Genomic DNA, 144,179 nt, shown 5'->3' on the forward strand with positions numbered 1-144,179 from the left:
TGCAAAGTATCCTGGGTCCATGTGAAATGTTACATATAATACAGACTAACAGAACCATCTAGTGGAGTGAGAAAGCCCCCCTCCATACATGTTTTCACAGTATTTCAGACATGATGCTTTGACTGGGGTTATGGAGGTATTATTGCTATTTCTTATTATGCGTCACTAAACATAATTTCAGCATTTTTCTCATCATGATGCTTGTCAAAAGCCTCTCAGGGACAAATCTGTACTTCAAAGCAAACAATATGAACTTCATGAAACATAAATGCTGAAATCTGAATACACTTTCACCGTCACCGCCAAAGATTGGAGCTCTGGCAGTCGATCTCAGGTTGGAACGATGCCTCAGATCATATAATTTGATTTTAATTTGCATTTGGACCAAGAATACCATATTTTTTTTCTTTTTCAGGATACTGCTGGCAAAATTCATGAGCTACCAAGAAGCTGTGTGGTCTGGTCTGACATTTCTGCAGCTACCCCGCTATAAGACACAGGAGACTGTCTTTATCTCTGCACACAGTTCAGCAAACAACACCAGCGTGAAGCACAGCGCTGACCTGGCATGGCAGGAGACGGGCACATCTGCACCTCTGTTGCCGTTACTAAAAGGACTTTATTTGAGACTTAATATACTCTTGTCAGCAGAGCAGGTGCAGTCTGTTGAAGAGCTGCATTTCACCCTCAGATGTCTGCCTTGCTCTATTGGATCAGTAGCAAACACGTATTTTTAGATATCCGAGGCGCGCTGCTTTCTTTAGGTCTGTTTAAGCAGCTCACAGATGGAACAAAATACTGATGACGGGAGTCACCCCTAAAAGTGTTTTGAAAGTGTTTAAGCTGGCTGCCTGCGTTAGCCGTCACGCCACTTTCAATTCAACACAACACAAAGTAATGCAGCTTTAGTACGCTTTTCAGTCTCACTGTCTGCACGATTCTCCACTGCCACGATTGTCACATTGAGTGGGCTCATCAATATGAGCGCAGAAATTAATTATCAGCTCTGAAAATACATATTACTATTACTAAATGCTGCTGCAGTCAGGTCCCAATGTCAAGTCAGAAGGACTAGAAAGATCCACTAGAAAAAAACACTCAGCACACTTCTAAAACATTGAAAGATGAGAGCCAGAACAAAGAAATGTGAATATCAAACTTAATCAGAAACATTATAAAACAGGTCGCTCACAGCAAGCAGTCTGCTTAGTCCATAGCCGTGATTTATTAACCACATACACCATTATGAGTTAGTTCCTTTCCACAGCCTCCCTGAAATATACAAGTTCCTTTGAGAAGACTATTGATAGCGTCAGCTCTTTGCTTTGATTTTGCCTTTAGCTTCAAAAAGAGAAGGACCCTGTATCTGCTAACTAACTATACATCTCACTAAAAATCTATAGAGAAGAAAACTAATAAATACTTCTTTTTAACATATATTGAATCTTGTGAGAAAAAAAGGCAGCCACAAAGACGCCAGCTGAAAACACAAAAGCATTTTGCATATTCAGCATTTACAGTTGGTCAAACTAATTGTCCTGTACACAAACAATACTGGCACAAACTGCAAGTGTACTGTGTATTTTCTTTTGTGCAAGTTTTCAAATCAAAGGCTGCGAGGAGGACTTTGCTCATATAATGCAAGAGAAGCAAAATGTTTATCTTCCGTTTTCAATAAAAAATAATGAGGAGAAAAAAAAGCCCCATAAATCATCATTAAGGAAGGAACAAATATTAGTTAGGCCACAAAAGCAACACAACCGTCAATTACCCTGGCAAAAGCATGCTGGCACAAAAAATGCTGGCAAATTATTGTAATGCAAGTATTTTCTGGAGAAACTTTTGCTATATTTATTTTTCTGAAGGCTCCAGCATATAAAACACTAACATCACACCAGAAAGGCAACAACAGATCATTTTCTGTGACTGATGTGGGAAAATATGATATAGTGCTGAGAGATGCGGCAATAATCGCAAGCTCTTCATGCGTTGTGCTTCTATGAGCACGAAATATATCAGTCTAAATGTAAATAGCGTGATTACGAAAAGATGTGTGACACCACTGAGCAACTCAGACAAAAACAGAGGGAAATGGGGGAATAAATGTTTGTGAATCTGACAGCGGTGCACTTTAAAAAAAAAAATGTTGACTTAATGATGCCCTCAAGTCGAGTAGAAACAATTAACACACCGCTGGCCTTAAAATGTGTTTTCTATAAACCATTTGCTATTTAATTACCGGGAGCACAAAGTCTAATAAATACACAAGTAAATAAAAAGAGGCAGCGGCTCTTAACCGCGGATGGATATGGAACCTCTGCAGCGGTAGGATTTCGAGGGGGGTAGTAGTTGGGCATAACAACAAACACTCGCTATGCTAATCACGTAGCAACACATTCAACATGCATTTATTGTGTGTTGTGGAGTGACACCGAAATAAAGCTTATCTATCTATCTATCTGCACCTCCACGTAACGGGAACTCGGCTGAAAGCTCGCGATAACAACGTTTAAACTCAAGTCGAACACCAAGCTACTAAATGAGCACAGCAAAACGGTGCTAGTGATGCTAGCGCGAATGCTAATTCACGCTAATATTACGTCATGCTAACGACATCCGTCCAAACCTCACGAGAACCAGCAGCCGAAGAACAGAAAAATAAAAAAAGAAAAGTATCTTCATACCCCATAAACAATGATCTTACCTTAAAAGTTGTGTTCAAGAGCACAACAAGCGTTGCTAATTGGCTCACTTTCACTTCCATGACACGGAGGACGCATTTTGCGCACGGCACTCCTTCCGCCATCGAGCCCGTGACGTCCAGCCCGGCTTTGGCCTTGGCAGTGACGTAAACAACGATAATTGAAGAATAAATAAAGAACCTATAGCTGTTATACCAACGCTCGTCCCCAGAAGAGCCTTAAAAATGACAAAATATAACGAATAAAATATGTTCTCATGTTACATTTTATTATCCTTAGAGCAGCATACTCATACTGTACATACACATACAGATCCATACGCTGCATACACACGCCTTACTGTGATCCCAATGGCCTTTTGTCCAACATTTTTTATTGCACTGTTGTATAGTCTCCCTGGGGGATTATTTATTGATGAACTCGCCCGCCACAATGAGGTAATACAGTAACTGATTTGTGATGAAATCACTGAGTGCACGGCTGCATGATGTTCAGGCAAGAGCTGGTCAAATAGACCAGTGGGTTTGCTTTGAATGGGAACATGAATAGAGTGATTGGTTTTTCAACATAAGTGCAGTCACATTCAGATGGAATCAATATTTTTTTATTATTATTTTTACAGTTACATGAGAACGTTTCAAACTGGCACAGATGGCAACCAAATGAGACCATTTGAAGATACTGCCTTAACACGCCTCTGCTAAAACCTCTCCAAATGTGCTTTGTTAGCATCCGTCTGAGGAGATATGGTAATGTTCTGATGGCACGACACGCTTTGTGAGAGGTTTTCAGGCTGCAACCGCATCGTTCCAAAGGTATGCTGTCTCTAAGTTTACAGTTTAGTTCGCCGAAAAATGAAAGGTTTCATTGATATTGGGTTCCATTTACGTATAGGCTACCCAGGAACATGTATGCTGATGTTTACACCTGCAGAAAAATGCATATTATGATTCAAGATTATTCAAAATAGACGCGTAGACTGTTTAAAAGAAGTGGATGAGGTGGACTGTTTTAGTGAAGCCTCAAGTTATTTGGCTTTTTGGTCGTTGCCTTCTTTTGCTTTTTGCCCAACAAGACCAAAGCAGACATGTGTCATCATGATCTCAAACCTGGTCCGACCTTGAGTGAAGGACTCACTAGCTGGTTCACATGCCCAAATGTTCCGTCAGGCCGAGTGCAACCAAAGAGCCCCTGACCACCCATTCATTTCTAGCGCCATCTGCTGTAAACCTCCAGCAGCACAGCTCCAGGTACACACTGCATGTGTTGCACCCCCTTAGGTCAAGACCTTGTCCCTAGTCTTCATTCAACAGGCCTTGGGTTATTATCTCATATTTTTACTACCAGAGGAGACGCCCCCTGATGGCCATTTGAGATAATGCAAGTTTAAGGCACTTAAACTGCATTATTTTCAGGATAAAATAGATATCTTGCAGAGATACACACATTCATTTTGGGCACACAATTACAGTTATTAATCATACTATCGGGTTTTAACAGCGTTCTAATGCGTCATCTTATCACATAACCAGTGAATTAAAAGCGCGTGGACATATTTTGCTGGTGTAGTCATAAAGTTTTCAGCGCCTCAAGGTCAGCTCGCACATCCCGCCTTATCTCATCAGCTTTCATCAGCTGATGAGATAAATCATGAAGGATTTGCTTGTCAGCTGAATACAGGCAGGAAACTGTGAGCTGGGTGTTGTGTCTTCAAGCCGGGGGCCGGGCAACTTTTAACTGATGGCGAGGTAAACAAACAGGCTGTCAGCGAGACCGCCGCGGTCAGAATGATAAATGTCTGAATGTCACCACCTGCGAAAAAAACAAAGAAAAAAACCCAGACAAAGTGTTCTTGAACGCATCAAACTTTATTTTCCTCTCTCCCCCGCAGAGATCTTTGATCTTACAGGAAGCAGGTTGAGAAGGACGGAGCTGACGCTGCAGATGGCTTTCCCCCAACAAAACTTTCAGGCCTAACTGCTTTCAGCAGACGGTGAATGACGGCGTGGCTGAAAATAAAGAGGATTTTGCCTCTGGTTTGTCATAATTGCATGGCTCTTTTGTCATCTGAATCTTCGAGGTAATGTGAAACATCCACTTCAAATTACCATCTAATATTTTAGTTAATCTGGGTGAAGTGCAGCATAATAATAATAATAGTCATTTAGATTTGTTGCTTCTTTTCTTGCCTTTTAGCAAAATGACTTGAATTGCTCATCCTTTGGGGAGACTGTCAAGCAGCTGAAGTGGAAGGAGGTATTTCTACCTTAAGTGCTACTAAACAGCATGTACCCCTTTGGAGAATCAGCTACAGTATAAGGTAAAACAATCACAGGTGCAAAATAGCAACACAGAATGAAATGTTTAATTTTCTCATGTTGCAAAATGCACGTTTATCTCTTTAATTCAGGGGTCTGAAGGATAACTCTTTGCTCCTGCAGGGTGACTGTTGGGGATTGTTGGAACAAAGAGCGCCAAATATAATGAGGTAGGTTCTTTCTCTGCTTGATGCTGGACTTTTGATCCATCAAAGAAAATCAAATTGATTCTTGCTGCCGTGTATAAAAAGAGCAGTCGCCCTGTTTACCTCAACAGCTGGGGAGAAGTGAAACTTTAGTGTGTTCGGAGTGTCGGCTGGGTGTGAGGTGTGATCATTCGCTTTTTGCTGTGAACTTCCAGGCAGATGTGCCGCAGTGGGATAAGAGTCTGCATGTCGTTATTCCAACCAGACAAGGTGGATTCACTGATCTGGAGCCACCTTGTGTATCGTTGAGCTCCTCCACTATAGTTCACACTTTACTGAAGCTCTCAATCGCAATGGATTTGGTTGGAAGCTGCTCACATTTCCAATTAAAAACAATGCACAGATTCAGAGGCTACCTTTAAAGTGTCTATATTTTCCGTTGTGGTGAACATAGCATGCACACTAATTAACAGGGTAAAGCAATAACAAAAATATGGTTTCATTCAGTGCTACATAAGTGAATTAAGTTGTTTTGCTTGCTAGACACCTGCTTAAGTGGAGGGAAAAGCAATTACTCAACAACAAGGCAATAGTCAAAATAACACTGCTATCTTATAATCTGTATGTGTTAGCCATCTTTGTGTTTACTGTGACACAAGCCCCGGGGGGTTTACAGTCTGTGGATGCTACAATAGTTTGTTTTTTTGGACTGAATCCAGGCGGCAAAAACGAGAAAATGGCCCGCACCTTTGTCTCGTCTGGGCAGCCGGCATCTCCGGGAGATAGACAGCCAGTTGCAGCAACTCTAACTCAGCCAAAACCCCCCGGTTGCAGGGAGTGACAGCAGGCTGTCGGAGCGCTGCAGCAGCAACAGACAAATGTGATCCTGTGGGGGTTTGCACTGGCTGAATGTGAGCTAACCGCTAACCCTGAGCTCCCCTCCTCTGGAGGACGAGATGAAGCCGTCTCATTTCTGCCACTTTAATCCATTGCAATAAACAAAGTATCATTAAGGGCGGTGAATTCAATAAATCAGTGTTTCTGCTTCCCACAGCATTGTTAAGGGACTTCTTACCTGTGCACATGATGCTCCCTGCAAATTAATTTAAATTGCAAATGAGTTTGACATGAAATATGCAAGTGTTGGGCCGTACCAACTAACAACATGCCTGCAGGAGCGTTTCCAAATTATATTTCTCTTTTCAATCGCCTCCTTGATGAAGATTTCCCACAAACATCTTCAGTTATTGAGCAGCTGAATATGAAAGTTGACAAGTCACAGAAGGGACTCATTGTCTTCCATCTCCACCAGGGGGCTTGTCTTGAAAGAAATAGTGACAACAAAGAAAACAATAACATTTATTTATTGATTCATAGGTTATACATTTCATGATATAATAGCGATATATTATTATTGGCAAAGATACTATAATCCAATTGCATTTCTATACATAAATACAAAATCTGAGGTAGGGCCTCAAAGATTGATGTCAATGAAAATAAATAAATGCATTTCACATATATGATATATATTTTCTTTTTTTGTTGTTACATCTCACACCGAGTTTTAAAACATATTTGTTATATATCTACTCTCTATTTTGAAATCAAAACGATGTCGTGGGCTGTTGGAGGCACATATCTATATCCATAGGCAGCAGTACCTCACGCCGAACACACGGAAATATATGACATTACTCAAGTAATTAGAAATTTAACCTATGCAGTCATAGGTCAGACAATAAAGTGCCAAAAAGACACGACAGACATGACAATAGGAATACTGGTACCATATGAGACAGACGATAAGCTATTCTGTGCTGTTATTTTTCGAAATACATAGAATATTCTACCATTAGAGGACATCTATAAGGCCAAAGGTTACCTGAAGATGTTTTGTAACGTATTGGCAAACATCAAGGAACACTACATGGGATATGAATGGCAGTATCTCAACCTCCTATACGCAGATGACACCATCCTTTTTTCTTCTAAAGTGAGTTCTCTGTTTTCACTATTTAAAGTACTCTTTCTTTGGTTACCTATACTGCCCAAAGTTGACTTGCAGGCAAAGCAAATAGTTATTTTTCCTGTTTTTTTCTCTCTCCTCTGTAAGAAGGAAACCCCTCAGTTTCTTCACATTATGTAGAACAAAAAGCTCCCTAACGTAAACATGCACGGACTTATACTTTTTGAGAGAGGAAGGAGGATTACTATACATGGACATTGGGTTACAGCAACACAAACTGCACATGCAAGCTCTTCAGTGTTATATTTTATGAAGCAATGTGGTTTTAACTGAACCCTAAGCTGGTTTTTTTGTTCGTTTTTTTTTCTCAAACCAAAAGCAAGAAGCCCAGTAGAAATGGAAACACGAGGACACGGAACACATAACTTATATCTATTTAGCTGTGGCCCTAAAGGGAATCATTAAAATCTATCTCAGGGCATAAAAGGCCTTTTATCATTCACGTCTTAAGACCGTCCATTACATCCAACGCGTGATTCTTCGGCCACTCCTGCTCTCAAGTAAATGTGTTGCCAAAGGATTTTCTTTTCTTTAAAATCAGCACATCGGCGTTAACAATTTTGACCCAGCTCAGGTTCACAACGGGGGGTCAGAGATCCTCACGTCCATCAGAGGAGACAAAGAGGAGCGTCAGGCCGAGGCATCCGAGGGAAAAAGAAATCCCGTAACTCTCCTCTTGTTCCTTCAGTGATCTACTCTGAGACTGGCCATGCAAACGTCTGATTGACAGTTAAGTGGAGCTCGGTTAAAAACCCAATACAGAGACAAACACACACCTACACAAGCATACACACACACATTATTATTATCACGTTTCAACAAATAGAGCCTTAACAAAAGCAACACTGTGGAGCAAAGCAGGCTATTTGACAACAGGGCTTTTGTGCTCATTAATTGATTATGCTTTGTTTACAACCTCTAAAAATCACAACTGTGCTATTTTCATGTCGGGATCATGAAAAGACATGGCTTAGAGAAATGGTTCGGGAGACCCTTAAACCTCTGAGCAAATGGAGTTGCATCCGCACCCGCAACTTCTTCTCATCCTACTTAACGACATCAAGTCAACGCCTGCAGTGATAACAGCAACAACAGAAGCAAATTGTGACTTTGTGTCAACATGAAAAGATATATCCAACCGGCCAAATCTTGGGGAAGGACTAATTGCTTCTAGGTGACTACACGGTGTCAAATATTTGCAGGTAATTGGTCGGCATCCCACAAAGTAAAAGTTGGCTGGCTGTCATGTCACAGTTAAAAGAGGCTGCAGAGCCGGTGGGACGCCTGCTGAGCCGCACCGGGCCGCTCCCTCAGGCTGCTGCGGTGTTACATCTTTAAACGCCCCCTTGGAAACGCTCTTCCAGCAGCTCGTTTGTGCCGACGACGTCTTGACATCACAACTTTCAAAAAGGGACAATTTGTTCTGGGTGACATTAATTTGACTGATTCTTGCGGACCACGGGGTCAGAAAGGTCGCTGAGAGCCTTTTTTCGTTTTCTGCTTATGTGGATTATTACATTTAAAGTTGATTAACGAGGCCTTCGAAATGAGATTTCCATCCAACTATGACTTTAAAAGCAAGATGTTTTTGATTTAGCACTGCAAACACTTGCACGTCCCGTATAATCATCGCCACACCAAGCACAACGCCGAGTGATGCTGCACTGAGGTCGTCAAGAAGTCGCATTTTGGATTCGGATCCGTTGCGTCATAGTTCCACACTGTTTCCACTACAGTTTAGCATTAGGATGGCTCTGCTCTCTGTTTCCTATGCACTGAATGCTACTATCCCCCCCTCCCCAACTACCGGAGTAGTCCGATGGAAACTCGAGTATACCTGAGACCCTGTTTTCACGAGGACATACGGAGAAGCGAGAGGCATTAGTGAAATGGCAAAGAGGTCTCCGGCGGTCTACCACAAACAACAAGAGACAAAGTACACTTCCAGGAAAGAAGGAGGCCATTTTTCTAGTCTAGTCTTCATCTACTCACACATAGCAGCTGATCCTAACAACACACACACACACACACACACTACTTGAAGAAGAGTTGTTTTTTTTAAAGAAGTGTACACTTTGTACAAGATATTACACAGCTAGCGGGTTAAGACACACACACACACACACACACACACACTCTGTCTTGCTACCTCTCGCCTCTGCTGGAGGATATACGTATAACTGTATATATATTTGTGTATATTTCTATATAGATTCATATATTTTACTCTACGGATGTGATGAACATTGTTAAGATGGTTTTCACAGATGGTTCGACAAGTTCACGACACACACAGAGATAAATACACCGTCTAAAATATATGTGACTATCAGGTCCGGTTTTTTGAAGAGTTAAAAAGGGTTAAATGGCCACGTTGCTAAAGGAGAGATAGACGACTCTGGTCGGATAATACGATAGAGGAGAACACGAGGAGGAATACGACTTAATAGACGAATAGAGAGGGGATCGCAAAAATGGCCTCTCGGATACAGGAGAGGAAAAAAATAGACCCAAGCTTCTATCTATCGCACTGCAGAGTCACACAGGCCAGAGTGGATCTGCTGAAAGTGGTAATCAGGATGCATCCGCTACTCTACCGGGCCGTAGGAGGCACACATTGCAGATTTTGTAATCTATTTTTGACAAAGCAGGAGCGACTGAGCAGTAGCTAGTGTGTGAATATACATATTATATATATATATATATATATATATATATATATATATATATATATATACTGCTGGATAGGAACAAAATGTGACACCAGGGTTTTCCCTTCCTCCCCCCCTCCCTCTGCCGAGGCAGTTGATATTATTTTTATTGCTGGAAATTTTATACACAGATGGTACAAAACACCACGCTGAGCTCGTTGAACCGCCGCTTCTCTGACGCTCAATTTTCTTTTTTGTTTCCCGTGTCTGCTCGTACCACGATGATTCATTATCTCTACACACAAATATGAGGGCGCACACACACACACACACACACACACACACACACACACACACACACACACACACACACACATTAACACACACAACTCCATAGGGAGCAGCTACGGAGAGTCTAATATTGCAAGTGCAGTCTGAGCTGTGTCATTTTATGACACGATTTTCTCTTGGAATAAAGATCCCTGGGAAGGGTTCTGAAGTAATCAGTGGTCATGTGTGTGTGGGGGGGGGGGGGGGGGGACCGAGTACGAAGCAGCAGCGGTGGAGGAGTAGACCCCACCTGGGCAGCCACTCCTCCGTGAGAGAAGAGAGGAAGTGGTGAAGGAGAAGAGAAGGAAGGGGCGGGGCTTTTTCCACATCCACGATACAGGGAGGGAGACAGGAAGCAAAGAGGGTGAAGAACTGATGGGAGAAGAAGAGGCGGAGCTTCCCCCTCCCCTGTCCTTGTGCCCCCTTGCAGGAGGGGGGGGTTGGAGGTTGGTGGGTGTGGTGCCGACCCGGCCCGCTACTGGTAGGAGCCAAGCTGGAAGTCCTTGGGCGGCAGTTTGAGGCCCAGGGAGTTGGTCCCCAGAGGGTCCATCATGTTCTTGTAGCGTTCTCCGCGGTGTTTCAGCAGGAAGGGCCCCCAGTCGGGCTGAGGGGAGCAGACCAGCTTCAGACGCTGCAAGAGGAGAGGGGGGGGGGAGAGCAGATACATCAAGTCAGCTCTAACAATACCTTGGTTGTTAAAGCAACTGATTTAATGCCTCTTGTAAAAAAGAAATCAATAAAAAAAACGTAAAAAAATGCAAAGGAACGTGATTAGGCCCCCTTTAGTTTGAAAAACAGCATCCAAACATGCAGCTTGTTTGTGCACAACAACTCCCATAAATATGGGGGGGTTGAAGGAGTCCAACGTGTCGTCTGCTGCAGGCGGACCGTGGCTCATTGACTGCAGTTCACTTTGGCTGCTGGATGCTGGATAATGTTGCGATGGTATCATCCAGGATGCATTTCCTTCACTTCCCTCGAGTCCACCAGCAGGAGCTGATAGCCTCCGCATGAACAGCACCGTGTTGTGTTTCCTGCCAGAACACTCATAATACTGTATATGCCACCACTCTGTGTGTGTGTGTGTGTGTGTGTGTGTGTGTGTGTGTGTGTGTGTGTGTGTGTGTGTGTGTGTGTGTGTGTGTGTGTGTGTGTGTGTGTGTATCCCACTGGTTAACTGATGACCACTCGTACTGCAGCTACTGATACTGACCGAGTAGTGTGAATTCCCTTCATATTTAATAGTGTACTATTAATAGTAAAAGTACTAATACCACAATTCTGCATTCAAACTGTTTATGTGAAGTGAAGAGTGAAAGAGAGGCACTTAAATGTACTTAACGTCTGTCCAATGTAGAGCTTTCAATCCTAACATAATGCTACGGGTAGTTTTAATGAATACTAATTCATCCTGTTTTATTTTAATTCTTATCATTTTTTGTGAGGAAAATCAAATCTGCACTACGGAACAGTAACTGAATCTAACCAGTAAAGAAGTCTCTCTGTCAGGTAAATGAATAAAAACAATTTGATTAAAAACCTGTTGGATCGGAGGACCCTGCACCACTAAAAGCTCCAAAGCATGTGGTGAGGAACTATGAATACATTACATTTGGGTTCATAATGGCATGCAGTAATGGGTGAATATTTATTATGGTCATAACACACATTTTCAGCCCAATAATGTCTCCTTTCTTGTCAAGTTCTGTTTTTTTCTCAGTTATTTGGGGAAGGTGGTCCAATCAATCAGAAGTGGGTCTCAAGTTAGGACCGGTTGAGGACCCTAATGGACGAGTGAAACAACGATTCTGTATTCATGACATCCAACGAGAGGAAAGAGATGGAAATGTGAAGTTGGAGGACGACCTGTGATTGAGGCTGCTGAGGGAACAGACACGCGATCATCATCATCCATTAATTTGAGTATTTAAAGAGGGACCTGCCGGAGTCCCAGGAAGAAAATGGCCAAATTAATACTCAGCAAGCAGCCTGCCTCTCCCTGCTAATGAGGGAAGGGTGAGACTATTGATTTCTCAGACAGCCTGTGTGTGTGTGTGTGTGTGTGTGTGTGTGTGTGTGTGTGTGTGTGTGTGTGTGTGTGTGTGTGTGTGTGTGTGTAAAGCAGACCAAAACATACGTGACGATGTCTGGTCACGGCTCGGTCTCGATCCTTACCTCGCGGAAGGTGCCAGGGGCGAGGTACATCTTAATGAAGAACATGATGGGGATCCAGATTACGGAGCAGAAGACCATCAGCCAACCCATGACCATGGACCAGTTGGGGTAGGTGTAGTCCTCATAGGTCATGACCTTCCACTGGTACAGACTCAGGCCCAGGATGCCCTGCACAGACCAGGGGAAAAGAGATGTGTGACCTTCAAGAAATACAATTAAATCACACGTTTCCTTTTACATTTTCAGCCACAGAAACATCTCAGTTTTATGTTTCGAGGGTCACTAAGCGACCAAGAGGACCTCCAGTTCTGAACCCAGACCATCAGAAACGGACTGGTTTTGCACATTCTGCAACTTTCAGCTAATCAATCCAATTCATCCAAAAGCTGGCGTGAAGCCAAACTATGAAAGCATATTTGATTGATTACTTCAGGTCATTTATCACTAAATGATTTCTACATCCTTCACATCTAAATCCTCCTCGGTAGGAATAAAAAAAATGCCTGTAAATCTTATAAATAGTGGCCCACATTCTCTTTGTGGAGCCCGATGTGGACCGCACCAAACTGTAGATTCCTTCCCAATTAACTGCACTGGACTTCAGACAGGACACAAAGCCAGAGTCCACTGGTCCATATCAATAACAGGATGGATGACAGGCTAAATGAGACCTTCCTTTCTTCCTTTATGTGCAGAACAAGAGAAAGATGGAGCTGGGAGAGAGAAGTCGGGCTTGTTTCTACAGCCGAGAGGGATGAGAATAAAAAAGGAAGACAATGAAAACAACCAAAAAGAAGGCAGACACAAATAGATTTGCCTCCCTGAAGGAAATTCTCATCATCATCACCTCGGAGCTACAGAGGTTTCCATTACAGATACTAAAACAAATGCTGGCCAGCAGAGTCTAGGAACAGAAAACTCTACATTTTAAAGTTATTTTGGACAATAATTCCCACATTTGTGGATGAAGAACATCAGACTTTTGGGGGAAATCACTGTGACTGTAAATCTACAATAGAACTACAAATGAAATTGTTTTAAAATTAAAAGATAATGAGGGATAACGGGGGTGAACGGGCAGGTGGGGGAGACAGAACGTGGATCATACCATACCATGATTCCATTGTTAAAATATGAAGTTTAAGTACTGTCTATGGGTTTTTTTAACCATGTTTAAGCTTGTCAAACACAGGCTTCCTTTTAAAAAACAACATAACTGTTATTTTTATATTGCATTTATCTGTGCAATATTTATTAGGAGTGCAATTTAGGTGCTAGCTACACCTATGCTGTCCATGCTGCTAAACCCTCCACACTAGCATTAAACACATTCAGCATACGACCAATAAGTGGCCGTCTTACATGAACATGTGTTCTGTTTGGCGGCGGCCGGACTGACATCACAGCGACTATTCTGAACAACACAAACAAGTTGAGGCCTCGGTGACGTGGCGGGAATTGGAAGGAGGAAACTATTTTCAATTTTAGAGCAACAGCAGCAATTTATCCTCTGTTCCTTCCCAATTGCAAATCAATGAACTTGAAAGGCGGACGCCGAAAAATGGGAACATTTTAGGTCGAAGCGAGCGTCGACAAGGACGGACGGTGTCACGTGGCGTACAGACTTTAAAGCCCCCCCGAGGCAAGTTTGTGATTTGGGACACTGGGCTCAATAAAATGGACTTGTTCGTCTTTGTGAGAGCGCAAGAGAAACAAACCGTCAGAATGGTCGGCGTCACAAAGGCCCAGCAGATTCTCCAGAATCGGTTCGGCTGGAAACCAATCATCATTTCTATGTCCTCGCAAAACCTCTGCAGACCTGCAGAGACAAAAAGAAAAGGGGGAGGCAGAAAGTCAGAGGGAGGATACACAGAGAGTGACCAGGGTTTAATAAGGTCCATTAAAAAAGACTAGAGGGGGGGAGGGGAGAGGAGGGGAGGGGAGAGGGAGGGAGGGAGGGAGGGAGAGAGAGAGGGAGGGAGAGAGAGGGGGAGGGAGACAGGGACAGCGAGAGATAGAGAGAGAGGGGGAGAGAGGGAGGGAGAGAGAGGGGGAGGGGGAGGGAGAGGGAGAGAGAGAGAGGGGGAGGGAGAGGGAGGGAGGGAGAGACAGGGAGAGCGAGAGATAGAGAGAGACAGAAAGAGTGAGAGAGACAGAAAGAAAGAGACATAGAGAGAGAAAGAGAGACATGGAGAGAGACAGGAGGAGTGAGAGAGAAACATAGAGAGAGTGAGAGACAAAGAGACACACACACACACACACACACACACACACACACACACACACAGAGACAGTAGGAGAGAGAGAGACAGTAGGAGAGAGAGAGATATAGAGAGAGAGGGAGAGAGACATAAAGAGACAGTAAGACAGAGAGAGAGAGACATAGAGACACACACACACACACACACACACACACACACACACACACAGAGAGACAGTAGGAGTGAGAGAGAGACATAGAGACACACACACACACACACACACACACACACACACACACACACACGCACACACGCACACACACACAGAGACAGAGACAGTAGGAATGAGAGAGAGACATAGAGAGACACACACACACACACACACACACACACACACACACACAGACACACAGACAGACAGTAGGAGAGAGAGAGAGACAAAGAGAGAGACAGTAGGAGAGAGAGAGACAGTAGGAGAGAGAGAGATATAGAGAGAGAGGGAGAGAGACATAAAGAGACAGTAAGACAGAGAGAGAGAGACATAGAGACACACACACACACACACACACACACAGAGACAGTAGGAGTGAGAGAGAGACATAGAGACACACACACACACACACACACACACACACACACACACGCACACACGCACACACACACAGAGACAGAGACAGTAGGAATGAGAGAGAGACATAGAGAGAGACACACACACACACACACACACACACACACACACACACACACAGACACACAGACAGACAGTAGGAGTGAGAGAGAGACATATAGAGAGAGCAGGTCTCTGTCCTCCAGACCAGAGATGCTCCATTCCTCCCTGCATTGATGACAACAGTAACATGAGGAGGCGGAGTCACACATCATTCCAACGTGTCACCTGAACTGATGCAGCAGACGTCTGCTCTGCTGTGGGAACAGCTCCCTGACACACACCTGATCTGTGCGGGTTATACATTACAACAGAGACCCCTAGTGGTCGCGACTGGAACAGCATGGCTGCACCTTTTGCATGTTAACAAAGTCAGCAGAAGATGAAGTTTTTTGAAGTTCCTGTGTTTCATCCAGATTGTTTTTAGTTCAGAATTGAATTAATCCTCTTTTTTTTCGTGTGATCGAATCATATTTGATGTATTTTAATTGGACTTTTTACCTGCAAATAATACAATAATTCTAATAATGATTGAAAGTTAGTCAATATACATATTATGAATCTTTATGATTTCCCTGATAAAATTTCTCTCAGAGAAACGAGAACAATCTTTGTTTATTTCCATCTTGCAGGATGTAAAACTAACGTCACACCCTCTAGTGGCCACTAGCGGGACTTCCAGTCTTAAGACGGCAGCAGCTGTACTCACCGTAGAGGTAGGAAATCCCCATCAGCTCGCAGATGGCAATGATGACCAAGGAGTAGGAGGCTGCGAATGTGTCCACCAGCTGCAGCATGAACATCCCACTCTGCCACACACACACACACACACACACACACACACACACACACACACACACACACACACACACACACCAAAAATCAAACAATTCAACAAGGCTTCGTGTTACAGTGAGACCCCTCCCTCCCCCCTCGTCTGGTCCATAACTTTGACTCTGACTTGTCCCGGATCAAAAGAAATGACATGTAGGAATCCAGCTCCAGGCTGGTGTTCGCCCTCTGAAGCTGTCTGGAGGGATTTTAATAAGACTCAGCCTCCCTTGTTCCACTCACTGAGCCTGTCCTCTGAAGGCTGCGACTCCGCTTTACATGCTGAAAATCTGTCGGCTTATTCAAAGGAAGAGTCGCAGCAGGGGGAGGAGAAGGGTGATGTGTCATCAGTGTGTACATACGGATGTGTGTGTTTTGCTGTGTCGTACCTCTGTGATCATGGGAAATCCCAGGAAGAAGAAGCAGATGCAGCAGATGCAGGTGAAGAAGGGCTTGTGTTTCCTCAAGTATTTGGGGAACTCGTCCGACACCGAGGTTACGATGGTCTCAATGGTGGCAAACTGGGGAGGGAGACGGCAAGGAACAATATTGTTTAATTTCATTACATACAAGACATTCGAGTTGATTTGACCTGCAAGATATCACCAGTTAAGCTTAATTATGGAATTAATCTCTTCAGCAGACGGGTTTTCTGTCTCAGAATGACTTAAAGGAGTCATCACCTGGAAATCGCAATTTCTCTTGTTAAAACATGCATATCTGTGTTTGACCTCAGTTGAAACTTGCCTGAAAGGCTGGAGTTTGAAAGTGGCGCCGTTTTTTCGCTTCTGCTCTTTTTCTGAACAGGAATAGCACACAAGGGTGTGCATTCCTAAAGCACGAGATTTTGATTCTGCGCCTTCGGTGACGTCACCGTGGCGGCTACTTGCATAAGCCCACCCCTCTTTCACCACCCAACCCCGCCCCGTCCGCTACCTGAAATCGCCGAAGCGCCGCCATTATGTTTTGGAGTCTGCATGCAGGCAAGCCCCCCCGGCTCTGTCCTTCCTGCGGCGAATCAACGCGCGCCTCATTACATATTATACAATGCACATCCGGACCAGTCAAAACCTCGCGCGTAATCTCGCGTGATAAAATCGCGGTACGAAAAAGGGTCAGAACAAGCTCAATGTTTGATTAAATTTTTTTTTTTTTTTTTCTAATAAGTTTTACGAATTGATCCAAAGCGATCCAAGGGGGGCTGGATACGTATAAAACCAGGTGATGACTCCTTTAAAACTGTCCATTCAGCCCAGTTTGCAGCAAAAAGCCTCCAGTCAGCAGGTTTGCCTCATTTTCAGACCTGCTGTCGGGATCCAGCATCCAGCGGCGTGCGCCAGCTTCGTCTCAGATTCATTCAATAAACACCTTTTTTTTTTTTTTTTTACCATAATTTCATTTATTTCCAAAACAAATAAAGAACATTAGTCCCGAGGAGGAGGAGCAGATTTCATTAGCGAATGCAACACGGTGGTTAAAATGGGCTCGGGACCCAGAGGACAGCGGTGGATGAATACACAAACAGGCAAATTGACGGTATAGTTTGTGCATGTCTCTCTCTCCGCTCCTCCACTTCCTCCTCCTGAGCTCCCAAAACTCATTTCCCCGTCAACATCCCAAGCCTATTACTGCCGAGCTGCTTCTCTACAACAAAGCCACCAGCCCTTCCCCTCCGGAGCCGCCGCCGCCGCCGCCACGGCCAAGCAACATCATCATTACTATTACTGTCGACTTGTGTCTTAATGCACCGCTGTGCCCTCTGCTCCTCTGCTCGGCTCGGCAGCATCACGCTGCACTTAAAGGAGTGTGTGTTTTATCTGCCATTGTTTGGATGTGGAGCTGCTCTGGACTTTAAAAAGACAAAAACAACTCTGAGAAGTGAAGTATTAGTCGAAGTCAATCAGAGCAGAAACACAATCAGAGTCGTGTCACTTGAAGTGCAGCGGAGCCACAAATAAATGGCTTATGTTTGGGGCAGCAAACCAAGCAGAAAATATTCAAATGCCATGATGTTATTATGAAAAACATGTTCGCTAAAAGATGGCTTATTTACAAACCCAGCAGACACGAAGCAACATTTCTCATTAATGTAGTCGTGTTTGCTTTTTTATTGGCTCCAATTTTAGTCCAATTAGGTTCCCTGAGGCAAATATCAGGCACTTTAGCTGCTAAATGTTATTCATTAGCTAATTGCTAACTACTTCCTGTCTTGCAGGTAGTGCAGTGTGGGTTTATCAGAGCTGACTGCAGCCTGCAGGGTGCTGGAAAAAACCCAACCCCAAAACTTAAACTTTACTGCTGCTGCTGTAAAGATCCGCGGGGCGACGTTCAGCGTCTCGCTCAAGGACACTTTGTAATGTGGACGGGAGCAGCCGGGGATCGAACCGCCAACCTCGCAGTTAAAGGACGGTCCCCTGAGCCACGGCCGTTCCAAAACAAAGTTGATGAGGAGCGTTTGCAGTAAAAAAGCGAAGGAATGACCTGACAGCCACTAAAACACCCAGCAGAGCTGAAGGGAAACGGCAGAGCGGGGCGATAACTCACCGTGGGCTCGTCACCACGGCAGAAACATCGCACATTCCCTTTGTTATTATAAAAAATATGAATGAGTGCAGCTTTAAAAGTGTAGAAAATGATGTTTTTCAAAATATTTTTCAGAAGAAAAAGGATTTAGAGATGAAACAGTAGGAGTTTAGCACACAAATAGCTGGTGATTTAATTTTAAATGCAATTATTTATGAAGAATCAGACAGATTAAGGGCATGGAATTATTAATTGGTACATAAAATGACATTGAGTGTCATTCAAAGTGCCAGGGATCAATTATGATGGAATATGATATTCATAAAGCTGCCAAATCCTACCCACTGTACCTTTAAATACGTATATCAATATAATATTATGTGTATAATTAAATACACCAAAAGCTGGCTAAAGTAGTTTTATATTATTTCCACTAATGGTTTATCTCCCTATTATTATTGAATCTACACAGTGCAGAACACATACGTACATATATACAAATACTTCCATTGTATTTAAACTTCACTCCAGTGTTGTTGACTTTAAGGTCAACTTAATTTCACTCACTCCAATCACACAGACCCCCCTCTGCTGGAGCACCCGGAGAGCTTCAGCTGGATCGGGCTCGGTGGGTGGCGTGTGCTGCTGATTATGCTAATTGGGTCAACGTGTGCAGCGTTTGTATCCATCGCTGGATGCCGCTCGCCAAAGTTGAGTGTTTTAAACTCTTGTTTCTGACATAAAGGCTGTAAGAGGTGATGAGACTGTTTTCCTCTGATATTGATTTGATTTTCTTTATTTGTTCCTTTTATCAAAATGCACATTACAATATAAAGTCCACATCACATATGTCACATTAATGCATTTCATGATTGGAAAGGAGCAGAAAGAAGAATATCATTCTTATTTTTTTGTCTGCCCCTTACTTTAACAAAAAAATCTTAGATGGTCTGCCATTTCCATTAACCTACATCCTTAATCCTAACAACAACAAAAAGTTATGAGCAGCTCCACTGAGCTGTTTAGCATCTGTTAGCCCATTATTCTACTCCACATTCATGTTTGGTTCAGTCCCAGTGCTTTCTTCTCATCGCAGCAGGCAGCTGGGTTTTATTTGTGTGTGTTTTTTTACAGAAATCTCCTGATAAAACCTAAACTATCGGCCTGGCATCAAACAACAGAACCAAACACATTAGCAACTAGCTGCTGCAGGAAGTGCAACATGGAGCTCCTAAAGAGACCGTTTGTGTTGGTGGAGACCAAAGGATTATTTTAGGAAACAGATTATCTGCATTCAAAAGACGTTGTGTATTTATGAACAGTTAGCGTTAGCACAGGAGCTAATGTTGTTTCTTGACAAACACCCACTGGACACAGGAAGTATAATGTTAGCTTCCAAGCTACTATTAGTGGCTAGCTTGGCAGCTAACCACACAAATAAAAGGCTAACAGACGCCGTGCTAAATTGGGCTGATCTCATCCTGGATTTAAATGATTTTCATTCATATATTCATAAAAAAAGACACTGGACCAACCAGACAGAGGAAGCTAACGCCAGATCTCAAACCAGCTTCTCTTCTCCAATGAAAGGAGCTAACGTTAGCAGCATTAGCTCTAAAAGTCGATAGAATATACAGATTTTGTCTTTAAAGTTGAGATGAAATTAACATTTAACCCTTTTAGATCAGATCAATCCTTAACAATATCCCCAAAAAGATAAATAAATAAAATAAATCTATTTTTATATCAAAATCCAATCCTCTTTTCTTTCTATACAACAAAATATGACGTGTGCTCACATAAGGTCGTACCAATTTCACCCAATAATTTTACATTGATCCAACAATTAATCTGTAAAGTTTAGCTACGAGGGAATGTGGAGCCACGGTTCTACTTCTTAGCTCCATATTGCACCAAACTCTAAGCCCGCCCTCTTTATCGTGGTCCAATCAGAACCGACAGATTAAATCCTTGCTGTGGTTGAACACCGCTCAAATATTCAGCTTCACTGGAGGTTAAACATGCTCAACTTCAATTTCACTGCGACTTTTAAAGCTGGTACTTACAAAAATGAAAGAACCACAAAATATCCTCCACATAAGTATAGACACACACACACACACACACACACACACACACACAGAGTGAGAGGGAACAGTGGTTACCATGGTATCCAGGCCAAGAGTCAGGAGCATGAGGAAGAAGATGATTGCCCAGAAAGGAGACAGGGGAAGTCTGGTCAGAGCCTCTGGATACACCACGAACGCTATGCCTGGACCTGACACACACACACACACACACACACACACACACACACACACACACACACCAATAAGGTTGCATACTCACACATTGGACACAAATAAGATGTATTCAGGTGTGTTTCAGTGAGCAGCTCCGGCCGGCTGCTGCCTGCCGTCTTACCTTCATCTGCCACCTTCTCTATCGGCACTTTCAACTCATGTGCCATGAAACCAATGACCGAGAAGATGACAAAGCCAGCAAATATGCTGGTGGCACTGTTTGTACATGTCACAATAATAGTATCACTGTAGGGGGAAAGAAAGAGAAACAGAAGATTTATAAGCAAATATCTGCTTTAGGGACTGAAATGTTATATTTAACATAGGCTACATATAACAAGTGATATGTGAGATGATGATGTGGTTTTATTTCATACAGGACACAAATAAGAGATGCAATGGCTCCATCTGGTGGCAGGAATGCATGTTGCAACTAAAAGGCTCCAAAAGCTGTTACAGAAGGTGTCCACAAGGGGGGGTTGTAGTGCTTTATAATGTAAAATAGTGTTATTCTCACACCTTGTAATGTAACTACTGCAGCTAATTCATATGATTGTATATATTTATGCAGGGCTGTTAAATATGGCTCTGACATTGTATTTGTATTTTTGTTTTATTTGATTATTATTTGCTATATATTCTATAAACATCAACAAACTACAACAAAGTTTCTTTAAATGTGTCAAAACAAATGAAAAAAATCGGAATTTACCACAAGAGACCAAATGCTTTGTGTGTTCAGGTGTTTCCAATCAGAATGCCTTCATGTTTGAGTGTGTGTGTGTGTGTGTGTGTGTGTGTGTGTGTGTGTGTGTGTGTGTGTGTGTGTGTGTGTGTGTGTGTGTGTGTGTGTGTGTGTGTGTGTGCTTTAGGCGAGAGGAATAAGAGAAACACTGAACTGCTGGAGAGAGTGACATTTATTACTGACACACAGATACAGACGTCGAGGGCGACGGATGGACGTGCGTGTGAGAAGCATGGTTTACCTTTGGTGTGTTTACCTGTAGCAGTTATTGTGGAACTTGTTGTAGGAGGAGAGAGTGATGAGGCCTCCCCAAGCAGCCGACAGGGAGAAGAAGATCTGAGTGGCTGCATCCTTCCACACCTGGGGGGGAGGGAGGGAGGGGAGCTGCAGGTAAGTGGAGGGAACGGAGGCGTCGTGGTGGATTTAAAGTGCGGCCGTCGCGTACCTTTGCATCACTCAGCTTCTCCCACTTTGGGGTGATGAAGTAGAGGATGCCGTCGAAGGCTCCGGGGAGGGTCACCCCTCTGATCAGCAGGATGACCAGCACCACGTAGGGGAATGTGGCTGTGAAATACACCACCTGGTGGAGGAGGAGGAGGAGGAGGAGGAGGAGGAGGAGGAGGAGGAGGAGGAGGAGGAGGAGGAAATATCAGTTTCTATTACTCCCTTTTTGCAATGTGTGCTGTATTGTTTTGACTCTTTCTGACATTTCCAGGAGTGTTATAAAAGTTACGTTTCCATGGCAACATGAAGGGGATTATTCCCTGGATGTCAGCTGATCAAAACAAACAGCAACTTCCATACAATCTCATTTCTGTCATCCTTGTCACGGCGACGACCTCGTCCACGTTGGGATCATGATGACAAAGCAAATGTGAAAAATGTAAAAGGTGGCCTTTTCTGTGGCGAAACATGCAAATCTATTGGTACAGACTAAATCCAACTACACTAATTGATATATGTGTGTCACATCTATCTCCAGCAGAGGGCGACATTATACAAGAGTTCAATCTGAATGTGCTGAGACAAGAAACTGCTTTACATATGTAATATGAATGGTGGGCAGGCTGCAGTCAAACAAAGGGTTGGCTTTTTTTTGGTGGTAATAACATTTTAAGTAACATAAGTTAAATCAGCCCTGTGATAGACTGGCGTCCTGCCCAGGGTGTACCCTGCCTTCGCCCAATGACAGCTGGGATCGGCTCCAGCCCCCCCGTGACCCTGAATACAGGATAAGCGGTAGAAAATGGATGGATGGATGGATAAGTTAAATCAAGTTTCTTTAAATGTATTCCATTGAAAAGTATGCCCCGATACTTCTGACAGCGGCCATCTTTAACCCCTGACCCTCTTTTTGATCTGGACTTCAGGCCTGTAAAGTTCCTGACTACTTTCTTTTTTACTATCCGAGAGGTCGATCCAGAACAGCAAGAGTCTCTGAATTCCCTTGATAGGACCTGCAGGCCTCACTTCTTAAGTGGGCCACATTTCCTCACTACTACTACTTCCATCTCTTGAAGGGAAGGCGCTGGCCAAACGGTGCAAACAGCAGAAGAGGAGGTGTTACCTTTCCGGATGATTTGATTCCTTTGGCTAAGGAGCAGTAGACGATGATCCAGGCCAGCATCAGGCAGCCTGCCAGAGGCCAGCGGATGTCTCCCGGATACTCGATTCCTTTCGAGATGTGCAACACGTTGTACCTGCAAGCAGAGAATAAAAACACATCTCAGTGAAGTAACAGCGCTGCAGGATTATATTTCAACTCCTTCATCTTCACTCTGTTGCAGAAGGTTGCCTCATTCTGTCGTACACGTTCACCGAATGTAACTGGAACAAGTTGAATTGGTCTGTTTGGAAGGTAAAAGTCTAGTTTCTCGTTAAAATCAAAGACGTACATGTCCTCTTGGAAACATGGGTTTGTAAAGCCCTTTAAAAAGAAGTTAAATGCTCTGATTTTACGATGAAGGTCATGTACGTTTGTCTTTTCTGCCACACTCACTTGAAGTACTCCTCGCTGGGGCTGACGTAGGTCTTGTTGCTGTCCACGGTCATGTTCAGCAGCTTGGTCAGGTTTCCCACGGTGTTTGCGGACAGACAGAAGGTGGAGTTCTTGATGGAGGTGATGTTTCTGTCCCGCAGGATGCACGTGTCTGTTCCAATCACAAACCAACACACGTCAACCGGGACAGACATGGCAGACTGGGACGGAGCTTCCCGTCCGCCCAGATGTTCACAGCCAAAAAAAAAAACAGGCAGCGTGGGAGCGAACAGATGTTTGTGAGGAGGAGGAGGAGGAGGAGGAGGAGGCGTTTAGATGTTTTGTTCTTTTTGATGTATCGCCGCATGTGAATAACGGAATTGATTATTCTGAATCTGTGCCTCATTCCAGATACTCCGGGAAAGATTAGATAAGAAAACCAGTTTTTTTTCTGACTGCACAATTTTTCATGCAGACACATTAAAGTGTGAAGACAAACTAGCTGCAAAATCCTGCTTTTAATGCATTTCAATGCAGAAAACATGCATTTGGATTTTTTTTCTAACAAGAAGAACAAAAAACATTACTAAAACTCTCTGCATACGACCTTTTGCAAAACAATTCTGTATAAATGGGGTTGAAAAAATACAGCACCACAGTTATGGTTGAAAAAAAACATTTGCCACGCAAATATGGGGGGGAAATGAATTAAAACTACAGTAATCATGGTACTTATATATTTGTATTTTGCAGGGCTGTTGTATCAGATAGATGTTCATATAATGTTGTCCACTCCAACATTTGATCTGGATGCCTTCATATATTACAGGCTGCCCGATTACTTTATTAATCCTAACCTTGATTTCACTTAATTACTTTATTGCTTATTGCTTTAATTCTACTGTATTATTATTCCCCTCCTTCCTTGCAGCTCTGTATGGGATGCCTGTAGTTCGTGCAGCAGCCGGCAGGGGTCAGTCTCGGGCTCACTGCAGCACTGCAGCAGCAGCAGCTCAGCCGGTACAGTAAATTTGTCAAGCAAGCAGTTTTTCTGCTGAATTCACACAATCACACAAAAAGGCGAATATTACAGGAGAAGAACGGGATTTCGATATTTATTCGATACTTATTCGATATTTACGCATATTTTCCCGCACAGAGACATCACGATTTCATCTCCAGTTTAATTAAAATAAAAAAATAAATAGAAAAGCAGACTGCTTCAGCTGTGTGCTGCAGCTTGGATTGATAAAACACCTGACATAACCACACGTGTAAAAAAAAAAAAAAAAAAGGTGGGGAAAACGAATTAAAGACGATTTTAAACGTTTGTTTCTACGTGTATTGCGTCACACCGAGGCCCTCGCGCACACATCACCGGCCTGCAGCGTCACACACTCATGGAGCGCTCCGCAGAGATCACAGGTCACGATTCATTATACCGCAGGACACCTCAGCTGAGGGAGTCGTGACGCATTGCGCATTGTGGGGAGAGAGGTGCTTTGGTGTGTGTGTGTGTGTGTGTGTGTGTGTGTGTGTGTGTGTGTGTGTGTGTGTGTGTGTGTGTGTGAGTGTGTGTGTCTTACCTAACAGCAGCATGTCTTTGTCCTTACATTCCACCGTGTTCCACTCATTCCTACAGTTAGCCCATGGCAGTGAGCCCTTCAACGAAGCGAACAGGTAGTACAGTGTCCAGCACATTATAATATTATAGTATATGGCTATCAAGACAGATATTATCAACATGGCAATCCCGCAACCTAAAATAAATAAACGAGACGAAATATATAAATTACTCTTAAGAAAAAGGTAGAGAACTCATTATGATAAGCAATGAGGTTTTATTTTTGAATGTTCATTCGGTGGGAGTTGGAGGGGGGGGGCAGGTTACCTTGCAGCGCCGGGATGCATTTCCACACTGACACGGGCCCCTGGCTGGCAAACTGGCCCAGGGACACCTCCATTAAAAAGATGGGGATGCCAGCGATGCCCAGCATTGTCAGGTAGGGGATCAAAAAGGCTCCTGCAGGGGATGAAACAGCAGCTCTGGATTCATAATGCACTAATAACCCACAGTTTCATTAGTTACATTTATTAATGGATAAAAAACAACAGAAATTATATGTAAATGGCATCGAACATATATCCTCACAAATAAATAATAAGCTTTTATGACAAAGCTAATGGACTGTAATTTTTACTATTAATATGAATTCAACTGTGACACCTTTCACAGCTGTTTCTGGTGTAAATACATGATTTCAGTGCATTTACCCTGCTCTTTGTTTCTTCTTTTCGTTTTTTAAATGAAAATATTTACAAAAAGAATGATAAAATCTTACCCGAATAAGCTTTTATTTTATTTTATATATTTTAGTAAATAAAACATCTAAAAAAAACCACATTAAAAATAATTAAAAACTGATTTACAACGAAGGTAAATTGGCTTTTTCTGTGCTGTTTTTTTATTTTTTGTATTGTTTTGTATCGGGAATTAAGTTTGAGCCAGAAGTCTTACCTCCACCATTTTGGAAGGCAAGGTAAGGGAACCTCCACACGTTCCCCAGTCCCACCGCGTAGCCAACCATGGACAGAATAAAATCCATTTTATTGGACCAGTTTCCTCTGGCCTTATTCTCATCTCCCCCATCATCATCATCATCTTCACCCTAAGTGGAAACAAAACATTCATTTATTCTAGAAAAAAAAACTCACTTTGTCCCACCAACTTTAACCATTAAAAAAATAATAACAATAATATAAATACTGGGCCTAAAAATAACAGCAACCACCAACAAAAAAATCTATTTTCCCACCATTTTCCTCTCTAAATATTATATATTTCGTTCAAAGCAGCAGATTTCCAAAGACAAGCCTGAACACAACCTCCTCTTCAGCAGCTCCTCCAGGCCCATTATTAGAACCAAAGCACCTCCGAAATCTAAGATGCAAAGATTACGAATAAAAAAATACTAAAAATAAAATAAAAATGAGCAAATAGGAACAAAACGCACAATTATCCTGCAAAGAAATCATATTTAGACACAAACAAAAGCATGCATGGGAATGTGTGAGGGAGCGTGTGTGTGTGTGTGTGTGGGGGGGGGGGGGGGGTATGCCCTCGCGGGGAGAAGGAAACAATCCGCAGTCTCGTGTAACAGAGTTGTGTCCATCACCCGGATTACACCTGGGCTTCTGGGCCGTACCAAGTGTGTCTGTGGGGGGGAGAACCAAAACACCGCGAGAGCAGAACCGAGTCCTCTTCATTATTAATGGTTCCATTCTAAGTGTGAGCAAAAATCAGGCAGAACTAATCACCGGAAATGGGTTTTATATCTGTAAAAATAAATCACTCATTCATACATGATGCAGCTTTATGAACATTTAGCTGACAGAAGCGGGTCTGAAAGTTTTTTTTTGGTGGGGGGTGAAAGGATCAGATTGGTGCAGAGGGATCAGGATCCACCCATGTCCTTTACATGCAACTATCACCTTTTACACATGTTGGCCTAATAGCCTGCTGCACTATTTTAATGCTCCGCCACGTGGATTAACCATATCACGTATTTAAATAAAGATACTTTCTATGCTTTGGCCTCGTGCAGCTTTAAGGGTGTGTGAAGCTGCTGATTCAGCACCTTTTAAGGTTCCAGCTCAGCGTCACAGACTCCGGGTTCCCCCCTTTCACTCATCACACATGCGGCTCTCATAGCTCTGCTCTAAGAGCTCCCTGGGGGTGTTCGTTTTGTGCACCCCCCCCCCCCCCAGCAGGTTAATCCAGTCAGCGCCACATCCAACCCCGCACCTGCTCCGCGTAAAGGAAACGGTTCATTTAGCAGACTTACCCCCGCCACGGCGCCGGGCTGGACAGACGTGTTCCCATCTGTTCCCAGTACGATGGTGGTCTGGCTCATGGCCGTCCAGTTGCCCGCGGCGTTGTTCTGCTCCGCGGTGGCCCGGAGCGGGTCGCCGTACTGAGCGGACCCCCCACCGCGAGCCGAACCGGCGGAATCCTTCCTGAAGGCCGCGTTGGCGACGGCCACGGATCCGGTGGGGGCCGCCGGCGCGGCGCTTTTAAACGTCCCATACGCTTTGTTGCTGTCCAGTTCTCCCGGTTTATTCTCCGCGTTAGAAAAAGTTTTGCCTTCGTTGCAGGGAGGCTGAGGCGCCGGGTGGTGGTGGTGGTGGTGGTGAGGGGTGGGCGGCGCGCACGCAGCCGCGTTGTCTGCTTTGTTTGTTGTAAATCCCGCAGCTCCGTCGGGCTGCTGCGTCGGGATGTAGCCGGTGGGAGCGCTGGCGCTCGCCGGCTGTTTGGCCATTTCTCTCTGGTCAGAGAAATCCTGAAACATCGGAGTGACAGATGAGGACGGGAGGCAGCAGAGCGGCGGGAACCATGAAGCTGCAGCCCGGCGCGACGCCTTTCTGCAGCATGTTCTGGCTCTGGCTGCTCTATAGTTTCAGATCACAGTCTACAGAGTGTGTGTGTGTGTGTGTGTGTGTGTGTGTGTGTGTGTGTGTGTGTGTGTGTGTGTGTGTGTGTTGGAGGGAGGGGGGCTGCTTTGCCTCTCTAGTTCTCGCTTTCTGCAAGATTCTTTAATTTTACGCCCCATTTCCCCCTCATGTCATTCAGCCACACACATCCACTGATTTTTATGGGCAATAGACAAGCTGCTGCGGGTCTCCTCGGTGGGTCCGCTCCCCCCGGCAGGCATGCAAGATCACCGGCGTTACAGCAGTGAGCGGACCCGGGGCGGCGGAATTACAAATGACTCCCTGAAAATGTGGGCTTTGACGGGAGGGGGGGCGGGAAAGCAACCGGAAAAGCATCCAGTTTCTAAAAAAAAAGAAGAAGAAGAAAAAGGGGGGTGGTGTGTGGGTTCATTAAAAAAAAAACTGTTGATTAATGCTTAGTCGTTTTGTTAATTAGTGAGAGAGAAAACTGCACCTGCTTGTAATCGCTTCTCTTCAAACATAAAATAATAATTAAAAAAGTGGCACAATTGGCTAAAATGAATCTTCCAAATTCAAGCTTTTAAAAAATAAAAGATAAACTCGGGGTTTCGTGGGAGAATCAGGTGGAAAAAAAGAAAAAAAGTTTGCAACGTGGAGCCGAAGCTGCATTTCAGCACCACGGACAGCTCCGCGACAGAACAGCGACGTGCAGAACTGCTTTGAAAAAAGTGTCAAATTAACATGAAAACAGCTCAGAACAGTGCGTTAAACGTTAAAGTGCGGGTGTGAGAGTGAGAAGAAGGTCTTGCCGGACACTTACCATGTTTCGCAGGGAGAGAGAGATGTGCTGGCAGGCTTGGAAACAGCTGTAAAAGACGAGGAGCGGACTGGAAGCGGACTTGGCTGTCGCCGCGCAAAGCACCAAGTGCAAAGCTTTTCTAGAGCTGCGTGGGAAAGAGCGCGGCTTTGCGTCAGTGCAGCGCAAGGTGCCCTTCGCGTGACATTTTCTTGATAATAGGAGTTTGATAAATCATTGGCCTTGGATTCGGGATTTTTAAAGGGACAACCGGAGCCAAGACGACGGTGGGGGGGCAGGGAGGGGGGCGTGTGCGTGTGTTGCGTGCGTTTGTGGCTACGCACGGCATGCGTGATACAAAAAAAAAAAAAAACGCCAGGACGGACACTTTCCCAAGCTGATTAATACACTTGTCTCTAGGGATGTGTAGGTTTGCTTACGCGCAATCGCGGACGCGCACACACACACACACTCACAGCTCGTTTGGGATGAAGATTTCCAGGTTCAGGCTTTTAGATGGAATGCATCAAAGTGCATGAGGGTCTAACAATGTTTGCTTCTCTGCTACAGTACAGTTATACTCTGTTCATGGGAGGAATAAAAAGAAAACTTTGTTCTTTTCAGGCATAAACATAAAACCTGCAGATGAAACTACAGGAAGCGTTGGACACGTGTTTATTTAAATAGCAGGCTAATATATATTAAAGAAGGTTTATAAGATACTTTTAAATTGGAGAAGTTACATAGAAGGTTATAATCGGTCTGAACTATAAATAGTTTGTTTCCACTTGGTGTGTTTTACGCACGTCTCCGGGCTCCATACGTCCCTCCGTGCGTCACCAATAGGAGCATTGATCAAGTAAAAAAAAAAGAAAAAGAAAAGGCGTGCGAGGTCTTTGTCAAGCTACTCATTTGTTAAAGTCTTACGCAAGAAAGGAGGCCTCTTTTTCCCCCTCGTTTGAAACCACGTGTGTCAGGAGGAACCACTAGAGCCTGGATTGTAAGCAGTGACAGCAGAGGGGAGGAAGAAAAAAAAAGGTGCCATAGAGATTCTAAAAGACTGCATTGCGCATACCATCCTCCAAGTGAGCCTTCACACGGATCACACATGCATTATGGGAGTCATCGCAACTCAACAGAGACACGCGGCCTCGTGTTTCTCATCAATTAAGGGGAACTTAAAAAAAAAAACCTTCATTATAAACAGTTAAGGCCTCTATCACACAATCTCTAACACACACACACACACACACACACACACACACACACACACACACACACACACACACACACACACACACACTGAATGAAAATGAAAAGTGTCAAACGTGTTCCAGCAACATTGAAATCGTTTTTGCTGAATAAAGCGAAATAGCCCAGGCCGTCTCCTCTGATTGGCTGACACCAAATTGGACGCTAATCTCAGACCTGAGGAAACTAACCGCGTCGTTGCTTAGCAACCACGTTGTTTAGGCGATAAAGCCAATCAAAAAGCATATAATAATAATTATAATAATAATTTAAAAAAAAACACCATTGTGTCTTTTTTCATTATTTATATATACACATTAAAAATAGACCTACATATTTATATTTATATTTGTTTTAATATTAATAAACTAAACATAATTATAGGCTATACCTGGAGGATTGGCAGAAGAAGCAATGCCTCACGTTGAAGAACTATACTCTCATTGTAAAAAATATTTGTTATTCTATATTTTAATGCACTCAGCCAAATAAGCCTAGGGTGGCCTGTATGAGTAAAATAGCATATAAAAGTGTTATATTTGATTTGATATTAAAGCGTAAGGCAGGTTCCCCTCGGGTTCGTTGGTGGCTCAGTCGGCCCGCCTGTAAATCTCCGTCTCCAGATAAGAGGCAGCATTAGCCGCCACCTTCCCTTTAATTGCATTGTCAACAGAGAATAATTGTAATTGATTTCTGCTCGTCTTCCAGAGTCCGCTGAACACGCGGACTGCGCGCGCAGCACCTCACACGTCATACCAACACATCTTATATATATATATGTCTTTCTTATTCTTATGATGATGATTTTAAATCTTTCATTCAAAGTAGCGGCACAACGTGGTAGTTTTACAAATAAATACCACGTGGTTTTGTATCTATGACGGAATGTCCACAAAAAAAATAAAAAAAACACGTGGTTGCTATGTTTTTTTTGTTTTTTTTAACAATCAGTTCGTATTTAGAGAGTAAGCCGTGATCGGGAGCCGAGCCGACAGCCACGCGGAGGGGTTTCTCTGCTCGTGCTCGTTAATTACACGAGCTCGTGTAATTAATTGATCACTCCCACTGGCGCGTGAGTGATAAGAACCGCATCCGTCTGAAGCGCCTGGAAAGCAGTGATTCAGAGGAGGTGGTCACCCAGGGGCTGCTCATCATCATCATCATCATCATCATCATCATCATCAGTCCTGGGTGACCGAGCCGCTTAAATTCGGGGGATTTATTCAACCTCCAACACACTCTTATACTCCTTTGATGACTGGTCTTGAACGGCGCGTGTTCCAGCTGTCCAAAAATAAATAAATAAATAATAATAATAATAATAATAATAATAATAATAAATGAAGCACGTGTCCTTAAGCTCGTTTTTTAGGGACAATATAGTTTGATGATCCAACCCAAATAAAGGCCCTATAAATAAAAGCTGCATCTAAAGACAAAGTATGAATTCATTAAGCAAAGTTAAACAAAATGCTGCAAATCACTTTTTATGTGATGAACACGTTTCCTTATGAATGAGCCAAAAACTGACTGACAAAGTAAAACTGATTAAGTACTGACTATTGTAAATGACTGGCGGCCTTTTAAAGATTCCAACAGATCAGCCGGACTGTATTAATATAAAGCAGAAAGGTCACAGAATGGGCAGGAATCCTCTCCTCTTCCTCCTCTTCCTCACAGATTACTAAAGCTGAACTTCATGTTTGCATCGTCCAGGAAACTCCCATGCAGCTCAAAGTAACGAAGAACGGAGGTAAATGAAGATGATGAGTTTGGTTGGAACCACGGAGTCAGGATGGTTTTGGTAATTTTGCAGGTCTGAAAACTCAGATAAACGATCTTCATATTCCTGCACCGACGTTTCCCGTTTAAATGGTTTTATTTAAGATTTAAGAAAGCCAGGGTCGAAAAAAAAGGAGACGGATTGTAAAACCCCCTCAGGCAAATTTATGATTTATGATACTGAGCCATATAAATAAAACCAGACTTGAAATGCCCTTGAAACAAAGAATAAAAAGTTCCTGTATTCATTAAAACAAGGAGGACAACTTTGTTTAACGTGATGTTTTTTTATTATAACAAGGCACAGAAACAAAATTCAAAACATCTAAATCCGCCGTGAACGCATCAAAGGTCAAAAAGTGTGTTGTCCCATGCGACGGCTGGCGTTACTGCAGGCAGTATGTCAGCTTCCTGTCGCAGAGGTCAAAGGTGACCAACAGGGAGCGGGGGTCCCTCTTGTGTTTACGGACGCTGATCTTTCCTCGGAGCTCCTCCCCTGAAGACACAAAACATCCTCATGTCAGCTGGTTTCGGTCCTTTTTAAAGGTGCGATCATGGAAAACGTGGAAATCAAAAGCAGGATTTTTGTTCAGCTCAAAACAAACTTCAGGCAAAATCCTGTCAAGGCTTTTCAAATCAAAGGTTTCTTCTTCTTCACACCAACGTTTCTCAAGACACTCGACAATAAAACCTCGATGCAGAGACTGCAAGACGGAGGGAAGAGTTGGTTTTCTGAAGGCTTCCAGTCGGCGTTTCTAATGGCGGGAGGCCCACAGAACTGAAAATATATATACATTCTCAGTCTGAGACCAAGAGAAAGAATAGGAAATACTGTACGCAGGCCATATAAAGACGTTTTCAGGCCGAGGACCCCCAAGGCTGATAGAGACCCAGCGGAGGGACCCCCTATTATATATCATATAAACTTGTGTTAAACCAGGCTAATAATGAAGTATAGTCCAGCCTATAGTGGCATAAATAAGGTACTTTGTAATGAGGTATACAAATCTAAGCCATTAAAATAATAATTGTTGACAGATTCATATAATTATAGAACATATTGTACTTCTATATGGGTATTTCTACATCACAAGGTCACATTAGCACAATAAATAACATTTAAATGTGCTTATTAGATGTTTTAAATCATATTAATGTGTATCTTTGGACATTTTAAATGTTTAGAAGAAAAAAGGTTTGGGATGATTTTTTTGGGGACCTCCTGCTGTAACTCAGCGGACTGTTGAGTCCGTATCCACGGCAACTGCTTCAAAAGGAAATTATGAGTATAACTGGCCTTCTGTGCAGTTCATAGTCCAACACATTGAGCTGGAGGTGAAATCTATAGAAACAATAACAACCCCAAGCCTCATGGCTCCAACTGAAAGGATTAAAAACAACGGTTCACATAAAAAGGCTCGGTCACAGCTGGGCACTGTAGGCTTCAGCATCACTCACACGTGGCTGGGACTACTTTCAGCTGCGGATGAATACACGTTCTCTCTCTCCTTGAAACCCGTTGGTACTTTATTTCCACGTGTCTGAAGTGAATCGTGTTTTTAGGTTGTTTGAGTGTAAGTGCTTGGGTTTTGTTCACCTTTGAGAAAACTCAAGTACATGATTCCCGCCTGATAACCGTCCTCGGTAACGTCGGCGCCTTCACATCAGAGTCTTAAAGAAGAAACACGTCGCAAGGTGGACGACATCGATCAGCGTGTTCATAATAAAAAAGAGGAATGAATAAGTGCTCTTAAAGCAGAGATCCTCCCGACGCCCTGCGGCTGCTGAGCTCAGGCCTCTGCAGCAGGAGCTTCAAGGAAAGGATGATGTGTGTTAACGCAATGTGGTTTTAATGTATGTTAATAAGCAAAGAGTGTGCATGTGTGTGTGTGTGTGTGTGTGTGTGTGTGTGTGTGTGTGCTGGAAACCCTCCAGATGGCGGCGAGGAGGAAGTTTACAGTACGACGCACGAGCGAGCGGGAGAAGACGCCGATGATTATGACGCATAATCACTCTGATTAACTTCACGTTTGACTGCTGGAGGTAAATGAATGTTTACCCACACGGCAAACAAGCCCCCCCCCCCATCGCTGGAGGTTAGAGGAGGACAAGAAAAAAAAAATCGCTGACTGTGGCACTTTCTCCATCAAAGCGTTCGCCATCACTGCTGTCACGTCTCTCTCGTTACCATGCCAACGGATGGCGCCGCTCTACGGGTCTGGAAGTCCACTGCAGTGAGGATTTGGGCGCTGAATAGAAAGTCCTTCTGTCGGTGTTGTCAGACCGATAGCCGACGGGTTCAGAGATCGCAGAATCGTCAACGCTAATTAAAAAAGTCTATTAAAGCAAACAACAACTGGGACTCAAGAATGGCAGATACTCTGAAACAGGGCCTCGGCATGATGACCCCTTTAGTCCCAAGAGGGATCTGCCCAACGATCAAGGAATTCTAACTAAGAGCCACAGCATTGAGGGAAATTAGAAAAGTATCGCAATCGATCGTGAAGACGATACTGAGATCTCTCTTCCTCGTTCTGATAAGGAGTCTTGACGCAGCATTAACTCACTTTTTGCTGGCCAGAAATGGTGAGTTATCTTAATAGATATAATGACTTTGTGAAGGACTTTCAGTAGACAAAAGTTTTGGCTGAACTTCCTAAAAAGCTGAGAGCTCAGTTCAAGAGGAAATATCATGCTGTTCACTTGTATTTTGGGTTTCTACTTGTATTCACCCTCTATCTAAAACGCTCCCTTTAAATCCCTGTCTCTTTAAGACCCCCCTCCTGACAAGGCCAAGTCTGCTCCGGTTGGTTTGTGAGATAATGCGCACCTTTGCAAACGTAGTTCTGAAGCTGTGGGCGGACATAAAGATCCTGCATGTGAAATAGGAAGGGGAGTCAAATCTGAATCCCTCGGCAGCCCCAAGAAACAACAAACTGGTCTGTCTGATTTCATAGTTAGTGGGTCTGTCGGTGCTCCAGACACCCTAATGTTTGTGCACAAGCTTGAAAAAGTGAGTTTTCCTTGATATGTTCCCTTTAAAGTCCTAATCAATGTGAATGGTTTGATTTCTGGCTTTCTGGCTGTCCGAGGCTTGACCAGCAGCATCTCAGGTAGAAAAGTTGCACGGCTGGTAAAGGATGCTGCCAGTCCTCCCATCCATCACCAACTTAATGAACTGGTCGCCACTATGGACGCAAGACAACCCAACTGGAACAGAGAAGGTCACAGACACACGTCTGGTTGTGTTTCCTGTGTGGCTAAGCACTAGCTGAGGTCAAGAATGCCCCAAAACACAAACACTTTCTTTTATTCTGTAGGAAAGAGACTAGCTAAGATCTGGTAAAAGCTACTCTGGTGCTCATGGGAGGCAGCGGATGGCTGCAGTCAAACTCAAGTTGGCAAAAGGCCGATAAAGGTTAAAGGAATAATTGCTTGACCTTTCGTGGGACCCAAGACGTTTGCACTTCAACGTAACGTTGCAGAAAAACGGCCCGACGAAGCCCTCGCGTTTCACATTAAAGCACCGAAACAGACAAACATCCAGCGGCCGAAACGTTCCTGCCACTACGGCGATCAGTCAGACGGAGCTCCCCACGGAAGAGGCTTCAGTAAACTGGCCACCGCCATGCCGGGAGAAAGAGTTAACCATGTGTGGAAATGAGTCGGGGAAGGGAGCCGGGCTTTGGCCACCACGTCGTACATCAACATGCCAGTGTCATTAAGCACAACCGGGGCCGGCAGAAACCCCCGACGACGCCTTCCCCCATGAAATTACACTGGAAACACACCGCTCACATTAGTGCTTCATTTAAACCGCCGTCGTCTACATTGGAAACATTTAACTCCTACAGCAGCTCCAGTAGACGAGCACTTCCAACACTAAGGCTCTTATTTTATGTGTATTTTCACTGAAATATACTATATGTTCTTCAGTGGTATGGATTCACTCAAACTGTGTGTCCAAAGTGAAGGTGGATCTTGTTTTCTTTCTTTTTTTAATTGGAAAAAGATAGATTTACAAACAAACATTTTTTTTTTCAATTTTTGTTTTTTGCATAAACAGTAAAAGTAAGATATTCAAAATGTTAAATCCTTACAGACCCCCATCTTCACTTCTAGGGGCCCAATATACATTTCTGTAGGATCTTCCACTTTACAAAGGCCTGTCCATCCACATGTACCCCATCTACATACCTAGAACTATTTCCATTATCATTCTATCAACAGCAGTTTTCTTCCATGCCTTACTGCCATGTGCCCATCTCCCATTCTAATAGAAGTGTAACTATATATACATCAGAACAAAGGCAGCTTACCTATTTATTTCTGTGATGATATAAGAAGTCAAGTCATACAAATTCTGCTCATATCGGGGATCTAAATAGATCTGATGGTGGATTCAACTAATAATCCCTGGAAAAAGTGGAGGAGAAACAAATGTTCTTGCTGTAAAAGGGGGGATGGATGTTGGGATGAGATGCTGCAGACACTGCAGTGATGCTAGCGGCCACATTTCAGCCACATCTCCCTGACATCCTCCCTCTTGCTCGAGTCTACCTTCATGTTCTGCTTCTCGGGCCTTTCCCGTTCAGTGCATAGCTAAGCTGCCGAGCTGATGGGCGGTATACGCCGAGCGGTGGTGTGTTGAATTACAGCCACGGAGAACCTGAAGGTCGGCCACCGTTCGACAGCTCAAGGACCTTTTCTCCGAGTTCAAAAGAGGGGACGGGGTTGAGTGCGTGAGTGATCCAGGACGGCGAGGGCGGAGGGGAAGAGGAGGTTTAGAAGAGCTATGACACCACTCGGGTGAAAGTGGGTGGGAACAAAAAAACAAAAAAAATCCTGCAGCCGTCCAATGAAAGTCCAGATGAGAACAAACGCCCATGGGCGCAGGTAACCAGGCCAACGCCTCACCTTGAGGATCATGGGACTTTCTTACACAAAAAAAAGTGACCTCCTTTTTTCTGGGTACATTAAGGAGGTAAAGCTGTGAAAAAAAGAACCCCTCCTCTTCAATACTGGAGCTACACAAACACACCGGAGCATGACAAATGATTCGCTGTTTAATTTATTACGCTGCCAGCCGAGAGGATTTGCAGGGATGTTTTGTTCCAGCCTGCTGCGTGCTCTCTCTCCCATTCCCTCTCTCTCTCTCTCTCTCTCTCTCTCTCTGCCGGCACCTCCCACCAGAAGAAGCGCAGCCTCAGAGTTAATTACTGCTGCACTCGTACAAACACATCAAATAGGATTCAGTCTCTCGCCGTGATAAATCACCGCAGACACAGTCGGCATTAAAACAAACCGCTGGATGTTTACGCTCGGGCTCTCACTTCAGCCGATCAGAGCCGAGAGTCAACACACCCGGGAGGAGAGGCCGCTGTGTGTGTGTGTGTGTGTGTGTGTGTGTGTGTGAGAGAGAGAGAGAGAGTTTTGTCATCTTCAAGGTGACTTTAGAAAGTTTTCTCTCTTCCAGCCGGAGGGGATTTTTAGTATGGAAGCATTCAAGTATTCTTGTGAGTTACAGTGTGTAAAAGGAGCAGTGTGTGTGTGTGTGTGTGTGTGTGTGTGTGTGTGTGTGTGTGTGTTGTAAAAGTACACCATAGGAGTGAAAGCAGCCGGAATGCTGTTAAAAACTCAATTTCTGGTTTACAGCCCCTGGAGGAGGCTGGGGACCGTCAGGGTGCCGGGGTGGAGCGAGCACATCGAATACACAACCCTCACTCCCTCAGCTCACAAGCTTCCTCCTCCTCCTCCTCCTCCTTCTTCCTCCTCCTCCTCCTCCTTCTTCCTCCTCCTTCTTCCTCCTCCTCCTCCTCATACTCGGCTTGGTTCACGTAGGAAAGCACAGACTGATGTTTACACCCTTCATCTCAGGTTTAAGTCTGGACTACAGCTGGTTCTGAGGCTAACATGAAACTATGAGCTCAGATGTGTTTGTAAGACGACCTTTGCAACCCCTCCAATAAAATTACAGTTCCATAAACTTTATGTTTTAGGTTCTATGTGGTAACATATATTCTCCTGGATTACAATCACAGTATTAAGTGGTTAACGTTGGTATTACCGTACTGGTATTACCGTACTTGTATTACTTCCTTATATTTAGGCACCAGAACAACATTGTTTCTTTGAGTAAAACATCATAGTTTGGTTAGAAATTTAAAAAGTACGTTACATTGTACGTTACGTTGTATGCAACATGGTATGTTACGTTGTTCGTTACGTTGTTCATTACGTTGTATGTTACGTTGTTTGTTACTTTGTATGTAACGTTGTACGTTACTTTGTACGTTACATTGTACGTTACTTTGTACGTTACATTGTACGTTACGTTGTACGTTACGTTGTACGTAACGTTGTACGTTACGTTGTACGTTATGTAATTTAAGGGCGTTTTCACACCAGCATTACAACTCTATTGGTCTGAATTTCCATTCGGGGAAAAAAACAAGAAATAAACAAACAAGTAAAATAATTGGCACATCACTTTTCAATATCGCAATGGATGGACAATAACGCAGGTTGCTCTTGTGTCGGAAAGGAATGATCCTACCAATGACGCCCAACGGGAGCTAGTTTAATCCAAAAAGGTGCAAAGCTTCCTCCAGTCTGGCCGGATCGAGGTCGGACAAACGTAAAAATATGTTTCCCTCCAAAAGTACGAGATAATGCTGTTTCATTGGATATGGGAACACAATATTTAGGAGACCAGGCTGGCATTTTTATACACAACAGACTTTTAAGTATTATGACATTAAACATGTTTATTACACGCTACAAACAGCAATCTATTGATCTGACTATCGTGAGCCTCGTCCCAGTAACGGGGCTTGAAGTGAAAGTTTGTTCTCAGGGTCAGGGAAATCTAAATCATGGTCAATCTGCATGTGGATTAAGGAATCATCCATTTATCCATTATTCATACCCATGAAACGGGCAGAAGCCTTTGGCAGCAATGACCTACACAGGTCACCAACCTTCTGACAGTTTAGTGTTTCCAACGACCCAACCTGAATATCTCTAGATTTGACAGAGAACCGGGGGAAAGTTGGTGGATTTGGAGCTGTAGCACTAATGGAGGGTCTGAAACGGAAATCTTCCTGGGAGTATTAATGTGCTCAGTAACTGTTATGGCAATCTTCACATGAGATTTTAATATTCCTCTCGTCTAAATGGAAGCTTTGGCCGAAATGTTGGCAAAGGCAAAAAGGTCATTGAGGCACAACTAAACTTGAGATGTGCTCTATAAATAAACTTAACTTCCAACTTCTCATCGCTGCCGAGTTAAGACAAAAGTTCACGAGCTGATGTGCGAGGGAGCGATTCCATTATCCTGGAAACTGTTTAGTCGGGTGGCGTGAGAGAGGAGGTGAGCAAAAACTCCAATCATGTATCGCCACAAGTTTGAGAGCAAAAAGCAAGATAAAACATGGGCAAGTTGAGTAGTTTTAATCCACTCTTCCCAGATATCCTGTCACTGAACAAGGGCAGCATTCAGCACCACCATGCTGAATGCTGCCCTTGTTCAGTGACAGCTTTAAGCACCACCATGCTGAATGCTGTCACTGAACAAGGGCAGCATTCAGCATGGTGGTGCTTAAAGGCTTTTTAAGTTAGAATTAAATGTTTAGTTGTTCAGTTTGTGCCCCTGAAAAGGGACAAAACACGCTGAAGACCAGATGAAGAGGTCTACTTGTGTGATGTGCTTATAAACTGGGGACAAATCAATAGAAAAAAACAACACTGAGTGTCTTAGTAAAGTATTGATCCACTGTAAGCTGCTTGAACAGGTGCAATGCTGCCATAGATTCTGTGAAGTGTCTGAAACTCAACTTCTAAAAGACATTCCCTCGTTTGGCGGGCTATCTGACATTAGTCCAACATCACCATTCATCTGCATTCATTACGTTCCTCCGCTCCGGTCAAACAGCCAAAGAAGCCCCGACATCCTGCACCAGATAACCGAATCCTTTCCCCACTCCGGCAGCTCGGCTCTCGTCCTCGGCTCATTATCTGACCCGGCGATAGCGTTTGAGCAGCGTCAGAAGGTTTTTGAAGTTGTTATCGTCCTGGCTCCGAGCGCGGCTAAAGAGCCCCCGCCGGACGTCAAGCGCCTCGGCCCCTCCGCGGGTCATTTATTACAGTAGACTCCCATCTAATATCTGGTCAGCGGGTGGACAGCTGGCCGCCGGGCTCATCCATCCCCACATCGGCGGACACATCTGCGATTCCCATTATGATAGCACAGACGCTGACACACACAGACTCTCTCATATATAATGACGGAGCGCGTCGGTAACAGAAAAATGATCATTATGCATTTGTTTGCTATGATTCAATACACCAGAACCAATAACAAAAGGGTAAAATGTATTAAAGCTTTAACATTTACTGACCCAAACCACTCAGGAAGCTGGGATAAATGCTGTGTTTCCTTATCTTTGGAATAAACAGGACTGAGTATGAGTAGCATCACTATGGCTGAACGGATGGAGGAACCTTTGTTGGAGGTGAAAAGGTCTCCAGGATGAAAAGCCAGGATAAGATGTCAGTTTTTAATTTGGCCTCCTAGTTATTGCTTTTTTGAAATTCCTATTAGTACAGAAGATACACTAGAAGATATAATATAACTACAATATCAGTTTAGTATATATTAGCCATCAAAAGCTAGAGATCACATGACCAGTGAACTTAATTGGGTTAGTTATCAACTTTAAGATGAATAGAGAATTGACTTGATTTCACAAACTGGACTTTAATACCGACAGTGAAGTACGTCTTTATAAGAACAAGGTTTTCTGGTTATTGTCATATTTATTTATTTGAATTGACTGTTCATTTTTGTGTCTAACCCATAAGTTTGAAAATGCCAAAGCTGATTTATATGGTAAAAATAATAAAGTTAGTCATGGCTGCTTGATGACAGTTTCATTGTACATCAACAACACCAACAGAAGCTATATGATCTGCTGTGTTTTAACCCACAGAAAGTTATTTCAGAGAACATTTATGCTGCAGCAGGTAAACGGTACTTTAATCTGCTGATTAAATATTATATAAATATTCCAGCGGTCAGTTACAAAGCGCTCCTCCCGTAGCGAGTCGTGATTCAGAGGCCCGCAACCCGGCTATCAGATGAAGTTTTACACGCCGTCTGCGATGGCTGAGTGTGATTTGTTTTGATCCCCGGCTGTCTCTGTGGGTGACAGATAACGGGTGTCAACCAGCCTGAATACATCTCCACCGCAGCCCGGTTATCTGCCGCGGCTCGCTGTGACACGCCGCCGAGGCCCGCGGCACGGAGAGAAAGTAGACCCCTACGATACGCACCTAAGTGAAGCTCAGAATGGAACTTAACCACGCATGTAAACTCTTCTCAGCTACCGGGAAATGTACATGAGAGCTGACACAAGAACATCATGGCTCGTGTAAACAGAAAACTACAAAACACTGACCTGCTTGGACAGAGAAAGGCTTCTCCAGGAGGAAGATGGTCTGTTTCCAGTGCGTCTTTGTGTCCCGAGGACCCGTGGAGAACATCACCTGGTGTCAAAAACAAAGGAGCATCAATATCACAAACCGGTGCTCCGGTACACTTTTTCACGAAGCAAACCTTTTGGATGTTGAAATCTACTTTTAATAGAAATGCAGAATATGTTTTGGTAAAAGCAATGCGCAATACTAATGTTGGCTTACTGGAAACAATTCAAATTCATTAATTTAATGCAAGTCCATACCCGTAAGAGCAATACATTTTAAAAGTTGACAATAATAATATCCTGTATATATTCTGGAAATTGTCTATTATGTACACCATACATTCAACTCTATTTAACTTTCTTTAGATAGCCTTAGTGTTAATATCTTTTTTATATTGTACTTTTCTTGTTAATGCATGTTTATTATTTATTATCCTTATCTTTACTGTCTTGCTGCTGTAACGCTGTAAATTTCCCCACTGCGGGACAAATAAAGGACTATCTTATCTCATCTTATAAAACTGTAAGGACTCAAACTTACTGGAGGTGCTGGAGGAGTCTTGTTTGGATTTAAGGAACCAATTTTCTATTTCATCGTTTCTGTTACAGTAACTCCCCTCCATTTAAAGCTTAGTGTGCATTATAAACTAGACCCCACTGCAGCGTGTCCAGAAAGCAAACGTGTGGAGGTGGACATCTTACTGGACCATCCACAGCATGCAGTCTGAGTCTCAGGTACAATAGGAAGTGCAATCAAAAGGCATATCTGTGCTGCTCACAGAGCTTGGCATCGGCGGTTCCAACTGGCCGGCTCTGCTGGGTAAGTGCTTATATCAGCAGTCGGCTCCGACGCCCGTCGATTGCCAGCGAACGCCTCGGGGAGGAGGGACACGCTTAAGCGTGAACATAATTGAGTTTCCGTTAAATGGTCTTGGCTGTTGCCGCTGCCGCTTACCTTGTTGCCGCAGCCTTTGTCAAAGAAAATGTCAAAGTAGCCCACAATTGCCTGCAATGAAATATGAGGGGCGTGTTAGAATGTGACAGTACAATAAACCCCTGGATTTGTTTGACGACGCTGCAACTCTGACGAGCCGAGCCGAGGCAGAACAAGTCTCTGGGTTTTTAATGAGCAAGATACGCTGAATGAAATGGGGAGCTGCTGTGTTTGTGAGCACGGCAGTAAAAAGCAAACTGTTTGAATATTTACAGTTATCTTTACAGGACGGGAGATAAACACTGTGATGAGTTTGCGTGCTACCCTGTTACAGAGAGTGGGTTATCGATAGCTCTCCTTCCTCTCAAAACCAAACTGGGTTTCTCCTTCAGGCTGAGTCAACAGCAGCCCCCCCCACCCTCCCTCCCCTCATCTGGGAGACTTGTCACCGGACAAAAGAAACACATTATGAGGCAGCCGCCGACGACATCGAGGGGAAATTGCTGACAATTTATAAAAAAAAATTAAAAAAACGGGAAATTAGCAAAGGTGGCTATTTCGGTGACAGTGTTGCAGCAATGTGAAAAGCACAGGAAAATACACACCAAATGTGTTTTTTGGATAGCTGAGTATGAAGGTGTGTCGAAAAGGAAATTAGGCGACGAATCTCTGCTCTTTTGCAAAACAAAGAAGAAGAAACCAGCCTGTCTGAAGCTTCATAAAAGGTCTTTGTGACCAGAAATGTTTCTTTTCCTTCCTTTTCAATTCACAAAGTGGCTGCATGGAAATGAATACACTGTCTGCAGATATGGAGGAACAGAGCTATGAGAGTGAAACCCACAGCAAACTGAGGGAAAGTCCAGGGCCAGAGTGCCTGTAGGTGACCGTTGTCAGATATGTGGGGTAAAAAAAAAACACCCCCGGGCTTGTTTTCCTCCCATTCCCCCCCCTCACTGGAAGAAGAGAGGCACTCTATCAATCTCAGGAGCGCACTTGTAGTGGCAATGATGCAGAACTAATAGCTTTTAATCCTGACGCAGCTGACAACTTGGAGGCCAGCTCTGTGAGACAAAGAAGAGGCGAATCAATGGGAGGAGAGGGGAAGGGGGAAGGAGAGGGACAGAGGAAAGAGAGAGGGAATGTTGAAGAGGAAGGAGAGAGGCTGAAGCATCATTTGAAAGCTGGGAAGCCTCCTCTTTCCTTCTTTTTGTTATTGATTTGTGTGTACAGTACCATCTGTTCACAGCCTCCCGTTGGATTTAAAACCGGCCATGGGAGATGTGGGTTTTTTTATTATTCATAATGCATCTACACACACTCGATAATCACGATACCGTCAGAAGCCGTGTTCAACACACTCCCCGCACAGAGGCTTCAATCAACCTTTATCGACTCCGACAGGCAGGGGCGGCACGCTCGCTCACAACTAAACCGGCAGAAAAGAACCCAAAGTGGATAAAAGAGCATGTCAACCCGATGCAATTATGGCTTTTAATGAACGCCACGGAGACGCTCGCTACTGAGGTAATTAGGAAATTAGCCGTAATTACTCGTCAGGCAGAGCGGATTCACCTCTCTCAGCCGGGGAGGCAGAGATCATCGTCATCGCGCCTCGCCGATGACAACGCCTCGTAAGCGAGATTGATTGTCACTTGTGCAACGTGCAACTCTCACACGGCAGCCAGACAGGCAATTACAATTTAGGCCAGCGAGTGTAAATAAAAAATAAATAAAAAAAGAAGCTTGGCGTCTCACTGCTCCATTAAAGTCACATTTGAAAAGAGAGGAATCTATGCATGAAAAACACAAAAGATGTGAAAGAGCAATAAAGAGCACGATGACTCACGGCTGATACGGACCGAGCCGAGGCTTTGGTGCTGATTTAAACCGGGCTGATGGAGGAGTTCATCAAACTCCCTTTTGAAGGGACTTAATGATTGCTTTTACGACACCCGGTGAAACAGTACAGCAGGATTTATCAACTTTAACTCCAGATGGGAACTAAAAGCTGTTATTCAACTGTTAAAGGAGTTCGGCTGCAGCTTCCGTCGCTTGATAAGAATTCATCAATTTTTATTCATTTTCATTCCTGATTGTTGCTCTCAAACATCGATGCATGGACAGTAACATTACAGAGTAGAAGAACAGGGAATGAGGTCAACAGTAAATGCTGTAGAACCAAAACAATGAGCTCAAAGACACTATGGTCTTGGTCTCTTGACGACAACGCTGCTATCACATTTAATTACATAAAAACATATGAAACGTGGCCTCGGTTGTCGTCTTGTGTTTGAATAATAAACCCTGAATCTAAAAGTTTTGCACCCTCACAAACCTGTGTTTAAAATGTGTGTTCCACTAATTTATGGTCATTTTAACAGCGTTTTTATGTTGTATCAGAGGATTTTTGTAGACCCTGACAGATTAAGGCCTCGGTTTGAACACACATCCACACACACACACACACACACACAGGACGAATCAGAATACGGGCTTTTCATTCTCATCAGCGATTAGCCCGGGGCCCCGGCTCTGTCTGTGATAAGTGATGACAGTGGGCTTCCTGACGGCCCGCGGAGGAGGCTCTACACGGCAGCTCTCCGGCCCCCATTCTCCGGGAGGAGCAGGGGGAAAATTAATAATTATCATCATGGATAACACCAACAGGGAGCAATTCATCATCGCTCCCCTTTCGCCCGGCTGTGTGTCAGCGAGCTGCGTGGCCCGGCCAGATACTATTATACGATGTGGGGAGGGGGGGGGCTCTGAGGGGGAGGGGTTGTGGGAGAAGAGAGGGCCTAATGCGCTTTTGATGGGGTTTATCCAGGCGTGGAGGCTTCAAGCACGACCACCTCACGGGTGGGTTGGTGTGAATCCCCCTCCCCCGCTGCCACACCGGTGAGGTGGAGCCCGGATCTGCCTCTCCAACACACAACTGTACTGTACCAGCTGGAGAAGGTCCAGATTCACGCTGTGCAAACCAGACTGCTGGTCGAGGCGGTGAAGGTGGAGGGAAACGGAGTTATTTTATGACTATTGGGTTCCAATCCCTGCAGCCACTTCACGCTCTGCTTCCCGGCAGACTCTCCACTGTTTCTAACGCTCTCTGCTCACGTTGGTGAACACGGCTGGTTTGTGTCCAAGTCACCATATTGCAGATAAAGCCTCACGGATGTTAACTCCACCAACCAGTGAGGATACAGTTCACATCCACGTCTGTCCCAAAACATCACCGTTCATCATAGTTTGTAAACACCGATGATGTCTGATGGAATTTAAAAGCACACTCATCTGTGTTTATAGCCTACGTCCACCATTAACACAGGTTACTAAGCAACCACAGACGCACCGCAGTCACCAGCTAACACGGGCACTCATTAAAGTGGAACACCTGTTGCTCTGAAACGGTTGTGATCCTGACAGACAGACAGACAGACAGACAGACAGACAGACAGACAGACAGACAACCCACGGCTGTCAGCAACGCGGAGACAACCATGACAAGACCTTCATTGACTGCCACTATTGATAAAGGAAAGTAGCTAATTGCCCCAGAGCTACAGGGCTTTTTCTCTAGACTATTTTACTTTCCAAGTTTACTTTTGGTTGAACTCAAACTCAAGCGTGTGACACCTCTGCTGCATTAAAGCTTTTTGAAGTCTTTGTCTCCTAAGTCTCTGCAGTAAAACATCCTTCAATGGTCTGCTAAGTGTAACAATCTCCATCTGTGTTAGTTTAATTCACACGTTTGCTTATTTAGTTTAGTTCATGTTTTTCCGTTTCTAATTAGGAATGGCGCTCTCATGTACACGCGCACATGAACGCCCCTCCTCCACCAGGTGCTGGCTATTAGAAACACAGAACACAGTATTATGATGACTAATAAAAACAGGAGGGTAATCCAGCTCGATTAGGACCAGAATCCCCCGTTAAGAGGTGAGGATTATCTTCTAATGAAGGATTATCTGATGTTAGGAGCAGGTTTGACTATACTTTCATACTGTATCAATAATCTGGGACGTTCCACTTCTATCCCTCATAGCGATGACTCACATTTTTCAGCGTGGCTGAAAGTGATGCATGGAGCTCACGTTGGATGACAAGGTGATAAGGAAGGGTTTTTTAGTTGAGTGTTTACACACCGCTCGATGCCTCGTCTGTGATGGATCTCTTTTGAGTAACAATATGGAGTTCCTTCGTGAAGTCTGTGGATTATATTGACCCGGTCACGATTTCTGGTCAGATACATTGCTGTTGAGTTGTTCAAAGAGAAAATTAGAAGGTGGAGTAGACAAATAAAGTAGGTGGAGTACTCCACCGACGTATTGCATTTAGAGCGTAGAACGATGGCCGTTTCACGGTTTTTAAAAAAAGATCACGAGTGATCCAACACAACCAGCCATATTGTTCATGTGTTGTGTTCTTCTTCCTTGTCAAAACCTGGCAACTACAATACCCACAATGCAATTAAACCGCAGCCAATTTAGTAGCACCTTTCAATGTTAGCAATGCACGCTATATTCTTCACACTGTTGAGAGTTAAAGAGTGGATTCTTCCACTAACGATCCCCTTCTTAATGTGCTGAAAATTGTCCTTGAAGTTGACGAGTGCCTGCCCTGTCAGTCCAGAAGGCCACCCCCCCTCCCCACACACACACACACACATTTAAATGTGATGGAAAGCAGGTGAGAGATGGATTGCAGGGTCCTCTGCAGCGCTACAGTAGCTACCTCAGCAGCAGTGAGACAGCAGTGGTGAAATTAATTACAGACAGAAACGTATTCTCTCCTGCAACGCCATCCGCATACATAATGTCCAGCCTTCAGGAGGGGAGGAGGCACTTTTTGCTACCTGTTCTACAGTTTATGTCAACGGATCATGGAGCTGTGGGGCTAAAACAAAAAAACGGGGTATAAAAGATGGGTACAGAGTGTAAATGGAAGTTTCAGCACACATATATCCTGTATAAAAGGCACAGAGCATGCAAGACGTCAAAAGGGAAGCAAGGAAAGGAGGGATTAGAAAAAAACAAAGCACGAGAACGAGGATTAGTCTTGTGTGTGTGAACGGCACAGACGCAGGGGTTGTGCTGTTCATTTAATGCAAGGTTAGGCAGGCTGAGCTGATGAATGGACTGTCGACAGGAGAACAAAAGCAGGCGCTGCAGCTCTCCCTCACCGATCCCCGAGCACTGGTCCAGGAGCGGTTTACCCTTCACACATCCTAACTTTAACTACTACTGAGGAGCTGCAGCCAATACTGACTACAGATCAGTATCTTTATCGCAGCATCACCTGATTCCCCGCAGGTCAACACTCCGTGTGTAAATCGTGGGGGCGAGCAGGTTGGATAATCTACACGGGAGTACCTGCATCGAGTGTTACAGCACGACTGGATGATAAATCATATACATAAGTTATGACGACACACACAGTATGCATGCTGTTGCATATCAGCACGGCCGAGCGAGGGTGAGTGGAAACAGCAGAGAGATCCAATCATCCGTTTTGCTGCAGAGCCCCCGAACATGACTGGACGTACATCCTAGATATAGAAAACGGGATGTTTTCAATTACAGGGCAGAAAAGACAGGAAAAATGAGAGGACGTTTACAAATCCCATTAAATTCACCAGCCTCACCCGGGGAGCGCGGGCCAGATAATAACCACCTATTGATTATCCATTCAACCAATACGCCAGACAGTGCGGTAACGATGCGGCACACACACACACACACACACACACACACACACAAAGCTCCTCCGACACAATGGACTTTTCCCACAGACGGATCACTCCTCACAGTGCAGTGTCGGAGCCTGCAGTGGTGAGGCTGTAGTAGGGGTGGGAATGGCTGGGGAGGGGGGGGTTATGGTGGCTGCCAGCACCTCACCAAATAGACTCATAAACCACTCGCCATGCTTTGGTGCAGCCGACCCTCACTGAGGACACACGATCTGGTGTTGATGTCTTTGGTCAAGCTGACCTCCACTAACACACACCACGAGTCAAGGGTTCAGCTGAGTCATGGTATGTGTTATATGACTCATTATTTATTTTTTATCTTTGGGTTATTGAATTGCAACGTTAGAAAATCCACTGGTTTAAGATTTATTTGGACTTTGGACAGCGATGCATGAATATGTCGGGGGTTGAATCATCTTTTATGTTTGAAATGATCTGTTAGATTCATCAAAAGGATCAAAAGTACCGATCACAAAACATGAACTATCCCTGAGTAAGTACATATATCGCAGATCGGGATAAAAAAACGCTCATAATAAGTTGATCGTGGGGAATTTCCATTACGGGACAATCGTGAATATAGTCACACATAACTTGAAAAGGATGTCTTCCTTCTTATCATGATTGAGAAGTGGGAAATAGAAATTACAGAAAAAACGAAGTATTTAAATATATATGTATTTATATATATTTTTAGGGAAAATATCGTGAACAGCAATGATTTTGTGCCGGATCACCGTGACATGAAACGTGCGTGTCGCCCCGTGTCTATTCCTGACATCGTCCGACACTGACACGAGACAGTTTGATGCGTAGAGCATCATAGTGTCAACATTCACTATGTTGTGTGACATGTCATCCGAAAGTCACATTAGCCTCACTGCTGTGATTCCATCTGAAACTCTATTAAATGTCCGAGTGACAGGCATCCTCCAGAATTCAGAAACATGATCCGTCACCATGAGCTGACTGATTGGACTGCTCCGCTGGTCGTACTGCCTTGTTCCTTTAACACTAAACCTCTGATAAATGACAGGTGGATGTTTCCAGTCATTTTTTGTGCAGCTCCTTATAATGTCCTGTGTGTAGGAATCTAATGGCAGAAATGGAATATAATATCCATCATTGTGCTTTCATGAGTATAATCATAATTCGGAGAATCAATTGGAGTTTCCCCGACACGTTTGGAAGGGGAGGGGCGAGAGGAGGAGTATTCACTTGGTTGCAATCTGCAAACTCACCGGTAGATGCCACTAAATTCTACACACTGCACCTTTAACGTTTAACTTTTGGACTAATTAATAAAAGAAAAAACACGTACAGGTGAGAGCAAAATTATTTCTTCAAAATGCATTTTGCTGATTAAATAGTTCACACATTGAAGCCCTCTAGTGTCACAGGGAAGTGCTGCAGACTTGAAATACTTTCATTTAAATATCATTTCTGGAGATAAAGCACTTTATTTACAAACTTTACAACTGGATCCTCTTTGAGATGTCTGAGTCTCCATGTTTGTGAGGACTTACCGTGCATTCTGTGGTGTTTGTTATCTTCAGGCAGAAATCTGATGCAAACTCCAGCTCAGACAGACACACTCTGTTACAGTCAATCGTCTGTTGGAAGTGAGAAATAAACACAGCATATGATGCACCACTTTAAATATATATATTATATAGCCATACCAAACAACTTAACAACAAGAATAAGCAGGTATAGACGTTATCTGATGAAACATGGAACCATTTATAACCCAGAAAGTTGGTTCCCAGACAGAACAAACCATCTAGACCTTGTCTTAATAGTCTTTTGCGTCTATTATCATTAATAGTTGGTCCAATTTTTTTGTGATATTTCAAGATTTAATTATTTTTTCCAGCATTTCCACTCAGGTTTTTTCATGCACAAAATTAAAATGTGCATAAAACAAATCATATCATCCGCCTGATCCACAGGAGTAAAAACACAATAATAATAAGTATTATTATTATTAGCTTCAGATAGCTATCGTTTGGTTAGCAGAAAGCCAATAATAGAAAACATTTCTAAATCACAAAACAACACAGATAATGTCCTAAAAATGTCATTTCCTTATTCAGAGCGTGGTTACATGACAGAGGATGTTATGTGTGTGATATAACGGAGTAGGGGTGAGTATTGGCAAGAACCTCACAATACGTATCACGATACTTTGGTCACGATACGATACGTATCACCATATCACGATATTGGGATATAAATAAAGATGAAAACACAAGTACGTGTATATGTACATCAGATGATATTGATCAGAGGACAAATTGAGTCAAAACTATTTGATTCAAAACAGCCTCTCCATTTTATAAATTCCCATGAAATTCACTGGAATAAATATTGAAATAAAAGGATAAAGTACTGCATTCACAACGCGTCTAAACATGAATCTTTTTTTTAAATCGATCTTTGGAGTTGAAAAATCGATATTGTATTGGGTGGCAAAGTATCGCGATATATTGCTGTATTGATATTTTTACCCACCCCTATAACGGAGTATAGAAATGAACTTCATCTGAATCACAAATCAGAAAGAGCAGCTCCACCTACAGAACTGTGCTCGTACTGACTGGAACCTCCTGTTGGAGGCAGAATCCTTCTAAACTGTTCAAATGATGACTCTGGACAAGAAACACATTATAAGAGGCAGGTTTAAAGCTGCTTCAAGTGGTTGCAAGTTACACGTTCCTATCTGTTCTCGCTGAGAATAAAAAAACACACTCTTCTGTTTTGCAGGAATTTATAATTCCACGAAAGGGCTCTCAATTTTACGGAATAGCGGCCAGCCTTAATGGAATGTTATTGGATTGTATCAACGGGAGGCGCTAGATGAGAGTCCATGTAATTTGGGCAGCGGGGCTGTCTATTTGTCACTGGAGGGGAGAAACTATCGATTAGCGGATTCAAATTCCATTATATCAAGTTCTCTCCCCTCATTCATCACAGCCACAGACGGGTGGAGGACATGCTACTTAGCAGACGAGGCCGAGCGCCTGAGAAACACACCATGGTGTGAGAGACGAGGGGAAGAGCATTCCTGCACAGAAGGATCCCGGAGAGGCATCTGTGCTCTTATATGTCGGACTGTGTGTGTGTGTGTGTGTGTGTGTGTTATCTCTGTGTTACGTGTGTGTGCTTCCCCATCAGTGAAAACCGCTCTATCCACAGGGGGCTGAGAGTAATGAAGTTTCCTTAAGAGGAACTTAAACAAGGATTAGACAGATCAATCACCCAGCACTACAGCATCTCATACACACACACACACACACACACACACACACACACACCTTCAGGGTCCTCTCTCTCTCACACAGCTCTCATTCATCGTCTATAGCCGAACAGCTATATCCCCCCACACACGTAGCTTCCAAGACCCTTGTCCGTCAGGAATCAGACACGTTGTGTTGCCGATGTGCCGATACAGGTGTTAAATATATCAGATGTTGTGTAGTCGGTGTCATCCAACGTCGTACCTGTATGACTGCAGGTTCAGAGATGAGCGTGTCTGCTTTCACCACTTGCACAATCGCCTCGGGCACCACAGCCTTCTTCATGTTCGCCATGTTGAAGCCATACACGTCGTCCCAGAATGCAATGTACTCTCTGTGCTTCTCCTCGTCTCCAACTAGAGCCAGGCTGATGTTACAAAGGTCCGGGTAGACTGTGGAGGAAAAGAGAGGAGCAAAAGGGAGTCAAGGACGGATCCTAACAGAAGGAAAGTCATGAAAAACAGGTGAAACTATCTCCCTATATTATAATATTACGTCAACAACCTTATCTGTAATGTGACTACCCAAGAACAGCAGGGGGAGACCACCTGTGACACAGTAGCTCCTCCCTCCTGGCTGCAGTGCTGTTAGGGATGTTAGCCGGCCGGCAGCCACAGGAAGAACCCTGACAACCAGCCATCATAAAGACAACAACAACCCACAACCAGCAAGAGGCTTTTGTTCACAGCTGGATGAAACATTTTGTCACCTATAGATCCAACTTTTATAGTGATTTTCCAGAGAGACTGAAGATGGTGTCTAGTCAGTCAGAGAGGGGATATTACTAGAGATGGTCTCCAGTCATCTCTAGAGGGCGAGACACCATCTCTAGTCTAGAAATCTCTAGTCTAGAAATAGACTAGAGATGGTCTCTAGCTCTCTAGAGGTGGTCTCTAGCCCTCTATAGATGGCCATCACTAGATGGTTAGAGACCATTTCTAGTCTAGAAATATACTAGAGGTGGTCTCTAGTCATCTCTAGAGGGCTAGAGACCATCTCTAGTCTAGAAATAGACAAGAGATGGTCTCTAACCCTCTATAGATGGTCATCACTAGATGTCTGGAGACCATCTCTAGACTAGAGTTGGTCTCTAGCCCTCTAGAGGTGGTCTCTAGTCATCTCTAGAGGGCTAGAGGCCATCTTTAGTCTTAACATCTCTAGTCTATTTCTAGAGATGGTCTCTAGCCCTCTATAGATGGTCATCACTAGATGGCGAGAGACCATCTCTAGTCTAGAAATCTCTAGTATAGAGAAAGAAATCTCTAGTATAGAGATTTCTCTAGTATCTCTAGTATATATAGAGATTTCTCTAGTATAGCTATCTCTAGTATAGAGATTTCTAGACTAATCTCTAGTATAGAGATTTCTAGAGTATTTCTAGAGTATTTTTTGCATCTGACTGCGGTCGGTCTGCTCTTGGACTCCATCTACCAGCCCTATGAAGGCTTAAAAACGGTAGTTTTTATTGTGAGGTTTTGAATAATCTGCTGTATAAACTGCTGTATAACCAAGGTGAATTGACAATGCACTTGAATAGAGTCCGAATGTTGAAGCTAACAATGCACTACAGAACCCAAAGAAATGGGAGTACCGAACAAATGTATCACAGCTTTTGGAGGTCAAGTTTCAGTGGGCTCAACTCTTTAAAGGCTGCCTGGACATTGATGAGTGAATCCCTTTATGGATTTGTTTTCCTCTAAACTAAAGATCATTAATCATAACTAAAGGAAAGGGAGGGCAAATTCTGATCCCATAAACCTCTACTCTCAGCGCCGAGACAAGCTTAATATCAACAAATCTAATGGCTTGAAAACTATTCAACAAATTTAATCAGAGAACGCCTTAACATCTTGTGGGTGTGGAGCTTTGCATCAATTTCATGAGGCTGCCGCTATGATGAATGAATCCTTCACATGTGCACAAAAACGTGGCCCCGATAATCAGTTTGTCCTACTTTAACGCTTCATACTTTTACACTCTGTATGGCTAACATGTGGAGATCCAAATTCTATCACGTGGGATTGTTAAAGATCTAATTGTCCCCGGGGCACAAACACGCTAACATAACAGCCTCCACTCTTAAAGCTACAGTGTGCAGGAGTTAGTGGCATCTAGCAGTAAGGTTGCAGATTGCCCCTCCCTTTACAAGCGTGTCAGAGAGCTTCCGTGAACACTAAGGCCACGTTTACACATAGCAGGGTATTTAGAGAAATGAATATTTCCTCCCCTCCATTTTCAAAAATAACATTGTGCCCACAACATCGTTTTCAAAAGTTGTCATTTACATCAACCCGCATAAATCCGCCGTCGAGCGCCGTTTTAACTAAGCCGAACCTATGGGCGGCAGTGTAGGGAGAAGGATAAAGCCATGCAAGCCAATCAGATTCCTCAGAATCAACAACAACAAATAAGCGACTTCCTGTGAGAGAACGTAAAACCCCGTTTCTCCCAGTTGACATGAGTTTTTAGAAATAGTCGTTTTCTGTGATAAAAACAGGGTTTTCGTGTAAATGAGAAGCCAAACCGCGTGGAAATATCTGCGTTTTCCCTTCGTGTAAACGTGACTTAAAGCTCCTCTGTAGAGCCAGTGTTTGGTGTGTCCATGCTGGGCTACTGTAGGAACATGGTGGGGCAACACGCCGGACACATATTATGGGATGGTCATGGCTTCTTCAAGCAAACACAAAGACAAGATAACCATCATTTTGTCCATTAGCCCTTCATTGCTTCAGGTGGGAATGCTACTGAAACTTATCAATTTGCTCTGCCTCCAAAATAACAAAAAAAAAAAGGTGCGATCCTGGCCAAACACAGATCCATGACTTGCGGTGGAATAAACTGTAACAAGCTGTTGGGGAAACATTATTTGGAATCATTTGGAAGGTTTTGAAACTTCTGCCAGTGGCCATAACAGTGAAACACATGGTTTCACAGCTGACAGTGTCTCTATCACCTTAGAGAAATGGCTGCTGCTGAGAATCACCCTGGCTGGGTTTTGGTCAAACAAGTTTCTTAGTTGACTGAACCAGCAGCCTCAGAGAAAAAAAATCTTTCTGAAAAGATGAACGATGTCCGAAACGAGTTTCTATTTTCACATAAGCAGTTTAGCCGAGGCAGCAATTATTGGCGCTTCTCATATTACATACAACGCTGTCTATTGAATGAACATTAGCCATGTTTTGAATGAGCATTAAACATGAGCCTTAATGTCCTTTTCATTGTGTTTCCACATCTGAATAGATTCTTTTGGGTATGGGTAATATGCTTGGTGATTAAGCCAGAGTTGAGACGCTTGAAGCCATCGGTATCCCTACTGTGAAGTAACATTAGCCAACACAGAGGCCTCGGGCCTGAACTAGAGTTTAGAAATATGCTCATGAGGACATATCAAACAGTCAAAAAGACTGCATTTTTTTCTTTATTATGCTGGATATACCTGACCTAGCTATCATGATAAATTCTGGTGTGATTAGAACTGTATGCCTCCCCGACCCAATGATGGCACAGTGTCCAAGTGTGTGAAATTATTATAATTAGTATGGCCTTTGACTTCCAAAATCTAGTTCATCCTTGAAGTTGTTGGTTGCCTAAGATTTGAAGAAATTCACTTGAGGCATTCCTGGGCAAGGCGTTAGCTGTAGCTAGTGATAGCTGATAGTATTTATAAGAGGAACAATGTGTATTTTTTTATTTTGGGTGGAACTGTCCCTTTAAATAACTTATGGATATGAGAACAGCTGATTATGATGCAGGAGTGGTTTAAGACGTTTCTGTGAATGTTTTGATCGTTTTTCTGACAAACATAACGTTTACAAAATTCTATTCATACAAGACTTTTCCAAAGTTGTAATATTATTAATTGATATTATGTTTACAGGAATATTAATTGATATTATTATGTTTACAGGAAGAGGAAAGGAGGCTGTAACTTTGTCACTGTCTGTTTTTAGAAGTATCTGCCTGCCAATGAGCACGTTTATTTATTTTAGCCGGCGTGTGTGTTAGTGAGCGGTCTCAGTAACCTTCGACACAATCGCACCATAAAAACGTGTGAATGGATGGCGACAGCTCAGTGATGGGCAGCTCATGGCCTCTCATTATTAGCTGAATCCTGCTTGTGACCCTGTGAGTGTCACCATACGTAATGACCACACACACACACACACACACACGCACGCACGCACACGCACACACACACACACACACACACACACACACACACACACACACACACACACAGCAGATTTGTCACTTCATTTTACATTTACATTTACATTTAGGTCATTTAGCAGACGCTTTTGTCCAAAGCGACTTACAATAAGTACATTTGTCAAAAGAAGGAAACAAAGAAACCACGACGTATCATTGCCGATGCAGTAAGAGCTAAAAATAGAACAAGTGTTAGGTCCTCATCTGAGTAAAGTAGTACTTCAAGAGTAACAGTGCTACGATCCGAGTTTTTTTTTTTTTTTTTTTTGCGGGTGGGGGGGGGGGGGGGGGGGGGGTCGAGGGAGGGTGTTAGTGGGTCATGCTATGTAGAGTCGAGGTGAAGTCTGAACAGGTGAGTCTTGAGCCTTTTTCGGAAGATGGCAAATGACTCTGCTGTCCTGATATTGGTCGGGAGTTCGTTCCACCACTGAGGCGCCAGAACAGAGAAGAGTCTGGACTTTGCTGAGCGACATTTGTTTGATTTCAGCGATGGTGGTACCAGCCGGCCAGCTGAAGTAGAGGAGCGGAGTGCTCGCTTCGGGGCATGAGGTTTGACCAGTGTTTGAAGGTAGGCAGGTGCCGTTCCATTGATGGCCCTGAAGGCCAGTGTCATCGTCTTGAATTGGATGCGTGCTGCAACAGGGAGCCAGTGGAGGTCACGGAGGAGGGGGGTCACGTGGGAGAATTTGGGTAGGTTGAAGATAAGGCGTGCTGCAGCGTTCTGGATACGCTGCAATGGTTTAATCGCATAGGCCGGGAGTCCGGCCAGGAGAGAGTTGCAGTAGTCAAGGCGGGAGATGACCAGTGCTTGGACCAAGAGCTGCGTTGCATCCTTTGTGAGGAAGGTCCGAATCCTGCGGATATTGTAGAGGGCAAATCTGCAGGATCGGGCCACAGCAGTGATGTTGGGGGTGCAGGATAGTTGGTCATCGAGGATTACACCCAGGTTCCTCGCAGTTGAGGAAGGAAATACTGTGATGCCCTCAACAGTGACCGACAGGTCCATGTGAGGGCAGTCTTTCCCTGGGATGAAGAGGAGTTCGGTTTTATTCAGGTTAAGCTTGAGGTGATGTGCAGTTGTCCAGACAGAGATGTCAGCCAGACAGTCCGAGATGCGAGTTGCAATGTGAGCGTCAGAGGACGGGGGAAAAGAGAGGAACAGCTGGGTGTCATCAGCGTAGCAATGGTAGGAGAATCCATGCGATGTGATAACAGAACCTAGTGATCTGGTGTATAGTGAGAACAGAAGCGGTCCTAATACTGAGCCTTGAGGGACACCCGTGTCCAGAGAGCAGGGTTTGGACATAGAGCCATTCCATGTGACCTGAAAGGTGCGGTTTGTCAGGTATGATGTAAACCAGGTGAGAGCAGAGTCGGTTACTCTGATTACTGAACCGCGCGAGTAATTACGAGGGCCAGGTGAGAGGGGGTATGCTGATTGGGCAGAATCAGGACCGGCCCGTGTGAGACATGCACTGAAAAGGAAATGGAGACAGAGACACAAGTCTGCAATGGGGGGGGGGGGGGGGGGGGGGGGCTGTGGTGTGAATGGAGAGGGAGAAAGATGAAGAGGAAGAAAGAGGGGTGGTGGTGGTGGTGGGGGGGTACATGGGCGTCCCCAGATTCATGGCTTTGACATCTGCGTCCTTCTCGACTCGCTGCTCACAGCCCATTTGTCAAGCCCCCCCCACCCCCCCTCTTGCTCCCTCCATCTCCCCCATTGGCCGGCTGTGAAAGAGGGAAAGACGGTGTATGTGGGGGGGGGGGCATGGGACAAAACAGATCCCTTTTCCCTGGACGCTGTGCTGTGCCAGGCATGCAGGGACACATCTCAGGATGGGGGGGTAATGTAGTGGGGAGAATGAGTGAGGCGCTGCAGCTCTCCACTAATGTAGCTTAAACACACATACGGGGCTGCAGGGCCCGGCCTTGTACCGCAAAATCTGGAAATACATTTAACGTGACACAAAAACTGCTTTGGGATCGACATTCAATAAACTAAAAAAATAAAGTTTTGCATGTTTGTTTTGGTTATTGCATGAAGTCTGGCTGTACTGACATTCAAGAATATTCGCTCCACAGATTTGAACATAAAAACGGCCTTGGGCTTAAATATGACCAAAAACAACAACATGGAGGAGCAGTTTTTCATTGACACAGGTAACTAACCACTGTTTAGTGCCAGGCACCATGCATGCTGAATTAAGCTTGGAAAATTAACGGAATGTATCAAATTAGTGGTAAAACAAATCTTTTACTGAGCTAAATCTATGATTTTCAATCACATAATCCTATAATTTCATTGAGAACAGCAAAAACAAGCAATGATATTGAATCCAAAATTCAACCATTCAGCTTGCAGATGATAGTAGTTTATAAAGTGTTACTCCTTGAACGATAGTGAAGGAGGGTGAGGACCAGAGAGGAGGATCCTGCTGACCAGTCATTGTTTCAGGCTGTAACCCGTTCCCTTTGACTTTATATCCATATCAAAGCAGCTCCGTTGAAGTCGACGGGGCTACCAGACATTTTTCCTGGTTTTGAGTGGCAGTAGATCCAGATGGAGAAGGCGATCCTGGGAGCATCGGGGTTAAAGGCTCATGACGAACCATACGGCGTCCTCTGACCTGTCACTTTCTGCCTCACTCCGTTCACCCCATTGCCTGGCCGATCTCCCTCGCTAACAGATCCGTCTCTGTAGGTGGGGTCATTTTATGTCTGTTTCTCTGTGTGTGTGTTGAGACTGTGACCTTTCCCTTGTGTCCCAAGGAGCCAGTAAAGGCAGTGTGGTGGAACCGTTCCTTTGCTGGGTCACATTTGGCACAAGCCATTAAATCTGGTCAGTGACAGGGATGGGCTAGTCTGGCTTTGCCAGCGACTCCACAGTAGAAAGGTCTGGTTACAGTATATCGCATCTCCAGGATCAGGGGAAAAAAAACACTCTGGCTTGTTTGTATTTCTTTCAACCAATCACAAAGGTCTTGGGCGGGGCTAAGCTTGGGAAGCCGCTGTGGTGCGACAGCAAAATAGTGTCGGGAGGAAACTTGTTTGGATGGAACGTCGAGCCCCGTCATTAACATGTCTGATTCCCCGCAAAAGAAAACATAAAATCATATCCAGGATATCGACCTGATTATGTAGGGAAATATGTTCGACATGTTGCCTTTAAAGCAGCTGTTATGGAGTTGAGGTGAGCTGCTAAGCCTCCCCCCTCGGCTGTTTGTTACCCCACCTCTGGGTGATGCTCTGATTAGAAGGCTGAAACCTCATTTCCATGTCCTCGTTAAAAATAACAACTAAATAAAAACAACAACTCAAAGAAATCATGCTCATGTTTGAGAGTCAAACCCTCCATTCTGCCTCACACGTTTCTGGCTTTCATTATGTTACAGTATCAGCTTGGATTGCATACATCGAGTACTGCAATGCTTGCTGATTGTATTGATAGGTGTAGAATGTGACACACCCACTTGGAAATACTGTATACTTGTACTTGTAATAACCAGAGGGGCTGGCATGAGCAGTTTCTCCCTGCTGACGGATGACATTTAGAGTAAACCTGACCTCAGTGTTATGCTGCTGTAGCCCAATTATTCAATGGCAGGGGAAACAGCCTATACTGAGTAATAAAACACAACAATATTATATGAATTTGTATACTTATCCACTGTATGTAGAGGATTTTATTGAAAGTACAAATGTGGCGAAATTTGCTGATGAAAACTCTAAATGCTGTTTTTGCCGGGTATAACCAAATTCCGAATAAGACATTTTTAGGCGACTAAAAAGGTTTCTAGAACTGTAAACACACCCCGAAAGCGTTAAAGTAGTAAGATAAAAAAACTAAGACCATAAACTCATGTTTACAATGTTTTTCGGAGGTAATTAATTAAGTGGGTCGTAAGGTCATGTTCTCATATATTTCTATACAAACAGACTCCTTTTTGCAATCAGAGGAGTCGCCCTCTTGTGGCTATTAGAGAGAATGTTTAAGGCACTTCCGCTTAGCTTCACTCTCCAGGCTCAGAGGTTGCCGCCTGATTACAATACTGTTGCTTAAGGTGATATTACTTGCAGCACTGAGCCCACCCAAGGTGGTCTGACCTACTGTAGTTCCCCAGACCACTTCAAATATGTCAAGGTAGTCGAACACAGTTTAATCACTTTAGCTTTAGCTATAATTCACATTATGGGGAAATTAAATGACAACGGCATCCCTTAACTCTTAAGCAACACTACCCTCATATTGTGGTGAGAAGAAGATCAGACCTACCTGAACCATCGTCAGCCAGGTAGAGGTCTCTGGCGTACAAGACGGAGTCCAACATGGACTCAAACAGCAAGAAGTAACCCTGGAAAAAGAGAGGAAACACGCATCATTGTGGCTGCTGGGAAAAAGCAGCCGTCCCACAACATTATCTGGCACATTTGGCACTTCAAGGCAGGTAATAAATGTGTGCAGGGAGAGGACTACAGAACCGCTGGACAATCCAATTATTTTTTTTTAATTCAAGATCACTATGGTGGAAATCTGAATCAGCCTGCGACTGGGAGTTGAGTGATGTGCCCACGTGGTCTGCCACCCCAACATCCAACGGTTTGACCCTGGGTTGACCTCCTGTTCTGCTCCGGTAGACGGTACATTAACCGTGGTATTATTCCATTAATGCTGAAATTGAGTTTTGTCCACATCTTGTTGGCTTCGACCTGAGTGGCAGGTACTGCTGACAAATGCCTTTTTCAACCTCCTGCCCCTCCAACCAATCGGATATGTCCGCGCTGCAACGCTGGTCCCTTCAATATGCTATTTATGAGCACCACATTTTTTGGGCGGGTTCAAACATATGGGAGGGCATATCTCCATCTGGGACAAGGAGGTGGAGCAAAAATCACTACATGTTCTTTTGTACTGTAGCTGACGAACCATGTCTGTGACAACACTGACTGGCTGGAACAAAAACACGTATCAATGCTTTCTTGTCGGGGTTCTGCCATCAAAGCGAGAACACAACGAAAATAATGTCCAAAGTACAAATCCTTTCAGTTTTCAATCCGGGTATTCGGCTCCCATAATTTCCCCATCACAGTGATGGATTTGTCAACATGTTCACTGCAGATCTATGAACTCTTACATGCCTTGATATGGATTTCTGGTGCGGTTCTGATGGGCTATCTGACACCGACATTCATTCTGGAATAAATCACATTAGTGCTTAAATATGCAATTTTGCTCAGCTTTGCAGGTGCAGCATAGAGGAAAGAAGTGAAAACTAATTATCACAATCTGGATTTTATTTTCATAGCTCCGACCATCGGTTATGATGACAACAGACCTACTAATCATCTCAGAACACGGCATCGATTCTTAAAAATAGGTCCTAAAGGGAACAAACACGAGCAGTCGGATCATTGCAAACAAGGGCCGTATTCAAAATCCCACAAACGTACTGCACACATAATCAATCAGTATAGCCTGCAAACTGTCTACTAAATTAACTTTTATGTCGGCCATTACTAGCAGACAGTTAAGACTGAAGACTAATCAAGCAATATGTCACATGACTATATCAATCACAATGTTACCCGTCCAAGCTACCGTTTATTGTTTATCATGAATGTAAATCAACAAGAACATTCCATCCACTCCATTGATGAATTTGGGAGTTTGAACAATAAAAACCTTTACACACCGTTTTTTTTCCACCAATGTGATTAATTCACACGTCGATATATTTTTAAAATTGTTGTTTTTTGTCAACAAAAACGTGAGTGAATTGTTTCCAGAGCCAGGCTAACTTTTCCGAGCTAGCGCCCCCGTGGATTGTATACTATGTGTACAAAAACATGGTCCGAAGCAAGATGGCCAAGTTTGATGACTGCTTGACAAAGGCAGGTAGAACACACCTGATCCAGTCTTTCCATCCTTACCTACCAGAATAAAAGCCCCAGGGATGAAAAGTACACTGTGTAACTGTTTAAATCAAATCACTCAGAGGATTTATCTTTAAGGAAACTCAATAAAATCCTCAGACAGACAGCCAGTCGCTGCCTTCAGACGAGTATTTGTCATTTTCTTGTTGTTTATTCATAATGTGCCGATGTGTAGGGGCCTTAAGTGTGGAAAGATGAGAAGTTAGACTCCTGTATTCCTATTTCTTCTTTAAGGGAGGGGACAAGGAGAGTTGAGGGCCAAGACGAAAGATAACGACTGACTGAGGGGATGGGGTTTGTATGATTAAGAGGAAGAAGAGGAGGAGAGAGGAAGAGTGATGCAGTGGCCAGCAGAATAGTAATTCACCGAGATAAGAAGCTTATTATTCAAATAGAGACAACCTTTTATTGGAGAAAGGAGAGGAGAGCATGCGACAGACAAACAGGGAGGGGGGGCTCTGATTTATAACCAACTCCAAAATCGTCACCATCTCCGTCATGGGCCCGAGCTGATAATGATGACAGGGACGACGCTGATAGAACCCACTCTGCGAGGCGATAAAGGGGGGAACGTTCTCTCTGTTTATCGACGGCGGGACTGGTTCCCCAAACCCAAAGTCAAGCCGGCGAACGTGGTGCTGCTGACTGTCGTGGTCCAGCCGATGTCCTTACCCGGCGAGCGGGTCGTTTTTAAAACCCCTCACACAGAGAACACCAGCCTCGTAATTTAGATCCCAATTTCACGGGACGCTGCTTCTCTTGGAGGGAAGAGGATGTGAGCGGGAGAGAGATGCCCCACAGCAGAGTTGCCCCTTACTTTTATCGTCAACAATGCTCCAGGATTACTGCCCCCCCTGCTGCCTTCCATGTCCTCCCAGCAGCATGTACCACACCCCCCTAATTTATACATCTGCAATGTTAATTACCATAAACACAGAAATGCAGATCCACCTCAGTGCCGTTACAATGGGATGCAAGGAGGGCTGGAGGTAAAAAAAAAACTGATTAGATCTCGACATGAAAAATCAGCAGCGACAATCGGTTACTGAACACGGAGTCACTCCACATCCTGACTGGATGATGTAGCAGTTTTGGGCTGCGGCAGTGTAAACGATTCAAAGGTGTTGCATTACTTTTAATGGTAGGAAGGCCTCCTTCAGGGCAGTCGTCGCTGATATTTTAATCACGAGAACACAGCGCTCAAATGTAATGCCCCTCACGGTTTCATCAAACTCATTCCAACAGCGTTTTAATTAAAAATTCACATTTTAAAAAGGGATTCCTACCAATATTACACTGCAGGGCAGTGCGGCGCCGAGTCATCGTTTTATCCGTGTCTGACCAGTGAAGTTTGTCCATTTTATTCCACATTTTGGATTTTTTTTTTTTCATTCCACAAAATGTGCAAGCTGTTAAAAAGTTTCAGGTGAAAAACTGAACCAAAAAAAATCACTTCTCAGTCATAAGTCATAATAATAAAGTTTGGTTCAAAGCCCAGTGCTTTTTTGGGGACAAGTCGGGACAAGCCTGCACGGTCAGAACAAATTTGAACATTTTGCACACATCTACACCCTCTTATGAGTTTCCGTCGCATGGATGCTTTGGCTTTAGCGCGAGGAAGGAGCTCGGCTTTACTGTCAGGCAGCCGGTTGGTGCAGGCGATGCTCTGCAGTAAAGTCACTGTGCATTACAATAAAAGAGACTAATGAAAACCTAATGAGAATGGGCTGGAGCAGCTTATACACATTAACAAAATTAGCATATAAAACTAATTCCCGAGTGGGCGACCATATACACACATTCACACGCACACATACAGCTCTATATATGCACCAAACAAAGTGCAAATACAGCTGTGCATTGTGGATCCGTCACTGCCCTTAACTTCACACAAACGCTATTAACTTTGAGTTAGATTTCTAATCTCTGCAGAGATAACTTTTATCATGACTCCTGCAATGTTGTCCTGCCTTTAGTCGCTGGAGGGAGAATGGGGGGGAAAGGGCTTCTACAATTTACAGATTGTCACGTCCATCAACCCCTGGGAGAGTGAATGGCTGTCAATTAAAAAGGTACCAAGAGGCGTTTTTGGGTAGAAAATCTGCATCAGCAGTTTACACTTTCCTCCGCCCTCCGGTACCTCCTCTCTGCTGCTGCACTCAACGTACGTCTTCCTCAATTACTGCGGATCATCATCACTCCCAGTCCCAGAAGGGCCAAGGCAAAACAAAGGAGATTGTGTGCGTGCAGGGATGTGTGGGCTTTTCTGGGAGTACTTCCACGCTCGACTGAACACTGAAGGCAGCGCCTCTTCGTCACCCACGCCTCTTCTATACCGGTCTACGGGCAGGTGACACCAAATTAGCATAAACATATCACACTCGTCCGAGTAATAGATATTTGCTGCGTTAACGCTCGGCGAGTGTACGTTGTGCAGGGTTTCCAATAACATCCTAATTTCCATTTAAAGGCATTCAAATGAGAGATAAGGGAACAGATAGTGTAAGGGCAATGTCATTTGCAGTATAGCTACAAGGTTATTAGAAGCGTAGAAGGGAAATCAATGATAAGAACATCAGAAGATGGTACGGTCATTTTCATGGCCGGTAAAACACTGTAATCAAGAATGGAAAGGATTTTAAGACATGAAAGATTGGAAGGAAAATGCCACATTTTCACTAGGATGTGTGCATGGATGCATAATATTTAGATTTATTCCCCAAATTTGATCTAATGACGAGGAATTAGCTGTGCAGCTCACGCAGAGAAGGCGGTGGATTACTGTCGAGTTACGCTTCAAGTTTAGCGGCTCTTCAAAGAAAGAAACAAATAACTATTTGCTGTTGAAGAGAGTATTTATCTAAATACTAATGAACAAAATAATGAATGTGTGGAGCTCGACTCAATTAACCGTCTTGTTGGGTTTTACAGGCTTTTTGTGGCTCCAATTAGCAGAGAAACTCTTGTAGACGACGAGATTAGATAATCTGATATTTAATACGGATCGTTTTCCGATGTATGGATTTAGGGAAAGGCACCTCGACGTAAAAAAAACTCTGTTTTTTGTTTTCAGGTCAAAGTCAAAGCAGCATAAAAATAAAACATCGCCTGCCTTTGTGTGCCTTTGCGGAATAAAAAAAGTTATAGCTGAGAATTGACACATAGCCCATAAAAATCCTAATATGCTTGTATTCGGCGGTGTACTTGTCCATGCATCCGCGAGCCGTTATTAAATTCATCATTTTGAGGGAACATTGAGGCCATTTCTCTCCACAAAAACAATGTCAACTGAGCGATGCAGGATTATGGCTTCGGGTTTATGAGAATGTCTGTTTGAGGGATATTTCAGGTCGTCGGGTTCATGTTCTGCATGTAGCGTTGTTATTCAAACCAGAGAGCAGTTACTCCGTTTCCTCGGGTTGTTTTGACCACATGAGGGAAATGCAATATATGCAGTATGTTACATAGTATTGAATTGCACTGTGGTTCTTTATATACCTCTGTGCTTGTTGTAAATGGCCGCCTATATGGCCACATGCCTATGCTTCACTAGGCACGAAGGGGGGAAATGAAACCATATAAAACAGAGGGGTGGTGTACTAACAGGAGACGTGTCTCTCTGACTTGTAGATTGACACATTTATGAAAATATAAGCCGTTGTGATGTGAGAGATGGGTGACTGGCGATTTAAAAAAAATAAAACGGAATCCATTACCCAGGTAAAAATCTTAGCAATGCTAGGTGTAAAGCAAGGACTACGTTCACCATTTCCTTTTGTTTTCATTTCCTAAATATGTCAAATAAGCAAATACGCAGCAATTGGCATTTTCTTCTGAAGTTTACAATATGGCTGCCTTGTTTGACCAGATATTCTGAGCTTTGTAGCGGTTGGACAGAAACTCAGTGTATGATTACAGTCAAGTGAAGCCGGGAAGAAAAAGATTGGCCGGGTTGTGTACTGGTAGCTGCTTTAGCTGATGGGAGTTAGCCAATCACACCATTAAAAACAATGAAAGTGAGCCACACAGCAGCTGTGCAGTGGTAGCTCCTTTAGCAGTTAGCTAAACACACACCGTCCAATCCGTTGCCCACCAAATTAAAGCTGCACCGGTACGGGTATCAGATGTTGGTCTACGGACTCAAACAGCTGGATCGCTCTCGTAACAAGATACCATTATTACAAAGCAATGTTAAAGTCAAGCCAGATGTTGCCTTCCACATTAAAGAATGATTCCAGTCTCTTCCACACAGTGAGGCATACATATATCTTCAATATCATATCAATACTCAGTAAGCCCCAGTATCCGTATCAGTATCAGGACTGAAGAAGTCAGACTGGTGCATTCCTAAGCCAAACACACTGCAAACTGTTATCCCCCCCATCTGTGGGTGCAGAGCAGCAGATGGGTGGTCGGACAGGCATCACCACTAACGGCCCCTACCGACCAGAGGCTTGATAACAACGGTGAGTGTGGAGTCGACGGCAGAATAAAACAAGCAATAAAAAGGTGTTTTGAGAAAGTGTGAGACTCCAGAACCACAAGAGTCCCTTGAGCACGCGGCGACCCAGAAGATTATACAGTTTGCTGTAGCAGCATGTGACATTAGCCCGTGGAAAGATAGAGCGGTGCACACTCACTCACTCACGATCGCTTCATCATCCTGGTATAGATAATAACATTTATGGGTGTTTAAACTTACCAAAAATACTCAGAAATAACCGATTGGTACACCAGACAGCTGGCCAAAAACACTACCTGAATCCTGAGAGTGTGTGTGTGAGTGTGTGTGCGTGTGTGTGTGTGTGTGTGTGACTGACAGTCAGTCAGACTGAAGGACAGCATGACTGATGACTACCGCCCTCTTCTTGGGCAGGTGAGCATCCAGCACTGATAATGAGGCTAAAGAGGAAGAGCTGCTATTAATTTGACTTCACACCTCTACCGCACACAAATATTCAAGACTCATTGTGTGTGTGTGTGTGTGTGTGTGTGTGTGTGTGTGTGTGTGTGTGTGTGTGTGTGTGTGTGTGTGTGTGTGTGTGTGTGTGTGTGTGTGTGTGTGCCAAGGATACTTCATTTGTAGTCAAACTATGTTCACACTTCAAGGTAAAATATCACGATGTGGGCACAAAGAAATCCTCGGCAGCAGCAGAAGTTCCTTTGACACTTCCATTGTTCAGGGTTCCTCTCACACTTTTAATGAAACTGAACCGTGGAGGACCCATCTGATATTCTGGGACAGTTTCCTTCCAAGGTGAGTTACCACATACCTCAACGAGCCCGGGGACACTGGCCTTCGCCTCCGTGTACAAACTGTTATCAAGAAGACGATGTATGACGCGGGTTCAGCATCCGCACCGAGAGACGACGTATTTCTTTCAAGGAAAAGGCAACACTTTCCATCATCGTCTTCTGTATCGCCAGTTTGTGCACAATGTAATGAAGAATTGGAAAAGCAATTTCATACTCGGACCCAATCTTTCAGCCCATATCTCGAGTTGTTTGGCAGGGGCTACTGTTGCATTTCTTTTTTAAAGATTCATAATATTCAATAAAAAAAACCTGTTGTGTCACAACTTTTAGAGGAGGCAGGAAAGGACGGGAAAATGGTGACTTCAAGGAGACAACAAGCCGGTTTCATGGACAAGAGAAATGGAGAAAATGTTCATTCAAAATGGAACCACGACCACCAATATATCCATCATAACCAAAGAGAAAGGTATTCATGACGGTAAGCTGCTATTATTTCTGCCATTACTGTTACTACTGTTATTACTGCTCTGATCGCATCATTTCTGTCATATTGATCGACTATGCCATATGCCATATGCTGGACAGATTGTAAACCCCTCTGAGGCAAACGTGTGATTCTGGGTTGTATGAATACATTGAATGGATATTCTGAGTCATTTTTAAGCACAGCAGTTTTAACAGATTTCAACCTATTAATCAACGACTGCACGGATGTGCATACCTCATACCATTGCTACCAACGGATACATATATTATATGATCACTGAACAAATTTCACGATCAGCAGATTTATTAGCAATTTAGCTTTTCAAAGGTTGCTAAAAAAAAAATCACATATCTGCAATCATTAAATCGTGTGGTTCGTCCGTTTGATTTCACACTCATGGATTGAGATCCACCTTTCGGTTCGGTCATTTGGTCCACGCCGGCGCTCCATTGACAGTTTTCACACCAGCTCAAACGAAGCACACAAATCGGGTAAATGGACCTGAGCTGGCTTTGGCCAGATTAGGTGTGAAAGCAACCCAACGTTGCTCAAAACACAGAATGTCTCCCGGCTGCATTTGCAACTTTTGCGATTTCTTGCGAAATGAAGGGACTGGTAGTCTTAGGGACCGGAATCACCTTGAATATAAATTGGCCATTGACAATGGAGGCCCTCAGCACACACACAAGGATGCACCCCATGAAGGAGTCGAGGTAGGATAGCTGGAAAGTGCCGATCAAGGGAGTGAATGAGACGAAATGTGCAAGAATGCATAGAAAACCCTTGTGAACATTTGCTGCGATGTAAACTTTGCTTGTGGTTTTGTCACCAGGGTGTGCTCTTTATTCCTTCAAGGCTCCGGTTCCTAAAGCTACCTCTAGTGTTACGTAACAAAAGTTTGTTAAAGCCAACTCCCGTCTGACGGCCGACTCTCGTTTCGGTGCCACCGAACACCGTCAAGCTAGCAGGCCCATCACCTGTGATTGATCTGGGAGTGACGGTCTTTATTTAGCCTTGGGTGGACTCGGGCTCTCCTCCTTCCCGTCAGCCCCCCACTCTCTTATCTGCTCTGGACTGTTTGTTTAGTTCCCGTGTGCTGAGAAAGAACCGATCAATGCTGTGAGTTATGAAATGACAGCGGGCGCTGCTGAAGGCAGTCTCTCAAACGCTGCCACGGCAGACAGACACTCATTTGGCCCGTTTTCATCCAGCGCCGCCGCCGCCGCCGCAGATACAACACATTCATCACGCATCTCTGTCTATTAGCCCTGTAACCACCGCGCCGGCTCGGCCAGCACTTCAGTGGATTAATCCTTCGTTTCGCCTCCATAAACAGCCTTAACTTAACTTATTACTTCTTTATTTCTTTAAAACTTGCAATGTGACCGGTATGAAGCTCTAATTTGCTGGAATATGGATATTTAAATAAAACTCATAATTAACTAACATTTCTTTTAGTTCCGATGATACTTTACATTTAAATAAAAATCTCTCCAATAAAAATGTGAGTATTCTCGTCTTTAACGACATGATATAAAACATCTACTGCAATGCAAGACTGTTTAAAACAACATCTGCTAAGACCCAGACGCCAAATTAAAATGTGTGTGCTTTTCTGCAAATCACGGACACATTGAATCGACAATTCTGAACCAAAAATAGGTTCCATTTAAAGGTCTACGTGTACGTCAAATATCATGTTTTGGGTTTAAAAAAGCACGTTACATTTGGTTTCATGTGGAACATGAACACGGGTCTCCTGGGTGAAAGATTGGGGGTTAAATTAATTTGCTTATGTCGTGTTCTACAGAGAAAAGCTCATGTTCAGTTAATTTGTAGTTGATTTATTGTCAAGCAAGGAGTTTCCCCCTTCTTCCAGTCTTTAAGCTAAGCCTAATATTGCTTTTCATATTTAACTCTCAGGAAAATCCAAAATAAGCACAAAATATGAAGAGTTTCCCTAAACTCCAAGTTCAGCAAAGTGCGTTTAGAGATAATTAACTTTGATGGTGCCAGTTGGATCTGAACAAATAGTGGTTTTTAAAGGGACAATTTAAAAAGAACCAGAGACACTGGGTTGTAATCAGCTGATTTACCTTTTTAACATATAAAAACACCAGAATCCTAAACAATTTTCACTCTTTTTGCCAAGATACTGAATTGAGCACCCCTGATAACAGAATTGGGACTCTAATTTAATAGTGCGCCCCCTGCTGGTATGAAGAGTAATTTCCTCTCATCCATGCGCGGATGTACGTGAGGCCATTACCTCGCTGCTATTTGATGCTAGTTCGGTATTTGTGGGCATTTAAAAAGGTACCTTGTGGAGTTTTTGATCACTGCCAGAACTACGGAGAAACGTTGGTCCATTCATTGTGAACGTCTTGAATGTAAACTCTTTGACGTTGCAACAAGCCGTCATTCTGTTCTTCCCGTTATTTCCTGTTTTTTGAACATTATGTACTGCATTTGTTCACAGCCCCCCCCCTGGAATTAATGCCTTTCCAAAGCCCCGTACATTTTTCACTGAATTCCTTCCACTCGATATAGACTACTTTCCAGGCCAGAGAACAACATTTTCAATCATAACACGTGGTGATAGATTAATGTAGTTTTTGCTTTGCTTTTTTTCTTAAAGAGTGATGGTTTTCTTTGCCACAGTAAACCCAAGGCTCTCTCGATCCACAGAGCATGGATTTGTAGACCTATTCACTACAGCTTACTATGATTACACTGTTTAATGACAACAAAGTGTTGTGATATATTCTCTACAAAGACTAATCAGAGTGTAGCTGCATGAAAGGTTTTCAGTTGGGGAGTTTTTCCCCTCAAACCGTTACCTTTTATTTCATCAATCCGACATCGATACAAACCAGAGGAAGGAATACAACGCCAGCAACTTCTCTGCACTGGATGCTAATCTATTCTTAGTCCCACAAATCCCACCTGTGCATGTCTGCCATTGCTTTGACCCAATTTGGCCGGAGCAAGCCTCGGTTGTGGATGCGAGTGTGTTTATTTTGAGCCAATTACATCAGAGGCAGCATTAAAGCAATGTCAGGCCAAGGTATTAAACCCTGATCAAAGTCACTCAGATGCAGCATTTTGAATGTTGTTCTGCTTCCATTATTTGCCTGATAACAGGAAGTGTTTGAGGTGTACAGAGAGTGGAGTTAAGAATAATCAAATATACTTTAAAGTTATAATCCTTAACATTTCAACATATACTGGTGTGATACACAACCCTGAAACATGAAACTAACCCACTGTCACTGTGACTTTTTTTATGATTAGTGTTTATATGCGTAAATCTCAGTGATATATTTGCATTTCCTGTGACTGAAGCATAAGTTGAGAGCTTTTAATGTGAACTAGCAGCAGTTTGCATTAGTAGTACCTTAATAAAGCTTAGTTACAGCTGTAAACAGTAAGGCTGATATGAAGTAATTCTATGCGAGCATCGTTTCCTGTGAGTCCAGCGTGGGAATGCCAGACTCCACCTCCGCCAGTGAAAACGACTATGTAGAAAGGTAATGACTGAATGAAGACGGAAACAATTCAGGGGTTAAATTAGGTTCTCCTTCCTAGACTAGCTGTATTTTGAGAAATATTTAAAAACTAATAGATTTAATAAGTGATTTATATGACAATAAAAAAACAATCATAGAAAACAAAAAGGCAGGGACGTATTCCTGTCACGATGGGACACCACCTGGCTGAAAGACGAAGCCTTAAAGTCCAATACACTCTAGTGTTAAACTTCTGTGACAACCATAATTTTTTCCATTTTATACAGGCGGATCGGAGGGCAGCTTTTGAAGTTCTGGCCACTGAGAAATGTCTGCCATCAGCGCCATGATGAGAAGTGACTGGAGGATTCTTAGATTTATTAGCGCTCTGTGAGCTTGTGTCACCGGAGATTACGCCCCCTATCCTTCACCGCTCCACCGGCACGTCAACCACCCAATTTTCAATTTCCCTGGCGAGAGGATGGGAAGGCTCTAGCTGGCGACCCCTGCTTGTGACCCTGGGTTTTCACGATGGATGGGGGAGGTGGAGGGGGGACAGATACGGGATGCTCATGAATTAGGGATGACTTCAGCGGTGCGTTCAACTTTGGCCGTCCTGCCTGTATCGCCACAGAGAATCTGGCTGATAAATGGGCATCAAGGGGAAGGAAGACTGCTCTTCCTGGTTAGCTATTCAGAGGAGCTCATGGTCGAGTTAAGGCCCCGTTTAAGCCATGTTTAAAACATGCATCACTGCTGATGGCACCTTGGGATTCGGCAAGCTCATTGGCCGGCGAGGGAACCAATCTGAGATGAGGTCGATCATCTGCATTTTGGGGTGAACGTGTTGCAGAGAGTTCAAAGACTGTTGGATGGGAAATTAACTCCCAAGATGTTTTCACACCACATGTGAGCCTTGGATTGGGTCAAAAAAGTAGATGCATCTGTAAGTATATTGGTGACACAGCAACAATTTCTTTATTAAAGTTTATTGTAGGGACCTACTGAAACAAGTACTATTTAGGGAATTCATGAGGCTCCAGTTATGGACTGGTTTGGCCGACGTGAACAAGTGAAAACGGAGACATTGTTAACGTTATTGCTTAAACCTGTACTGTTCCTACGAAAAGTAAAACGTCTTCTGTTGGTTTTCATGGACTGATTGGATGGATTGGAGTTATCTGAACCTGAGAAGGTATCGTCATGATGTCCACGCTTTAGTCATTTGTCATTATTACGCAACATCTCCTCTTCTATGCTAACTATGCCATGAAAAAAAGCAATAAGGTGATCAATGACAGGATCTGATTCCGACCTGAAATGCATTTAACCAAACAACGACGTCCCAGAACCCAAACGCATCCTTGGAGCCGACTGAACTGAAGGAGAATCAATGTATTCATTCACCTTCGATCAGATCGGATTCAGAAATTCAGCCAGCATTTACTGACACACCCTCAGCGATCCATGAACATGTTTTTTCTCCAGTCACTGATTTCATGAGGTTTTGGGCGTGAATATGTACATGAGTAAACGTGTACTGACCATCCATTCCGAGATGATGATGTCCACCTTCTCCACCGGGAGCTTGATGTCTTCTATGCGGCCTTTGATCAGAGTGATCTTGTCCTCGAGCTGATTGGACCTGTGGGAAACACGCAGTCATGTTTCAGAGGACGAAGAAGTTGGATAAAGAGCATCCAGTAAACCCATGGATCAAGAGTGGGCTTGAGGTTTTGGTGCGTTCCAGTTGTACTCGGAAATCGGGATATCCGAGCTCCGAGTCGGAAATTTCAACTGGAACGAGCCCCGAGGTCGGATTTCCGACTCGGAAAGTCGGACGATCCACACAAGCCCGACTTGACATTTAAAGATGGCTGCCCCGGTTGTAAACAGTAACGTTACTGATGACCGATCAAAGGGCGATCGATACTTTTTGTAAACAATGAAATACGTAGAAAGACTTTGTGTTTTCTCTTAATCCACCGTGTTTGCAGGTTGCAGAAGGACCGCATATTTGTCCAGAAGGTGTTTATATTCGGACAAGGCAAGCGCGAGAATAACTTTTGTAGATGTAGCCATCTTGTTTCCTCTTCCGTTTTTGGCCGTTGGCTACTTTTTCCGACTTTGTAACTGAAACACTGATAACTCGGGCCTGACGTCATTCCCAGCTCTGGCTTCCGAGGTAAATGGAAAAAGTAAAAAAGGCGGATACTGCAAATCCCTTTTATGGTAGCTAATCTCCCTCATGATATAGGAGAATTAAGTTATGACATATGATCACCTCATGAAGTTGAAATCATCAACTTAGACGTGCAATCAAAACAGAACAACATCAGCATTCATTTGGTTTTGTGCTTCATTCTCCATTTTGGCTCCAGGTTTGGTCTCCTCCCACTTTAGCTGCTAAATGCTGTTCTGTGTTCCAACAGCGAGTCGTTGCCTGTCTGGCGTTTGGTGCTTGGAGGTGTGTAGGGTAGAGGGTACAAACCAAACATTGAGCTGAAAAACGCTGCGTAGAGCTGAAGGGACCTGCAGAGTCGCGTGCCGATTCCCCGAGGGTTCATAACAAGCATGAAACCTTCCACACTACACTCACTTGACCCCTTGTTAATATAAAAATAGTGATGAGTGCAGCTTTTAGGGCCTCATTAATCTTGCTTTAAGTCAGTGCAGCTAGAACATCACAACAAAATTTGCTAAATGGATGATGTAAAGGTGCAGTGTACCCAAACCACGCAGAAATCAATTTCCATACATTTTTTAGCAAATTAAACTTTCGAACTTGTCAAGTACATTATTTTTCCGGTCTTTTCCTGAGCGGTGTTGTGGTGGAGTGTGAAGGGGGGGGGGGGGGGGGGGGCTGTAAGCGAGGGCCTGCAGAGGTGTCAGGTAGGGGACTGTACGCTCAGTGCTGCCGTTTAAATGATCCTTTCCTTTCAGACCGGCCAGTCTGGGTATCAATCTCTGTGAATATTCCATTATCATGACAGCTAATGTTACCGAGGACAGAACAATTACTCACAGCGGCCCAGAGTGCATTTCTGTGGCAGCGATCCTTATCTTGAACTGTCTCTCCCCTCTCTGCTGCTCTGCTATCACCTCCTCCCAGGATCCAACACTCCCCCCCTCACCCCCCACCCCCCACCTCCTACACCTTTCACAAGAGGGAAACACTGTAATCTCATTATTGGGGTAATTTAGAGGACAATGTCAGGACTCTAGGGAGAGAGTCAGTATCTGTGTGGCGTTGGAGGTGTGTGTGTGTGTGTGTGTGTGTGTGTGTGTGTGTGTGTGTGTGTGTGTGAGAGAGAGAGTGAGAGAGAGAGAGAGAGAGAGAGAGAGAGAGAGAGAGAGAGAGTGAGAGAGAGAGAGCCTTTCACGGTAGGGAATGTTGCGGCGTTATTTCCGCCTTGCCGTTCTGTATAAAAAAGTACAATCATGGAAAGCAGGATACATACTGTATATATATATATATATATATATATATATATATATAAAATCCTCATATTGGCATTCTTTTACCAAAGTCTGTGTCGGCTGACAAACATCCACAAACTGATAATCTGTCTATCTTCACTTCACCGTTAAGAGTTTAATTAATCTACCTAAAATGCCCCCCCCCCCCCCCCCCCCCCCTCCTTGTCACAATCCAAAGCATTCTATTGGATAATCCATCAATTCCAGCCATTTAAAAAAAAAGCGTATTTAGACATTATCCATTAAGGAAGTGACTGTGAAGGAAGGAAGTCACGTCTAGCTTTTCATTTAAACTTCGGCGACGGAGTGGAGACGGGAGATGGATGCTCCTGCCCAACCAACAGGAGCCACTTTAATTACAATCCTGATATTAACATCAGGAGGAAGTGGTGGACACACACACACACACACACACACACACACACACTCAGACAGACACACACACACACACACACACACACACACACACACACACACACACACACACACACACACACACACACACACACACACACACACACACACACACACACACACACACACACACACACACACACACACACACACACACACACAAATAGGAGCTCTAAAATCATAACCCAAGCGGACAGTAGGTTTAAAGGGAGCCAAGGGCAAGAGAGTGTGTGTGTTTCTGTATGTGTGTGTATATGTGTGAGTATGTGGGGGGGGGGGGGGGGTTACACATCTTTTTTTAGCTGAATCTTCACCGCTGGCGAACCTGCGACGCAGCCTGCATGCCAACACACTCTCCAACAGCGAGTCAGTGGGCTGTAAAATTAAAACGTCCTTTTCCTTCAGCAAACCCCGTTGTTTTGCTTATACGACACTCTCTTACATAACGGTAATAATAGCAGTCATAATGGCCCCTAACTCAAAAATGCATTTTAGAGGCAGGGGTGTGATGGAGGCAGCGGTTGCAGGTGGACGCGGGGCCGGCGGAGGCTCCGGTGGAGGTAAATGACTCCACCGTGGAGGGCTGGAAACACGCAGCAGCTGAAATTGGACTGGGGGAGTGTGTTAAAAAGGAACCAACGGGGGGGGGGGGGGTCATCTACATGCTTGTGTGTCCGGACTGCAGGCCTTGCAGGTGAATGAGCCGGACCGCAGGTGTAAATTACGTGCATTACGGCCACGCAACTGACAGCAGCTCGATTGAAGTCAACCAGCTGCAACAAATAAAAAAAGGTGGCTGGAGGTCAAACAGACCTTAACTCCCACAATCCTCTGCTGCACACAAAGGGAAGAGGAGCCGTACAGGAGGACTCCAGTATTCAATTACTAGAGCGAGTGTACTGGAGACTCCTTTAACCCCGCCTGAACACAGGAAGGGAAATAACCTGGCTCCGTTTAGGATCTAATGATTTAAATTAAAGGCATTTAATTATAAAATGCTGAGCCGAGACCAGTGAGTGTTAGATTATTAGAACATTAGATGCCTTGCAGGTCACATCTGAGAAACAGGGATTAGTAGTGTCTCACCTGACGATGTCCATGGCTTGATAGATGATGCTTGATTGGTCGACTGCGATGACCTTCTTGGCCCCGGCTCTGGCGGCGAACATGGACAGGATGCCAGTCCCACAGCCCACATCCAGCACCACCTGGAGGGGGTATGAATTAAATACTTAATTTGATTTTAATTCTTAAAAATAAACTGCTGGCTTTGGACGGTGCAGTGTGGACGAGGTTGCTGGTCAAATTCATCACAGTTAATAAAAAATAATAAAAATAGCTTTTGAAGGAGAGGTTGGTGAGATTCTCTGTTTTATACGATACACTGTATTTAAGCAACGAGCTTTCATGAGATCTAAAGAACCAAACATCGGAAAAACCTAAATAAGAACAGAAACATTGAGGATTTTATTTGAATTTCAACAACCAAGTGACCTCCAGCTGCTTTGAACCTCTGCATGAACATCAGTCGGACTTCTTTACGTTAGGCATGCTGACCTCAGCATCTTTAACCATCAAACTGCTCCCACAGTAACTTTCTGCCCCTCGTTGAGTCTCTTCTATTTCAGGCTCCCATAGGTTACACTTAATTGCTCCCCCCCCTCCCAGACTGGTGTTAATCGGCCGAGGCACAGCTGCAGTGACTATATGGCATCTATATGTAACACTCTTGTTTATTTAAGGCGACTTCAACCTGCGTGGAAGCATCCTGCTGCCTTTATGGGTTCCCACTGCTGACACAACACAACTCCATCACTGCTCCTACCTCTCTGCACCACTCCCCCCCTCTCTCTTTAACACTCCTCCAACAAGAACATCCCGTTTTGTTCTGGCGCTCCCCTGTAGAAGGTGACACTCGCCTCTGTGACAGGGATAACGTACGCTCCCATCAACAAAACCTGCCTCCCTCCTCTATAGCCTCATCCCAGCACTAACCAGCAGACGCCCATATAATGGATGGTCATGATACAGGCCACTGCTTCCTGCAGGGGAAGGAGCGGGGGTGAGTTGGATTGGTTTTTGGGGAGGGAGGGAGGGTGGGAGGGTGGGGGAGGGGCAGTTATGGGTTGGGTGGTGGATTCTGTTATCAGCACTCTGCAGTCGACATTCAAGCGCAAATAAAGTCACGCCGTGTTTTAAATCACACACGTCTGCTTATTAACGTCTTCCCTGGAAAACATGAACGTTTCTGTGAACGGGCTCGGGTTTACATGAAGCCAGCCTTCACATGGTGCTGTATATCAGAGCAGATCGGGCTCACCTTGTCTCTGAACACTTCTGGGTTGCGGTACATGAAGTCGCGGTAACTCTCTGTGCGCACTTTATCCTGTGGAGAGAATCAGGGTTCAGCGTTAATGGGTTGGTTTTTAAGAATTTGTCGTTAATCGTCAGGCTTGATCTTTATTTAATGAAACGTGAGTTCTGCAAACATCCTGTTTTCAGGATCAAATTCAGCTCCGGAAAAAAAAATAGGATGTGTTTGATCATTTTTTTAAATTGCTTTGCCGTGTTGCTAGATTTAGACAAGGCAACTTTATTTGTATCGCACCTTTCATACACAAGGCAGACTCAAAGCTTCACAAAATAACATGGCATACAATACAAATAGAAGAATTAAAAGAAAATAAAGGCAAAATTAAAATGCATTACAGAAAGACTCAGGGAATAAAAACATATTTGCAATAATAAAAGAATTAGCAGAAAGCTATGGAGAACATAACATTTTTCAGTCTAGTTTTAAAAGTGTCAGAGTTGGGGCGAGATTTACTATGTCCTGGACAAGTGGGCAATCTATATAATAATCCAATATTAGGAACAAAATACACAACTTTTCTTGAGTAAAAGAGTTAAAAAAGAGAACAGAATTAAACATGTTGATGTGTTTGAATAAAAAACTGCTTATGATGTGATTTACAGGCCTTATCAGCCCCGATGAGAGGAAAAATAATAAAAATAATGATGTCATGTAAAGCTTTTACTACACAGGTGCCGATAACAGCAGATCAAAACAGACTGGGGGGGATTATTGAACATTTCAGAGCAAATCTATGGGATAAATAAATACCACTGGAAGGGACTGGAGCTCCGGTCAGGACTGGCTAATTAAGCTGCCAATCAAAACACCAGCGTCTCCCGTCTGGAGGAAACGCTGCCGACGTTATGAAATGACAGTAAAGGAATGAAGGAGGTTGTATTCAATACTTAGCTCTTGGTAGATAAAAGGAAGTAACAAATTCAGTTTGAAAGTAATGAGTAATGTGAATGTGATATCAGTCAGAACAGATATTTGTCTCATTCAACTGTTAAACATACATTTATGCATTAATCAAATTTGGATTCACAACAAAAGTGTTTTATCGTCGTCAAGAGCTCATTCAGCCCCAATGAACGGATACATCATTACTCCCATAATCATTTATATCGCAGAAAAATGTCAAACAGCATTTAGACTCAGAGTTGAAGGATTCCAGGGGGAGAAAACATTTAATGGCTGTTTTTATGACCAATATTGCAGCTGCAAATCAAATGCCGTTTGTGAAAATAATCCCAACCTGACGGCGTTGTCGTGATGGAAACAACAGATGGGAGATTCTGACGGTTCACGTATGTCTGGGTTTTATCTGCTTCAAGGTCTGAATGCGATACTCGCGCTTTTTAATCCATTCGTTGTCAGCGATTAATCACCAGTTATTTTGATAATTAAAAGAAATATATCTTTGGCTTTGGGAAACACTAATACTCACATTTTTCACCGTTTTCTAATATTATTTAGTTTAGTTAATATCGTTTATTAATCAACGCTAAAAATCATTATTTTAAATAATTGGTTGCGGCCCTACTGTGTCACAGTGTTTCCTTGCTGAGCAGCAGCCGAGGGACAGGAAGTCAAATAGCGAATGTCAAACTAAAAGACCATCAACTTTAGAAGACACGTGATTTGGCCAAATAAAAGCTGCTGATGCCTCACAGAAACTTATGAATGTGTTTCTGCAATAAAAAAGGATTCTTTTTTCACTGACATTAGAATGATATTACGTAGGAAAGATCGTATATACGGTCATGTGGATATTGTTTAAAAAGAAATCTGAACCTGACCATGAAGAGACAATGTTGTGTAAAAGGAAAGCAATAAAAGCAGATATAAATCTTTTAAATATGAATTCTCATACAAAAACATGAAAATGTTGAGCCTTCTTTTTCCACTACGAGACATGAAAACTCCTCCTCCACGTCACGCTGACCGGCCAGCATCCGTGTTTTACTAAACCAACCACTTTCATCGGGTCTCTAACCGACGCGGCATGCATCGTAGGTGACCTGTGAAAGAGTTGACCACATTCTACCGCAAAGCCCCGCCCCCCCACCCATCCTCACCCCCCTCACCCATCCTCCCCTCCTGAGGCTCTGATGGAGTTTACAGCCTGACGCACGCAGACATGACGCAAAACTTAACAGTGCTTAGCACCAATCAGGACGGCCAACAGGAAAACGTATAAGCACTGCGGTAAGTACACACACACACACACACACACACACACACACACACACACACACACACACACACACACACACACACACACACACACACACACACACACACACACACACACACACACACACACACACACACACACACACACTTGAGCGGTGTAAAAATGTGTTTCCACGTTTCCACGCCATGCGGCGGCACTGCTGGCGTCTCACATGAGAGCGCCGCGCTTATCGCTGATTTATCACTTTTGAGGAAAATGTCTTGTACTCGGCGTCGACGTGCGCATAAAGATGATCGTTTTCATTTACGTATTACATGGAAATCTTTCAGCCAAGACGCACGCTGATGAACCCACTTTTGCTGTGCAGAGACCGCCACTCCCAGAAGGAGGGGGGGGGGGGGGGGGGGGGGGGTTTCACAAGGCTTTAATGAGACCTGCAGGCCTGGTCAGTGTGTGTGTGTGTGTGTGTGTGTGTGTGTGCACGACTCAGACCTTCAGCATCTCCTCGTGGATGCTGTAATGGCCGTAGGAGCTGAAGTAAGCCTCGTCCTCGTCCTCCCGGAGCTCGGCCACGGCGTTCAGGTTGCCGGATCGGCGTGGGTCCGTGTTCAGGACCAGACCCTGGGCCAGCAGCCTGAGTGAACCGCAGATAGGTCGGCGTTTAACTTCTCATATTAGGACATGGGACAAAAGCGGCAAAGCAGAAAGCACAAAGCACACACAACCTTCATGCAGGACGTAGCAGTAAATGGAGGAGACGGGACACATTAATCTCTCCAACTCTCTTCCAACCCCCCCAACCTGACGCTTTCTGTATTTTTCCCTTATTGCCCCCCTTCCTACCGCCCCTCTTCACTTTAACCTCCATGCTGCAGTGGAATTTTCCCTTCCCTTCCCTTCTTTTTTTTATTTTTTTTTTTTTATCTTTCCCCTTCCTCCAAACTTCTTCCACAAGGTACTCTGGCTGATGTTACTGCAATACTGGGTTCACTGTGTCCCCCTGCTGGTCTCAACAGGGTAGTGCAGGAGTAAAGCGACACATTGGGAAAACTGCAGGATGTCTGGAGATTCTCGAGATGTTAAATACCTAAACATCTTCAAAAACCTCAAGCGGGTCCAGCTGTCCAAGACGAAGCTTTCAAAGAATTCACTGCAAGCTCTCAAGAACACGGAGGCAAAAAATCACATCTGTGTGTTGGAAAATCACTGACTTGAGTTTGTGCAGGTCATCCATGGCTCGGGCCAGTGCCTCCTCCGACATCCGGGCTCTCTCCTCAGCGGCATGCGCCCTCCGCTGCAGTGCATCATGGGACTCGGAGGACGATGACGACGTGCCCGACTCTTCACAGAGCTCCTCGGGGTCTGACAGAAACACAGAGAGGGGGAGGCAGAGATGTTAAGCACATTTTTAATGTCCAATGTGGTGTGACTGGTTGTGAATTCAGATTAAATCCATCCAGGTTTTTATCTAAAAGTGAAATCTCAGACCCTCCGGTGGTTTTAAAGACATTTAAAGTCATGTTTGCTTTTGTTTGTTTTATTCATGCAAACATGAAACGATGTTACAGCTCCACGAATGGCCAAGACTGTGTCCTCATCCACGTTTCTGCTCATTCTGCGGGCCCGTTTCTACGACGACGGGGTTTCCGTCCCACCTTCGGAGTGTGACGAAACGGGACAAACTGCAAACAAGCACCAACAACTGCGAGTTTGTGATGGTAAGTGAGTTTTTAAGGTGGTTTGGACATCTTAAAAGCTCAAAATCAAGTCAATTACTTAAAATTAGAAGCCAAAATAAGACGTCGAGGAGTTGCGGTACCCAGTGTGTGAGACACAGGGGGTCTCACTGATGCTTTAGACCCTCTGAATGCCTCGACAGCAGCATTTCAATGGTTAAATCTTATTTGAAACGCTTCATATGTCCAGCAGACTGCAAATAGTCCACTATAGAAATGCTGTGTGGTAAAGAAAACCAGAGGTTATCCCGTACAAAGTGAGTAGAAGTGTGTAGGACGCCTACCCGCCTGCAGCAGAGGATCGTCCTGCAGGACTGGCTGCAGGAAGTCCTCGCTCTCCCAGGGTGAAGGACCGGGTGGCAGAGCCGTCAGACCGGAGGCATCACATTTCTAGAAGCACAGATGTGTAAAAACACCCATCAATCCTCTTTCAGTGGTTCTTTTCTGAACTCAATTCAGCAACAAATAGTGTGAACGTGACACCTCATTCCAGAACTTACTGTTGACCTTATGAAGTTAATCATCTTTATGTAGCCGTAGTCATCTAAATCTAACGAGGGGAGAAGAAAAAAGAAAGAGGGTGAGACGCTTCAACAAAGGTAATCCTCCTCTGGTTCTTTGAATCTGGGCTCTCCTCACTGTGTTGCCGGATCACGTTGACCAGGTTGACCTGGTGCTCTGACGTGCAGTGTTGCAGAGTTGCAGGCACGGAGCTCAGCAACCTGAAAACACGGAATCACACTAGAAAAATCACCTTCCCTGTATGGAAACTACCGGTATATGGTATGAGTACAACATAGTAGGGAAGTAACTTGACTTTTTATGAATACAAATACTTCGACTCACCTGTCACAGAACAGACAGGTAACGCTAACCGGCGGGCTGTCCTCCTCCTCCTCCAGCCACTGCCCGTCATCCACGTCGTCATCCTCGCCGTCGGAGAGCTCGGGCATGTCGTCATCAGCTCCGTCGCCTGTGTCAACGTCAAACCCCGTTACATGACGATGTAGCTTCAAACCGGTTACTCTCCTCAGATGAGCTAGCATTAGCGGTGCGACCGTTCCAGCATTGAGTGAGCCGACTAAAAGTCCGCATTAATTAACCTGACACGCATTAAACATCAATAATAATCAATAAAAGGAGCGTAGAGTCTAACAGCTACATGTTTGGGAGGCGTTAAATGGGATATTTACCACATGCACGTGGGTCTGTGTACTCTGCCATGCTGTCGCCTTGGTTTCACTGGACTTCCTGGTGACGTCTGATGACGTGGATAAAGGGGCCGGGTAAAGTCCTGAAGATGCACTTCCTCGTGGACGCCACCAGATGTCGCCAAAGTTTAATTCACGAGACTCACACTCCGTCCATAGATAGATGTTTTTTAAAGTTTTATCATCACAAAACCTGCACAAAACAGTTTCATCCAACGACCCAAGTATGTTTATTGGTTTACTTTAAGTACCGGTACAGTATAATCTGTTATACTGCCCCCTAGTGGTTATTCAATAGGAAAAACACACCTAGGTGGAGGTGTGAATGCTGCATCTCGAGCTTACCACATACAGTATACACATTTATGATGAACCTTTTTTAAGTTTGGTATGATTTAACGCTTGTTAAATGGCCAAGTTACATTTCTAAAATCGACTCAGCTTTAGGCCTATTGTCAATTTCTTCACATGTACCACAAAGTGTACAACAGATAGACATTTACTAATACTAAAACATCAAATCTACTATGTGTACTATATGTAAGAAAGTAGCAGCAGGTTTCCGTATAAGTGGTAGTAATGCAAAAGACAATTCAGTAATAGGCTAGCAGCAAAAAGTATGTACGATATTTATAGTGCAAAAAATAATGATAGCAAAAAGTTCTGTATGATGTGATTTATTGTAATTGGAGTACAAATACATCTTTGCAATTGATCAGAAATATTTGGGGAGGTTAAACTCAATCTAAAAGCTGTAAAATAGAAAAAGGCATTCTGCAAAAAGAAACAGGAGAACAAACTTCAGAGCAAATATTTTAATTAAATTTAGAAGCTTCCAGTAAGTTCCTCCCAAGTAAGAAGGAGAGGTGTGTTATCTCCAGTGTTGGCATTTTGTAGAAGCAGCATCTGGCAGGTCATTTTAAACCAGTAATCCATTGAGAAGACAAGAGAACCCTGTGGTCGGCCTTCCTTTTACCTGGAGGAGGGGCTACAAAAGTTGTTTCCAGAAAGACCCAACTTCTGCTGAACTCTTAGCCTCTGGATTGATGCTTTAGGCTCAGGCCCCTTCATCTGGGCCCTCTACCTTCATGGGAGACTTGGTGCTCCGCTCGCTGGTGGCTGAAGGAACAACCGTTGAAGAAATGCCTGTGGAGTTCAAACCAGGGGGACTGGTTTTGAATGAAAGACCAGTTTCACCGTCTGAATGGTTGTGAGCAGGAAGACGTCTTTGGAAAGGTTGGAATTTGCCTTTGACAGGATTTTGTGCGTTGTCTAGTGGTGGAAGACGCAGGGTGCAGTCTTTGTTTCCTTTGGAACCAAGATTTTTAGCTGCAGGGTTACTAGCTGGGGGCCGTTTGTCCAATCCAGGCTTGAAGCGGCGGACGTTGGTGTACCCTCTTGGTTCAGGCATCACATCGGCGCCATCAACCCTGGGAATCCATTTTGGAGGGGACAAAGGTGCGTCAACTTTCCCTGCTGAATTGCCGCCGGGAGGAACCTTGTGCAGCGAGGACGCTCTGCCATGATTAAAGCTTTTGGGGAAAATGGGACTCTTTTGGGGCTCAGACTCGATGGCTTGAATAGTTGCACTTGCTTTAGTTTTGTGTGAATAGGTGGGGACTCTTCTAAAGCCTACTTGGTCAGGCTTCGTCCTGGCAGGATAGAAACGGCGTAAACTAGATTTTGCTTTGTTTCCAGGGCGATTGTGCACCACATGACTCCATCCTCGACTGAAGCCTGATTTTAAGTGGCTTTTTGGAACATTTTCAGGTTGCGTTTCATGATGGGATGATTTAGAGTCCATGGTGTGATCTTCTTCAGGGTGCATGTTGTCACTTCTCCCTCCGACCTCACTCAGCTTTCCACCAGCTCGAGGTATTCTGATCATAGGTAGTCCACTCCATCTTCCATGTCCTTGGTTGTCATTGTGGACTACCGTTGGGGCCTGTCCCGTCTGGACCGGTCCCATCTGGACCTGTCCTTTCTGGACATGACCTGAAACAAAACACACAGACAGATACTGTACAGATGTCTCCACATACATTTTAATAAAAGTTAATGGATGTAAAATTTGCAGAGTGACAATACCTCTCGGGTATTTCGCACAATTTACATCACCAACCAGCAGCCAAAAGAAAAGCACAAACAGCCTGTAGAGTGAAGGGCAACGCAGGTTAAAATCACACGTTTCCATATTTAGATATAAGAATGAAAACAGCTGCTATGAAAAGACGTTGGACGGGACAACTTACCACAGAAGTCCTGCAGGACTCCCTGTTCGGCTTTCTTTCAGCTGCACCATGTTAAACAGTGAAGAAGTCTGTGACGAACCCAGACCTAGTTATACTCTCAGCAGTGAGAGGCAGATCAGCTCAGCTGTTCCTCATGTTGGACTAATTTCTGCATGAGCGTCATGGTCGAGGCAAAACCTCCAATAACCCCCAGAACAGTTTCAGTTGTTGCCCTAACAAGTTGTAAGTACCATCCCTCGGCGTTTTTCACCCTAAACAAATATTATGGCTTTGAAACTTCATTTTTATATGTATTATTTTTGTATTCTTTTAGCAGCATAAATGTACAGATATGAGTTTTAATTCATATTACCTAGTCTCTAGGGAACCCTGGTTGAGATCTTACAAAAAAAATAAATAAAACAATAAAAACTAAACAGATTTCTGTCCATATTATACAAGTATTAAGTAAGTTAAATGAGGCCATTTTAAGTATGAGCATTCAGACACAAGGGGGCGCTGTTACATCAAGGAGAAAGGGCAAGTATATTTGAAGTGCTTCTAATAGAGCAATAATCAAAACTAAAATAAAAGTAGAAGATAAATGTGTACAAATACAAAAAGGAATAAAAGAAATGCAAATAAATAAAATATTATTAGATATTGTCTTATTAAGCAGAAACATACGTTTCAAAGTATTTAAAATCATCATCATTTAGCTTTAAAAACATGGAGACAAAATGAATTATCAACAAAGTTTTATTCAGATTTGTTCAAATGTTGGCATCACTGTAAAAATGGAAACTCATGCTAAATAGATGTCATTGTAGCTGCATGTTACAAATACTATTGAATCTAAACTAAGCAAATATTTATATTAGGCGTAATATGCAACATCATTATACGCCCCACAGATGTAGTATAGCTCAGATATAGATGACATTTTATTAACTTTGATACAGTAGAAACATTCTCCTAAATCAAACACAGTTAAATATTCATAATAATTTAATGAAAACCAAATATTTGGATCGACTGTAGAATAAAGTCAAGCATTTACTTTAAGGCAGTTGTTAAGTGTGTTCTCTCAGCACATAAAAAATAGTTCCCTGATAAAAAAAAATATTACTATTCCATTCAAGACCAAAGAAATTAAACCCAAATAAATCTTCAAGAGGACATTTTTTGCACGTTTCGTATGTTGTGTTCTCCAGAAAGTACATTCATAGAAACACTTTGGCTTTTTGATGCAAACTTCATGTGAAAATCTCTTGCATGATGATGATGATGATGATGATGATGATGATTTTATTGCCTGAAAAGAGAAAAAACAAAGTTTGGATTCACACACAAAGTCACAGTGAACTTTCATCCCAAAGAATGAACATAAAATGCCATTTTGGTGTTTAAATCTGGACCCGTGTTTCCCATGAAATGTAGAAATTGCTCCAGTATTTAGAACGCTGCACAAGAACATTTCTCCCTGAGAAAACGAGCAGCGTTTTATTCCCTGCAGGCTCATTTCCATAGTGATGTCACACATTAATATTAACAATCTGAGGATTTAGAAACCATCACCGTTCCCCTGTAACTTTGCAGAGGTACAGCTGTATGACTATTTTAATGTCCTTTATGGAGTTCAATCAAAACAACCAATTTTAATCTGAATTTATAGCAAAATTGTTCAGGATTTTAAAACCACTTTAATCTGAGCCCCAATATTTACCACCAGCATTTCTTTAAGAAGAGCTTTGTTATGGAAACTAAATAATTGTACTTCTTGGACAAAACATAAAATTTGCAAGATTTCCGATATTATGGAGAACATTAGATTCACACTCACATTCTCTAGACAAGAAAAATACACGAGAGAGCTAACACATGGGACTTAATTAAATTAAACATGTAAGCCTCTTATGTTTCCAAAACCCCAGAAATATCAGCTGCATAAAAAAATAAATAAATAACGACCTCCTATTTGTGTCTGAGTCCACCGCGGGTTTCTCACCTCCGCTCTCCCTCATTTCCCTGCACTCTTCGCCAGGTTGGCGATGGCGTTGTTCTCCAGGATCTCGGTCTTCTGCTCCGGTTGAAGTAGAGTGTTTGACACCATGGCTTTTGCCACGGCTTGGATCGGGATGGACATCGTAGAAAACACGGATGAAAAAGCAGTGAAGAACTTCCTGGCCATCCACTCAGCGGGCCGACTCTCCTGCCTGTCCACCAGCAAAACCCTGTTGGAGGGGAAACAGAACGGTAAGCTTATTTAGTCAGTTTACTAATGTGTTTGTCTTGGCATTAGTCATTTTAATGATGCATTAGCTCAGGAAAGCTGGTGTTCAACAGGTCATCTCTTTAATATCTATTATATATTTTTACCTCCTAAAAAACAAAGTATCTCATCTTCTTTGTCTCCATCAGTCATGTCTCCCATGGTGATAAAATGATAGTATTAATGATGACTCACCCGGGTCTGTAAACGGCATATCTGTCAAAGCCCAGAGCCTCAATCTCTGCTTCCACTTGTCCCTGGAAGGAGAACCCATGTTAACGCGGATGCTCCAGTGATTGTTTTACCACTGTTGGTGTTTAAGGAAGAACGAAGGAGATGTCGCACCTTGACTTTGAGGTAGAGGAAGTTGCTGTTTTTGTCGGCTCCCCTGGAGGACTCCAGGTGGAACTGCGAGCAGCCTCCTGCCTTGGCGAGCTCCGCTGACTTCAGAACATAGTCGTGATCCACGCGGATGAATCCCTCCTGAATTAGAAGAGAGAAGTAACGTATTTAAAATATATAAATATATATATATATATATATATATATATAAAGACATTTTGTTACAAGATTAGTGCCACAGATGACACTTAGCTGAGAATATTTAAACATGGAGGTAGAAGATTCAAATGATCATTCAAATATCGTAACACAAAATAAGTCATCTAAGCCAGAAACCCTGACAAAAACTGAACTTTTTAGTTTCTATATTAAATAAAGAAATATGATTTAATGATACGTAATCTGCCATCCAAGTTCTAGCTGCTTATAGCTAAATAAATGTGTGATCAGCGTATATTATTAGATCTGTGTGCAGCTGTTGGTTCCCCAGTGAAGCACCGTGTTGGGTTTAGGTTGAACTTACAGTCCCTGCTTTCGCTTTGGTTGTTCCCAGGCAACAGTAGCCGACGTCATGGCCCTGGAAGGCTGCAGCGTAATCCTCCAGTTTCTCAAAGTCCACCACCTCTTGTACCTGGATGCATAATGCAAAATGTGAAAATATAAAACTCTCTCTCAGCGTGATGAACCTCATGTTATGGGAATGAACCCACGAACCAGATTTTCATACGCTTTGTCCTCGAAGGTGAGCCGTCTCCTTCCGATGAGCGTGACCTTGGAGAAGATGTTGCGTCCCAGCAGCTCTTGGAGCAGCAAGCTGCCCGTTTCTCCGGAGGCACCGAGGACCAAGCAGCTCTTATTCTGCTGCCGGAAGTTTTCCTCCAGAGTCTTCACGTCCTGCTCTGCCATGCTGTGTGAGTAGGCAACGCTCAAATCAATCGAATGTGTGAAAGGTGCACAAACATCGTTTGTTAAAAGGCAGGGGCGATCCTAGGATTCTAGGAACAGAGCTTTAGGGGTGCTGAGCACCCAATAATTAAAAAAAACAAAAAAACATTTGAAGGTTATTTTGGACTATCATTCCCACATTTGTGGATAAAGAACATCTTTTGGGGGAAATCACAGTGACTGTAAATCTTTCATGCGGAGCCAAACAAGCCATCACTTGGTTTTACAAAGTACTACAAGTGAAATTGTATTAAAATGAAAAGATGATGAGGTATAAACGGGTGAAGGGGGCAGGTGGGAGAGACAGAACGTGGATCATACCATACCATGATGTGGTAGGGGGGGTCTGTTGTATTTTATTAAGTTTAAAGTAAACCTTAGGTACTGTCTATGGTTTTGGGGCCATGTTTAAGCTTGTCAAACACTGATTTGCGTTGAAACAACAACAACATGACTCTTTATATTGCATATCTATGCAATATCTTTTAGGGGTGCTAAAGCACATAAATCTTTTTTTTTAAAGTAAATGGCTGTTAAATATACCTCTCAGGCAATTCAATTAGAGATCAATAGTAAATAATTTGTGCCACTACATCAACTGACAAAACAATAAATGCCATCTCCACATTAAACTGGTTTGCTGGGACAGAGATGACTCAGCAGTAAGTTGGACGGCTGTAATCTACTGTGTATATAAAACATACTGGTATTTATGAGAGAATCATATCATTAAAAACCCTGGTTTTGTTTCATTATATGAGTATGATTTGACCATAAAGATAGGAACCTGTGAACGCAGGGATTTGTTCTCTCTGACACCAGGGACGTGTGTTTCTGTAACTCAACATGTACACAGGTGTTCCACAGGTGTGTGTGGCCGTTTCACCCACTAAACACCACCCTTTACCCGCAGTTAGCTCGTTAATAAGTGGACTGCTACCCGATGTTAGCAGCTAACATTAACCGAACGCGTGTAGTGGGCGGAAAACGCTAACAGAGGGTGATCGATACCTGGTGTATTGGACCGGATCAGGGTCGTCGAAGTACGTCAGAACCACCGCAATGACAACGAGCCCGACAGCCAGCAGCCCCGTCGCTTTCCCGAGGGTGGTGTCCAGCGGTTTCATAACACACCGGAGATGAACCAGCGGAAAGCACTTCCTGGTTTGCTTCCCGGCGTTGTCTTTCCGCTTCGTTCATTGGCTGGGGAGGGAAGACACAATATGTCGTCACCGTCAACGACAGGCGGCCCAGTTTCACAGCAACGGTGTTCACTGTACGTTTTATTCATTACGTGAAATAGTAACTTCTATGTGATGAGAAACGCTTGACTCATCCTCATGTTCCGCGCATGCGCACATGTAATAATTTAATGCATCTTCACCCCCTCTTGTTTCTGTCTCGTGGGCCCGTTACAACATGATTAGCTCCACCTGTAAGTACTTTATTGCTGTTTTGGTGTTCCCCCATGATGAACTTAATTATTTTCTAATTAATTAGATGTTTTTATAGTCTCCATCATTATCTCCTAGTATTAAATTAGTAACGCAAATCTTCCTAGAAGCATAACAGTGTTTTAACAGGGGTTTCATTTTGTGCTTCAGCATGACAGGTCGTTTTGCCTTTGTCTTTGTCGTGGTTTAGTGGTATTTAAATGTTTCCATGGTCTTCATTGGGGATAAATTACATGGCTTCATGTGTTATTTTTGTTTTGTTTTTTGCCCTTAGGACAGTCAGGGTTTTTTATTTATTTGAAGGTACAGAACCAGCCCTAATTGACATGATCTTCATTAATTAATAAATAATTTCATCGTAACCACACAAAGCTAAATGAAGACCGCTGCTCAGCCAGTGTGGTCTTGCACATAAATAAAATACATAAAGCTGAAAAGATGTTGAAGAAATTCATGGGATTCCCTGGTCATATTATGCACCTCTTTAACAATATATACATATATAAAATACGAAAAAAAATACATTTCTTCCAATTTTTATATAAAAATATGACACATGCTAGCATCAGCAACCAGTTTCAACCAATAATATGACCATCAACTTGCTGCTATTTTGGCACCTTGAGCTTAGTCATAAGCATAAAGTTCAAATCAAAGCGTTATTTCCAACCTGCCTGACCTGTTTCACTCAGAAATACATCACGGCACGCTAACTGGGTACGCTTTTAAGACATCAGGAACTGCATTAAAAACAAAATGAAACACATTTAAACTTAATTTAGGGTCTTTTCTCTCCTAATTAGTTGAAAAGTCGTCCAGGATGGCAGCACTTCTGTGTAATTTGCTCAAGAAACCCAGCTTGGATCCGGAAGTGTGAACCAAACCCTTAAAACATGTCTTTGCCTTCAAACCTTCGGGGGGTTTCATTAGCCAAAACCTCCACACAAAGCAAGCAAGTCCAGTCACATGCAATGAATTCATCAACACCCCATGTTTTGAACCCCCCCCCGCCACTTTGAACACAAGGCATCGACCCAATCTAATAGAACCTGATGGAGCCGGGGATGAATCTGATCCTTTAAATGTGTCAGCAGTGAGAGACAGACAGAAAATGGGCCGAGGTTTGAGAAGAGGCCTTAAACTGGCACTCTGCTGAAATGAAATGTCGCCTCTTTGTTCCCTAGCCGCGGGTGCTAATTGGGCCTAGCGGCGGGGAGGAAAACTGCCGCTGGGCTCCTGTCTGTCGCACCTGTTGAGTCATTGTCTCTCACATTGATCAGACAGGAAGTTGGAGTAAGAAGGCTTATGCCTCAGTGGGTGCGTGGCAGAAACGTGGTTCAATTTCCTTTTAGAGCTCCGCTGCTGGAGGTGGAAATACCAATGGTGGTCAGTGGTCAATTGGGTTTGGCCATTGATTAGCCGGCACTAAAGGACTTATGGATTATAAAGAGTTGGTTTTCATTGGCGTTTTCACATTCTTCATACCTCGATCACGGTCCCTCCTGCACTTCCTCGGCGTTGCGTAACGTTTGATGTCTCTTTCACTGCTGACACACTTCACCTGAAGTCCTCACAGACGGGATTAGCTTTTAGTGAAATAATGGCTTCCACGGCTCCTACTGCTCACGTATGGAATATGAATTAGTGATGCAGTTCTTTGAAGTTGATGGATGAAGTGCCACGTGTGCTGGCAATTATTGATCTGTGCTTGAACATTTACTGCAGATGTAAGTGAAAAACACGTAAACTAATACTGATAATGCTCTCCAATTGAAATAAATCTCTTTTTTATACACATTGCAGGGAGATTTGGTAATATTAAGGTATACTGTGGTAGAACCCCTCTTCACAACCAAATGTATACCGTGTGTCACATCCAGTTTCTGCAATTTCTTCAGTAATTGTGCAAAATTCCTTCCAGATTTGACCGTTTTAAAAAAAAATTGTTAACTACATATAGATTTAGACCAAAATGTTAATGATAAAACATCTCTTACATAACGCAGACATTATGAATGCATATGATGAAGAGCAACGGTGTGAACTTGGTTGAAGTCTCCAATGAAGCTGATGTTTTAGACGATCAGTGCTGCAGGGCGTTGTTTTAAGACTGTAAGCTTGTTAGCATTTAAAGGCTTCCGTTGAGACCTCTGACAGCTCAGAGCGTCAGTTCATGACTTTTGATTGCGTCCTCAGGCATTTAACACAAAAAGGATCAGCTTCACTTAGTCTTCATTCTTTTCGATTGTGATATTTTGTCATATTTTCTGATAGCATGTTGAAATTCTGTCATCAAAATCATGATTTTAAGGATATTTCCAAATGAAGCACGTGTATACATGCCTGTATACATTACACACACACACACACACACACACACACACACATGCTGTACATGGCTTAAGGCTTAGGGCCCCGATTCCACAGACTCTGGAGTGTGATGCTAATGATGGAAATTAATGGAGCCTGACAGCACAATCTGCTGCCCATTGTCTCCCAATAAACAGCTTTGCAGTCCACATGAGCCGCCGAGGGGACGGGAGGTTTAAGCCGAGACGGTGGGAGCAGGAGACGGCCAGGGTGGAGGGTCGGACCTCGGGGGACAGCGCTGATCCTGAAGTGGGGATTAGCTCAATTAGGGAGGCACTGTCTGATCAAGATGCAGGGCTGGATGGCACCTATGATGTGGGTGTTATGAGAGAAGTCGACTGTTGCCATTATGTGTTGCTGCGTCTGCCGATGCAGCTGGTGTGAACAATAGTCAAGACGATGCCTTTTGCTTTCCTGTGACCTTCTGCTGAGTGAACGTTTATTGTGCTACAGTTCAATGGTAATTAATCTCCAATGTGTTTTATCCTCCCAATCATAACAGATCCATGAATATTTCAGTGTGCTTCCAGTCAACTTTCATTTACGTTGCGTCATGCATATTATTTATACGACTGTTGACTTCAAGTTTTATGTTTTACTCCTCATCATGTAATACTTAATTTAGCTGCAGTGAAGTGTTTCAAACAAGCAGAAACAGAATATAGTCAAAGTCAGCTTTATTATCAATTCTGCAATATGTGTCAGACATACAGAGGAATCGAAAATACGTTTCTCTCCGACCCACGGTGTAATAGTACAAAATATATATACAATAAATAAAATACATTCTAAATAGTGCAAAGAAATAGAAAAACAGGAGATGAAAAAAAATATATATATAATTTTCTCAAATCTCCATAGAAATAAAATGTATATATTGAAATGTATATTATGTTAATACATTAACTACAGAAAAATCAGCTCCTGGTTCCTTTTTTAATATTATCATATTATCATATTATATAATTATAATATCGTGGAAGCAGTTTTGTCTCAACTTAAAGGAACCTTAAGGGAAACATCAAAAGTGTGAGGGGTTACAAAGGCCATACCAGCTGCCCGATCCTCTGATCAGCAGTGAAAAAAAGTGGTACAATAAAGAAAGTCCACAGAGGCTCAGAGTCTTCCTCAGGCTTTGTTGAAGGCTCAGACTCGAGGCTCAGACCTTCACAATATGTCCGAGGCGACGCAGAGTGCCGGTGGTGCTCAGAGGATCTTTGCTAAGCAGCAACGAGACCTGCTTCTCCTCCTCTGAGGAACAATGGGCTCATTAAAGGAGCAAACAGATTATCACGGTGTTTCAATAGAGGGTCCTAAATAAAAGAGTCTGGGGGAACTGGCAGCTCCCAGCAGGTAGAGATAAGACCACATCTGGCCAACCTGCTGCTAACTGCCAAGTGTGTCTGCCTGTTTTAAGCTATACTTGTGTTGACTTTTTTTTTTTTTTTTTTTAAACATGATTTTTACAGGAGGAAACCTTGTTGGGGAAAAAACTGCTTTTCAAAATGAAATAAAATAATAAGAATGCATGGATGTGATGGAAAAATTAGTTTTTTTAAAGGATTATTTTCTAGGACAGACTTATGACTTATGGAAAAAGAAAAAAAACACTGTTCTTACCTATAGCACTTTGATCATAGCACTGTTGTAATTAAGGTATCCTTGCTGAACTACTTTACTCAGACGAGGACCGAAAGTTTCTATTTTTTCACTCTTACTTTATCGGCAATGCTATGTTGTGGTTTCTTTCTTTACACAAATGTATTTATTGTAAGTCACTTTGGACAAAAGCATCTGCTAAATGCCCTAAATGTAAATCTAAATCTATATGTGAGAAATATATTTTTATAGAAAGTATCCAAACCTTCATCTGCAACTAAACTGACTGTCCAGAATATATGAGGAGTGGAAAGGAGAGAACAAATTAGTCTTCCATGTTTGCACTGGACATAGTGAGTTAGTTCCTCCTGCCTGCCTGGTGGATCTTTGCCACCAACAGAACCACATGCACATCCATGCTTTCATCCGTTTTACGCTGCGTTCACAACGAGCGACATAGCAACAGGCTAGTCACTTGTTGCTGCGTGAAAGACACGATGAGCTACAAATCAAAGTGAATGGAAATGTCATTTGTAATTACAGACCACACACTATCTGCTACTTCAATCAACAACTCTGATACAACACATGCACTTGTGTCACTTTCACCGTTTCCTCGCCGAGCGGACCGCAGACTCTGTGTGACAGCTGAGCTGCAAATGCTCGTCTGAATGGATGCGTATTGGAGTCCTTTTCATCAGCACGGCTTTGTTAAAGTCAGTCGACTCATTGACTGGAGATTCCTCTTTCTCTGTCTCTGGAAGTTATGCTAACATTAGTCAGGGTTTACTTGTGGTTTCCAATTTAAATGAATCAGGAGAGAGTCTTAGGCAGTTTGATGGGTGGGATATATCAGATCTGAAATCGACCCTCCTGGGTCTGGACTCTGGTGGTGCTGCATCTGGTGATAGGAGAAGGACAGGGCTTCGGTTATGATGAAGACTGGAAGTGAATGAGGTGGAGAACTGAGCAGAGAGGAGACAAGATTTAAACTTTGACAGCACGATATGATTGGCTTAAGGAGCTCATGACATCATCCGGTTGGTTAGCTTATAGTGAATGCTCATAGTTAGCTGATATAGAAGAGAAACGCTAAGTAAGTATAGTTTGTTGATGTGTTATTTCAATCAAATAGTATCTTACCTCAGAGTTTAGGACGCCAAGACCTCATGAGATGTCAATATTTATGAGTGGCTGTCATCGGTATTTGGTTTTGTCTCATTGTTTACCTCAAAGGACAACATGAAAAGGACGGATCGTCAGTTATGATGAGTTTCCCAGGAGAAAATTCAACTTGAAACTGTTAAATCTGCGCGGTCTTGAATGGGGTAATAATGGCATAATGCACCAAAAGCCTCTTAGTGGATATTTGTGTTTGGCTTTGAGTTTTTCACTATCAGATCTATTTGCTGTCTTAAATCTCCCCTTTGTGGCAGGACGGGTGAAGCTTAATGACTCCTTTGAACTGCCGTCATCCCCAGTGGAATGGCTTCGGGAATGTCAACCAACTAACCTTTAGTCTCTTTCCCACATCCAGCAACGGGCCAGATCACGTAATACCCCGACTTTCAATCTTACATTCACTTTATCCATCACACATGCAAACATGGAGCCATTATCGGTACAAACGGCATAATACGCACGAAACACAGACCTGCATCTTTACTCTTTTGCAGAAGTTTCTCTTGAAGGCTTTTGCTGACTCTTCTCGGACACCGTTCATAGCCGTACCTACGAAAAGTACTGTAATTTTGTATTTTCAACAAAAGCCATTTGTTGTACTAAAGAGTGTGAAACTCGACGTAGACGAAGGTTGTGTTGAATAGACGGGTCTTAAAACACCCAACTTTCACCTGGGAAACAGCTGTGGAGTCAACCTGAAGTCATAATATAACTTGACTCTTGAGTAAAGCCAGTTGTTATTTTTTAAATCAACAAGTTTTCTGGACATTTGTTGTAAAATGCATAAAATTAGGAAAAACCTTTCATAAGATACCTTAAAAAACTGCCTTTGACTTTAAATGCATAATGCTTAGAGAGACTGGCTTCTGAGTTTCGCTGTAACTTTAAGCAGCCAATCGTCAACACAATTAATGAAATATAATTACTGACGTCTCAGGTGTACTCTCTTTAAATCCGACCTCCCAATAAAGTGGTTTAGAAGAGATAATCAAACTAAAGTGTTAGCTTGTTCATAACCTGTTGCCCTGTTGGACTTTGGATTTCTACAATTATGTGCTGAATATAATATCACTAGAATAATGACCAAAACCACGGAAATAAGGTGCAAGTTGTGTTGGACCAGAATAATCCTTTAAAGGCTAAATGTATTTAAAAATCGGCTTTAATGAAACACAAATAATTGATTCGTCTGCTGGACTGAAAGTTGGCTTCTGAAAGTTTTATCATTTGATAATAAGATACAAGACTGTCTTGGATGTTGGTAAATGTTGATTGAATCTCAGTGTGACGCTCTCCTCCGTCGCTCTGTCTCGGCTCCTGGCTCTTCTAAAAGCAGCCGATCTCGTCTCTGGATGGTCCCTCGCTGCCCCAGCGACCCTCGCTGCCCCAGCGACCCTCACTGCCCCAGCGTCCCTCACTTCCCCAGCAGCCCTCGCTTCCCCAGTAGCCCTCGCTATCCCAGCATCCCTTGCTGCCCCAGCAGCCCTCGCTTCCCCAGTAGCCCTCGCTATCCCAGCGTCCCTCGCTTCCCCAGTAGCCCTCGCTATCCCAGCGTCCCTTGCTGCCCCAGCGTCCCTCGCTTCCCTAGCGTCCCTCGCTTCCCTAGCGTCCCTCGCTTCCCCAGCGTCCCTCACTTCCCCAGTAGCCCTCGCTATCCCAGCGGCCTCGCTGCCCCAGCAGCCTACAGGGAGAGTGAAAGAAGGAAGAAGGGGAGATCATGTCGGATCATAACGGACCCACCACAGCACAGAGACCTCCCTGCCGATGAGCAAACACCACTACAAATGGCAGAGCCGGCTGGACAATCACTCTGTGAATGGAAGCTAATTAGCTGGAGTCTAATGCCAGTTTACTAACACCTGTATTAGCGTGCTCGCTCAGCAGGGAGTCAGGGCTGGCCAACAAGCGCTAATCCCTCATAAGCCCAAAGTACTCCTCCCAAAGATCTGGCATTAGCATATTCTGCTTTAGCCAGCTGTTGCCGAGCTAAAGCTGGAGGAGAAGACGTGGCTTGGATTGAGAGGAGGAGGAAGAGTTTGTTGTTGGGTTACCTGATACTTTGATTTCTTCCAAGCTCTTATCTTGTGATGTATTTGGACGTCACACATCGTGACTGCAAACCAAAACCGTTCAGAGCTGGAAACCCGAAGACAATCATGTCAAATCAGACATCCAAGTCTCAAACTCCTGAATGCTTCATCGTCATTTCCCCCACATCTCCCAAAGCGAGCGTGTTTTCTCCAGAGCCCTGGGAATCCCTCCATGTCTATGTGCCATTCCTTTGCTCTCCCGTTCCTCTTCCCACTGCCTGGGTGGTGAAGTGATTACCACCTAGCCGTGTGTGCATCAAGGCAAGTGCGAGGCCAGTGTGTGTGTGTAAGGGATTAGCAAGCTTTAGCATTAACATCATGACTGGACTGGCTACATTCCCTCGCTGCGGCTAATAATTTGAGGGGAGGAGAAAGCGGCCGGTCCATTAGCTCAGTCTGTTTGCTCAGGAGTTGGCCGACTCTGATCCCCTAATTTCTCTCACCGATTCCAAGAGGATCTCTGGCTTTTGTGACGGCGGGACGGGGAAGATAAAGGATGGGACTGAGGGGCACACTGATTCAGAGATCACCCGTCCTCGGGACATTCTGTACACTTAGCAAACTAATCAGCGTGTGTAAACACGGTGGGACACGTCGAGGGCCGGCGGCTAAAAGGCCGGGGTCTCCGGGGTTGATTAGGAAGAGCTGTTGATGGACCACACTCGGTGTCTGCCCGCTCTGATCTGCAGACCACATGCAGACAACCCTGTGAGGCGGTCGGGCTCATGCTTTCTGTCTGTTCTGATTGCTGGTGTTTAGAAAGGCTCAGGGTGGGTCTGTTGGGGTCTCTGGTGGACCCATAAAGTGATGAATCAGGTGTTTGTTGTTGCTCCAGTCAGAACATAGTGGGTATGATGAGTTTACATTGTATGCAACAATGCAGGATTAGGAAGAAGGAACGTTGAATATGACCAGCGCTGTATCCATGCAACATTGTTCATCAGTAAAGCCTGGATACACCTGCCTCAGTTAGGAAGCATGACTCTGACTGTACTCGGAGAAACCCAGTTTTTAATTTTTCAGCAGAATTGAATGATTTTGTATGAAGATACAAGATTTTCTTCTTACAGCAGGACATGTATTCATTTTTATTTCTGATTACTCTTTCTGGCTGCAAGACCAAGAAAGCAAGTCACTTTTATTTATATAGCACACTTGACAAACAACAGCAGTTGACACAAAGTGCTTCCCACTGAAATAATTCTGGCGGGAAACAAAAATACAAAATCTCAAAAGCTTCGCAGTTAAGGATCATTAGTAAAAATAGAATAAAAGGGTATAAGAAATGCAAATAAATACAACTCAAATATTAAAGAAAAGCAGAAAGCAGACCGCTGTGCTATCTGTGCTAAAGCCGTGCATGCACATTTATTTTTTTTGCACAATTCCAGAAATATTTTCACGTCTGAATTTCTCCATACTTTGACAGTAAATTAAAAACTGCTTCAGATGTGTGTATGCTCAGATAATGAAGGCCCTGCCGGCTGTTTTAATGTAAACACACCTATTTAAAGGTGCTATATGACAACAGAACTGACTTTTTATAGCAATCAGTTATTTGCTGCTGTCGACCTTCAACTGAAACTTAGCATTTAAAAACCACATTCATTAAAAAAAGCCTTTAAGAATGAAAATGACAATTGATTCAGTCATTCATTGTTTTTTTTCTGCTTTTCTGCTTTAGAGAAACTTCAATTCCTCAATGATATAAGAAGGAAACATGTATTTCCTTATGGAGAAATGGGACACATACATGGCAATATGTTGATAATCTGATTCAATAACATATATAACATCAAACAGGATGGTAAGTCATACAAATAAACACATGTAAAACTGCAGTACAGTGAAAACTGGACCAACTAAAATAAGAAATCAATGTTGGCACAGGGGGCTTGTATTATAATAACCCATCAATCATCAGATGGTCGGCTGCGTCCCGGGGGATCCTGTCCTGTCAGGACTGTACGACTCAACACCGGCTTCATTTTAAGTGGACATCAGATCAGATGTCACTATCAATCCCCCGAAGCCGCGACCTCTCCTAATACCCCTCACAGCCAATTAGTGAACGTCAAGGCGGCAAACCTTTAGCTACACATGCTACCCCGCTAGCCGCCGTCAGCGGGGACAGGGGCTAATGGGCAATCGCAGGGGGGCTTATGTTGCAAATCAGTCCCGATCTGCGACTCTCTACTGGGGATTCCTGTCCAGTATGGGCTGATTCTGGGGCTTATGATCCAGTAATGGGGGTGCTTCAGTGGAGATCTGAGACGGACCCAGAGGAATATCCTCGGACTAAAGGGGGCTTTGATAGGCAAAGTAGCTCGTCACAGAAAACACGGAGGAACAGGTCCCTGCTGATGGGATGTCACTCCTAACTTGTACAGCAGCCGCCTGATACATACATACATACATACATACATACATACATACATGTATGTACATATATATCCTTATACAGCCTGAACAGACACTCTTTCACTTTATCATGAAGGATGTTGTTAAATGTGAGTGAATGAACACTGATGATCTCGCCTTCTAATGTTAAAGTTTATTAAATACATTGTTTCCATGTTTTGTGAATTATTAGATTCTGATCTGAAATTGTAATATTTTGAAGAGACTTCCGTGTTAAATGATGGGAAGTGTTTTGGGAGTCCGGCATCCCGGTTTGCTGCTAAACTTTGTTTCATTTGCATTGGATGTTTTATTTTTTTTTGTATGCATCGATTAAACAAATGATAGAAAATATATGATCAAAAATACAAACTGCAACAAAGGCTGCAGTTGCAAGTTTTTTCATTCTATTATCTATTAATTTTTATTTATGAATTCTGTAACACTTTAGATTAGGGAACACACATTAACTTTTCTTACTTTCTTACTTCTTCTTTCTATTCGTATTAAGTGGTTTACAACGACTCCCTAACTCACTATCAATAAGCAGTGATTAGGAATTATTGATGTAAAACTCTCACAGTAGTTAATTAATATGATCATGCAGAATAAGGCATTAGTAAGTGGTTTATAATGGCTTAAAAACAGCCAATATGCTACTCATATGCATGCTAATAAGAAACTAGTTCATGGTTAATATGTGTTAACTAACACAAATCAAAGTACTCTGAAATGATAAGCAAGTACAGCGACTCGGACTCCAGTTTGTTTTGCAGTTAGTTTGGGTGACGTGGTGCAAGCAGGACGAGTAGGTTTATTTATATTTATGTTTGTTTATTTTACAGCGTGTTGCCTTCAGGACCACGTTGGAAATGAGTGATTTTCGTGATGCTTTTAAGCGCTGTCCTCTGGGAGTTTTGTCTAATAATACACTTTTGAGTCGGGGTGTGAATCTTTGGCTTCACTTCGATTAACGATTTAGTATTTGGCGATTCGATTCAAGTACATTTTCTTTTTTGGCACGATTTAATTCGATTCTGTAAACCACGATTAGATTCAGTAACTTTTGAGCAAAATTCTATCCGTGCAATAATGAAAGAGAGACTATCTGTATTCTTCTGACAGGTGAAAAACTATAGAATTACATATTAAACATATTTAGACTATAAAAAAGTAGTCCTGCATAATATTTAATGCGGAATACAAAATTGTTTTTAAACATTTCTCAGTTATTTTGAACATTTTTCAAGATTTAACGCATTTATATGGATTATTGGTGAAGCCAAAGCGATTCATTGTATTTATATATTTTAGCAGATGGATTTAGTTGAATCGGGATAGATTCATCGATGCATCGCATGAATCGTTACACTACTCTTGAGTTATTGTGCTTTGAGCTCCTTTCCCATCTAACGTGATAGTTTGGTTAACTCCCTTGTGGGTGAAAGGTAAAAACAGTACTTTGTCCTCCATGGACCGGTGCAGAGGAGTCACATGTGTCCCCCACGTCACCACCGAGCACAATATTGACATGTTGGAGAAATTGACCATGATCTTCTCTCATTGCTCATTATTGATCACTCTAATCCCATAAAGGGAACACAGCCCCCGTCAGGGTGTGGACTCCTACGTGTGTGTTGGAAGCGGCCTGTTTAAGGCTGAGTTACGGGGGTTTCTGCCGTCTGTCGGTCCTGTCAGCGGACGGGTGGGTGTATGGTGAAGAATGGCCAAGGCAGGTGGTGTGACTAAAGCAAGGACTGGACCGAATTGGGCGGATGCAGGCTTTAGCCGAGGGAGGAGGAGATGGAACAGGGGTGTCACCAGTCGACGGGGCCCGTCCCAAACAGCGGCGCACACCACACCCACCCAACTGTTCCTCTTTCAGCGCCCTTCTGCCCGTTTCTGCCTCTCTCTCCTTCTTTCACTCTCCCTGTCTCGCTTTATCTCTCTCCTCTCCTCCTCTTTTCTTTTCTTTTCAGAATGCATTGTTAACAAAACGGTTTACAAACCCTGGCTGGTACATTATCCACGACCGCCTCCTGTGAGATTGATTTAAGCAAATGGATTCAGAAAGGGAGGGAGGGGTGGTGGTGGGGGGGGGGGGGATGGAAAAGGAGAAAGTGAAAAGAGGTGTGTTCCTGCAGCAGCTTTACAAAACCACCACATGGGCCACGTTGAATATTCCCCCTTTTCTCTTGCATTTTGAGCAGCCATACATTAAACGCTCATTATGCCGCCTTTATGTGCAATAGGAGGCTCCGTCTCCGCGAGGGCAGAGCGGCCCGAGGACGGACTATGATCTGCCTGCATATGCATGCATGGAGCATCCTTTAGAGGCTTTCTGACATGTATGATATCATCATGACCGAGAGATTTGACTTTCATAAAGCCCTCTCAGGAAAGGGGAGGGTGTGGCCGATTTTTTACGCTGTGAATCAGATTGTGTGTAATGTTTAATAAAGTTGAACTTTTCTGACCGCCTGGTTTTCCTCCTGTTAAAGAGGGAGAACTTTACTGGAAAACTATCAGCCTTAATTATCATAGAAGCATAATGAAAAGTCACAATAATAGACGGTAACCAGCTTCTTTTTTTGGATTAGTTTCACCATTTATCAAAAGTTTTACTTCGACCCTCACCGACCTTTATTCTCACACACTCTCCCCCAAAAAAAGACACACTTCAGATGAATTTCCTCCACTTTTACTCCTCATTTGACATTTTAACTATATCGTTTTCACTTTCACAGTCCTCTCCTCTTTTTTTTCCCAACAATAAGATCTTTTTCTAGAGGTGTGTGTGCGGGCAGGGGAGGGGGGCAAAGGTTGAACTGGGCATCCTATCATGATAAATCACTGGTTAATGAGGAGTCTATTGTGTCCTCACACATTGTGTCCCCCTCCTCTTCTCCTCCCCCCTTCTCCTCCTCCTCCCTGTGTCCCTTAGACCGCTACCTTTGGGTTGTTAAGCTGACACAGATAATGAACTGGCCGCTTTGAACTGTCCTCACAATATTGACTGGTTGCACACAGCAGATGTCTCCCTGGCAGAAAGCAACTGGTAAAAGCACATTAGGTTAACAAAGAGAGCTTTGCTTTGCAGGGGTGGGGACTGGAGAGGAGGTGGCAGAGGGGTCTGTGTGGGTGTGTTGCTGGAGGGGGGAGGCGGGGGGAGGAGGCGCAGGGGGGGAGCAGAGGGCAAGCTTCAGAGTTGACAGATCTGGGGGATTATATCAAAACAACACATTTGCCGATTATATGACGGAGAGAAGAGGCGACAAAGAGAGGACATGTTTTGAAAGAGAATGTCTTCACAGGCTTGCGTCGTGTTATGAATGCGCTTTGCATGATAATCTGTTTTTAACTTGTCGTAAAGGATTCATTCTCAAGTGTAAACCGTCGCACTCACAAAAAAGAAGAAAAAATGATCAAATATAGTCGGGCAACTGCTGATTTTGTATTTTTAACCACAGTGAAGATTTTAATTTAATTAAACATTTCATTAAATAGTTGTAGTTTTTCATGCATTTCTTTATTCAAATAAATGTGCAGATTCTTAAAACTTTCCATAATAATAAATAAATAATCCATCATAGTGAAGTTTATTTCTGTCCAAATTATTATTATTATAACTCGCAGCCAGAAGACATTAAAATACTTCACACCTGTTTTTACAATTAAACATCACAACACTTTTATTTTGAAAAAGTTTTAGCAATGATTTTATTTTGTATTTAATAAATGAATGCAGACTTTGCGATCACTTTCACAGTTTTTGCACAAGTTCACCCGACTTCCACGTCTTGTGGATCAATAAATAAATGGAAGTCTGGAACGGTGAAGATACGGTAAATTACGATATAAAACCTCTTTTTAAAAGATAATCTGAATCCCAGTTTGGCACAGATGAGTTCATTCATTTCGCCCGTAGATAACAAAATGATTGAGTTGGTTTTCAGCCCCTCGTTGTTGTTGTTCAGTGAATGCAGCGCGGCCTGTGAGCCGACTGGTTTCTTTCTGGCAGTGGGACGGGTGTCTAATGGGTCAATAATAAGCCGTGACTAACCGTCTCCCTGAGGAGCAGCTTGGCCAGACACACACTCACAGAAAGCAGCAGAAAGGTATGAGCCACCAACACTGATTACCATATAATTGCAGCCATTGTATTTGACATGGAGAATTAGTAGCCCGCTAGGTGGCTAACTGGCCTTTTATTCAGCGTTGGGACTGGACAAAAAAACACACCCACAGACAGACATACACAACTCATACTGGATGGAATATGCATATATGTACACCATTATTTGTGTCGGCCATCCCTGCATGGAAATCTCCACAGTTCAGATCTGTTTTTGAGTTTATCTGGAGGTTTTTTTAGAGAGAATCTTTCAGCTGCTTGAGGAACATTAAATTCTCGACGACAGCGAATATGTTTGAGATAATTCCAATCTGCACGGAAGAGAAAGCTTTGTGTCGTTTGTTCCCTCTGATGTATGAAATGAATACTTCTCAGCTTCTTTTAAGATTAACCTCCAGCCTTTGTCACCCTCTCACACCTGTTTCTGCTGAGCCTGGAATCAAACGCAGCCTTCCTGTTCCAGTGGCACCGTTTTTAACCATGTGAGTTCAGGGATCAGTGTTCATACACACTGGATAATCTGCTGTGGCCCATTCAAATTCCTCCTTTCCACTTTGAAAATTACACACGCCGCCAGTTGTGAAGTCGGCGGACTTCACAACTTTTTTTCTTCTTTCCCCACAAGCAACCACGTCCTCAGACTTTAAAGGCACGGAACAATTTGATTTGGTTTCCCTGGCATACGAGTCAAGAGGGTTAACAAGACCCACCGCCATGGAGTCCCCTTCACCCCACGTGTGGCTAAACGATCACTTCCCTGCGCGCCTCACATCGCAACAAATCTCTTTTCATGATCACTTTTCACTCTTTCTCTTTCTTGCCTGACTGGGTCTTTTTAAAAAAAAAAAAAAACCCGAGAGGGAGAGGAGAGAGTCAGGGAGAGAATTTCTTTCCCTCTTAAAGGTTTTTTTGTGTGAGGACGGCTGAGTGAGCGTCCGTTATAGAAAAGGCCCAGACCACCACTGGATGACCCTGCTTGGAGCGACAAAACCCGATTGGTCACGGCCGCCAGCAGCTAATGGGCCAGAGAGGAATAGCCCTGGGTGGGTAATGACTGTATTCTCTGCCTTTTCTCTTTACGCCCTTCTGGTGCCCTCATACCCCCCCCCTCCCTCAACTTTACCCCAGCAGCCACCAGCCCCGTTCCCTCCCCGTGTGCGCTCATCCCGGGGTGCCTCGCCGGCCTCCTCTTCCACTGTCATTTACACTAACATCCACACAATGCTGTTGGTCACAGCGTCTGTCTCTCGGCGGTGCACTCGCCAACAAACGGCAGACAGATCAGTCAGAGGGGAAACAGACGGCCATATGTTTGAATGAGTCATGGTCCGCATGCCTTTTCCCACACGGGGAGCCTGACGGAGGAGCCTCCGTCCGACGCAAATTTGGACATTTGTTGAGATTAAGTCTGAATGTGGAACGCGAGAAGGGCCAGAGAAATAGTTCGGACAAACAAAGGCGTCAAAAATGAAGCTTAGTAACTTGTCTGGAGCGAGGTCGCTGTATTGAGTGTCCATCGGTGGCGTTTCCAAAATGACTGCTTTGAAAACTCACTGTTCATTTAGCTCAGGGGAAGGTCCTGGTGATGAAAAACGACTTCTATCTTGGTGTGTTACTACAGATTCAGATGAGAAGATGAATATATGAAACAATAAAAAGTCCAGTTTGAAGGCTCATCATTCACCAAGACCACGCACACGAGTTTAAACCTGAATTAAGCAGGATTTTACATTCATGTTAGTTATCACAGCAAGATTTCCCAAAATTAAATCAAGTGTTTTCGTTGCGTAACCATAACCTTCTATTTCCCTTTTTATTAGTCAAAATTTTAATTTATTTCCACTTTATTATGCAGCAAATGATTAAAGTCCAGAATAAAATCTGTTTTTATTATTATTATTATTATTATTATTATTATTATTATTATTATTATTATTATTATTATTATTATTAACCTTCTGATGAGCATTTAAATATAGATTCTGTCATTGATGATAATGTTTTGCAGCGTAGTGTTGGACGATGTATTTTCAGTTATCTAACTATGTATATAATTGTTGTTGTTGACCACTATTGGCATCTCAGGAAACTCTCAAAATCATACCGGCTCTGATTTAAAGGGCCAGTTCACTGCATGTACTAACTCAATATTTTCAACTTCCAAACATCTATGGGATCGGAGAGATGTTTTACTCGGTGAGGAACACATTTCAGTCACGTTGAAGGCCGAAGAACCGAAACATTTTGTCTCAATGAAGTTAATTGAAAGTCAATGGGCAGCGTGCAGGAATTCTCCCCTATTTGGACATTTCTAAACGCACCTGTCTCCATGAAACTGAAGATGTGCCTTCACAGCTGAGATTCAGAGGGTTTGAAAATGTTGCTATTTGAAAACTGAGATGGTTTTATTCCACAAATGGAAGATCCACACACTTTTTCTATTTTTTTTTAAGAGAAAGAAATTAAATTGTGGACAAAAGGCAACAGCTCCAACGATGTCTTGGTTAAAAAAAACTCAACAAACAAACAAAGTAATGTCATAAATGATCTAAGAATTTGCAATTTGGGATGTTTTTATTATTTGAATTTTGCCGCAATTATCCAAAGTCACACTTTTTGCATCTTTGCATCCTTTTGTTTAATCAGCGTTAGACAAAAAGGACTCTGGAAGCATATATTGGCTGAATTTTGGTGGCATGAAGAAGAAGAAGATGCGAACGTCGGCTGAAAGACAGTGGCTTGTTTGTGAAAGTGAAGTTGACGATAAGGCACTTATCGGCAGGATGGCGGTGGATGCCGGGTTACGCAGCAGATAGGAGGGGTTGATGGAGAAGGGAGGAGGAGGCGGTGGTGGTGGTGGTGGTGGTGGTGGGCAGGTCACACTGGCTCCATTCAGGCCCTAAGACAACACCACACAGAATGATAGACTCCTCAGGATTGTTTGTCCCTCATGGACCATTCTCCCTCCTGTCTCCCTCAATGGCACCCTTAGCCGCACATGAGAGGCTCTCACAGGTACCAGAGAGTGTGTGTGGGAGACTGTGTGTGTGTGTGTGTGTGTGTGTGTTTGAAGGGTGGAGTGGGGTGGTGGAGGTGGGGTTGTATTTTAGAGCTAAAGCCTCCTAGTCCTATGGTTGATTGCCCCGCTATAGAGACTCACTCAGTGGCTCTGAAAGGCTCCCTCAGACACCAGTGAATAAACTCTTACTCTTACGCTTCCATACATCACCCTCCTCCTCCTCCTCCTCCTCCTCCTCCTCCTCCTCCCTCTGGCAGATCCACCCCCTTCCACTCTTTCTCACTTTGAATTTTCAGGGGGATTTGAGCAGAAAACCCTCCTCCCCTCCCCAAAAGTCTTCCACACGTCTCCAGAAAAAAAAAAGCAGTATTCGCCTTTCTCTCAAGTGTCTCGTGCTCAAAGACGTTCACGACTCAAAATGGACAGTCAACATTTCCATAGTGATCATTGTAGGATGCTATTTGGATATTCATGACAAATCCAAACACCCTTCGGATTCGTTTACCTCTGAATGTTTTTTTTTAGCTTCAGGAAGGACGTCAGTGGTATTTAGCTAACAGATACATACTTAGATGCAGGATGAAATAATCACATCTGATTGATTTCCTGTCAGCTGATCACATCCAGCAGTGGCAGGAAACGGAAGCGCTCGTCTCCCGTCAGTCGGCTTCCTTCCTGTCGACACATGAAAGCTGCTGAGTCGGCGGCGTCATCCCGGCGAGCTAACCATTAGCCTGCGTCTCTAAAGGCCCGGTTAGCACCGCGGCGGCTCCTGTCAGCAGTTTCCTGGCTGCAGAAAGAAGCCCTCCGACACTCAGTGACACATGAGCGGGATGACTCGTCCTGAGTGATGACTAAGTTACCAAGTAACTATAGGAACACAGTTTTCATGTGGGTCTACTTTTCCTCCGTTTCAGCAGAATATATTGAAAGTCAGACTTTCCACTCAACATGATGTAAGCTCATAAAGTAGCGCTGTTGTTGTAAATATTGACAGAAGATTGTTTATGAAATGACTCTTTGGTTATGGTTGCTCAGGTTTAGTGCAGGTTTTGGGGGAATTGAGTTTGTTATAGTTTGGGAAACGTTGCTATCTTGGTCGCAGTAATAACCTTGAACCTTGAAATTCTCTGCTGGTAAGAACCAGGAAATGAATGTGGCGGATCAGCTAATTAGATCATTCAACTGGGAGAAGAAGACCACAAACGTCCTGGGAGAACTGTGAGAATGAATTATGAGCAGAAGAACGTTGTTATTCTGCTGATTAATGAGAGAAAACCGAGAAAGGAGTGGGATATCTTGAATGGTCGTCTCTCAGCGGTGTAGATGTGCAGTGAAGATGAAGAGGGAGTCACTGCGTCCTCAAAGACCTGGGCGGTGAGGCTTTCCACACAGTTGGTTTGATTGACACTGTCTGTCACATTCAATGAACTCCACTCGCTCATCCTTTTTTTCTTCTTCTTACCCCCCCTTTCCTCCCCGGGTTACATATGAGGGGACGATTCAAGTTTTGCAGTTATTCATTCATCGTTTTTATCTGTTTGACTGTTAATTAGCCCCTTTTCCCAACACTGACATTTCCATTCTTAAACCCTCTGACTTCCCAGTCACTGTCGTACATTTACATTCTCTAACCTTTCTATGTAAAGCCAAGTGGCCAGAGGAGCTGCATGTTGCCTCCTTATGGTGCAGCCCGGTTTAAAGCCATTCAAATTCAGCCTCAGTGTGGAGGTGCAGGGCTTTGCATATTCCTCAGTCCTCTGGGACCTCGGCCTACCTTTGTCTGCACCTCAGCCTCGTAGACCTCGGGGACTTCTTTGCTGTGATCAGGCCTCCATTTAAACAAGTGAAACAAAAGCAGCATTTAAACCAACCAGGTTTCCTCTATCAGAGATTTATTTGCAAGCTGTTGCCCTTCTGCTCCTCATCCGACGGTACATGCTAATTCCTTTTCCAAATCTGCACCTTACCTGCTTTTTGCACACTTTGGAATCAGTCTTTCTGGAAGGGAAAGATTTTGTTCACTTCTATTTATTGAGTGAAACTAGACCAACTGATTACTTGTCTTTTTTCTCTCCATCTGGTATTTTCTTTTCAATGACACATTCGGACACTTCAGACTCTTCTTCAACAATAGATCTAATATAGGCGACCCTCCAGCCCTCTCCCTCACCTCTGTTTCAATCGTCTCATGCACTTGTGGGGAACTAAGGCTTAAATTAGTCTGCTTAGAAACGGAGAAGTGCCTTAATTAAAACTTTATCCCCCCCTCTCCAAATCCCCCTCTCCTCTCATCGTCCTCCCCTCCGCCGCCGCCGGCGTCCGACACACAGAAGGGAGACGTCGTTGACTTGCACTCCAAGGCCTCCGCTTGTTCGCCCGCCTCAATAGAAACTCCCCGTTAGATACAATGACCTTGCAAATTAAAGGAATGACTGTCCAAATTAAATCAAGCAAGGCAGCCCCATGCAGGCAGCCTGAGTCTGAGCTTAGCCTGGTCTCTGCTCCCCCCCTCCCCTCCTCCTTCCAACCCTTCAGTCTTTCTCATAAGCGAGAGGTGAGCAGAGAGAGTGAATGGAGGGTTTTCTTCACAGTCCTCCTTGAGATGCTACTTCTTGCTAATTAACTGGTGCTCTTTGTCATCTCCTCTATGAGTATGGAGGACCTCAGGGAGCCTGAATGGAGCTTTCTCAAACTGGCAACCCTTGCCAACTGTCTCTTGCTCTCATGCTCTCGTCATTCTCCTCCCTTTGTGAGATGTTGCAATAGCGAATTAATTGATGGTGCTTTTATTAATTCGTGGGGTTTTTTTGGCGCGCCATTGATGCCTCTATCGTTGCTAACAAACAATTTGGGGGGGTGGGAATTTGGGTCGTTAGAAATTAATTTTCATATGAAAGAGGAGTAAAAACATGAACTTCAAAGTGTGTAAGTGCGTGTGTGTGTGTGTGTGTGTGTGTGTGGTGTCTTTGCATGTGAATGCAGCCATGATCCTTGGACTCAGGAGATCAGGATCTCTAATCCTTGAAATATTGTCCCGTTTCAATGAATGGTGTAAAATTGGAACATATGTGTCATTAATCTGTAAATGCCTCATTATAGCGTGATGGTCTGTTTGCATCCTCTCACACACTAGTTCTCACACACATCCCATATTACAGTCATAGCATATAAAAATGAAAGAATATACATGCAGACATTTCAGATGCTGCAGATTTACTACAATGCATGAGTAGTACTTTGTGTCTCTCACAAGGGATGATAGCTATAGTTCCCATCCTTCTGCTGGGATCTGGCTGATAGTGGGAGATCTGGCCAGGCTGTGCTGGTTTTACACACGTCATAAAGCTAACAGGGTTGGACTCCCTGACTGTGACACTGAGATTTGCTTCTCCCCTTCATCAATTAGTCTCCCCTTGTCCCCCACTTTATCGGCCTCTGAGAAAAGACCATAAAGACCTATCAAACCATAAACACAGAAAGCAAGTCGATGGGGAAACACTCGTGAGAACCAAGCCCATGGATAATAGCTGGACTCACATCGTCCCATTAAAACCAGAATGTAAAACAACTGGAACCAAAACTTGTGCAACCAATCAGGCCACTCCAAGTTTCCACATCTTCCCTGAACAGAAGCTGTGTTGAGCTCCTTAATCCGGCTCGTATTTTACCAAATGAACGGATAACGTTTTCTTCTCAAAGCTTTACCTCAAGTGATTTTTTTCTCCGAAGCCAAAGTGAAAGTTTCAAATTCCTGCTCGGCGGCTTGTTGTCTTTGGAGTGGTCTCTCGCTCGGGCCATTGTGCTCCCCTTGACCTTAAGTGTCTTATCATTTGGCCCCGCGGAGCAGAGGTCACGCTGCAATAGGTGACCCTTCCCCCCTGTCCGCCCCATTCGGCTTTTGTACAATTACAAGAGGTCTCTAGGAAGACTCTCCAGCTAAAGATAATATACAAAGTACCCTGCGATCCAGCTTTGAAGCACCAACATGGGAAGACGAATGGAGATTTGGATTCAGAGCAAGATTTACAGACTTCTACTACTATTCTACTGCAATATTCTACTATTATCGACTATTCTTAATGCTTCTAGAAAAGATAGTCTTCCACGTTGTTCCTGATGGACTGGCTTAACCCCACATCCTGGTCAGGAGTTCATCGCGAGAGGCCAAATACAATCCGGGTGTCTCTTTGTTGGCTCAGCTGATCGCCAGGAGGAGAAGAGAAAACCATGGAAGTGCTGGTGCGTCTCGCTGTGTCTCTGATCAGGATAAACTGTGTCATTTCTCACTCATTAAAGCTGAAACGGCTGCGAGCTCAACACGGCCGCTAAACCTGAGGAGGGAGAAGGCCTAAGAAGAGAAGAAAGGAGGAAATGGACTGCAGGAGACGGTGAAAGGGATAGGCGAGTGATGGGTTGGGGATCTGACAAGCAGAAAGGGGGGAGTGTAAGACCTGCTGGAGCGGAGGTCACCTCACCTAGGGCCCATTTAATCCGCCATAATGCAATGATGGGATCAATTACAGGCCACACTGGGGCTGAGATCCAGCACAGGCCAATGGCTCCAAATGGCTGGATGTGACTTTGAGATGCAGGACTTTGACTGCTCGAGGAATCCTGGGGGGTCCGCTGTGTGGAAAGTCAGACCACATTACTGCTGTGTGTATGACCACAGACCCCGATGGTCATCATGCCTCACGGAGCTTCAACGGGGTAAATTGACCGACTGGTCAACATCCGGGATGAAGAGAACGGCGGCGGCCGAGTCAGCTTCAGGCCGAGGCTGTAACTCATTGTGATTGGATTCTCAATTAATCTGTGGAGGATTTTTTCAGTGTTATTGGTTGTTGTAATAAAAAGCTCCCAGAATCTAACCAACCAACAGTCTAAAGCCCAAAGGTGATTAATATACAATTAAACAAGAGAGAGGCTGGAACCACAGATGATAAATTACTCAAATTGATGTCCAATTACAATTAATAATATTGTAATTATTTCAGCTCATCCATATTAGATAGAACAGTGTTATACCAGATTTCAGGGGCTTTAATATAAACACAATCATATGTTTGGCAAGAATAAGCCAAGGTTTGCCCCTTTTTAAGATGACAAAAGACGATTTGGACTCGGATCATTAAGATTTTATGTGTAAAGTTATAATTTAATTTCATAAAAAACCTAAGAGGTCACTAGTATATCATGAAAAGTCAAAATGACAGTATCATATGTCATAAAACGCCTTTTATGTCTTTAAAAAGTCATATAAAGTCACAGTAAATCGCAGGCTCTGCACAATATTCATTCAACATACTTTTTTGTAAATAAAAATAAGTCTCTTCGGATGAATTGTAACCACACGCTTCCTGAGACGTGTAACTATGGTAATCGTGCCAACCTCAGGAGACCATGATAGGATTTCTTTTTTTCAATATTGCAACGAGCAACTTTGAATCTTGTACTGTATGGACACATGCATTGAAGCGCTGTCTGTCATGAACGCTGTTGTCACTTTCGCATTGCATTGTGGGAGTTTTAGGTCAGCGTAGTGTTTACAATAAAACTAGTACTAACAGTATGTCTTAAAAGGCCATTGTAGTGGTAATTTAATGTGGCTCACCGTCTCATTTCAAATCAAAAAGACTGGAAGATAAAGACAAAATAATGTGACAGTGAATAAAGAAATTAAACGATGAATGCATCCAAATATTAGAGTTATGAATGGAGAATCTCAACATGCATCTCCATATATGATGTCTAAAGAGCATTAAAGTCATCTCCATGCATGCTGAATTCAACAAGTGCAAGTAAAGAACATTATTTTGAGTTACAGCATCAGAAAAGGCTCCCGTTGTCGTCTCTTGAAATTAAATGAAATCCACAGAATCTGAAGGTCGTACGTGTTATTTTTTCTTTTGGTCACGTTCATCGCGACAACGTAAACACTGAACTCTTGCTCCCGGCTCCTTGTTTTTTTTTGCCTCAACTTGAAAGAAGATGAGTGAAAAAAGCTAAATGTTCTGTCGTTTTGTTGTTGATCTTCGATTAATCATGAGAGGCCAAGTGCGAGAACCGTGTCCAGCCTTGTTTATGCAGGGCTCAGCTAGGGCTCTTTCAAACACACACACACACACACACACACACACACACACACACACACACACACACACACACACACACACACACACACACACACACACACACACACACACACACACACACACACACACAGCGGCACATGCAAACACACACTTGTGCAGCAGCAGTGCTGAAAAGATCACTGGTTTCCTCCTGTTATGCAAATGCATCAAAACGCTTGAGTGAGAATTATATATGAATCCAATGAGGCTTTTTCTCTCTTTTAGAAATGCTTAGCCACAAGTACTGAGAGCCCTCAATGGCAAGCGTCCGCTTCACTCCCTAGCCATGCGTATTATTCAGCTTGACGAGACGCAAACTGACATAAGCACCCAGGCTCACTTTCACCCACTGGCAATCCGATTATATGGCCAACACGGCATCAATGCTGCAGGGCCAACAGGCAGCGGAGTCCGTCAAGCATCCCCTCCTCCACCCAAGCCCCTTCTTTCCCCCATTCATACCTTCTTCTTCTTCAACTGCTGTGAACAGCTCCCCCTCCCACATACATACACACTTCTCCTCGCCTCCAGCCCCAGTAAACAACAAACCTCCTGGTCGGAGTCGTCTTTTTAGGCCCAAACTTTCTTGGAAGGATGAAAATCGTGTGATTGTTCCCCCTTTTTTCATGGATGCACCGTTCATTGTGCCGACACAAGCTCATTCTATCATCACTTTTGCTGCACGTGACTCCTGCGAACACGCGTTTTTATAGCGTTTATCAGGCATGTGCTCGCCGGCTGTGCGGAGCACAAAGACAGTATTAGGCAGCTGCATGTAGTGGCCTCCTGAACCCTTCATTCATTTCATAATCATCAGATATCAGCGGCTATATCTATATCAAACAAGCGCTTCGGGGTCGGCCCCGATCCAGGGGAGTCACCGCTAATGTCACGATGGGACTCCTAAGCTAAACCGGTGTTGACAACCACACAGCCCCGGCCTTCTTCTCCGCACCAGCGGTGACGCTTGGGTCCTCAGACGGGGCAGTGGGTGTTTACATGACGCTACCCCCGAAAAGACTGCCAGGTGCTTGGGGTGGGGGTGGAGGAGGGTGGAGGCTCAGGCTCCGCTTGCAAATCGCCCCGCATCCGTGAAACTAATGTAGAGATGAGATTAAACCCGCAGAAAGATACATTTGCAATTGATTAACACTGAGCTACTGTGACCAATTGTATATACTTTTGAGGGAGTGTGTGTGTGTGTGTGTGTGTCTGTGTGTGTGTGTGTGTGTGTGTGTGTGTGTGTGTGTGTGTGTGTGTGTGTGTGTGTGTGTGTGTGTGTGTGTGTGTGTCACTGCCAGATTATTGTTCAAACTAAATAGGTTGGATAAGCAACAACTTCTAACACACGTCCGGTGTTTGTGACGCTTTTAGCTGCAGAATTAAAGTATTTAGATTTTGAGTTCAGGTAAAAGTCTAACGAGCCAGCGGAGGATGTTCCACCTGCCTGCCCTTATAAAACAAGGGTTTAGAGGACTACTGTGTTTCCTCTGCGCCCCTCTGTTTTGTCTGGTATTAATGAGCAATTAACTTTGCATACAAGGTCACAGACAATGGTATTGGTTGTCAGATTATGCTAATAGCGGCTGGCTGTGGCTGCACTGAAAGAGGACAGGGAATCCGTGTGAATAGAGAGGGTTGTGGCCTTTCTCCAAGATGAGAAAATGATATGCAAACTGTACCAACCTACGCTTTAAGAGGATTAGGACACCACTCGACATCCATACTGACAACTAATAAATGAACAGCCAAAAAAAAAAAAAGAAGAAGAAGGGGGAGGAGGAGGAGGAGGAGGAGGAGGAGGAGGAGGAGGGGGCAAAGTGACCTCAGTCTGCAGCAGAAAGTTTCTCCGGTTGAAAGTGGAGCTCGTTTTTTGGACACTTAATGAAAATGTAAATGTGCAGTGCGTGTTCTTAATGATGTGACTTGATGAGTTGTAAAACGTGGGAGGTGAAGATGAGATCAGAAAATGATGACAAAAGGCCCCGACTGAAAGAATTCAGCGTGGGGGGAGAGCAGACTAAAGGGCCTGGGGCGAAACTAAGAAGTTGAACTCCCGTGGCCGAGTGAGAGGGGGAACAGGTGCAGCCAGAGTTCATACAGAGCGCTTTGTGCACCGATGTGGCTCCAGTGCATTTTGGTGGAAGAGGGGAGGGGCCCATGTTTAATACAAAGTTAATATCGATTTAATGCTTGTCACTGCTCTTCTGAATCTTGTGGCATCGCTAATTCGCTCAGTGTTGAGCAGGGCTTTTTCTTTTTTTTCTTTTTTTTTGGAGCCAGATGCTGCAGGAAGCTCCGGTGCTGCCGGCGAGCTGAGGTGAAGCCGCGGCCAAAACCCCCCGAGTGGTGAAGTGAAGCCGGTCACAAACCGGAGCCACTGACATAGATGTTTGGTTAACTTCACATGGCAGGAGAGACTGTGACACTTTAGGACACCGTGAACTCCAGTCTGAAAAATGAGGTGCTCAGGTGTCCAGAAACGTTTCTTAAATAGAAATCATGATAAATGAAGATGCCTGGAAGGAGGTTAAACTGTATTATATATTCATTATAAGTTAATTCAACTCAAAGGGGCTCCTTTTTGAGTGTTATTTTATATCATTACCTTATTTTAACACGGCTGGTTATTATTATTAGTCAGTATTGCATCGTTTTTTATATGCAAAATCCCAATCTGATATGTAGCTTTCAAATAAGTGATGAAATAATTAAAGTATGAGTACCATTAAGATACTATTATATTCAACATTATGTCTCAAATTCCACTTTATTTGCTTATAAAAGTCCTTTTTAATCATATTGTTGACACTTACAAGATCCCTGTGATGTTTTAGAAAACTCTAGATGCATGTATTATACATAAATGATATGAAATATCCATAAATTGACTTTATTTTGCACGAGATTGGCAATAAAGTCAATTGCTTGCTTGTATTTGGCAACGCATGGTTCTAGGAGACAGGCTGGATGTGTCAGGGTGGATGTGTTAAGTGAAATAAATGGTTGAATCTCTCCTGCTGGTCGCTGGTTCTGAATGGCTGCAGGCCTGAGATGGATGGACTGGTGACCGGTGTCATATAAGGCTGCAACCAGTCAGCAACCAGTCAGCAACCAGTCAGCACAATCTGTCCGTCCCCGCGTGAGTGAAAAGCTTGGGGAGGTCCCTGTTTTCTCCTCGTCCCGTCCACGTCACCGATAAATAATGAGGGAATAATAAACAGTTAACCACCTGTCGGACCCGCGGCACAATGGCACGGCCCATAGAGAGGCGCTCATGCATGGGGAACATATTTACTCAGCCCCTTTCACTTAACGAAGCAGAAAGAGAGCCAAGACAATGGTTAAGTTCATCTATTTGGTAAAAAAAAAAGTTTAAAAATCACACAATATATATCACGTACAGCCAGATTGTACATCCATAAAGTAAATTAAGAATATTATAAGTGTAAGTATGGGAATCCCTGCAGGAATATCATAATCCTCATTGTCCCTATGGGGATATTTGTCTGATAAGTGAACATAAACATAATTAGGTGTTATCAATATGAATATTATAGATGGAATAGCACATTAAAGGGGAAAACAATGATTCACACGCACGAGCCGAGACAACAAACCCACAGAAACGTGGATCTGATGATGCGCTAAAGACGCTGAAATGATCCCATAATGAAGTTGTTTAATTATGATAAAGTGAGACTTAACATGGAGGGCTGATATCTCCGAGATGTGCTTTTAATGGCCTTAATTCAGCCGCGGCCAGCTGTTTTTACTCGCCCTGCTGAAGGAGCGGGGACGTGGCAAGCTTGCAAAGCTCGTCGAAATTAGTCTCGGTCAGCCAGAGCAGCCTACGCTTCCTGCTAACCATCTGCTTACCGCTCACAAAAGGAGGATTTCGGGCCGCCGAGTAAAGGAATATAGGCTCATAAAAAAGCTTTGAAGGTCTCGTTACCCGGCGGAGGTGTAGCCGTGGCGCGTTCACGTCCGTCCGCGCGTCCGAGCGTCCCTGCGCGCGCTCACACAGGCCCGGCGCACCTCTGATAACGCGCCCTAAAGCAGCATTTCACGGAGGCGTTCCCTTTTTAATTATGGGACCGTGGGCCGGTTTGTATTAGATTGGTGTCCAACAGTTAGCAGTGATTTGAGCAAACTGATTGGCTGCTTCACGTCAGACAGAAAGGTCACTCAAACAGCAGAGGTCACGTGGATTGTTCTTTAAATTAAGAAGAAAATAAAGTTATTAACACACTCTTTAAATAATTATTCTGTGTGTTGTATGCCTGATTTTAAAAACAGACTCATATTTTTTATCATTCCGAGGAATAATTTTATTTTAATACATGTTTGTTTTGTTTTAGTACATGTTGTTTTCATATATATATTTGATATATATTTGTTTGGTTAGAAAAAGTGTATAAGTATGGAATAAATATATTATGTGAAAGGTGGACCACAATTTAGAGCTATATGATAAATAAGAGTAAATACAGATCCATAAAATCATATACAAACATTTGATGTTTTTTTTTCGTTTCTAGAATTATTTTTTAAACTAAAATAAATTGTTTACACTGTTACAATTGTTTTCTGTTACACTGGCAACAATTAAGATTTTATTTTTTTCCCTCTGATTCTGCGATGCATTTTCGCCTGATTGCTTGGGTTTAACGGTTTTTTTTTTTCTTTTAGTTTTTTTTTTCGGGGCAAAGCTGACAGAACACGACTATCAGGCCTCCAAGTCGCTTTAATACGAGTTTTATATGGGGGTCTCAGTGTCCGCTCATATGAATGCGTTTTAAATCAAATCACAGATGCACTTTTATTCAGCCGGTTAAAATAGCAGAACAAAACCGTCTTTAGAAATAAAGCTCTTTTTCTTTTTCTTTTTTTTTTTAAGCGGAGCGAAGGGAGAAGGAGAGAAAGGCCGAGGGGCGCCTCCTCCGCAGCTGAGGGTGACAGTTAGTTCATGGTTAACAGGATCAGGAGCGCACGGCTCAGGCCGCACACTTCTCCTGTGCGCGCTGAGCCGCGGCTCCTGCGCGCTGAATGGAGGAGAAAAAGAGTGATATTTAACACATCTGTTAAAGCGTTTTGATAGCAGAAATCCGTTTAAGGCATTATTCCATGACGAGGGCCAGATTGAGTGTTGAGAATCCTATGAAGCCCTAAATCTGATTTACATTTGATATGCTGCGTTGCAACTAGTAGATTTAACACAATACACTCTTATTCTATTAATAAATAGTCTAAAATCCACTATCAGCAGCCTGTAGGTGTTTATTTTTCACCACTGGAAACAGAATAAAAGAATACGTTTACATCTTTAACGAGAAGGCTGTATATTTTTTATAATCTGCATGACAGAAAGACATCCTGAATGGGAACGAATAAAGTATCTTTTTTTCTTCGGTTCTCATTAAAAGTCCCCATATAATGACTGAATGTGTAAAGATTGCTCTTTAATTAGGCCGCTTGCCTCTGCCAAACAAAACAAATTGAAAGGAAAGTGGTCAACATGCAAAATTGATGACTGGGCCTCTTTTGTGGTGGGGACATTGTGTGTTGCTTGCTTATGAAGTCTAATGCAATCATAAATTGCGTCCTTCGGCCAATCAGCGGGCCGGGGGATGCGGCATGAAAGCGACCCATGTGGAGAACTTTGTTGAGGCCCATTGTTGAGGCTGTCAGCTCTGAGCGGAGGGCCGGGGTGGGGGGGCAGCTCTCCTATATAACTCCTCTCCCCAGAGTGAGGAAACCAGAGGAGTTTAGCAGCCATTCACACCGACTGATTCCCTCCCAGCTGACACGAGGAGTATCTCAGATTCCACTTGTTTGTTTTTTTCCTCTCAAACCTCGGGACCATGATGATCCCAAGCGTCCTCGCTCCTCCCGCCTTCTACCCGGGGCTGTACCGGCCCGCCGCCGCCGTGCCACTCCACCACACCCTCCCGTCCGGCTTCCACACCCACTCCAGCTTTCTAGTGGAGGACCTGCTGCGGATAAGCCGGCCCGCCGCCTTCATTAACAGGACTGTTTCGTCAATGTGCGCCTCCCTTCCGACCACCACCACCACCGCCGCCGCCGCCGCGTCCTTCTGCGGCGCGCCCGCGGCGATGACGCGCGAATCGTGCTCGCCGAAAATGTCCGTGTCGAGCAGCAAGGACCCGACTTTTCTCAAGTTTGGAGTGAGCGCCATCCTCGCACCTTCACCAAAGACCGGTGAGTTCAGACGGCCTGCGCGTCAGCGCGCCTCCGCGCCGACTTTCACATTCATTCGTGTCCTTCAGGGATGATTAACATGTGTGATGTTCCTCCACAGTGTCCTCACACCCAGCACTCCACAGCTTTCACCCCAAGAACTTCCCCATCCCCTGCTTCGACGGGACCTTTCACCCCATATTCAGGACGCCTTATCTCCCAGGTAAGACGCAGCTTTTACGCACGTCTTTACGCACGTCTCCTCCTCTCTCTCTCTCTCTCTCTCTCTCTCTCTCTCTCTCTCTCTCTCTCTCTGGCTAATTGCTTTTAAATGTAAACACTCTCACACCCTTTCATATATATATTCAGCAGAAAAGAAGAAATCACTGTCTTATTAATGGGGGAGCCCTGGCCCCTGCCCGGACCCACACACCCACTCCTAATTAACCAATTATCCCAAATCGTCACGCTCTAAATTTGAGGCGGGGTAGCGAGTTATAGTCCCCCCTTCTTCCCATTGGGGGGCGTTTTGGCATTTCCCTGGCCCCGCGTTTTCCCACAGAGCCCGGGGGGCCACAGGGCCGCTGTGGCGGGCAACAAAGCCTTCAGCACCGTGACCAATTTGGCCAGCTCCCACCGGGCGAACCACCCACAAACCCCGGAGAGTGACTTTTACCAGGAGGGGGGCAAAGGCGTGAACCAGTCATGCACTAATTTCCCTATTAGGCGCTATTGAGCGTTTTCAATATTCTCACAAGACCACATAGCGCGTCGTTGTTCCTGATTCTTCTGCGGCCACAGGCCAGCTACTGTCAGGAGGACGTCCAGTTAGCACGACGCGGACTCGCAGTTTTTTTTTCTCCGAAAAGTCTCCAAAATGTCCCAGCCGGGGGAGAAGCTTGTCCCTGCGTGCTGCACGGCCCACAGGATAGGTTACCACTGACCTCCAGTCAGCGCACTCTCTGTGCCCTAAACGCTCATTCTCCTAGCGGGCCAATCAACGCGTTGAGATAAAGAATAATCTCTTAGAAAAGTCTATAAAGTCGCTAGTCCGTGCTTTCATTCAGAGAAATCATAATGGAGATGGAGTCTTTTCATGGTCTCAGCTGAATGCCTCAACAAAACAACTCCAGCGTCCTGAATAGCTTTTCGTGTTCATTTAATGAAAATGATTTGAAGGCACGAAGAAGGAAAAAAAAAAAAAAGCGCCATTCCCCTCCACTCTTCACCCCCCCTCCGGGCATCAGTATTCTGGTATGCAGTTGTGTTTAGTTTGAAAGTGTAAATCTCCTTTTGTTGCGATAATATATGGCCTTCGCCGCCTGTCCAGAGTCTTTTCTGCGTTAGTTCATTACTACACAATTACCGTTCACGGTTTATTAACTCCTCTATCCGCCCTCACAGGGTTCCTTAAAGGATATGCTACCTCTTTACCATACCAATGCGGTTGGGGACCGGCCAATGTGCTAATTAGTCACCTCGTGCCATTTCACTCAAAACGGAGACGTATCGCAGAGTTCCAAAGGGAGAAGACTTCTAATAATAACCGGTCGAGAAGTTGTGGGCTTAAATAGAAATCATTGTATGCATATAGATGCCTGGAAGGGGAGGGGGTGAGTTTAGATGCGTCAAGAAGTGAGATGTTTCATGATATAATTTCTTCTCTGCGAACAGATTTCTTTATGAGATGTGTCAAAGAATACAAATAGGTTCTAATGTCTTGTTTTGTTTTGTTTTTGTTTTGTAGCATCCTCATCCGTTGTCCCCATCCCCGGGACCTTCTCCTGGCCGCTGGCCGCCAGAGGCAAACCCCGGAGAGGGATGCTGAGGAGGGCGGTGTTCTCCGATGTACAGCGCAAGGCCTTGGAGAAAATGTTCCAGAAACAGAAATACATCAGCAAGCCCGACAGGAAGAAGCTGGCCTCCAAGCTGGGCCTAAAAGACTCACAGGTAAAACCTCCCAATGAATGAAATGTTTAATTATGTCGTGCGTAATTCGCGCGTAAAGACGCTGTTGCGCATTCCACTGCGCCCGACAAGGAACCTTTTTTTGACTCGTCCATTTCCTCCCCTGGCTACAGGTGAAAATCTGGTTCCAGAACCGGCGAATGAAGTGGAGGAACTCCAAGGAACGGGAGCTGCTGTCATCCGGTGGCTGCCGCGAGCAGACGCTGCCCACCAAAGCGAACCCGCACCCGGACCTCAGCGATGTGGGCAAGAAGTCCTCAGCTGAGGAGGAAGAGGAGGAGGAAGAATTCAGACGAGAGAGAATGAGAGCTGGGTCCAGCATCTCCTCTCCTTCTCTCTCCAGTAAGCACTCAGACTTCTCAGAGTCAGACGAAGAAGAAATAACAGTATCTTAATTTATTTAATTAAAACAAAAAGCAAATATAGAAAGAGTATAACCCATGTTTTGTTTTCACATGAGACTGTGACCAGATGTGTAAGAAGCTGCTGGCCCTGAAAGAGGACTCCGTAAATGTCAATGTTAAAAAAACAAAACCAACTTTCACTCAAGTTTGTGCACTGAACAGGATCTGCTTCTGACACACAATTTGCTGTTTTGCACAGCTTTGTTCAATTGTACAGTATTTTGTACAATTTTGTATGGAAATTTTATGCCAAGAATATTGAGTTACTTTTACCCTTGACCTTGAATAGAGTTGTTTATTGAAATATGTAGCTATTTCGTTAATAATTTATATGGATTCCTTTAATAAGTATGTTGTATTATGTGCTGTATATATGTTTATTTCACACTTTTTGTACAAATACCAAATAAAATTGTAAACAATTCCAATTGTTGTTGTTGTTGTGTTTTAAGGAACCTTTTGCCAAATTAAATCATAAATAAAATGAAAGTCATTCATGAATGAAACATGGCCCTCCCAGAAGCTGAGCTGGCGTCTTATAAAAAAAAGTAAAGTATAAAAAGTACAGTATTTTTTACATTTTTAGTCACAAAAATAGTGTAAAATTGTTTTATATCATCATTCAACAAAAAGTACATTTACACCGTCAACCAATCAACCTGCAGATGGTTCTCATTAACACTAACACCAAAATATATTTTTCTTCTTGTCCAAATATTTACACCAGACACAGGTCTTTATTCATTTAGACAAATAATAATAATAATAATAATTATAATAATAATAATAATAATGATAATGTGCATGCAAGTTTGTTATTCACACAGTATGTGGATTTTGTGTATGCTGTCCCACAATGCATAGTGCCTTGAAACTGGCCTTGAGCCTTGTGAGATGTTTAGCAGAATAAAAAGTCTCCTTATTAAGTGTTAAATCTGATTTCAGACCAGAAGTAAGTCTTAAGATTCCCAATATGCTGTCAGTTTATCCAGAAATGTTGATTTCAAAGCCTGTTGTTCGATTTCAAACTACTCCCTGGTAGAACAATAGTTTCTGAGCTATGAAGACGGATGTAACCACCCAGGAGCTTGATGAAAAGTGAAATCTCATGTGTCAAAAAAAAAAAGTAGCTTCCAACAGCTGTTTAAATTATTTTCAGCTGAATGTCTGCATTCAAATCCCTTCTTGGACAAAAAGGCAGCACTACAACAAAATATCCAAACTAAGTTCATACATTTGATGCAAAATTCTCACAGAAAAACACTTTTCCTGTTACTTTTGGAGAGTGAGCACATCTCCTTCATGGTCTATTGCTACACTGTTTTACCAACTCAGACATGTGGGTTTGATATAGATTGTATTGACTTGAATGAAACATTGTCTAAAATTTGGCATGTGTTAATTAACAATCTCTCTAAAGAATTGGTTTGATTCAGGACTTCACTTTGCCTCTATTTATCCTCCAGCAATCACACAGCCAAAGTCAGCTGGAGGAGGAGGAGGAGGAGGAGGAGGAGGGAGGAGGAGGAGGAGGGAGGAAGAGCAGAAAGATGCTGGCTGTTCATCCATTCAACCACCAGCAGCAGCAGCAGCAGCAGCCTCATGTTGTCATAGGTAGCTCACCCCCAGTAACTCCAGAGACAAGGGTCTGTATCGCCATCTGCAGGCAGCTCGGACACACTGCAGCTTGGCAGGACCAGGAGTCTGGATGAGATGTGACTATGTCCTGCAGGGTGAAGGTACTGATCCCACCAAGACCTCCTCTCGCAGCGGGACCTAGCACAGCAGAAAGAGTAAACACACAGTCACTGTTTGATCAACACGCACACAAACGCACACAAATCATAAAACACGTACACAATCAACCACACACCAATGGAGATTGCTTAGCTGAACTGCTCCTGCAGGCGTTGAAATAACGATGGATGCAAGAGGGTCTCTAGTTCATTTTATTCTTCACTTAAAGGCACTTCAACATTCTTTACCAGAAATAACATTATATTTATACGCTATTCAATGCAATGTGGGGACCCACAATGGGAAAAGGGAAGAGGGCTGGTGCTTTTAAGAGTGAGGGTTGATGGGTGACGGTTTCCGGTTCTAGTGACGGATGTCGACACATTGATTGAGAGTTATAGATTTGTTTGTGGAGAAGTAAATGGACTCAAATTGCCTTTGTCTCCTGGTCGTTGTTCAGCACAACGCCTTCACAGCAACATAATTAATGAATTAACAGAACACACAATATTTAGAACATTTATGCTCCAAGACACACTGTAATGTAAGTGTTTATTAATGTATTCATCCACAACTGTAACTCCTCTCATGAAGCATTTATATGCTGCTGTATAAACAGACCATGAAAGACAGTAAAACACAGCTTTTATGATATGAAATATGTCTTTATAGAAGTTATAATTGTTATAATTAGTGTGTTGTAAACAGTAGTAATATGCTGCCATATTACTACATTACTATATAATGAATGTTAAGCTGTTTTTCCTCTTTCACATATGTGAAACATTCAAATCATAACAAAAATAACCAGGGTGTGGAAGTGTTCCGTGTGTGTGTGTGTGTGTGTGTGTGTGTGTGTGTGTGTGTGTGTGTGTGTGTGTGTGTGTGTGTGTGTGTATGTGTGTGTGTGTGTGTGTGTGTGTGTGTGTGTGTGTATGTGTGTATGTGTGTGTGTGTATGTGTGTGTGTGTGTGTGTGTGTGTGTGTGTGTGTGTGTGTGTGTATGTGTGTGTGTGTGTGTGTGTATATGTGTGTGTGTGTGTGTGTGTGTTCTTTGATGTGTCACACGGAACACTTGGATAGGTCACATGACATGTGCTTTGATCTATCATGAGATGTGTGATGTCACAGTGCCTTTGATGTGTGAAACTATAAATAGAATTGAAGACAGGTCAGCTACACCGATGAACAAACGGAAGACAAACACAAGCAGAGAGATGAACTCCACAGTACAGGATCTAGTGATGGATTCCACATCAGGACAAGAAGCCCCCAATGCACCTGCAGTTTTCAGACCACTGAAGGCTGGTGCAACCTCCAGACCCTCCACCAGTCAAAGAAGGTGGACTGTCCCAACACCGTCCTCAGGCACTTCAGTAAAGAAACAAACTGCTCTGAAAACCTGCCAAACCATGCGAAGACCCTCAAGAAAGCCTTATAGGGAAGCATTAGGTGCTTTGTACTCCCGCGTAATGCTAAGAGATTGCAACACATGCTGTTTTGGCCTCAACCAAATCATTGCACTGTACACAGTAGCAACACCAGGAACCACAGTACTGTATATGGGGATGAATTCAACACCAGGACCATCAGGACAAGAAGCTCCTGATGCACATACAGTTGTCAGTCCACTGAAGGCTGGTGCAACCTCCAGACCCTCCATCAGTAAAGGAAAGGTGACTGTTCCACCACCATCCTCAGGCACTTCAGTAAAGAAACAAACTGCTCTGAAAACCAGCCAAAACATGCGATGTCGCTCAAGAATGTCTAACAGAGAATCCTTAAATCGTTTTCCCAACCGCCAAATGAGGAGACCATGCACCAGAAAGGGTTTTAAATCCAGACAAATCCTTGGAGCACCAGGAGCCAAAGTACAGTGTATGGGGATGGATTCAACACCAGGACCATCAGGACAAGAAGCCCCTGATGCACCTACAGTTGTAAGTCCACTGAAGGCTGGTGAATCTGATGGGAAAGGTGAGAATTTTGAAAAAACAACAACAGACTCATCAGGCTGCAGGTCTCCTCAACAGGCATCTCCCACTCTCTCCACGAGATATGGGGAGGACATTAAGTCTGCTGAGGAAGCAGACCTGAGCTCTGTCCCTGCAGTGATTGTTGATAATGTGGAGCCCGAAGACCACACACCAGACTTTGAAGGATTTGTATGGACTCCTTATACGGCATTTCCCGATCTCTATATCAACTCTAGTGAGGACACAAAATCTGCTGACGAAGAAGACTTTAGACCTGTCTCTCCACAGTTGGTTGACAATGTGGAATTGGACGATGTCACACCAGAGACTGAAGACTGCCGGTCTCCTAAACAGGCATCTCCCACACTCTCCATCAGTTCCAGTGAAGACACAAAGGATACTGAGGAAGAAGACTTTAGACCTGTCTCTCCGCAGTTGGTTGACCATGTGGAACATGAGGACGTCACGCCAGAGGACAAACACTGCGGGTCTCCTAAACAGGCATCTCCCACTCATTCCATCAGCTCCAGTGAGGACACAATGTGTGTTCTGTCCGGATTCAGAAAGATGCTGATAAAGATGAAGCATGGACTGAGAAGGTCCTCCAAACTGGGAAAAAAGGCAGCAGAAAAGAATTTGAAAAAGGCCCCATGTCCCAAACATGTGACCTTCAAGTGGCAGTCCACCACTGGGTCCTCCCAGCTGAAACAACAGAATGAAAACACAAGTAAACCTATGGTTCCAGATAAAATGCAGAGAAAGAGCGGTTCAACCTCCAGACCCTCCAACAGAAAAGGAAAGGTAACTGTTCCACCACCATCCTTATGCACTTCAGTAAAGAAACGGACTGCTCTGAAAACCTGCAAAAACACGCGATGTCGCTCAAGAATGACTTATAGAGAAGCCTTAAATCGTTTTTACACGCGCCAAAAGAGGAGACTCTGCAATAAAATGGGTTTCGAGCCCAGACAAAATCTTGCAGAGCACCAAGGAGCGACACCGGGAGTACACGATCCGGTGATGGATTCAACACCAGGACCATCAGGACAAGAAGCCCCTGATGCACCTACAGTTGTAAGTCCACTGAAGGCTGGTGCATCTGATGGGAAAGGTGAGAAATTTGAAGAAACAACAACAGACTCATCAGGCTGCAGGTCTCCTAAACAGGCATCTCCCACTCTCTCCACGAGATATGGGGAGCACATTAAGGATGCTGAGGAAGCAGACCTGAGCTCTGTCCCTGCAGTGATTGTTGATAATGTGGAGCCCGAAGACCACACACCAGACTTTGAAGGATTTGTATGGACTCCTTATACGGCATCTCCCACTCTCTCTATCAACTCTAGTGAGGACACAAAATCTGCTGAGGAAGACGACTTTAGACCTGTCTCTCCACAGTTGGTTGACAATGTGGAACGTGAGGACGTCACACAAGATATCAAAGACTGCAGGTCTCCTAAGCAGGCATCTCCCACTCTCTCCATCAGCTCCAGTGAGGACACAAAGGATGCTCAGGAAGCAGACTTTAGCCCTGTCTCGCCACAGTTGGTTTATAATGTGGAATTGGACGACGTCACACCAGAGACTGAAGACTTCCGGTCTCCTAAACAGGCATCTCCCACACCCTCCATCAGTTACAGTGAGGACACAAAGGATGCTGAAGAAGAGGACTTTAGACATGAGTCTCCACAGTTGGTTGACCATGTGGAATGGGAGGACGTCATACTAGAGACCAAAGACTGCCGGTCTCCTAGACAGGCATCTCCCACTCTCTCCATCAGCTCCAGTGAGGACACAAAGGAAGCTCAGGAAGAAGACTTAAGGCCTGTCTCTCCGCAGTTGGTTGACCATGTGGAACGGGAGGACGTCACACCAGAGACTGAAGACTGCCGGTCTCCTAAACAGCAATCTCCCACACTCTCCATCAGTTCTAGTGAGGACACAAAGGCTGCTGAGGAAGAGGACTTTAGACCTGTCTCTCCCCAGTTGGTTGACAATGTGGAACATGAGGACTTCACACCAGAGACTGAAGACTGCCGGTCTCCTAAGCAGGCATCTCCCATTCTCTCCATCAGCTCCAGTGAGGACACAAAGGATGCTCAGGAAGCAGACTTAGGGCCTGTCTCTCCGCAGTTGGTTGACCATGTGGAACGGGAGGACGTCACACCAGAGACTGAAGACTGCCGGTCTCCTAAACAGGCATCTCCCACTCATTCCATCAGCTCCAGTGAGGACACAATGTGTGTTCTGTCCGGATTCAGAAAGATGCTGAAGAAGATGAAGCATGGACTGAGAAGGTCCTCCATACTGGGAAAAAAGGCAGCAGAACAGGATTTGGAAAAGGCCCCATGTCCCAAACATGTGACCTTCGAGCGGCAGTCCCTCACTGGCTCCTCCCAGCTGAAACCACATAATGAAAACACAAGTACACCTATGGTTCCAGATAAAATGCAGACAAAGAGCGGTTCAACCTCCAGACCCTCCAACAGTAAGGGAAAGGTGACTGTTCCACCACACTTAAATCGTTTTCACACCTGCCAAATGAGGAGATTCTGCACCAGAATGGGTTTCCAGCCCAGACAAATCCTTGCAGAGCACCAAGAAGCGACACCAGGAGTACAGGATCTGGTAATGAATTCAACACCAGGACCATCAGGACAAGAAGCCCCAGATGCACCTACAGTTGTAAGTCCACTGAAGGCTGGTGAATCTGATGGGAAAGGTGAGAAATTTGAAAAAACAACAACAGACTCATCAGGCTGCAGGTCTCCTCAACAGGCATCTCCCACTCTCTCCACGAGATATGGGGAGGACATTAAGGATGATGAGGAAGCAGACCTGAGCTCTGTCCCTGCAGTGATTGTTGATAATGTGGAGCCCGAAGACCACACACCAGACTTTGAAGGATTTATAAGGACTCCTTATACGGCATCTCCCACTTTCTCTATCAGCTCCTGTGAGGACACAAAATCTGCTGAGGAAGAAGACTTTAGGCCTGTCTCTCCACAGTTGGTTGACCATGTGGAATGGGGGGACGTCATACAAGAGACCAAAGACTGCCGGTCTCCTAGACAGGCATCTCCCACTCTCTCCATCAGCTCCAGTGAGGACACAATGTCTGGTCAGGAAGCAGACTTTAGCCCTGTCTCTCCACAGTTGGTTGACAATGTGGAATTTGACAACTTCACGCCAGAGGACAAAGACTGGCGGTCTCCTAGACAGTCATCTCCCACTCTCTCCAACAGCTCCAGTGAGGACATTAAGGATGCTCAGGAAGCAGACTTAAGGCCTGTCTCGCCACAGTCGGTTGATAATGTGGAATTGGATGACGTCACACCAGAGACTGAAGACTGCCGGTCTCCAAAACAGGCATCTCCCACACTCTCCATCAGTTCTAGTGAGGACACAAAGGATGCTCAGGAAGAAGACTTTAGCCCTGTCTCTCCACAGTTGGTTGACAATGTGGATTTTGACAACTTCACGCCAGAGGACGAAGACTGCCGGTCTCCTAAACAGGCATCTCCCACACTCTCCATCAGTTCCAGTGAGGACACAAAGGCTGCTGAGGAAGAAGACTTGAGACCTGTCTCTCCGCAGTTGGTTGACCATGTGGAATGGGAGGACGTCATACTAGAAACCAAAGACTGCCGGTCTCCTAGACAGGCATCTCCCACTCTCTCCATCAGCTCCAGTGAGGACACAACGTTTGTTCAGGAAGCAGACTTTAGCCCTGTCTCTCCACAGTTGGTTGACCATGTGGAATTGGACGATGTCACACCAGAGACTGAAGACTGCCGGTCTCCTAGACTGGCATCTCCCACTCTCTCCATCAGCTCCAGTGAGGACACAATGTCTGGTCAGGAAGCAGACTTTAGACCTGTCTCTCCACAGTTGGTTGGCAATGTGGAATTTGACAACTTCACGCCAGAGGACAAAGACTGCCGGTCTCCAAAACAGGCATCTCCCACTCTCTCCATCAGTTCCTGTGAGGACACAAAGTCTGCTGAGGAAAAAGACTTTAGACCTGTCTCTCCGCAGTTGGTTGACCATGTGGAATGGGAGGACGTCATACTAGAGACCAAACACTGCCGGTCTCCTAAACAGGCATCTCCAACTCTCTCCATCAGCTCCAGTAAGGACACAAAGGATGCTCAGGAAGCAGACTTAAGCCCTTTCTCACCACAGTTGGTTGACAATGTCGAACGTGAGGACGTCACACCAGAGATCAAAGACTGCAGGTCTGCTAATACGGCATCTCCCATTCTCTCCATCAGCTCCAGTGAGGACACAGACTATAGCTCTGTCTCTCCACAGTTGGTTGACAATGTGGAACGGGAGTACCTCACGCCAGAGACTGAAGACTACAGGTCTCCTAAACATGCACGTCCCACTCTCTTCATCACTTATAGGGACTACGTCAAGGCTTCTGAGTTAGCAGACCTGACATCTGGCCTTTTAAAGAAGGAGGACTTCACCCCAAAAGAGAAACATTCTGGTCCTGAGTCGAAAGAAGACAAATTGACGTTTGCTAAATCCATCAAAGGTCTTTTTAAACTGCGGAAAAATAAGGTCCACCCTGCTCCAGTCGAAAAAATGGACGCAGGTGCCAGTTCATCATTGAACGAAGGGTCATCTGGACAAGATGACAAAATTGCAGATGCAAAAAACGTTAAAGTCCGGAATAAGAAGTTCTTTTCCCGTAAATGGTGGAATAATAAGGTCCACCCGGCTCGAGTCGAAAAAGTGGATGCGGCTGCCAGTTCTTCATCGAACGAACTGCCATCTGGACAAGATGAAAAATTGGCAAATGCAAAAAACGTCAAAGTCAAGAATAAGAAGTGCTTTTCCTCTAAATGTTGGAATAAAAAGGTCCACCCGGCTCCAGTCCAAAAAATGGATGCAGCTGCCAGTTCTTCATCGAACGAACTGCCATCTGGACATGCACACTCCATTAAACCTTCAGCTAGGGTTCAGGCTTCACAGACCGAAAGACCGTCTCACGGATTCCCCTGCTTCAGAGCCGTAAGGTCTTCTAGTGAGTAGTCAGTATTCAATCACAAAAAAGAAAAGGGTTTTCTCCGGGCGCTCCGGTTTCCTCCCAAACTTTAATTTACAAAAAAAATATATATATATTTAGCGAAGTTTAGGCTTCACCAAGCCAAAGGATTCTGCTAGAAGGATTCTGCTGCAAGCTCTCCCAGTGAGTCACTCACAGCCCCCTCGGACTGAAGTATAGGGTTTTCATCACCAGTGGAATAAATGGGTTTTCTCCGGGTGCTCCGGTTTCCTCCCAAACTTTAATTTATAAAAAAAAAAAAAAAAAAAAGCTTTAGCGAGGTTCAGGCTTCACCGAGCAAAAGACCCTCTCTGCTGAGGAGGATCTTGGGATTCTGCTGCTGCAGGAGCCGCAAGCTCCCGCATTGAGTCACTCACAGCCCCTTCGGACCAAAGTATAGGGTTTTCATCACCAGTGGAATAAATGGGTTTTCTCCGGGCGCTCCGGTTTCCTCCCACACTTAATTTACAAAAAAAAAAACTCCCAAACAGCTGGATTCACAGCGGTCAGATCTCTAAACCTAACCCTGAACTTTGCGTCAACCAACTCTGAGATGGGCAACTCCTGAGTTTTCGGTTCCAGAACAGCTGTTCTGAATTTGTTCAATCAACTCTGACTATGTAAACTCTACAAAGCCATCATCAATGGAGCTCCGATACTACGATTCATCATCGCAACCGGGAGAGAGTTATTAGACCGTCTCTGCTAAGGAGGATCTTGGGATTCTGCTGCTGCAGGAGCGGCCAGCTCCTGCAGCTAGCCCCTCGCACTGAAATAAAGGGTTTTCATCACAGGTGGAATAAATGGGTTTTCTCCGGGTGCTCCGGTTTCCTCCCAAACTTTAATTTATCAAAAAAAAAAAAAAAAAAAAGCTTTAGCGAGGTTCAGGCTTCACCGAGCAAAAGACCGTCTCTGCTGAGGAGGATCTTGGGATTCTGCTGCTGCAGGAGCCGCAAGCTCCCGCATTGAGTCACTCACAGCCCCTTCGGACCAAAGTATAGGGTTTTCATCACCAGTGGAATAAATGGGTTTTCTCCGGGCGCTCCGGTTTCCTCCCACACTTAATTTACAAAAAAAAAAACTCCCAAACAGCTGGATTCACAGCGGTCATATCTCTAAACCTAACCCTGAACTTTGCGTCAACCAACTCTGAGATGGGCAACTCCTGAGTTTTCGGTTCCAGAACAGCTGTTCTGAATTTGTTCAATCAACTCTGACTATGTAAACTCTACAAAGCCATCATCAATGGAGCTCCGATACTACGATTCATCATCGCAACCGGGAGAGAGTTATTAGACCGTCTCTGCTAAGGAGGATCTTGGGATTCTGCTGCTGCAGGAGCGGCCAGCTCCTGCAGCTAGCCCCTCGCACTGAAATAAAGGGTTTTCATCACAGGTGGAATAAATGGGTTTTCTCCGGGTGCTCCGGTTTCCTCCCACACTTTGAATTACAAATTAAAACAAATTGTAATTTAAAAAAAAAACTGTCTGGGATAGACTGATTGGCAATTGCTACCTGACGATGTTCACAACCGAATAAGAAGAGCTGCTCCTGTAAATGGCTGAATAATAGCAGAAAGATGCTGGCTTTTCATCCATTCAACAACCAGCAGCAGCAGCAGCAGCCTCGTGTTCTCATCGGTAGCTCAGCCCCAGTAACTCCAGAGACAAGGGTCTGTATCGCCATCTGCATGCAGCTTAATGCAGCTCGTGTGGCCATTAAGCATGCATTTGGCATCCTCAAGACAAAGTTCCGGAGGCTCAAGTGTCATGAAGAGAGTGGAACACATCTGTATGAGCCATATTAAATGTGCTTTATTTTGGTGTAATTTTACCCCGTGCCACTAGGGGGCGGTGTGGTTCAGTTGACCTCGGGTCAGCAGAGGGAGGCCATTTTAACCTGTTTGAACCTGATCACAGGTGTTGTTGATTTGGGGAGCAAACAGTTTTTCGACTGTGCCCGTGTGCCCGGGTCCCCGTGTATTAATGTATCTTACTTTAGTGAGGAATTCGGTTTATTGTTTTGTTACATGTATTTTGAGTTAGAATTATTGCGGCTGTGTGTTATTGGAAGGAAAATAAACCAGCAAAATAAACTGAACTCTCTTCGTTTTTGCGGCAATTGGAGCGCACTGGGCGCACGTCGGAAACTATAAAGCAATCAACAACCAGTACTACTAAGTTTAGGGCTTAGTCAGTACACTTAGGTCGAAAAACTGCTTCGATTTGGAGAACGTTCACCAAGAGGACGCCGACTTCATTGACTTCATCAACGATTCACGTCTTCTTTGGAAACCACGGATGTGAGGTGGGCAAATGTTTGGAGTTGCCGATCGCTAAAGGAGCTGGAGCCTACCGGAGTGAGCTACGGGCCAGCGACAGCATCATCTCACCGGGACATCATTCATCAAAGCCGGCCAACGCACGATTGGGGTATGTGTGGATCAGCGCTGATGTTATGAATGGCCATGGAACTTCGTGTGCACACATTCGCGTAAACCCAATGCATTGGTAGCAGACTCGCAACCGACTAAAAATAACTTTCTCGTCGAGACGAGTTGTTTGCGCAACACAAACTATTTCGCGGACTAATAAAGCCAACTGACTTTGTCGTCATTATGGCTGAAGAGGGAACAGGCCAACTGGGCCTTGAGACTGAACTTGCGGGTGCAGAGGTAAAATCTGTAACTGAAAAACGTGTGGGTAAATTAACACTTAAAGCTTTGTCGGAAAAAATAAGCATTTTAGAAAAGGAAAGAAAGTCTAACTTTGGTAAACTGTCTAAAGTAAAACAATCTATTCTTAAATTCATGGGTGATAAAGAACATGTGAATAAGGTTGAAAATGAGTTAACCGTTTTTAATGAGTTGTGTAACACAGTACAGCAGGTGCATGAATCTTTATTGGGTTTATTGCCTGCTGAGGAAGCAAGCAAACATGAAACATGGTACCAAGCTAAAATGTTGAATGTAAAGGAGTTTCTTGTGGGTACAAATCAATGGTTGTCTGACACTGCCGCTTGTCCAGCTACTAAAGTGGGTGATGACCATGATGAGGAGGTTAATGACAACAATGGAGCTGCTGTTGGAAAGGATGAGGAAGAGGAAGAGGAGGAGGAGGAGGATCAGATTGGACCTCAAGACAGCATTTCAAATGTGCAGTCAAGGCACCATGGCTCAAACAGATCGTCAAGTAGCAGATCCTCCACTTCATCAGCCAGACGCAGGGCAGAGGCGGAACAGGCCGCACTCTTGGCCCGAGCTGCTGCTTTAAAGGCTAAACATGCTTTGGAGGAGCAGGAACTTCTCTTGAGGAGAAAAAGGGAGAAGCTTGAGCTGGACACTGAGATAGCTGCCACTTCTGCTAAGCTAGCAGTGCTACAGATGGGGAGCAGCATACATTCAAGGCAATCTGATGGAATGGCTTCCTACTTCAGAAAAGGGGCTAGATCTAAGCTCACCTCTCTCAATCCACAGGCCTCAATATATGTGGCTCCACCCGCACAGCAGCATGAATCTTTACCACAACAATGCAATGCTTCACCATCGGTAATGCCAACTAGCATGCCAAATTTGGGGAAAAAACAAGTTGCCGTTTCAGCATCTTTGTCCACGCATTTTTCATTACAACCACAGCCAACTGTCAGTCATGGCTCTCAACTGCCTCACTTGCAATCAATGCCAACATTCAGTCAAAGCTTTCAACCCACTCTAGGCCAACAAGTGCAGCAACCCCTTCAAGACCAAAATCAGACAGCAGGTCTTTACAATCTGCTGCAACAACAGAATGACATAACGGCTCTCCTTGTTCAAATGCAAACATCGCATCTGCTGCCGCGCAGAGAAATTCCAACTTATGATGGAGAGCCTTTGCAGTTCAACACATTTATGAGGGCATTTGAGCACTGCGTGGAAGCAAAGACTGGCTGTAAAGGAGACTGTTTGTACTATCTCGAACAATTCACTAGGGGGCAGCCTAGAGATATTGTACGCAGCTGCCTTCACATGACTGCAGACAAAGGATTTGCTGTTGCTAAAAGGTTACTAAAGGAGCACTTTGGAAATGAGTTCAAAATAACAGCGGCCTACATGGAAAAGGTCACAGGATGGCCAAGCATCAAAGCTGAAGACACCAAAGCGCTCAAAGCTTATGGGCTTTTCCTCCGTGAGTGTTCCAACGCTATGGAAGATCTTCAATACTTGGAGGAACTTAACATGCCAGCGAACATGAAGATTCTTAGTCAGAAGCTTCCATATAAACTAAGAGACAAGTGGAGAGCAAAGGCATGTGACATACTGGAGAAAACTTGTCAAAGGGCACGATTCTCAGACCTTGTCAAGTTCATTGAGCGCCAGGTCAGAATCATTTCAGATCCAGTCTTTGGTGACATACAGGACACTTCACCTGTTCTCAAAGGAGCTACAAAAGTGAGCAAGTTACAGGTGAAGCCACAGCTGAGAAGACACAGCTTTGCAACACAGGTGGTCATTGAGGATGGATGTAAAGCAGACACTCACAAGAATGAGGATGGATGCAGCAGACAAGATGGTGACCAGAAGGAAAAGGCCCTCAGCAAAGTGACCGCCTTCACTAAAACTACTTAGTCTGGTCTTCTGCCAGTATTGTGCTGCTGGTGGTCATGTTTTAGATCAATGTTTTAAACTGGGAAGAAAACCACACAGGGAGAAACTCGACTATCTAAAGGAGAAAGGTCTGTGTTTCAGTTGTTTGTGCACAGGACACTTGAGCAGGAATTGCGACAGGCGCATCACTTGCAAAAAGTGCAACCGAACGCACCCCAGTGTTTTGCACATTGAAGAGAAAGAAAGGGTTTCTTCGAAGGATGAGAAGAATTGTGAGCGGTCAAAAACATCTGAGAGCTGCACAACATCCTCCGCTTGTGGTCTTACAGGGGCTGGCCACTGCAATGGAATTCTTCCCATTTTGCCTGTTAAGGTGAAGTGCGCAAAGGGAAACAGGGTTATTGAAACCTACGCTTTTCTGGACCCAGGGAGTACAGGAACTTTCTGCACCAGGAAGCTTGTTGACAGGTTGAACATTGAAGGACGCAAATCCAAAATTCATATCCGCACCTTGGGCCATAACAACTCAATAGAAAGTTCTATCGTTGACAGTCTGGAGATTTCCGGATTGTCTGGTGAGAGCTTCTATCCACTTCCCAAAGTGTTTACCCAGAAAGAAATGCCCGTCTCTACAGCCAACATAATCAGTGAAAGGGAGCTGAGAAAATGGCATTATTTAGACAACGTAAACATTCAACACATAAACGCTGACGTGGATCTGTTAATTGGCACAAACGCCTCCAACTTGATGGAGCCTTGGGAGGTCATTAACAGTCGTGAAGGTGAAGATGGACTCTACGCGATCAGAACCCTACTGGGGTGGGTAATAAATGGCCCGTTACGGGGAAGTGACGACTGTGGAAGTGACCACCCTTCATTTTATGCAAATAGAATTGCCATTGACCATATTGAAGAACTGTTAATTAGCCAATATAACTATGACTTCAATGACCGAGCTTCTGCAGAACAGGAAGAAATGTCAAGAGAAGAAAAGAAGTTTATGGAGATAATGGAAAGCTCTGCTCAGCTCCAGAACGGACACTACACATTTCAATTGCCTTTCAAAGGGAAAGATGTTTTGATGCCGAACAACCTCAGGGTTGCCGTGCAACGTGTCCGTGGTCTGAGAAGAAGACTTCAGAAAGACGTAAGCTTTCATGAGGAGTACAAAAACTTTCTTGCTGATGTCATTAGCAATGGCTACGCCGAAGAAGTGCCGCAGCGTCAGTTAGAAGCACCAACAGGGAAGGTGTGGTATATCCCGCACCATGGTGTGTACCATCCACGGAAGGGAAAGTTACGAGTGGTGTTTGACTGTGGAGCAGAGTACAAAGGGATCTCTCTCAACAGTCAGCTCTTGCAAGGACCGAACCTCACCAGCTTGTTAGTTGGAGTTCTTATGAGATTCAGACAGGAACAAGTGGCGATAATGGCAGACATAAAGGCTATGTTCCACCAAGTTAAGGTGGCAGAGGAACACAGAGACTTCTTAAGATTCTTATGGTGGCCTCAAGGTAACCTGGAACAAGATCTTGTAGAGCATCGAATGACTGTCCATTTATTTGGAGCAGTTTCATCACCCAGTGTCGCCTGCCTTGCTCTTAGAAAGACTGCTGAAGACAACTAGGCCCACTTTCCTTTAGAAGTGATCGAAACGGTCAACCGAAACTTCTACATGGATGATTTGCTGAAGAGTCTGCCCTCTGAGGAAAACGCAGTCACCATGGTTAAGAACCTTACAACCGTTTGCAGAAAAGGAGGTTTTACCCTCACTCAGTGGATTAGTAATAGTCGAGAAGTGCTTCAAAGCCTCCCAGAGGATCTCAAGTCCAAGAACCTGCATGAGCTTGATCTGGACAGGGATAAGCTGCCGTTGGACAGAGCTTTGGGTTTGCAGTGGTGTATCGAGACGGACACTTTCAAATTCAAGCTGAAAGTCAAGGAGAAGCCGCCAACCAAGCGAGGCATGCTATCCATTATCAGTTCCGTCTACGATCCATTGGGATTCCTAGCACCTTTTGTACTCCCCGCCAAGCTGCTGTTGCGGGAGTTATGCAGGATGAAGTGTGATTGGGACGATCCAATACCTCCAGCTTTCCAGCAGAAGTGGAAAAAATGGCTGATGGATCTTGAGAAGGTGGCATATTTCAAGATCCACAGATGTGTTAAGCCTGAAGGATTTGGGAGGACTGTCAGCGCACAACTACATCACTTCGCCGATGCAAGCGAGAACGGATATGGGACGGCTACTTACCTGAGGATGCAGAACATGGATGAACGGGTTCATGTTGCTTTCCTATTTGGCAAAGCCAGAGTAGCTCCCCTGAAGCCGGTCACAATTCCCAGTTTAGAACTCACCGCTGCCGTTGTTGCAGTAAGAGTGGACAAGATGCTTCAAGCAGAGCTCCAGCTTCCACTGAAGAGGGCCTGCTTTTGGACTGACAGCACATCAGTTCTTAAGTATATAAGAAACGAGGACCGACGATTTCAAACTTTCGTCGCAAACAGGGTAACCACCATCAGGGACAACTCTGAAGTTGAACAGTGGAGATACATTCCCACATCCCTGAACCCTGCTGATGATGCTTCACGTGGATTGAAAGCAGAAGATCTTGTGAAGCAAAGATGGATGGAAGGCCCAGAATTCCTACGGGAACCTGAAGAAATGTGGCCAACATTTCCTGTGGATACAAGTGTCGCTGTCGATGACCCAGAAGTAAAGAGAAATCTGACGGTCAATGCAGTACTTGTTGACACCAATGCCACATCAGAACTGATGACCCATTTCTCTGATTGGCAAAGATTAAAGGTTGCAGTTGTATGGCTTATAAAGCTGAAAGGAACTTTGCTCAAACTGAGTAAGAAGAGAAAGGAGTTGGAGCTTGCAAGCACCAGTGCTACTAGAGCAGCAAGGTTGGATGTGCAAAAGGAGATGCAAGCTTTCTCAACATCACTCGGGAATCAGAAAGTGACGCTGGAAGATCTCTTGGAGGCTGAGGCCTCCATAATCGCTTTTTGCCAGCAAGAGAGATTCCCAACCGAATTTGCTGCACTAACCTCTGGCAAGCCACAAGTGCCAAGAAGTAGCAGCATCTTCAGATTGGATCCAGTTTTAGATGGAGAACTTCTACGAGTTGGGGGACGGCTGAATAAGGCAGCAATCCCTGAGGACATTAAACATCCCCTCATCTTGTCAAAAGACCAACACATCTCCGACCTTATCCTCCGTCATATCCATTTACAGCTCGGACATGGAGGCAGAAATCATGTTCTTTCTGCTACAAGGAGAAAATACTGGATAACGAGCGGACCTACTGCAGTGAGGAGGATCATATCCAGATGCCTCATCTGTAAGCTCCATGGTGGAAAGACCGGTGAGCAAAAAATGGCAGACCTGCCAGAAGAGAGAGTGGTTCCTGATCTACCACCATTTACTAACGTTGGCGTGGATTACTTTGGGCCAGTTGACGTGAGAAGAGGCCGTAGCATCGTGAAAAGATATGGAGTGGTTTTCACTTGTATGACGAGCAGGGCTGTGCACCTGGAAGTGGCATATTCTCTCGACACAGACTCGTGCATCAACGCATTGCGTAGATTCATCTGTCGAAGAGGACAAGTCTCGCACTTAAGATCCGACAATGGCACCAACTTTGTCAGTGCAGAAAGAGAGCTGCGAGAAGCCTTAGCCTCTTTGAATCATGACCGCATTGAAAGAGCCTTGTCCAAGAGAGGAATCAAGTAGAGCTTTAACCCTCCAGCTGGGTCGCATCACGGTGGCGCTTGGGAGCGCATGATCCGGATGATCAGGAAGATTTTGTGCTCGGTGCTCCGTCAGCAAACCCTGGATGACGAAGGGTTCCATACTGTGCTCTGTGAGGCTGAAGCTATGCTCAACGATCGCCCCATCACAAGGCTATCTGAGGACCCTAACGACCTTGAGGCATTGACGCCAAACCATCTGCTGCTACTCAAAGGAAAACCAGTTCTCCCACCGGGACTGTTCGACAAAAGGGATGTTTATGCAAGGAGAAGGTGGAAACAAACCCAGTACATCTCGGATCTCTTTTGGAAGAGGTGGATCCGTGAGTACCTCCCGCTTTTACAGGAGCGTCAAAAATGGAACCAGGAGAAGAGGAGTTTTGTTCCTGGAGACCTAGTCATGGTTGCAGACTCCACAGCACCACGTGGGTCATGGATGCTAGGAAGAGTTCTGGAAACCTTCCCTGATAAAAGAGGTCTAGTACGTGTGGTTCGTTTAAAAACCAAAACAAATATCATTGAACGACCCATAACCAAAATATGCTTGCTTAATGAAGCTAAGGAATAATTGGTTCCCATTTAAAAATGAGCTTTATATACACGTATATATTTTTATTTTAATTTAATTTTTTTTTTTTTGGTATTCATGGCTCATTTAAAATTGTTGGTGTAATTGCTCTGGCAGACGCAATTAGGGGCTGGTGTGTATGAGCCATATTAAATGTGCTTTATTTTGGTGTAATTTTACCCCGTGCCACTAGGGGGCGGTGTGGTTCAGTTGACCTCGGGTCAGCAGAGGGAGGCCATTTTAACCTGTTTGAACCTGATCACAGGTGTTGTTGATTTGGGGAGCAAACAGTTTTTCGACTGTGCCCGTGTGCCCGGGTCCCCGTGTATTAATGTATCTTACTTTAGTGAGGAATTCGGTTTATTGTTTTGTTACATGTATTTTGAGTTAGAATTATTGCGGCTGTGTGTTATTGGAAGGAAAATAAACCAGCAAAATAAACTGAACTCTCTTCGTTTTTGCGGCAATTGGAGCGCACTGGGCGCACGTCGGAAACTATAAAGCAATCAACAACCAGTACTACTAAGTTTAGGGCTTAGTCAGTACAACATCAGTGCAACAGTTAAAGCCAGGTGACCAAGTTGAAGATGAGCAAAGGCTTCAACACAGAGAGGACATTGATGATCCACATCCACCACAGCCCAACAAGCAAGATGCACGTCAACATAGAGACAGGATATGTGCCTAGTGCTAGAGATAGCATCACCTTCAGTTTGACATTTTTCTACTTTTAGTCACACATGTTTGTGAGCTGGTGTGCAATATGCCACAGGGTGATGACAGGCACTTCAGGTCAAATAGAGGTAACCTTTGATAAGGCATTACCTATTGATTGAAGTGCCTCTACATCATCAAGACTCCTGCTGTGCCTCCACGTGGCAGTTCACGGTAACTGGGTACAAGAACCCAGGCGAAATCAGCAGGGGATCGATGATCAGTGTTCTCAGAGGCAGTCACAGCACCATTGTACATTTTAACCATCCTACCACTGCTAATGTAGCGTTTCAGTTTGAGGAGATCAAAAACACACAAATATACAAGTATTTTTGAACATTTATTTGTGACTCCATCAAAGCAATCACATTTTGTTGCTGTTGGGAAATATTTTTCAGTTGGGTTAATGTTTGACCCATGCATGTGAGCATTTTTTTCTCAAATCGTCTCTTCTCTTTGCCTTCAGTTTCCTTGACCGTGCCAACTCCAGCCTTACCGCTGAGAGACTGTCAACCGGTGAGTATAAAAAGGAAACCTATGAGACTTTAATACATTAAACATTTGGATGGCAATTACTAACTGAGATGTTTTATTTCCAGATAAAATGTTTGTAGCTTCTGCAACAAGAGAGGGCTGCTGAACACAACAAAGGTAAAATTTTCTTTCATATTGACAATCCTAAATATTTAAACAGCTATTTAAATTATTTTGTCTGCAATAAAATCCCTTCATGGACAAAAAGGCAGCACCAGAACAAAATATCCAAACTAAGTTCATACATTTGATCCAAAATTCTCACAGAAAAACACTTTTCCTGTTACTTTTGGAGAGTGAGCACATCTCCTTCATGGTCTATTACTACACTGTTTTACCAACTCAGAAATTGTTAATTAACAATCTCTTTTAAGAATTTGTTTGATTCAGGACTTCACTTTGCCTCAATTTATCCTCCAGCAATCACACAGCCAAAGTCAGCTGGAGGAGAAAGAGGAGGAGGAGGGAGGAAGAGCAGAAAGATGCTGGCTGTTCATCAATCCAACCAGCAGCAGCAGCAGCCTCGTGCTTTCATCGGTAGCTCCCCGGTAACTCCAGAGTCACGGGTCTGTATCTCCATCTGCAGGCAGCTCGGACACACTGCAGCTTGGCAGGCCCAGGAGTCTGCAAGCCTGATGAGCTGGAGCTGAGCCTGTAGCTCAGTGGAGATCCGAGGACTCTTGGCTGGTGGTTAATTATGCTGATGGCGTTAAGTATGACGCCTCATCCTCTGTGACTTTTTTCGAAATTCTATACTTTTACTTTTTTCTTGTTTTTGTAATGATTTCATTCCCCAATGCATAGAAATCTGACAGGAGATCCAACTGATGTGGTGCACTACAGACCCATCAGTATCTTACCCAAAATATCCAGGAACACAGAGAAAGTGGTGACAAGCCTAATTTCATCCCATGCAATTCGGCTTCAGAACAAACCACTCAACTGAATCAGTCAATTGCTACTTCATTGAGAAAATCAAATTAAAATTAGACAGTGGGAGTGCTGTGGGAGCTGTATTTCTGGACCCGAGAAAAGCATTCGATACAGTAAATCATGTTCTTCTCTCAAAAGTGTCCAATTTTAACCTATCTGTGGATGCAATTAAATGGATGAAGTCAATGCACCAGAGTTGAAAATAAGTCTTCATCATTTCTTGATTGCTCTGTTGGTGTCCCGCAAGGCCTCTTCTATTCATCTTATATGTGAACGACCTGCTACTTGTATGCCCTGAAATCGAGACCCAAATGTATGCGGATGACACTGTCAACATTGCACATGGTAAAGATAGAGACGAAGAGACAGACAAATTAACATCAGCAATGGCCAAAACCTCCAATTGGCTCTCTGAGTCTTGCTTGACACTTAACGTGAGCAAAACTGCCTGCATGTACTTATATATAAGGAAAAATGGAAGTCAACCAGATATCACTGTAAAGGGTGAAAGGATCCAGACAGTCTCACATTTTAAATATCTGGGAATTCTTATCGACTCTCAGCTGTCCTTTAAGAAACATGTGAAACAAGTCTGTAATATTGTAAAATTCAATCTCAGGAACTTCAGGTTTATCCAAAACCAGCTACACTTCGATGCCTCAAAACTGTACATGCACTCAATGATTTTCTCACACATCTCATACTGTATCACAAGCTGGTCACATGCTGGAAAAACAACACTTGCTCCACTACTAACACTTTATAAACAAACTGTCAAGACACTGGACAAAAAGCCGTCAAGTTACCATCATTGCAACATCATTCAGAATTCATTAAAATAATTCATATCACTGCGCTCTAATAATGGTAGGACAACGAGGATGACAAACAGAGGTGACTGTGTGATACACCACAGATCCACCGAGTTTGGCAGATCAGTCTTCTCCATTAGAGCATCAAACCTTTGGAGCTCAATACCCAGTCATATAAGAGAATGCTGCAGCTTTACTGATTTCAAATTAAAGATGAAATCATGGCTTAAACCAAATCAATCATGCACCCACCACACATAAATACAAACACTTGATGCGTCTCAATGTTGTGATATGCCCGGATGTATACTGCATTGGCAAGAATTTCTGAGTATACAGCGGACCTTGCTAGATATACTTCCCATAATGCATTGAGGCTCGTCTGACTTCTGAAAAGTTTTGGATAATGGCGGATGAATGCGGCGATTCCATGTATCAGTAGCCGTGTTCACGTTGCCTCGCGCGCTGCAGATGGCTACCTAAGGTGATGAATTCTGGGTTGAAAACATCAGAATTTGTCTGACTTCAGCCGACTGCAAAGACGTCACAGTGTCGCGACCATATCACATGACCCACAACATCGCGGGAGCAAGTTTTAAGGAGCTGTTCCGTGTAGCGCTAGGCAGCGCTGTTTTCGCTGGCTGCAACCGGCTAGCCAACACCTCCTTCACAGCGGAATTGTTCCCGATGTGTTGAGGTTCGCACTCGCTCGGCGGCCACCTTGTGGACAAATTATGTGTTTTTTTGATAATAGAATTATAATTAAAAAAACAATGTCCATCCCTATGTGGAATATTATTTATTTCCCAATGTTGGCTTTACGGTTATATATATATGTTTTTATTGCTTATGATTGTTTGTTATTTCATTAAAATATCCTGTTTGGTTTGGTTTTCTGCAGTGTTCTGTTACTCGAGCACCAAGTATCACCTATGTGAAAAGAAATAAAGGGTTATCTTAATGTGTATGTTTTTTGTTTGTTTGTTTGTTTGTTTGTTTGTTTTTATCTTTATATCTTAACTAGTTTTGGAAGAATTACAACTATGTTTATTTTCTACACTGTAATGTAACTGTTCCAGTGACATCTCACTTCAATAAACATTGGAATGGTTAAACTGTCCAAAAATAATTCCAAAATTAATTGTGACATAAATATTCTCAGCAATAATTAAATTGGCTCATATACACTTGTAAACGGTGGGCTCTGCCATAACTCTGCAACAGACAGTTTAATTGCACAATTAGTACCTGCCCGTGCTGGCTCCTTTTATTCATTTCCTTCTTCCTTGGTGGTGAATAGACAGCAGACAATGGTGTTTGAGGTTCATTATCGCCACCGCATGGACATATTTTTCGTGCACCACTGCAATGCATTGTGGGTGATATACAGCTCTGAAGTGACCATCGTTGTTGACTCAATCACTCAGCCCTCAAGGGTCGATCTCACGGAGTTCACTTTAGCTGTTCAGAGAAATGGAACAGCCCTTATGAAGGCGGCGGGGATTCCCCCGAGGGCAAGTGCTTAGGGCAAGTGAGCGAGGGCGACTCAACCTGTTTTTGAAACGCAGCCCCGCAGATCTCAATGTGGGTGGAGTTAAACGTTAAACCCCGCCCACGTTTAACGCCGCCCACGGCCCAACTCACTTAATACGGTGTCCGAGGAAGGACAGAAGTCATAATCAGGCGCGCAGATTGTTGAGTGGGTAGAGTGCATACCACGTACGCAGCGGAACCTGAGGGGTATTCCACCAAACTCGCTAATTAAGGCAGCGCTTACCTGGTTAAGCCTGGTTAGAACTAACGCCAACTTCCACTTGCGGCTAAACCCATTCCATTAACGCATTTCAGCCACGCCTTGTTGAGGCTAATTCAAGCCAGGTTAACGTTGTCGTGTGTTACGCACGTTCACGGGATATGAAGCCAGACCAGAACCGTGAATGTCGAATCATCGAGAAAATGGCAGAAAAGACCAGAGCAAAAAATATTGATGGAACTGTAGGAGTACAAACCCATCATAACCAAAAAAGGGAATACTGTAGTGATAAATAAAAATTGCGAGGCTGCTTGGGCAAGAATTGCCGAGCGATTAAATACGGAAGTACCGTAAAGAGTAACATGATCTAATATAACACTGAGCATCACCACTCACCCAACTAGGGGCATTAGATAATCATATGGCCAGTCAGTCTTAAACAAAATAAACAATTTATTCATATTTTTTTAATTGCAAGCATGTATTCTTAGACGCTTGATGAAAATATAGTCTGTTTGTACTTGATATATATGTAGTTTTGGTCATTTTTGTTCTTTCACGTGACGAAATCACGAGGACTAGGCTTGGCGGAACCTTCTGCTGGTACAGTTGTTTCCAACAGACGGACTTATCTGAAACCCCCGCTAAAGTAAGCCTGATGGTTATCCTGCCCCGGGGCAGGCTAGTTTGGTCGGATAAATTCCTATGGTTACTTAGCGGAGAGTGCCTCAAGTCACGTTGATGGAACGCAACTCTCGCTAGGTAGCGAGGCTCATCGAAATTAGCCCGGCTTTGCGCTTAGCGAGTTTGATGGAATACCCCTCTGGTTAGATTCCCGGCCAGCGGTTCTTTGCTGCATGTCACATCCCCTCTCTCCCC

The 144,179-nt window shown here is 43.9% G+C and overlaps 4 protein-coding genes across 5 annotated transcripts; 1 reads left to right on the forward strand and 3 right to left on the reverse strand.

Moving 5' to 3' along the window:
- Positions 1 to 10,002: 10,002 nt before the first annotated feature.
- On the reverse strand, positions 10,003 to 28,957 carry slc6a5 (solute carrier family 6 member 5). Of its 2 annotated transcripts, XM_084013038.1 has the most exons (16): positions 28,872 to 28,957; positions 27,441 to 27,939; positions 26,118 to 26,261; positions 25,491 to 25,622; positions 25,186 to 25,359; positions 23,621 to 23,771; positions 23,189 to 23,321; positions 22,067 to 22,201; positions 21,878 to 21,981; positions 20,998 to 21,122; positions 20,739 to 20,851; positions 16,440 to 16,571; positions 15,929 to 16,028; positions 14,070 to 14,170; positions 12,352 to 12,519; positions 10,003 to 10,807 (listed from the first exon to the last, which is right to left on the reverse strand). In XM_084013038.1, exons 1-16 carry the CDS (start codon positions 28,872 to 28,874, stop codon positions 10,652 to 10,654), a joined length of 2,370 nt encoding a protein of 789 aa, XP_083869164.1. In that variant the 5' UTR covers positions 28,875 to 28,957; the 3' UTR covers positions 10,003 to 10,651. The 2 variants fall into 2 exon arrangements, with proteins under 2 accessions (XP_083869164.1, XP_083869163.1); XM_084013037.1 differs by lacking the exon at positions 28,872 to 28,957 and having other exon boundaries at positions 27,441 to 27,975.
- A 3,196-nt stretch (positions 28,958 to 32,153) lies between these two features.
- Positions 32,154 to 82,171, reverse strand: prmt3 (protein arginine methyltransferase 3). Its single transcript, XM_084018879.1, has 16 exons — positions 82,110 to 82,171; positions 81,763 to 81,889; positions 81,556 to 81,638; positions 81,417 to 81,466; positions 81,201 to 81,306; positions 80,392 to 80,542; positions 79,673 to 79,814; positions 76,948 to 77,013; positions 75,714 to 75,835; positions 72,279 to 72,378; positions 59,824 to 59,902; positions 51,546 to 51,733; positions 49,569 to 49,655; positions 42,318 to 42,368; positions 41,339 to 41,426; positions 32,154 to 32,376 (listed from the first exon to the last, which is right to left on the reverse strand). The coding sequence occupies exons 1-16, from the start codon at positions 82,138 to 82,140 to the stop codon at positions 32,267 to 32,269; spliced, it is 1,581 nt and encodes a 526-aa protein (XP_083875005.1). The 5' UTR covers positions 82,141 to 82,171; the 3' UTR covers positions 32,154 to 32,266.
- Positions 82,172 to 85,101: 2,930 nt separating this feature from the next.
- On the reverse strand, positions 85,102 to 89,086 carry htatip2 (HIV-1 Tat interactive protein 2). Its single transcript, XM_084013088.1, has 7 exons — positions 88,929 to 89,086; positions 87,687 to 87,879; positions 87,496 to 87,603; positions 86,976 to 87,113; positions 86,826 to 86,887; positions 86,367 to 86,592; positions 85,102 to 85,673 (listed from the first exon to the last, which is right to left on the reverse strand). Exons 1-6 carry the CDS (start codon positions 89,042 to 89,044, stop codon positions 86,379 to 86,381), a joined length of 831 nt encoding a protein of 276 aa, XP_083869214.1. The 5' UTR covers positions 89,045 to 89,086; the 3' UTR covers positions 85,102 to 85,673; positions 86,367 to 86,378.
- Positions 89,087 to 118,109: 29,023 nt separating this feature from the next.
- dbx1a (developing brain homeobox 1a) lies at positions 118,110 to 120,958 on the forward strand. Its single transcript, XM_084006395.1, has 4 exons — positions 118,110 to 118,525; positions 118,626 to 118,727; positions 120,252 to 120,454; positions 120,586 to 120,958. The coding sequence occupies exons 1-4, from the start codon at positions 118,168 to 118,170 to the stop codon at positions 120,865 to 120,867; spliced, it is 945 nt and encodes a 314-aa protein (XP_083862521.1). The 5' UTR covers positions 118,110 to 118,167; the 3' UTR covers positions 120,868 to 120,958.
- Positions 120,959 to 144,179: the final 23,221 nt, after the last annotated feature.

Source organism: Eutrigla gurnardus, assembly GCF_963514095.1.
Source record: "Eutrigla gurnardus genome assembly, chromosome: 1".
Classification (NCBI taxonomy): Eukaryota; Metazoa; Chordata; class Actinopteri; order Perciformes; family Triglidae; genus Eutrigla; species Eutrigla gurnardus.

What these genes read in the sequence shown, in the direction of transcription:
- dbx1a (XM_084006395.1), top strand. Translation starts at nt 118,168, where the DNA reads ATGATGATCCCAAGCGTCCTCGCTCCTCCCGCCTTCTACCCGGGGCTG. An exon ending in CGCACCTTCACCAAAGACCG is followed by an intron (nt 118,526 to 118,625) that starts GTGAGTTCAGAC and finishes GTTCCTCCACAG; the next exon opens with TGTCCTCACACCCAGCACTC. An exon ending in CAGGACGCCTTATCTCCCAG is followed by an intron (nt 118,728 to 120,251) that starts GTAAGACGCAGC and finishes TTTGTTTTGTAG; the next exon opens with CATCCTCATCCGTTGTCCCC.
- prmt3 (XM_084018879.1), bottom strand. Translation starts at nt 82,140, where the DNA reads ATGGCAGAGTACACAGACCCACGTGCATGTG. An exon ending in CTGAACCTGCAGTCATACAG is followed by an intron (nt 49,656 to 51,545) that starts GTACGACGTTGG and finishes CACTTCCAACAG; the next exon opens with ACGATTGACTGTAACAGAGT. An exon ending in ACAAAGGCTGCGGCAACAAG is followed by an intron (nt 41,427 to 42,317) that starts GTAAGCGGCAGC and finishes TTTTGACACCAG; the next exon opens with GTGATGTTCTCCACGGGTCC.
- slc6a5 (XM_084013037.1), bottom strand. Translation starts at nt 27,948, where the DNA reads ATGTTTCAGGATTTCTCTGACCAGAGAGAAATGGCCAAACAGCCGGCG. An exon ending in CGGCGCCGTGGCGGGGGTAA is followed by an intron (nt 26,262 to 27,440) that starts GTCTGCTAAATG and finishes CTTAGGGTGAAG; the next exon opens with ATGATGATGATGATGGGGGA. An exon ending in TGCCTTCCAAAATGGTGGAG is followed by an intron (nt 25,623 to 26,117) that starts GTAAGACTTCTG and finishes CATCCCCTGCAG; the next exon opens with GAGCCTTTTTGATCCCCTAC.
- htatip2 (XM_084013088.1), bottom strand. Translation starts at nt 89,044, where the DNA reads ATGAAACCGCTGGACACCACCCTCGGGAAAGCGACGGGGCTGCTGGCT. An exon ending in GATCCGGTCCAATACACCAG is followed by an intron (nt 87,880 to 88,928) that starts GTATCGATCACC and finishes CTACTCACACAG; the next exon opens with CATGGCAGAGCAGGACGTGA. An exon ending in TCCTCTACCTCAAAGTCAAG is followed by an intron (nt 86,888 to 86,975) that starts GTGCGACATCTC and finishes TTCTCCTTCCAG; the next exon opens with GGACAAGTGGAAGCAGAGAT.